Below are 139002 nucleotides of genomic sequence, written 5' to 3' on the forward strand. Positions count from 1 at the left end.
AACAAAAAAACCCAACATGGCCAAAGTTCATTGACCTTACATGACCTTTGACCTTGATCATGTGACCTGAAACTGGAACAGGATGTTCAGTGATACTTGATTACTCTTATGTACAAGTTTCATGAATCAGATCCATAAACTTTCAAAGTTATGATGGTAATTCAACAGATACACCCAATTCGGCTAAAGTTCATTGACCTTTGACCTTGGACATGTGACCTGAAACACGCACAGGATGTTCAGTGATACTTGGTTACTCTAATGTCCAAGTTTAACGAACTAGACCAATAAACTTTCAAAGTTATGATGGTAATTCAACAGATACCCCCGATTCGGCCAAAGTTCATTGACCCTAAATGACCTTTGACCTTAATCATGAGACCTGAAACTTGCACAAAATGTTCAGTGATGCTTGATTACTATTATGTCCAAGTTTCATGAATCAGATCCATAAACTTTCAAAGTTATGATGGGAATTCAACAGATATCCCCAATTCGGCCAAAGTTCATTGACCCTAAATGACCTTTGACCTTGATCATGTGACCTGAAACTTGCACAAAATCTTCAGTGATGCTTGATTACTATTATGTCCAAGTTTCATGAATCAGATCCATAAACTTTCAAAGTTATGATGGGAATTCAACAGATATCCCCAATTCGTCCAAAGTTCATTGACCCTAAATGACCTTTGACCTTGGTCATGTGACGTGAAACTCATGCAGGATGTTCATTGATACTTGATTAACCTTATGTCCAAGTTTCATGAACTAGGTCCATATACTTTCTAAGTTATGATGTCATTTCAAAAACTTAACCTCAGGTTAAGATTTGATGTTGACGCCGCCGCCGCCGCCGTCGCCGTCGGAAAAGCGGCGCCTATAGTCTCACTTTGCTTCGCAGGTGAGACAAAAACAATAGAAACTCTTTTTACACATGTAAATGTTTTTGCAGTTCTAGATTCTGGGGTGATATTATGGAACCATGTCATATATTTTGTAATTTCTCTCCCGAGATGTGACACTGCTATGATTGTCACAAATCAGTATTCTGAACATTGTCTTTTCTCTGTCATTTTCTCTCCATGTTCCTGCCCATTATAATAAAATAATCATTAGTTCCGAGTGGAAGCCCTTCTAACAGGAAGGCCCAATGGCACATACTGACACACTTAATTACAAAGAGAAACAGGGAGCTGTGAAGGATTTTTAGAAGAGAGATTTTTTTTAAAAAGGAAAACATTAAAAAAAAGAGGATTTAATATTTAGGGTCTAACTATTTGTACCATGAATAAACATTTTTGAAAATAGTCATGGATGATGAGTGGAACTAAAACAACAATCCAATCTAAATATTTAGTCTGCAGGTTATCGGGATATTATGGTACCAAACGAAATCACAAAATGAATGACTGCTAGAATGTGTCATAAATTTTGTCATATCTTTTGCTTGTATATTGGGATTATGCGCATTTATGAACTATGTAAAGAGAAGATACAAAATTCATGACAATTTTAATGACAAAAGTTATGATATCCACCAGAAAAGAGATTCTGTCATATCTCTGAGAAAAGACAATGTTTAGAATACCACCCCTAGCCTACAATGATGAACAATATAAATCTATTATATACACTATACATAGTTTCACATTATCGTTCTTGTCCCCATTGAAGGATATAAACTTGTGGTACAGGTGCAATTCATGCTGCAATAAATATCAAGTCCAGGTGAGCATTCCATGAAACAAACATTTCATACTTTTACTGAAATCCTTTCATCTGATTGGCTCAGAAAAAAATTGTCTGTGAAAATCACTGACTACTTGCTTTATGAAACACTTCCCAGTTCCCAATTTGCATCAAATGTCACACCTTGAATAGGAAGAGTGAAGCGAAGAACCAGGTATTAATTCCTCTGATCCCACCAGTTTAGGAGCATACAGGGGCATGTCATTATTTTAACAATAGTTCTTAACCTAGGGAATAGGAACAGCTTTATGCAATGACACCCCACTGCTGGTGTTCGCTGGACATTCTCATCTGTTGCCAGGTCTTTCGATGCGTCTTCAAGGCCATCTAGAAAGAAAAGAAGGAAATGACATATAGGAATAAAGCAAAGGTTCTATTAAAAACAAATTTACCAATTGGGGCATTCCTGTTTCTAAAGCGTACACTTTATCTTGTTAACATCTACAATTTATTATTTGTTGTCATCATGTAATACTTGATAGCAGAATATTATTATCATAGTTGATTTTTTTTAAATCAACCTGTGGTTCATTGTAGAAAGCAAAAAAAAAAGGAGAAGATGGAAAGAGATTGAAAAAAAATATTCTGCTTTCTTCCTTCAAGTTGAACATTCCTAAAACAGTGATGAAAAGTTATCATCAGCCTATTGAGATCTAGTTGAAACTGTAATAAAAATGTACCTTGACTAATCAGACTACACTCTATTTAAAGAAAAAAATGGCTAACATATCATACCGGTAAACATGTTTTGCAATAGGGTGCTGTTCAAAAAACAACAACTTGCATCAGGCAAATACATTTTCATTTACAGGGGCTACTTTTCACAATGTACTTCCTAGACCTGCAACATTGGAGAAGCTTTGACATTGTGGGGAATGGGGATTTTCCAGGATTTTTTTCTTATTTTCTAGAGCTCTTTGGAGCATTTGTGGGCGAAGTGCCCTGAGCCCACATGTAATTTCCCGATATGCATTATAGAACCCATGAGATGTCTGTTTATGTAACATGTATCATACAAAGTGGTGTGCACATTTACTGTGGCGCTGCCAGCATGAGTGTTCATAATCTCATGCAGAAAGTGATGGCTGATATGCAATTATTTTGATTGTTGGATAATAAAAAGTCACCAGAAAACATGATTGAGATATCCGACGATCTCTTTCTTTTTAAGATAACACTATTTCTTTTGTATTTTTCCAAGCAGTTTTATGCCAAATTATCCTGATACTGTCACTTTTGACTACTGGGACCGTTTAACAAAGAGGAAAATATATGGTTAACTTTGCCATTATTGTAACTACCATAATAACAGGGCTCAGCAGCCAATCACAATCAAGGCTACAATGGAGGTTACAACAATGGCAAAGTTACCATAGTTTTAAGTCTTTATGAAATGGATCCCTGGCAGATATGGCCGGCCAATAGGCCAATAAGTATTTTCCTTTCTTACTTCTGCAATTTCGACTTTCCTCTCCCAGCTCTTGACCGTCTTTTGAAGCTCATAGAGATCAGCTTTCTCCTGGACATACTCTACCACCTCAGGAACCTTGTAATCCTCAAGCTGATGTCGAAGCCTTCTGTTCAACTCTTCCGCTGAGGACCTCTCCTAGACACGTAAAGAGAACATTGATAAATATAATTAAAATGCCATCATTATACAGACAACTGCTCTTTGACTTTTGGAAATCAAATTGATGGGGGGGGGGGAGACAATAGTCAATCAACCATAGAAAATAGTGAAAATCAATGTGGAATGTAAAGATGAAAAGTGGAACGCCTCTGGCAGTCTTGCCTGCAGTACCTGATTCAATACAGCAGCTGTGCTGACTTTGAAAATGACTATAGAATAATCATTCACAAAAAAAAAAATTCATATAATGATTAAAATACTATGTTCATTGGCTGTAAACAACATTGAACCTTAATCGTGTGATCGAAGACTTGTCAAGACGACCAGTGACACTTGATTACCCTATGTCCATGAACTAGATTCATAAAGTTATGATGGGAATTCAACAAATATCCCCAACCCAGCCAAAGTTCATTGACCTTGGTCATGTGACCTGAAATTCAAGATAAGTTTTATGAACTAGATCCATATACTTTTCAAGTTATGACATTTCAAAAACTTCATATTCAGTTAAGATTTTGATATTGATTCCCCCAACATGGTCTAAGTTCATTGACCCTAAATGGCCTTTAACCTTGTTCATGTGATCTCAAACTCTGGCAGGAAGCTCAGTAATACTTGTTTCATGAACTAGTTATGACATTTCAAAAACTTAACCTTTACCTCACCTCCTCTACAGTTTCTGTTTCAGCATCAATTCGTGAAAGTAGTTCATTTCTGGATGCAATTTCATTTCCTAATCTGTCTGATTCCATCGTGAGGGTCTGAAGTTTTTTCTGCAGTGAGTGAATAGTAACAGAGAATGGTATACGAAAGAAAATCACATGAAGGATTTTTGAAAATAAAAAAGGAATGCAAATGTCAGGAAATGACCTGCATAACCCCCCCCCAACATGGGTTTGCAATAGTATTTATTACTAAAAAAATGACTCCATAAAACAATTTACATGTATCTTACATTATTTATTCCTCTGAAAGAATTCGCACTTTGCAGTATTTGTTTGTACCAAGACCCAACATACATTTTTAAAAATTCACCATTGTTTTCAAAGAAAAAAAAAGAAAGACTGTATATCTGCATTATTCATAAAATCTAATGAAGGAAAATATTAAGGGGGGGGGGGGGCCTTGGGGCAAATTCGTCCCCAAATGCCCCAAGACACCTGGAAATTAACACAGAGCTCCTTAAATTTACATGGAGTCCAATGTAGACTGTAACACAATGTAGAAAATTTTGGCTGGTGAGTTCAACATGTAGCTCCAGGGGAAGAAAAATCATTTCCCCCCCTGCCTCAATATAATAGATTAAATTACCCCTAAAACAAATTTTCCTTTTCAGATCATAATCTATAATAAAAGTAAATCAATGTATGGGAATCTCAGCTTGGAAAAAAAAAATAAAAGAGAAAACACAGTAAGTGAGCAAAACAAGAAGATTTCTGACCTTGTAGGAGTTGAGGACTTGCAATGTGTTTCCAGCCATGAGTTTGAGTCTAAGAAGATCTTGGTTTCTCTCATCGATCTTCTCCAGGTATTGACTGTTCTCAATCTTTAACTGCTGGAAGTCTACCTCATGAAGCACCTCTCCCATCTCTTCTTTCTACAGATGAAAGCAAATATGAAATCAAAATTTGTCTACAAAGACTGCTAAAGATAGGTACAAAATCGTTTTTATGGGCAATCAGTATTTAAAAATATTTTCAAACTTAAAAATGGCAAAAATGATCAATATTCACTGTCGTTATCAATTCTGTGGTCTTGATAATGTAAGCAAAAAGCAACAACTCTCTCTGGAGTCCTTATATATTAACCTAGATGGTTAAATCGATTTCTGGCTCTGGAAGCATTAATAAATTTGATATTTAGGTAACTACCATGTTTATGGTGCTTTGCAGCCATTAAAACTATGATAACAAACAAATAGACATATTTTTTTTTCTTTCAAATGATACACTGGAACATCATGGGCATGAACTGAAAAGGATAAAGAAGAAAGAAACAAATGACTACTGAACACATTATCACTGATGCTTACACAGCATACTAAATGATTCCTTGGATTATCATAGACATTTTTCTTACCTGCTTCAATTGGAGATGCAGTTTCTTCTTCTGGACTTTCAATGTGGAATTCTTTAGTCTTAGCTTTTCAATGAGAGCATCTCTAGACCGTTGCTTGTCCTCATAGTAGCGGATGACCTTCTCTGCAACGACTTTCTTGGTTCTGTCATTGACGGAGCCCTTCAAGATGTCACGCTCAAACTCATAGCGAGATTTCTTCAGCTCAGCGCACCTCGTATCTGCTTCCTCCATTACAGCCTGTAATACAACATGGTGGCATGCTTTTTGTAGAGTTATTTTGTGACAACATCAAATTAATTTTAAAAACCAATGACTAAACAAGGAACTGTTTCACAAAGATTTAAGTATGACATGCATGCAGGGGTCAGATAAAACAGATCGGGGACCACCCTATTATGTTGTCAATAATGATATAAAGCATTAAATACTATACGCATGTTAGCGAATCAACCCAAAAATTAAGCATAATACATACTGTAGGATCTACAAAGGAAATGATCAAAATATCAATTCTTGAAAAGGAGATAAATAATCATGATTTATTTTCAGTATAGGCCTACATAAATACAGCTAATTGAAATCATAAGACACTAGTGCTGTTGTCGGGAACAAAAATCCATGTCGACATGTCGCTTAAAAATTAATCCCGACATCGACAATGTCGACATGAAAAAGGGACCGTAATTTAGCCTAGGCTCCCTAACAAAAAAAATCATTCGATCGTGGAACATAACACTCTCAATCAAATGTATTCACCTTGACACGAGTGATATCCCCACACTAGATCTAGATCTATATAATACAGGCTCAGTTCGGGAAAACATATTTTCACTAAGCTAGAGTGAATTCACTTTCAAAATCACCGATTTAATCCACATCTTTTTCTGGAGAATCAAGTTTTGTACCACGATCCGGTCTCGAAAGCATTGCGCAATAACACTCGGAGCCAATTTGAGAATCACCAATTACAATAGTGATCATTGCGTATTATACGCTGGTACACATGTGCTGCAAACGCAAGCTCCTCAAATTGACAGTAAAAAATAATGAAAATCAACCGATAATTTCAGCATCACTGCCACGGCGATCCGTGCAACGATCTCCAAATGAAGGAAGGGAAGTTTTCTGTGACTTCGTGATTTGAAATAAGCGCTCAATTGCGGCGGTCACAACTTTGACAAAAAACGTTTATGTGAAAAGTAATGCATTGAGGAGCAACGTATTATCAAGCACGGTGAATAGCGATGGGTACATATGGATGGGTACGGTGAATGCTACTACGCTACGCTCGCTATACACTCGAGCGATCGTCGAGGGACAGCTCGATCGGGCAGGCCGGCCCCACTGCACTCAGGCACTGACGTATTTCTGCTGCCGCGCAGCTCGCAGGTATTTTTTCATTTAATGTGCCGCTTTATAGCTGAATAAACCTTTTAATCGCGCCACTTACTGTGGATAAAAGCTTCTAACTTTTCAGCTAAGCTTTATACTCGTGACTTTAGGCTAGACCCCTTTTTATTTTATGTTTGCATGTCGATGTGGGTGCGTGCATGTCGACATGTCGGAAACATTGAAAATCTTTCGTATGTCGACATCAATGTCGATATGAGGCCTATCGACAACAGCACTATATGACACAATGTACATAAATGTACAATAATTTTGTTTGTGTAACAATGGTATTTTGTACTCTTTGTCAAGTTAATTGAAAACTAATTCTTTAGGTTATCAAGTCTCAAAATATTTATTAAGGTGAGTAGATTACATTGTATGAAACATGACCTTACCTTGTAATTATCAAGAACCTTTTCTGACTCTTCTTTCAACTTCTCAATCTCCTCACGGAGTTCTTCAATTTCTCTCTGAGCTATATCACACTTCTGTTCGGAGGCAAGTTTAAGGTGTTTGTCTATGCCACTTCCCTTGGACTTGCTGCGCTTACGCATCACCCTTGTATCGTGTGTTGACTGACTTGGAGTAGGTGCCACAGTAGCCATGGCAGCCATGTTGGGCTCCACACGCTTGAGGTATTTATCAAACATCTCTGTTTCATTCTGCAATGCTTTGTTGCCAATCCTTCAAAACAGAATAGGAAAAAAATATTGAACATGAATCAAATTGAGACCAGTTTAAAATGAAAATATCCAAATATTTAACAAGAAATTCTACTTTACATGGTTGTGTTTTGTTTATTCAATATTCAAGGTTTTGTAATATGCTTAAGAATGAGATGGCCTTTTGTAAAGAAATTACCGTTTGTAAAAACAGGGTGAAAATGGTGGACTCTGTAATGGTGCTGGCCTGCACAGGAGCATGCACTGTGGCCGCCGCTAGTACTACTCTAGCAGGCTGCGAGCAGATTGAGAGAGGCCAATGTGTAAGAATAATTATCATTATTATACTAATTATTTATAATCACAACGAAATATTAAATTTTATTATTACTTTACAGAGCTACCAAGTCTCAAGCATTTTGGACTCTTGTTCATCCCCTAAAACCTCTGTCTCACGCAACTATCACAGCCTATCCCCATATACATTGTACACAATGTCTGTGATCTTACTCAGATTCACAGAAAATCTCACGCATAGCTGGTCTTTGAACTTGGCATCTCTGACTTTACTTTAAGTCCACGATGCTGTAGGCTTGAGTTGAGTGCCTGTTCATTGATCGTAGTATCTCCTCTGGTGGTAGTACAGTATCCATGCCATGGTATTAAAACAAAATATATAGATCTATACCGGTACTTAACACGAGAAAGGACTGTCAGAAGTGTGTACATGTAGGCCCTATGCTAGAAACCGTGGAAAAACATAGACAATACTGCCTACACTGGCTTATATAGAGCAAATCATAATTCCTTGACCAGTGCCTATCGAGACAAATTTTGAAGGAGTTGACTGAGTGAAGAGGCTGAAACAACACTGTCAGGAAGACTTTTCCACACATCTACAAGTTACTCCGTTGTTAGGCCCCTGACCTAGCCCACTCATTCAATGAACAAGGTTATATATAATATAACCTAGCCTAGCCCTACCAGTAGTCAGTACCGGTACTGAAAAAGGACTTTCTAATCAAGCCTAGAAAATTATTGTTTTGAAAAAAAAAAGGAAAGCAAATTAACAAGGCAACAAGAGTAAAACCTGACTAGTTTGCCTATTCAAAATAACGAGAAAACAAAAACATCTTGGCCTTGGACTGGACTGTAGTGTTGTCGAGCTAGCTGCAAGCTGCATGCAGCAGATCGAGCGGTACCGTCACCTCCTGTTCAGGCCCCCGGCCGCGGCCGGGCAAAGCCAATGTAACTTACTGGAGATCCTCAAGCAGTTGAGCCAGATCGTCGTCAGAAAGGTTGTATAAAGGATCATCTTGCTGATCTTGAGATGAGGTTGTCACACTTTCATTGTCTGCCATGATCTCTAATTCTAGTCAAAACACTATTAAACGTCAATTTAGGAGAATTTCGTTGATAACAAAGAAAATCAAAACGTTTGTTATCCGTAATATGAATTGGCCTGAAATATATACCGTATACAATTCGACTGGACGTGCGTGCACGAACCCCAATAGCGCGCGGATCTTACGGACCGTGTAATACACATGATATGTATGCATGACGTTCACGTACGCGCGCGTTGCTCCACAAACCGTACACGTTGCTATGATGAACGTATACCTTGGATACCAATCACAGAGGAAGAAAAAAATAAGTGTATATCAAATCCAACTCTGCACGATACCAAACATTGTAAGATAATAAAATCGTCAAATCCCAACCATTGTTAAAATAAGGATATATATTTTCTTAAATAATAGATTACGATACGACAGCAAAATGATTCTATCCACTAGTGTACCTACGGGGTGGGGGCAGGGGCTCAATTTTTTTTCTGCTGTGAAATGTCCTTTACATCCTGTTGAGGACCTTTTTTTTTGCTTGTCAATTTTTTTTCTGGCATGAAATCCTTTATTCGTGGTTGAAGACCTTTTTTTTTTGTCAATTTTTTTTGGCGGGCGATTTTCCCCCCCCCCTTGGAAAATCCTAGGTACGCTACTGATTCTATCCCAATAGGGCACTTTACATCACTCTTAGAAGTGGACTCATGATGTATTTTCTTTGATATTCCATAAAAGGTTATCGTTCCTAATATTTCCCAAAAAAGTGTAACAAAAATCTCATCAAAAGTAGATCAAATTTTCTTACAAAAATATTGCCCATTAATTGTAGATTGAACACCCCCCCCCAAAAAAAAAAAAAACAATGAAAGTAAAGGTAAAGCCGACGTCCGTGACAATTAAGATATCGGCGTTGTACATGTTTAAGGGTGCATTCAGGGAATACTTGTCAAGGGTACCATTTTGTTTCCAATGTTGAGGGTAGGGTTTCACAGTCAATACTTGTTACGGGGTGCTTTTTCAGAACATGGTAAATGCTTGTTTAGGGTGCTTTTCAAAACCCTATGGTCATGCATGGTATCCACTCGTCAATGGAAGTGGCCTTCTCCCTGTCTGTTGATCAGTCATCTAAAATTCAAGCTTAACCATTAGTACTTCCACTATCCCTGCATCTCCTTCAGACTTCTCGATCTGACCATGAACCAACTCCCGCCCTCTCTCCTCTCTGGACTTCTTCTCATTCTTACTCATGTTCATGAACTAATTCTTTGAAACACTCATACAAACTAATTCTTTGAAATACTCAAACTCACAAACTGATTCTTTGAAATGCTCACACACATAAGATAATTCTTTATAAAGGTCAAGTCCACTCCAGAAAAATGTTGATTTGAAAAAAAAAATCAAGAAAAATCAAACTAGCATAATGCTGAAAATTTCATCAAAATCGGACAATAAAATAAGAACGTTATTACATTTTAAAGTTTCCCTTAATTTTCACATAATGGTATATGCACAACTAAGTGACATGCAAAATGAGACAGTTGATCAGGTCCCTCACTCACTTTTTCTTGTATTTATTGTTTGAATTATACAATATTTAATTTTTACAGATTCAACAATAAGGACTAACTTGACTGAACCATATAGTATTAAAATAATGCTAATTCCAAATGTTCAGGGAGGAATTTCTTTGTTTCACTGGCAATTAGAATATTTTTTATATAATTGAATACAGAATGGTGAGTGGATGACATCATCAGTCTCCTCATTTGCATACCAACCAAAATGTGCATATAACTGTTTTGTGAAATTAAGCTAACATTTAAAATGTCATAACCTTATTTTACATCTGATTTTGATGACATTTTCAGTATTATGCTTGTTGAAATTTCCTCTTTTTATTCAATTTATATTTTTGTTGGGGTGGACTTGTCATTTAAAACATTAACTTTCTTTCAAAAAGGTGGTTCACAAACCTCGAGTCTCGCCTGATTTCACAATCAATAAAATATGCAATATGATCTCTTGACCCCTAGATGACCTTTTACCCCATCATCGTCAACAACACACATGTGGCATTACCCAAGGATCATTCACCCAAGCATGAACAAAATTGATGCAGAAATAAAGATATGAGAGCAAGTTGAACAAAAATTTAAACAAGTGGAATGCCTCTGGCCGTCTCACCTGCATCACGCGGTTCAATATAGCAGCAGTGCTGACTTTGAATACTACTCTAACTCGCACAAGATGTTCAGTGATACATGGTTACTCTTATGTCCACTTTTTATGAACTAGACCAATAAACTTACAGAGATATGATGGTTATTCAACAAAAAACCCCAACATGGCCAAAGTTCATTGACCTTACATGACCTTTGACCTTGGTCATGTGACCTGAAACGCGCACAGGATGTTTAGTGATACTTGATTACTCTAATGTCCAAGTTTAATGAACTAGACCAATAAACTTTCAAAGTTATGATGGTAATTCAACAGATACCCCCGATTCGGCCAAAGTTCATTGACCCTAAATGACCTTTGACCTTAATCATGAGACCTGAAACTTGCACAAAATTTTCAGTGATGCTTGATTACTATTATGTCCAAGTTTCATGAATCAGATCCATAAACTTTCAAAGTTATGATGGGAATTCAACAGATATCCCCAATTCGGCCAAAGTTCATTGACCCTAAATGACCTTTGACCTTGGTCATGTGACATGAAACTCTAATAGGATGTTCAGTAATACTTGATTAACCTTATGGCCAAGTTTCATGAACTAGGTCCATATACTTTCTAAGTTATGACATCATTTCAAAAACTTAACCTCAGGTTAAGATTTGATGTTGACGCCGCCGCCGCCGCCATCGGAAAAGCGGCGCCTATAGTCTCACTTTGCTTCGCAGGTGAGACAAAAAAGTATGGAAATGACCTCATCATTTTACGTTTTGACCCTTAAATGACATTGGACCTCATTATCCTCATTAGCACACATATGGTATTACCAAAGGTTTATTTGTACCAAGTATGATCATAATTGATGCAGAAATAATGAAATGGGAGCAAGTTGAACAAAAACTTGACATTTTGACCCCTAGATGACCTATGGCCCCATCATCTTCAACAACATACATGTGGTATTACCCTATGTTCATTTGTACCAAGCGTAAACAAAATTGATGCAGAAATAAAGAAATTGGAGCAATTTGAACAAAAATTGACCTTTTTGACCAAGATGACCTTTGACCCCATCATATTAAATAACAACCATGTGGCATAACCTACGGATCATATGTTCCAAGTATGAACATAATTGGTGAAGAAATAAAGATATGAGAGCAAATTTAACAAACATTTGTAAAAGACTGACAAACAGGAAAAGTGATCACTCGGTCTCTGCCGAACTTCATTCAGGCGGGACAAAAATATTGGTAACCCATGAACATACACCATTAAGAACAAAAGCATAAATACTTTGTAGTGTTGACAACAATAATTTTCAATATTTATTATTCATTATCATGTTTATGTACCATCAAATGAGTAGGGGAAAGAAAAGTAGGTATCTCAATCGACCCATGTGACACTTTACTTTGACACTCAGTGTTAACCATAAAAAATACTGAAATAAAATCACTTTCCTATGCACACCTCACAAACGGTGGACATTAATATATTTGGTGTTTTCAAAACTAACCAAATCACAAAAGAACATTACAGAGGAAACCATTTCCTCCAAATATTGAATGAAAAAAAATGTAATACATGTCAGGTTTACAAGAGTTCTACATGATGATTTGAAAAAAAGGGTTAAATTTACAAGTAATCAAAAGGTATTCACAGAAAATAAGGGAAGTCTATATTCCCCTGACAAGTTTTCTTACTGTAGCTATAAATTACATTTGCTGCATACTATAGCACTGGTAGTCTGCTGCCCTCGCTTGCTTTTAATTTGCCATTGGTAGCAATTTATAAAATGCATATACTACAGGATGCAGCATCACTAACAATTCAAACTAAAAGAAAGTCTCGCCCTACAAACAGTGCAGCACTCGTAATTTCCAATATCCATCTAAATTTCAATTTCACATCTCATGGGTATTATAAACAACCTAGGACTGGGGCAGACTGGGCCAACAATATAAATAAAATGACAGAAACTACCAAAAATTCACATCTTGCTTTGTGATTTTACTAGCAACAGTCAAGGTTTTTTAGTCTCGTTAGTGAAGGGGATAAAATAAAAAAAATTCTCTATGTATCATCTCCATCTCTGAACTATACGAGTATTTAATTTCTCTCACGTTAAATAAAAAGCAAAATTCTTCCCATTAAATGGGCACTGTCTTGAAATCCTGCATAAGAAAACATAGGGGACACACTGATAATCACAGTACTGTATCACAAATATAATTATAAAAAAAGGGATTCCAAAGTAATGGAAACTCATATTCAATTCCAGAGTACATTCCCCTTTTCTCATCTGGGTTAACTTCTATACAATGTGGTCCACTATTATGTAGCTAGGAAGAACACAATTTTGAATTTTCATTTTATTTTTCTAAGACAATTCTGAAGAGAAAATGATACATTCAAGCTACATTCATCATTTTTCAGAATCTGATTAAGCAGCTATACAATGTGGTCCATGTTTGTGTTACGAGGAAGAAAGGTGGATCTATCATTTCTTTGCATCTCAATATTTTACCATTCAAGCCAGAATATAATCAGTGAATACTGACAATATAAAAAAAAACAGAGGTAATAATTCAAGCTCACCATCTTATACAGAATTTCTTTAAAGAATTTCCCTTTATAAAAATCCTACAAGAATGCCACAATAGTAGACTATACAGTTGTGCTAGAAAGTTAGTAAACCCCAACATGAAATGCACTCCTTCATACCGAGTGTCGAATGTAGACAACAACACTACAATGTCTTGCGAGCTCAGAGAAACAAACTTTATTGAATGTAGTATTTTATCACCTGACTTCACAACTGAATAACTATAACATGGCAGAACTTGAACACTTTCAACTATGTTCATTTTCTTGTGAGGTTCACTAAGTTTTTAACATCACTGTTTAGTATCATGCAAAGCTTCCTCTAACGAAAGCATTGAGAAATAATCATCCTCCCACCCCATCAATCCGGAAATAAATAAGCAGGAATTATAACATTTTGCTACAGTGTGTAAAGTTATTTTGCACTCAAACTGATAACCTGTAATGCTTAATATATCCATCAATGCGGAAGGGAAGGTTTGTTATTTTTTTCTAAAGATTGTCATTTTTTAAAAGTGCTTTCAGTTCAGAGTATCAGGTTGCATTTTTTAAAGAAGTTTTTGGAGACAAGCAAATAATAAATATGACCCTCTCTCCACTGAAAAAAATGCAACATAAAACAAGGACTGCTAAAAAATAAGAAAAAAAAGATGAATGATGAATAGTAGATCACTCATAACATATCGCACCTAAGAGAGAACTCATTATCAAAAAGTTTCAAATCAAAGGCAGTTTTATAACCCATTCCTGTAGACTCATTCAAAGCTTCTTGAAATGCAAATGAGGAATTCTCAATGAAATGAACTGCACTGACAAAAATATCAACCTCACAAATGGCAGAATTTTATTGAGATCTCCTCTTTGAAATAGTCTGAAATGGTTTAGAGTTCAGCCCTCACAAAAGGTAAAATTTCTCTTTGAAATAGTTGTAGACATCTTTTAGAGTATATTAGAGAATACTGAAAATCTCAAACCAGAAGCTGACATGGTTGAAATTAAAGAAACAAAAAAGAAGAAGAAAAGTGGTACAAAATATACAATCTTAGAATTCTACAAAATTCAGTTCATCTGTACATGTCCCCCAAATGATGGTTTGATTCATAAATACATAGTATAATAAAAATCTCACAATGATACATATACCCGACTGGTTGCGTAACAAATGGAGACTTGTACTCCTTATGAGGAAGTATACACCACATTAAATCAAACCAAGTTCACTTTTTTTTGGGGGGGGGGGTTAACATAGCCTGAACTAAAATAACACGCAATGGTTCATGAAAACTCTCTTACATATCGCTTCATAGATTTGTACCCAATTGTAGCAAGGTTTCACAATTTTTAGCATTAACGATCTAAAAAATGTGATGGAATTCACTTCTTTAAATAAACTGTATTCATTCCAGTCACCATAGCAGCTTCTGTAACAATGAAGTTCTATAATGACCACCTATGTAGAACACTGTTACAAAATGAGTTTTCTTAGGGGCTATAATAAATTTTCAACAGGAGAAGATTAATATGTATAAAAATGCCACTGTAAAAGGCAGGAGTGTAGCTAAGTTTGTGAAAATAAGAGTTAAATAAAAATCAAGGGCTTCCTTCTTTGTCTAACAACAAACAATAGCCCTGGCCTTAAAAAAATAGGCCACTGTCAAGCTCTATGTCTTATTAAAACAAAATCTATGAATTGGGAATTACCATTTGCAGATTTTCCAAGATGAGCTTAATACATCTTTCACATGGAATGCCATCAATTTATAACACTTACATATATTTTCATCATTTCCCAATGGTAGATGACAGCATCTCTGTCAGGCAAAACATTGATTATCATTTTTGGGTGCTTCTTTTCACAACCTTTTTGTTCAAATCTGCAAAATTGGGGAAGCTTTAATGCTACAGTGAATGAGGGTTTTCCATGGGTTGAAATTGCCAATTGAAATTAGACAATGTGGGCATTAAAGTAAATGACAATTAGACCAAGAATGATGAAACCAAATGAGTTCAGCACATGAGGTATCAGGACTATTTGAAAAGAAGACAAACTACTTCAAGACCATATAAAATGGATATATCTGCTGTCATCCCCTTACATGAATCCCAACTTTTTTTTTTATTTGTCTGAGCAAATACCTATATCAACATCACTGTAATATCTACTGGTAGATTATAAAACATTCTTAGACTGATAATTTGAACAGTTACTGAACTTTCGCCAATTTGTTGCAGGTTTTTTTTAAACCATTGTAAGCTTGACATTCGGTACTCAATATTTGGTATGAAGTCAGTACCCACACTACATTCAGACATACAAACATACGAATGAGTCATCATATTAAAAAAAAACAGAACAGATTTCCATTTTCTGTATCTAGGAAATTCATGATAAAATACAACCCAAACTTTATATCATAACTTAAAACTTGCCTCAAAATTTTCATTAAAATCATACAACAAAGTTAAAGGCCTCACAGCCTGTCAGTGAAATAGTATAAAATCAGTCATGCCCACTTTAAATGCTACTATACAAGGCAATTACAGCTTGCCATGGGCATCATTGATTTCAAGAAAACTGCCACCAATCGACATCTTTTACATTGTTTTATCTCCTATCCTTTTCATTCTAAAATATAACTTGTTAATTTCTTACACACCATATACATTGAAAAAGGAAGGGACAAACTTGATTCCTATCTCGACACAGACTATTCACATTCAAAATCACCAAATCAATCGCTTGGATTTTGTAGTTGCGCTACAAGTGCATGTAACCCACTTGCTACTCTACTCTACTTTGAGAGAAAAATATTGGTAATGCCCTCTTGCTATAAACTTCAAGAGAAACAATGTAGAGAGCGCTGCCCTTGTCAATATTAGTTGTTCTCTTGTGTCAAAATCAGGAATCCCAGAATATAACCCAGGCCAGGCTGTTTGGCATGGCAGATCAAACAACTCTCAAAGACACAAAAAGTTAAATGCATTCTTCAAGGATTCTTGATCTAAATTTAAGTGTTTTCTTTGCAAAAGCAAGGAAGGATGTACAACGATGGAAACAATTGTGAAGTGGTGTAGCCAAAAGAATGGATCTTTCAAAATTTCAGCGTGGAACAAATGTTGGGAAGGGATCGTGATGGGAATGAAGGAGCTCATCTTCTAAACCATAATGCTGATCGTGCAACAGAGATACTAGGGTACGAGAACTATCCTTACATTTTCCCGTAGAAAAAATATCAATAACGGGAGCTGTCAAAATGAGCTCCAAAGCAAGACATAAGTATCAGTGTTGACCCACAACCTAGCACCATCTTGCCTCCTCCCCCTCCCTCCCTCTCTCTCTCCCCAACACCTTCTCCATGTTTTGGTTAAACCACTGTCCAGAGGATACTGATCTATGGTGCTACTGCTGCTGCTGGGCTGGGGTTGGGTATCGGTGAGACAGTCTGGGCTGTGGGTGTCGGAATCAAGGGGGCTCCAGGGATGGTGCCGGACGGCCGTGCTTTCGTGTCGATCGCTGTATGGGGGGGGGGTGGAAGAAGATGGGATAAGTTTATAGACACTTTAAAGAAAATAGAAAACATTGCAAATAATAATAAAGATTTTATACTCTAAATACTAGCAAATACTTTAATATTGAAACTGTAACATTTTGAACCTCCTTTTACCATGGTAGCATTAATGTCTTATATTGAAATTAAATTAGAAATATATATATATTTGCATCATGTAATAATTCATGATTGTTTATTCAGCAAACAGAGGTCCAATAAAGTATCAAGAGCATTCATTAATTTCCTCTCTTTGCAGACTCCCGATATGAAGTCTATACTTTGTGAATCCAGAAATTAAACAATACATACTTCACTCTTTCCAGAGTTCTCCATCATATAGAAGGTGGCTTTAAATTCGCAACCCAACTCCTGTGGTACAGTATTTTGCTATGTGACTTGCGTTACTCTCTTTACTCATGTTACATATTCAAACTCACTTTAGATTTTGTGAAGACGTAATTTTCGACAATAGCATACTGAATTCAGGTGTGCAAGAAAAAAATTGTAATGTGCAGGAATTTTCTTAACATACAGTTCGCTCAATTTTTTAGATGACATAGCACAACCAGCCAGTATGTGTCATAGATTTGAGAAAATGGTAAATTGTTTTTATTCACTTAGTTAACAAGCAGTAGGTCTACATCTCAACTTGTTTGGTCTACTATCAACTTCTTCTAATTGCTGTTTGGTCAGTACACTACACTTGGCCATATGCCCACTTTGTGTAATTCTCACAAAGTCTAATTCGATGGATTCTCAATATGGTGAGCCATATATCGGTTGCATCAACTTTTTCCCCATGACGCATTGCGGATTTTGGCCTGTCCGCTGCAACCAGTAGATGGGGTGCTCTATTGTTAATCCATCAAATTCCCAGTTCATCCACTATCCACTTCATTTAATTGAATATTTGTTAATTTTCATCATTCAAGAATCATGCAGAAAAATGGTTTCAGTCCAAGTGGATATTAGATGAAAAGGGAATAGCCACACATTTAGACCAAATGGTTAGGAGGCGAACTGGTAATAAACACAGTAGGATTAGACTATGTGTGAAGAGACCAATTGCAAAGTAGACGAAGCAGGGCTAGACCAATCAGTAAGTTATCAGTAAATTGACCCAGTACATTTGGGAGAAACAAGTGATGCAAAGCGGATCAAGAGCTTGCGCAAAGCAACACGTTTTGCAAAATAAAATGTGTCACAGAAGTTGCATCACAATTCTAAAGCATCCTAATCATCACTTGAATGAAGAAATTATTCAAGCAAGACTTAAACTCTGATAATTTTATATAAGCTTTAGAACATGGATAAGCGGGCAATGAAATGTGCATATCTAGCGAATTTAATTTCATGTTACAAGATAGAGGTGGCATTCAGTGTTATTTCTATTGCATTGAAATCATATACACTGTATTGCAAATACATGAATAAATAATGAATTTGAATAATAACCCATGCAAATATTAACAAATTCATGGGAATAATGCTTGTTAGTATTGGTGCAGAATATATGAAATTAACAAAATGTTAGTGCTGCTTTGAACTAATTAACAATATGATACCAAAGCCACGACTCATCTTTAGATGAATTTCAGTATTACAAACATGGAAGGGAGTGGAAATAACTACATTTTCTTGGTTAATCGGTTAGTTTTCCAGTACAAAATACCATGATGGTTTTCAACTCAGACAACAATTGCAGTAACAGAATTATTACATGACTTCTTCATATCTAGTACTAAAGTCTATAAAGATAATTAGTAAAATTTCAATGGAAAAGCTTGAATGCAATTTAACTTGTTAATATTAAAGGCTTAATACAACCAATGACAAATGAGAGAAACAAAAGTAATAAAATTGAAATACATGAACAAGTACTAAATGCTGATGTTCATTAAGAAATGCAAGAAACTGTTAATTTTTCAATTTTTACTTTATATATTCAATTATATTTAAGGGGGTCACAAATTATGTTTGAATTTGAAACACTACAGTATGGATTGGCACGGTCGGTAAAATAAAGTTTCTTTGGCCTTTTTGGAGTAAAGATATTTCTGGTGTAAAGATAATAAGCAGTGGTAAAAAAAAAGAGACAATATCTAGTTTGAAGATAATATGCGCAGTAAAATAAAATCAAAGGAAAGTGGTGATTACATGAACCTCATCAGCACTGACAAGATGTCATTCTCTGAAAGTTACTATAGCAACAGTCAGACACCACTAATTCTTAACCAACAAAAAACTAAGGATTTAACTGAAATTTTCAGAACTGACAATTTAGTCAGTGTTGAAAACTGTCACAAAACACCCGAGGTGGTCTAAACTTGTAATTAAAACAAAGAAAATATTTTGGAATGGTGAAATAAAAACATGTGGGGAAAATGGAGGATATAAAAGAGGGGAGGGGGTGGAGGGGAGAGGAATGAATGGGAATCTAGGCATGACTTTGTGTTTCAAAATGGACAAGTAATTCAAAGTTGGGCAAAACTTAAAAAGAGAGAAACATGATGATTGATGCTGCACAGATTTTGTTTTTCTTCTACTTGTACCAAAAGTGAAAAGAATGTGGAAATATGAAATGGCATAACAAATTAAATGTGATTAGTGTGAGTCGAGACAGAAAATGAGAAATCAATATCCAATGCTACAAAATTCCTGTTTTTTGACATTGGCTATATCTTGAACCCTTCGTATTCCTCCAATATGCAATACCTCTGCTTTTTTGTTTGCAATTATATATATTTGTTCTTATAAGTTACTTAAACACTGTCTAGCATTGGCTTTTTAAGAGATTTGACATCTGTAGAGCATACTAGCCATCAACAACAGTTATCCCATTAATCATCCAGCAGAGATTCATAAACAGAAGTTATTTAATTTTTATGGAAAATTTTCCTTTGTCTCGTGTAATAAAGTCCTTATCTCACTACCCGTGCTCTAAACCTTGGCCAAATCATGCAATGGAAAGTTTGAAATTTGAATTGTGGTACAATTTAATCAGCTGAGGACCAAATATGCAGCTTTATGAAAGGGATTTTCTAAAACTTTGCACTGTTAAAGTCTGGTGTCATCTGAAATATCAAGATGACTGACTTCCTAAGGACCCTCACTACACCTCTGCTTTGCTTGATTGGGGATACATCTATCTGCACCCTGACATGGTCTATGGTGTTAATTGGTGAGATTTGTTGATGCAATCATGCCCAGGCAAATTTTAGAATTATTGCTTAATTACTGGGTATAAGTTGGATGAATTGTACTGGCTCCCAAACATAAACAATAGGCTTTTATGGAATAAAGGCCTCTCCTTTACCTTTACGAGCAGATGCTGGAAGAGGGAGAATAAAAGTGGGAAATTGGGTGGTGGTTAAGAAATTACTACAGACATACAAACATACATACACACACACACACAAACGTATTGCCTGTCGAGGACCATTTCACACTTAGAAGCTGGAATCTTTCATAAAAGAACAAATAAAAACTTTCTTTCATTTATCAACGAAAACTTAATACCTTTTTTTTTAATTAAAAAAAGAGAGGATTTTCTGCCAGCTATATGTACAATCTACATTGGATGTTTTTTTCCCCATATAATATGCACCGTATTAAGCTACTATGTCAAAATCCATTGTATGTAACTGGAAAATGTGAACTTGGCATCCCAAATTGTGCAATTCCATAGACCTCAATTTTCTCTGGTATTTCTAAATGATCATGCATGATCCCAAACAGACAATACGAATAGTGCAAACTACATTATCTAAGGTGCTTGTCTCTACTGGAAGCATATAGAACCTCAAAGGATTCTTGAGGGGAACATCTATATATATATATATATAAAACATTCATACTATTAGCAGCCACATTACATGACTTGGATTACACTGCTTTGACATGCATATACCACACCGCTGATGCGGTTAAGTTTAGCCATGCTTGTAAATACACCACAAAGTACAGTAATTCTTTGAACTGTCAGAGACCTTGAGCCTATCATTCTTTCATTATTGGTAAACAAGACTTTTTTCCACTCTTTGAATTTTCAAAATTTCAAAATATTCTTATCCAATTTGATATTAGAAGGACAATCAAACTACAAAGAAATCTTGTACCTTATATTCCAACCTATTCTATATTCTATTCTAAAACTAATGAATCAATTGGTAATTATATAAGCCAACCTAGCATAATACCATATATAACTGTATAACAAGAACCCATCATATTGAAATAACTGGTATGGAATACAGAAGATATTAGAGGAAAATAATAAAACTGAATATTATTCAAAACAAACACCATCAGAAAAATCACCCTAAAAGCTGATGAGACTGCCATTACATTTCTAATCAAAGTGAATGTTACACTGCAAAATAATCAATACAATGGATTCAACAATTGACAATGTCCATATCAATGCACTGTAACCCTGTCTGGTCACAATCTTGTAGAATTTGAGACAAATTCATCATGTCAACTATGGAAAGCCAGTAGCAACACAATCAGTCATCTAAAAGCAGCATTTCATTGGTAGGCTGTTAAAATCTTGTATATCAACATTAAAAAAGAACATTTTACAATTATATGGCAATGGTGGCAACCACATATATTAAAGCAATCTAATTCATGCACAGAACACTGTAGAAGAAAATTGCCACTTATGTTTTTTCTGAGCTATCGTAAAATGTTCATATTTTAGAGATACAAGATTTTAACAGCCAAGCCACGATTGCTGTCCTTGAACTTAGTTGGTTGTTCTTCCAATACACTCTAGGTGAGCACTTACTGGAGGTCCCTTACATCAGATCTTGACAGATGCACACAGACAAACTTGTTCTCGCTGGCTTTCGATAGATAACACTGATTAAATCAAACTTTCTTTTTTAATGGGGCCAAGAATACTGCATCGCATCATACTAGTACATAGAGAAATTTTAATGAATAAAAAACAGATAGCGAAATTTCGATAAAAAGTTTTGAGAAGTTGGATATGCGCTAACTTTTGGCCCCAAATGTATAAAATCAATGCTTCACTTGGCAAAGAAATTTTGGCCAGTAATGTCCCACAAAGTTTGGTCTAGGATAGCCATTAGGGACACTGTCAATTGTGAACCCACTGTTATGTGTAAAAGCAACAGGAATCAGGAATTTGTCAAGTTATTTCAAGATTATGGGTTGCAATTTTCGACACAATCTCTGCCACTCTTCCCTATAATTCACCAAACCATTGTTAAGACTTACATGCGCTGCTTGAATTTGTGGCGCTAGTTGAGGTGTTGGGTTGCGTACTCATGACTGGTGGCATCGATCTGTTCTGTTCCTTCACAACTGGATCTAATGAGGGAGGGGGTAAGGAAGAGGATGTGGTTTCAGTTGAGGAAGAGGGGAATGACAATTTACAGATATGACATGTTGTTACAATATTGGAAGTGATAGAAAGGCTAGTTTGGAGATCAAATATAAAATAAATTACTCGTAAAGAGATTGAGGGAAAACACAAACACAGTGACAAAAATTAATATTCATCAACCAAACCACTAAAAATAGGTTACATAATGAAATTCTTTATGCTTTAAAAAATTTGCTTAAAGGAAACCAAAACCCAAGAAGAGAAGTAATCTTATTGGAAAGAGTAAAATGAGAGGAACAATTTAAAAAAAAGGTCATAAAAATCAGTTAAGAAATAAGCAAGTTATGGGAATTTGAAAACTCTTGTTTCAATGGGCATCGTCAAATTGGCAAACGTGCTTTAAAATGGCTGATTTTCCTCATTATCTTTCAAATTGCATCTTGCCTCCTTCTGAGCACAACATATGTCATGGGAAAATATAATCCACACCATATATGTCAAGGTCAGGAGGAGATAATGTGAAATATGTAAAATAAAGGAGAAAATCTGAAAATATGTGTACAAAACAAATGGAGAGTTGTCCACAAAATCAGCCATTTTGAAGCACGTTTGCCAATTTGAGGATCCACATAGTAAGTACAACAAGACTTTTTAATCGTCCATAACTTGCTTATTTCATAACCGATTTTGATGAAACTTTTTTAAATTGTTCCTCTCATTTTACTCTTTCCAATAAGATTGCTTCTCTTCTTGGGTTTTGGTTTCCTTTAATTGTGGAATGCAAATCAAACTTTCACACATTTGCTCCTCTGCTTTCTCTTTTTCTTTATAGAAACAACCTTTTGTTTGGGTTGGATTCCTGTTCAAATACCAATGCTATGCTCAAATGCAAAATCGTTATAAATACAAATGAAAATGTGAGAACATGATCCTTGTCCTTACAGAAGTAAGGGTGTTCCATGGCTTCCCTTGCAGTGTGTCTCTCCTGGTGATCATAACGTAATAGTTTATCCAGGAAATCAAGAGCCTCTGGACTGACTAGATGCTGGTTTTCACTGTGGACAAACCGTTCCCATCGTTTATGTGAATGCCTGTAGTTTGGGATGAAAGATAAAGGGGGTAATGTAAATAATTCCGTTGAGATAAAGGTGGATCTTATTAAAGCCTGCTTAACCCCCAAACCCAAAAGAAAATGGGGGAAGAAAATGTTATAGTAAAATACCTAATCAGAAACAAATTGAATTACGACAGTAAGTCAAATCTATCCCAGAGGGAGAGAAGGCAATCTACATGTAAATGGGCATCCCTAGCCATCTGATGATACACCTGAGACTATAATTTGTATTCCTTATGGTACAAAAGCCCTGAAACCAATTTATTTTATCCCTGCATACCTGTGGCAAGGTGTCGGGCAATATTTCAACTACAGAAACAAACCTGGTTACAACCCTACTTATCGTTGTGATCTTTACCTTCCTAAGATATCATTGAACCTCGGATCCAGTTCAATCTGATACTTGTCCAGGTACTCATAGAGCTCATCTGTGCCAAGGACTTTGGTAATCCTCACAAGTTGGTCGTAGTTGTCGTGGCCGTGGAAGAAAGGTTCCTTGCGGAATATCATACTCGCTAGCATACAGCCCAGACTCCACATGTCTAGTGAGTAGTCGTACAGCTGTGGATAAATAATACAGATTGAGACAATGGTTGTTGATAGTTTTCTTTACAATCAATGCCCTGAACACCAACATGTGAAAATAATATACTATTATTTGTGCAAGGTGGTCCATTTTGCCTTATTTTTGTATTATTTCCAGTTAGGCTAAACTCATTTGTCTAATATCTACATGACTTCATACGATTAGATTATTGTTCATGAACCAAATAGAAGACCAAGTGGAAATTAAGACCATCTGGGCATTAGACTGAATGAGGTGTAGACTAATTGGGGATAAACTATGTCTAGTGTAGACTGAACTGAAACTTGCCCAAACTGGTAGTAGACCAAATGGGTTAAGCCCACGTGGTATTAGATTATCAGACTATCTGAAAATTAGACCAACCAAAAAGTGAGAGTAAACCTTTTAGATTACCTGGTAGTCAACTAGGAGTTCTGGACCTTTGAAATATCTTGATGCTACTCTGACATTGTACTCTTGGCCAGGATGGTAGAACTCTGCTAAACCCCAGTCTATCAAACGTAGCTAAATGGACAGACAGAAAGGAATATACAAGAAATATGATTACATTCTCAACATTAAATGATTACTTCAAAAGTAAGAAGTGAGTTTCCAAGTATTAGTGACCATATCAAGAAGTTTTCCCACCTCTGTGTGTGTGTTTACTGTGTACCAAGTCAATTGGAAAGGAAAAGTGTCACCAGCACTAACAAAATAAACAGCAGTGAATGGACAGGTGAAATATTTCACAATAATGCAGAAATAGTCATATTTGGCTATGTACAACCCATCTGCTTCCTGGTCACTTGAAACAAGTAGAAACTGAATAATGCTTTGGGAAAAACATACATGTACAATCAATGTACTGTAATCTAGGCACAATCATAGAATGTATTATTACCTTCTCAATTATGTAAATTTATTCAAAATCTTTATTTCGGATACACTTGAAGGGAAAATTACGTTACAAAATGACAACCCTTCCCTTCAATGAAATCAATCATATTTAAGAAAAAAAACAAAAACAGATTCATTTAAAAAAGGGAAAAACAAATTTTAACTTGGTGTTGCTGGGGTCGACTTGTTCTTAAAAAGAAATTCCTAGAGATGATTCACATAGATTTAAGTATGTCTCAGAGTCGCATTTAAATGCAGACATGTACATGATATGCAATGCACAGTCTTATTGATCAATACGCAGTAGTGTGTGTCCTCTTGGCATGATCTGACCATTGCTGTCAATTCACCTTTCATAAAATAATCAAAACATATTTGTTCACATACCCAAAAGATGAATGGGGGAGTACATGCATGTGTACACATCTTGCAAACATACATGTATGCACATTTTATGACATGAATTAAGAAACAGCTTTAACAGAGTTGAAATTACCAAGAATGAATTGCAGCAACTTTTAAGACCGAAACGTACTTTCTGTACTCAAATATACTGTTCATATAGTTTTGAAATGCACCTACATACTAAAACTGTTAGTTAGCTGTCATTTAGAATGATGAAGTAGTTAATCATGATAGAGAAATCTACTTCTAACAAAAACATCTGTCAAAAGTGAGGCATTAATTTATATATATGAAAAAAAATATCCTGAGCTTAGTTTATAACTGAGTATGACAAATACAGTATTGATAGCAAGGTCAAATGAATAGTACTGATTTGTATGCTGGCTCTTCTCTATATTGGAATGTACACATGTAAAGGGAATCAAACATTTTCAAATTGGTATTGCATATGTGTTGGAATCACTGACCAGAATGGAAACTTGAGGAAACTGGTGACTTCACTTTAAAAATATATATAGAACTATAAAATGTTATAAAAATTTTACAAATGGGTCTACATGTAACACCATACACCCTTTTACACTAAAAAGCACAATCAAATGCAGAGTACACGAGCAAATGATTTCACTTTATTTTTCAAAACTGATTACACATGAAAAATCAGCTGGCATATCAATTTTGGTTAGGGGAGAAGGAAGGAACTGGCTGTTTTGAGTTGAGTAATAATAACACTGAATCTTTCTTGATAAATACTTTGTTTACAACTGTCTTCCGAATGTGTCCTTCTCCCTGCAAAAATTGCTTGAATTATCACATGGATAGTAACCTTTCAACAAAAAATGAAGTGAAGGTGAACAATAACTAGGTATTGAAGTGTGGATTCTAAGCACATGTTTACGTCAAGACAATCCCATTCCAGTCAACTCCAGCATCATTAAAACATAAGGTCAATGATGAGGACAGAGAGAAAGAAAGATGGTTGGGAGAATAGTCTGCAAGCTCAGACTCAAATTTGACACTTTAAACAATTATACTGTGTCTAGAGTGAACTACAAACTCTCCCTGAGGCAGCCACAGTACACACATGTAGTCTCACCACATGTACTTCAGACTCTGTATCATGCGATATGCAATTGCGAAAACCAAAGGTCTGTGCCTGTAGACTACTAGATGGAGGCAGTGGGATGGGAATCAGTTATAGAAGGCAGATAAGAAAAAAGAGAGGGAGAGAGAAGGGTGGAGGAGGGGGTAGGCAGCTACAATCTTTAGTGGTGGGAGGAACGGATAAAAAGAGAGTGATTGGCACAGATGCAATGCATAGAAGATAAGTGCATCATGACTGAAACACCATACTCAAAAATTTTATTCCAATATTAAAGTAGGGAATTGAACTTAAATCCAAATTAGAGTCCAAACTAGAGGCTCAAACACAATTCATCAATTTCAAATGGAAGAGAAAAAATGTGAATATATGTCAATGACAAAAGGTGAAAGAAAATGTAGGAGTATTGAACAGAAAGCTGAACAGTTTAACACCCTCATTGAACCCTTTATAACACCTAAATCATCATTTTAGAAAAGCCATAACACATAAATAATCATTCTAGAAAAAATTAAAGGGTGCTCCAGGCTGAAAATAACATCATTCGAACAGATGAAGAAAAATCAGACAACCAAAACACTGAAATCTTGATTAAAATTGGAAAAGGAATAAAAAATTTAAAAATATTTTTTTTTAAAGATTTGCATTATTCTGCTGAAAAAGTTCTAGGCATGTCTTCATGAATATTCAATGAGCAAACTGATGTCATGCCCCCATTTGTTCTTTTGTATTTCAATATATAGAATTAGGTTTATTCATATTTTTTCCTTCAAAAACCAAAAATTTGTAATAACAAGTGATCTATCGCATTACATATTTATTGCTGCAACTTACTTCATTACAACGGAGACAGATCATTCTCAAATGTATGAAAAAAGTGAAACAATTATGATTTCATTTTATAATAACATAAGGAAAAGGAATGTGGGGATGTGACATCATCAGCCCACTTAATGAATATTCATGACAACATGCATATAACTGTTTTGAGTGTTCCACAGAATATTGCTAAACTTTAAAATTTAATAACTTTGCTATTTTCTATCAGATTTTGATGAAATTTTCAGCATTTTGCTCTGTGAATTTTACTCTGTTCATTTAGATATAAATATTTTCAGCCCCGAGTACCCCTTTAAACATGTCTTCCACACTACTACTCACCCGTCTGTTTTCATGATCTATCATGACGTTGTGTGGTTTGACATCACGATGCATGATACCCATACTGTGACTGTAATCTAAAGCCTGTTAACATAAATTAAAAATCAGCTTTTAAAATCTGAAATTGCAAAAAAACATTAATCAATAGAATTTCCCTCCAAATTGCAATGCTCTTCAAATATGCAGACATAAGACATATCATTTTGCATTCTGCATAAAAGGGTTTTTCCCTGCAGGAGTTTGGTTCCAAAACGATAAACATCTACTCTCGATGAAAACCAATTTATAAATATCAGAGTATTATTCAGATACGTGTATTTGAACAAAAGATTTAACCTCAATCTTGAAAGCAACCATGAAAGATGCACTTTCTAATATTTTATATTGGTGTATTGGCTCAGTGGGTAGGGCGTCCGTCTCGGAACAAAAATGTCGGGAGTTTAAACCACGCCGCATCAGACCAAAGACATAAAATAATGTGAGATGCTGCTACCCTGTTTGGCGTTCAACATTTAAGGGATAGAGCCTCTTCGATCTGGCGCTGCACATTGGCCGCCGGGCTCATGATATATTGGGCAAAATGAATTTTCGGAATGTTTCTATTCTCAGATTTCTATTTCGAACAATAAATATGGAATTTTTATATTGCCTTTCCATAGACACCTTTCATACAATTTAAGTAACTTTGACAAAAACCAATGGTTTGGAAATATGAGCGAACCAATTGGCCCATGTTCTCAAGAGGTTTCATTTGTACCATGGTGAAAAAACCATAGACTATGCAGATTTCTTGTATTATCGCGTATCGATTATACACCCTTTGCCAAAAGCTTGCATTTGTAATTGGACTTTTCTCAAATAAGTGTGATTATGAACAAAAATCTGTATAGTCAATGGTTGTATACCATGGTACATTGAAACTGCTCTTGAGAATATGGCCCTATAAGTTTGGGGAACCATCCACTTAATTGTAGAACTGCCCAACAAGAGTGATATTTTAAAATCCTAATTGATCATAAAGCATAAAAACAGAATTTCTTACCTTAAGAAGTTCAAACAGGTAGTACCTGATTTCATAGTCTTTTAACGTTTGGTAAAGTTGCTGAATGGGTGAAACGGATGGAAAGAGAAAGAAGGGGGGGGGGGTTATTTCTTAATCTATAATCTACACTTAATCTACAGAAGTATTGCATATATGACAAATATTCAATTTACAGAATGTGCTCCAGAAAATTATTGATCCTACCTACAAGAAAAACCCTATTTCTAATCTCAAACTTGATCATCAAAAGCATGTCAGGAAATGAGATGTGCTACTACGAATTCCATTTAAATATTCATGTATACAGCCACGCTCGCCGATTGTATTAATTATCTGTGATGTCATAGACGGTAAAATGGGAGACCTGAAATATTTCACAGAGAAGGGGAAAAAAACATTCACATGTCATTCTAATTATAGTTCCATTGTTTTTACTGAGTTGCAAATGAGGGACCTAAATTTAGAAACTCCTGTCTGTGCAAGTGAGTTCATGGGCAAATAACATGAAAATGATCTTATCTTAATACAGTTCCATTCATTTCCGCTTGACAAAAATAAAAGGGAAAACAAAGTAAATGAAACTGTGTAGTAAAACACTACTTTTGATGGAGTCATTGTTGTATGAAGGGGAACCTGTCTTGTCAACCTAGAAATGGGCCTACAATGTATGTTTACACGTTATTATTTTTATTCGGTTGGTAGTTCCTCAAAAGGTATGTACCAAAAATCTCCTTAAAACATATGTACATGACTATATGTATATGATTTTTCATTCATTGCCTGTCAGTTTTAGAGTGCATAAACAAAGGTGTTCCATATACATGTATGCGCACTCACTAATCTAAAAAAAAATTGAGGCTTTTCCATAAAATGCCTGATGATCAACATATTAACCATTTTGACTTGATTTTCACCTGTCTCTGTACCAAGGTGAAGTTTGTGGTCTTTACTAGGCTTCTCTGATAACGATCTTACACATAGTGTATACGTGGGTAAAGAGCCCTACACTGACTTGCATGACCCTTTTTAATGCAATGAAATTCTTTATTAATATCAGTGTAATAAAATTTTTGTGCTCGTACATGTGCAATATAATCGCAAGTTTGTAATTGAATTTCCAAGATATGTTGCTGACTTGCCACTTCATCTTTGAAAATCAATACCAAGAATTGTACTTTATTATTATCTATAATTTCTTCTTTTAATGATACTATTTAATATTTGGTATACCTTTGTCTGCTGGAATGAAAATAATGTTAGATCATTAATTACTATCACAGGTAACTTTTTAACCAAAATTAGTTCGAAAATGGCTAAAAAATGGCTAAAACATGCAAATACATAGCGAGTATTAGTATGGGGATACTCTCATATGAAAGAACCAATGAGATTTCTGATTGTACTGATCTGTATGTGATCAGTGCCCATTCTATGAGTGTAGTTCCAGACAATATTATTTTACTAAAAAGTCACACTATAATGTAAGTGGAATGTCTAATGATGTCTCAAATTGACTTTCATGAATTTAGACAAAATGAAACCACTTTCAATTGGTTTTATGCCATTTCTCCTAATGCTACTGCTGCTCACCATCACTTTTAATACACTGGTTTTATCAACAGAAACATGAAAGTAGCTGATAAGATTTTTTTTTTAAAGGAAAATAACAGAAATTTCCTCAAGAGTTGTTCAGATATCCTTACCTTGAAATCTGTGTTGTTGACATACTCGAATATAAGAGCTGGGGTCCGGGACTGGGTGAATGAAAATAAGGGAAAAATAGAAATCTCAAGTTATATTTCTCCACAACATAGCTCAGCACAACCAAAACTAAATGTAATGCATAAGTACCAGACTATTATGTACCCCACTATTGACCAGGTTATGGCCTTAAGTGGGTTAATTTAAGGCCTGTTGTGAACCTTACATAAAAATATTGTCTAAAAAAAAATGGCCATGTCATCCTAATTTACAGCTGGTTTACTTTGGTTTTATTTTTGCAACTATATTGCTGCAGTTGAAAAAAAAAACTATAAAAAAATTTCCAACTGGAGTATTTCCAATCTATTGAATAGAACCTACTAATGTTGCTAGATCACAAACCCAAATCCTTCCAATCACCATAGTTCACAATTGTACAAGATTATTTTTTTTTATTACTATTTACAATGTGCATGCATGAATTTTCTCAAGAGTTACCTCTGGGAATTCCTTCTTACATGGAAGAAAACAAAAATTTACCACAGAGAGCAATAAACAGTGCTGTGAGCCGGGGGTGCGGGGGGGGGGGGGGGGGCTAATTAGTACAAAAATATATATGTGCCATGTTGAGACACCCATTTTCAGCCTAAATTTCTGTTCCAAATCATCACCAATTTAGAAAGCCATAGAAATTTCTATTTTTTCCCGTTCCAGAGACAAATTTATGATTTGTGGTTCCAGTGCACTACCATAGCCACTACCTTGTACGATATAATGATTTCCGGAGACCCCAATTTTCAATGTGGTCAGTTCCAGAGCATTGCATTTTTAGCGATCGTTTATCCACGAGCCGTTCCAGAGACCCTCATTTTAAGACCAAGATTTAGTTCCAGAGGCCTCTATTAAAGGGGAAGATCAACCTGACAAAAAGTTTATTGTAAAAATAGCAGAAAAAATAATAAAAAATATTGCCGAAGGTTTGAGAAAAATTCATCAAATAATTAAAAAGTTATTAGAATTTCAATTATTTGATTTGTGACGTCATATGCGAGCAGCATTCCTATACAGTCCGACCTCTCTTATCCGGACACGTTAGGACCAGCACACATCCGGATAAGGGATTTATCCGGATCTGGGAGACCCAATATTAAATACACGCAGCTGCGCTGCCGGCTGCCTCCCCAGGCCACCGGCGGTAGCTACACTGCACTGTTGTAGTGGGCGTACGGTAAAGACAATTCACTGCAGAGTCAGTGCAAATTATAGGCAGTGTTTTTTATTGAAATGAAATCGATCGATGGCCAAAACTCTTGGATAATTTACCTGCTAAAATGACTGAGGTATACATCGAGCATACTTCCAAAGAAAGTGAATGACTCGATGAAACCAAGTTTTAAAATTAGATCATCGCGGCGGGTATCGCAGCTTCGCAATGTCAGCCATTGTTCCACTGACTGTAGGCTCAAACATGATAGATGGCGCTGTCCATATTGAGGCCTAAAGTTAGCTAGCAAGACATGTGTTGTTTTTCCCGCGAAGCAAAAAGAGAAACGTGATGAAATGTTTGCGCTGCACCCTGATTTACTGGAAATTATCATTCCTAAAGATCTTTTGGTGATTTGGGTGAGATATTTTCATGAAAAATATGTTTGGTGTAGGGTGACTATGTTGGGAAATATATGTAATCAGAGTGGGTTTATGTATAGGATTGAGTTTAGATTGAAATCTCATTTCATCACGTACCTGTACTAGATTAAAAAAAAAAAATCTCGGCAAGTGTGCGTCCGGATAATAGAGAGATCCGGATAAGGGGAGGTTATAGTGTCGACCCGGATAAGAGAGGTCGGACTGTATAGCGAATGGTAAAAAATCAATGAAATGTCATTTTTTCAGAAAATTGAAAATGGTTTTCACTGTACCTTTTGTATATCAATAGACAAATCATTTCACACCCGATCATGAATAGAAAACAAAATTAAGTCATCAGGAACCATACAAAATATGAAATTCATGCATTTTACATTACATAACACATGGGGCAGCTGCTCGTTTATGACGTCACAAATCCAAAACTTTGAACTCTAATAACTTTATTACTCTTTAACAGATTTTCCTCAAACCTTCACCAATATTTTTTACAATTTTTTTTGCTATTTTTACAACAAAGTTTTCTTCAGGGTGAACTTCCCCTTTAACGACTTTGGTGTGGCACATAGGTATCATTTTAATATTCGAGTGCCCCCCCCCCTCCCTCGGCTGTGAGTTTAGAAAAGAATTAGCTTGAAGTTCAATCGCTGTGCATTTATTTCACTCCCTATTACACTGCTGTATCACGATTTCATATTGAGGGAATACTTATTGTCTGAGCTGACATGTATGGAATGTGAACGGTAGTACACTGTGTGGGGGTATGTGTGCAGGAATGGGAGAGACTACATGGTGCACTATTTATGCGTGACAGAGAGAGAAAGAGAGGGAGTGTTACAGTATGCTTGCCTTGGGTAGTGCATTCTGAATTATAAGATCCTCAGTAGTAGGTACACAATATCATGCCTATGATTGTACATGGGTTTTACTAACAAGATCTCAGCTTATTTTATTTTCAGTATTAACAAAATTGAATGAAGAACTACAGATTACTCTAATTTGTAATTTTTAAGTGTCTTTATTTTTCTGCTGAAAAGAATTAGGCTACAGTGCTACACAAGTCTGTTGTGCATGCACGTGTATTATTGTATGGGTTTTAATATCAAGATCTCAACTCCTGTACATTCTCTGCATTTCACTATGAAATTTTATTATGTGTATATTGCTCTATAAATCTGTCAAGCTTAGAAATCCTTCCTTTTGTTTTGCAAAGATTCATGTACATGTATACACATAAAAGTCTGTAAAGACTTGCAATTAATTATATGAACAAAGGTACCAAGCACATGGGATGGGAAATATATCTATCTTTTATCAAATGGGTTTATTATTGTGAACAATTATATTTTTTCTTAAAGTTTAGATATCATACATGCATAATTCATGCATTTTTTTCTTTTTGTTTGCAAACTATATTTATACAAAAAAAATCACTATGCTTTCTTCTTCTTTTATTTGAATTTCATTTTCATTTCTTTCTTTTTTTTTGTTGCATTGATTAAACATTGTGTACGATAATTCTTCACAGGAAATTGTTTCTATTAATCAAAGTTCAGGCGTCATTTCGGACATTGCAACTTGCCTTCAGGCATGTTACCTACAGAGTAACACAGCACTGGCAAAAACATAAGTGATCACATGACATAATACTTAAAGGGACATATCATAGCAGACAAAACTCACCACTGGATCTTTGACAATGGCTTGTAGTGCTATGATGTTAGGGCCTCCTCTTAGGTTTTCCAGGATCTTGATTTCTCTCTTAATTTTCTTCTTTTTTACAGGCTAAAAGATGAAGGGGTAAAAAAGAACAAAAATATTATTTAGCATTTGAGGAAAGGAGTGAAATAGTGTTGAAAACTTTCACTCTTGCACAAGGGAAATACAAGCATGACTGTGTGACAGACACTCAAGCTGATGCGACCTGAAAAGAAATTAGGGGTAAATAGTACCTCACAGGACAGGGGATAAAAAAACAACTCTATTCATCATTTGTTTCTTTTCACTGTGGAAAATACAATGTACTTGAGGTTTTACAAAGGCTATATCACTTTATGTAATGTATTATCAGATCTATATAAATACACCCAATGATGATCTATTAAATTTTGAGAGAGCAACGTCGATCCAATGGCATAACTTCAATTCAAATTTAAAGTAATTTGCATGCATCATAAATACCATATGCATGTCTCCAATGGTTACACAATTGCGCTAAGATAAATGTATTGAAATGAACAAATATAAATTTTCAACAACTGCAATTCCAAGTGCAGATCAGTACTGTCCCCCAAAGAAATCCAAATTCAGAGGGCTAATTATCGAATATTATATACAATATCTTAAAATTACTACTTTAACAGGGCTTCATTTTTGAGGAGCATGATCGTACATGCACTCCTACATGTACCGTACTCCTCAAGCCATAGTCAAGAGCACTGAAACCAGCGCTTCATGGTTTTTCTTTGCAACCAGCACAACTACAGAGCGTCGCTTTCTGACGTGTAACAGGAAATTGCAAGGGTGTTATTTCTCAAAACGCTGCGTGGCACCAGTTCTCACTGTAACTTCTATAAAGAAAAAGTTGTTGGCGCAGATCCTACAATTTTAATTGTGAAATTTGAATATTCAGCAAGGATTTTCGGTGAGTGTAGTGCCTGTGTATATGTGTTTGGTGTGTGTTGCGATGATGATTGACTTTGCTACACTGGCACAGATTATGAAATAAGTTGACATGTTGAATTACAGGTGCGTTACTTTAATGTTATGTTAGCTATGAAGCTGTATAATGCATAATATCAAATATTTTCAAAAAATCATTTTCAAGTAAGTTTTTATCAAATAAGAAATTGAATACTGAAAGTACCAATTCTGTTCAAATTTGATAAACTTCATCCTTCCTTAAGCAATTCAATTATTTGATGGACAATTGTAAATTAGAACTAAAACATCCAGGTCAATGCAGGAGACAAAACAAACAGATCTAAATGAACAATTAACAATAAATTCAAAAAATCATTTAACAATAAAGGAAAATGAATGAAGTGGTAAATAAACAATGTTGAAAATTGAATGAAGTGGTAAACAAGAAGGACAAACTGTGATGCAAAACCATGCGCTGAATCCTGCGAAAAAAGAATGGCTCTGGAAAAATAACAAGGCAAAAGCGATTTTGTGTCTTGCCGGTCGCCCACTTATGAAAATAACCAGAAATATTGTGATTTGCGAAGGCACGCAACAGAATTGTATCGAAACTTCATTGTGAAATGATTGGGATGGAATAACACTTGTCATAAGAGCCTTTCACATAAACTTTTAATGTTCACCCAAAATGACCTTACCATGTGACCTCTGTCTGCAACATAACATGCAAAATGGACTTACGGTTCCGGAGTTACATGTAGGTGCCATAAGAGTCTTGCATGTAAACTTTAACGTTGACCTGAAAATGACCTTTGACCTCACCATGTGACCTCCGACTGCAGCATAACATGCAGGTCCCCCAAGTCCATCTACCCTCCAAGTTTGGTTGGAAAGCGACTTACAGTTGTGGAGTTATGTGTCATTAGGTTTGTGACGGACGGACGACAGACGGACGACATTTGGATCCCTAAGTCTCGCCTTCACCTACGGTGGGCGAGACAAAAATGGCTCTGGTAAAATGAAAAATGGCTCTCACAAATTTTTCAAAATAGCTCTCTAGAAAAAAAACCCTGGAATTTCAACCCTGCTGTGCACTAACCTGGCAGCTTCACCGGCCGGAGCAGCAGCGCACACCAGCTTGTCGATCTATCTGGGGTCCTAAAGCTAGGACCCCAGATACGCACTTAACACACCAACGAAGACGCATTCAAAATGGGGAAAATACAAATGTAGAGGGTACAAATGAATGTGGGTCAAATGGTCTATCAGTAAATTCCTAGACTTGGGAGCATTTAAAGGACCTTGATGGATGCTTGTGATGAATGAAGACAAAACACTCAAATAAAAGAAATGCTAAGATAAAAACATTTTTTTGATTGTCATTTGTGGTCGTTTGTTTGTGTTTTGCATAAATAATGAATAGATACAGCATTTCATTACAATTTTATGGAAAAAAGATATTTTTAGCAATTGGCAATTTTTATTAAATTAAGCTCCTCAAAGAGCACAGGAGAATGCTAAAGCATCCTTTGCCCTAAGAAAAATTTGTAAAATTCGAAAATATATCTAAAAGTCATCTACTGAGGTCCTCATTCATGCATTGATTAGTTCACTTCTTGACAGTTGCAATAGCCTGCATATGGCGCTCGTGGGCCGCTGAGTTGTTATCACTCGGCAATAATTTCGGGGGCGACATTAAGATTTTATGTCGCCCCCGAAAGCAAGATTTTGGGTGATTTCATGGGTGACTTTAGGCATTTCCGGGGCAAATTCGCCTGCCGCCCCCGTGTAATTTTTTGCTGATATGAAAAAACAACTTATACATACATGTCCATGCTCCTCTGATCATAATACATGGCTCAAAAAATTAACATTATGAAGTCAGGTACAAATCTTTTTTTTTTACCTTTCTTCAAGTTTTAGTAAGTATGGCTGAGATAAAACTTTTCCTGATTCCTCAGATGAGTGATTGCTTTGTCACTGGACTTGGTCACCTTGAAAGCCCTTTTCAAATGAATGCAAGGCTGAAAATTATTTTCCTTGACTTACGGATCAGTTTCCATTCAATTCACCCATGGTATCTGCATCTTATCTTACAATTTAGTCAAGCTTGAATCAATACTATTACTAAAAAAAAAAGATTAAGCAGTAGGACTTTCATATCCTGGTAAATTTCGATAACGATATTCAATATTTTTTTCAATATCAGCACAAAGCTTAAATTAATCTAAGTCCATGCACTATGTAATAAGCCCCCAAACTGTCAAAAGAGCCTTTATATTCAAAAGAAAAATAAAAACCGAATGGTACATGTACTTTTGGTCTGCTATATTGTCTGAGATTGTGTTTTCTGACATCAGTTTTAATACCGGTTGGCATATTCACACAACATAGAAATTTAGCAGAAAAGTGAAATACCACAGTGTGAGTGCATATCCAAATAATGGCTCCATGACATTTGGGCAATTCCAAGCAAAAGTGGACATTTTCCAAATATATATATTGGCTCTATTTCAAATCTGGATCAAATATTTCTATCAAAACTCATATGAGATTTCATAAATACAAAAGGGGAACATAATTAGTCACAATTTTTTTTCTGACACATGTCCTTATAGGAGAATCCAAACCATACAAAAAATTCTATACATGGGACTACATATATTGTTTTACTTAATTTCAATTTAACAGAAAACTATTGCTTGTTTTGTAAAATTTTCTTTTGGATAATCTGAAGGTCATCATTTTACATCATATCAAGAGAAAATTTTAAAATATAAGTTCATTTTACCTTGCCTGTGTGTGAAATATTGCAGATGTCAATCCGTAACCGGGTATGGGTTTATGTTTTACGTTGTAATTAATGAAAAAATACACCATTTTTTTTAAAGTAATGCAGCATATTAAAGCTAGAACAACATAGAATCCAATCAATAACTCAACATTGTGATAGCCATTTAAAGTTCATAGAGTTTGAGCAATATGTTTTCTCCTCAAATTGGCATGTCCATTTTACGTCCCTCCGTAACCATGTTTATGAATATTCATTTCAGTGGATCAAAATAACAAATGTTATTTTGAAAAGTGGGTCTCAGCAACTACTGTCAGGTACCATTTCTTTGCAAATAACTATTCAAATATGGGTGATATCTTTGTTTGAATGCTAAAAACTTGTTTCTGAATGTCACTCCGTAACCGTGGAACTGCCCATTTGCTCTGGTGACAATTTGTTCCACTGTAAATTCCACAAATGTAATGACCAACTTCAACCCTACATTCACTATACCCTAAACCTACATGTAACCCTCAACCTACAATGTAACATAAAACCCTACTGCAACTCTAACCCTAAATCTTTAGATGAAATAAAGCCCAGAGCAATTGTCGCCAGAGTAAATGTTGTGCCGGCCAAATAACATTAACACAAAACTGAAATGGCAGAAAAGTGAAATACTACCTTTCTTAATTGTTGGTGTCACTGTTTGAAAAGTGTTTGCAGGCCTATCAATATGGCAGAATATCTTCAGGAAATTCAGATAGCTTTCTTACTGACTGTGCATTTTAGGCAAGATTTCGAATACCCCCAACCTTACTGGGACCTCTCATAGTAGTTGTACATGTATCTTTCCATTTCAATTGTATGTCTCTCTGAACCTGTGCTTTGTGTTTGTATGTGTAGGAAGAAGATCTACTTCAAAAACCTCTCAAATATGCCATCATACAGTAACTGTTACCCTCATATGTATACCCTGTCAGTACTAATGAGGTGAATGTACAAACATATATGTATGGAGATGAGATCTGCCTGTAATGCACATACATGTACGTACATGTAAGCTATTGTATTCATAAAGATATATCTTTAATCAGTAATAATGCTATAATTGTAAATACTGTGAACATGTGACACAAAAGTCAATGTTTAATCAACTTCATGTACATGCAACTTGCAAGTGCTTTTTTAAAGAAAAATATTAAACCATTGCATACTTCAAAAGGTCATCAGTCACTTGTGCTTTACGTGTCCCATGGCGTAGTGCCCAAACAAAATTAAAAGCTAGTTTAAATATTTAAAAATTATATCCATTTTTCTGTTTGCTTCACCAGAATATGGCATTCAGTCCCACAAACGGGCATATAGCGCAACATTAGATATTTCATCAAAATTTGATGGAGATAGAGATGATTAAGAGTGATAAGATATTTTAAAGGTTCACTTTAATAATAAAAAAATGCAAATCCTGGCAAGTATGCAAGTAAGGGGAATAATGATGTCACCCACTTACTATTTCTATTCTATTTTATTACCTATGTGTGTGTGGGAGGGGGACACTCATGTATGGTATAATGTGGTACAGGGACATGCTGTTTTTACACCAACTCCTTTTTCTAGACCTTGATTTCAGTACTCTAAATACTTACTTCTGCTCAGTCCTGCTCAAAATACCCCTCTTATGAAACATATCTGTTCGCATACATACCGGTACACACTGGGTCCTGAGCCAGTAATTCACACTATCTAGGTTACTTCCTAATTGGTGGCCCTAAATGTGCACCGAAAGCACCTTGCAATAGCAGGGCACTGGCCGTGGCATATACTGGTGATCCAATATAAAAGCGAGAGATGGACTGCAGTCAACTAAACGAAGAGGGCTCACTACACAAATAACGCATGCTCTATCGAGGTGCACAGCGCCTACACACATCGATATGCGTTTCCAGAGTCTTTTGCGCTGCCCGATAGATCCAAGTTTCCCCAATTTTACATCTTGTAATCAGTTCCTTGGACCCCCCATTATGTGGCTTCATGAGGCACACCCCCATCAAAATATAATGTACCACTGTCAAAATCTACTTTGAATGCAAGGGGGGGGGGGAATTTCCCCCTGAACATGTAGAATTACTATTGTTGCATCTTACATTTATTGTAATTCAATAAAGTGCTCTTATTTGAAATAAGTCTGTATTTCATTTCACACAAAAGAAATAGTTCAGAATTAATTCATTAATCATTATATCAGTTCAGAAACATTCCACAGAATTGGCAAAATTGAATAAACTGTCAGAGTAAAGTAAACTTTACTTTTATTATAAAAAAAAAGAAATTATCTTTACAAGATGAGCAATTGTAACTGAGCACACGTGTCACATTTGGTCTTCAATCTTTCTGGGTATGATTCTATGTGAATATGTAACCTATGCAAATAACATATCTCTCGTCCAAATTTACTATTCATTTTTAGATTTATCAATGTGAATGTCATGTCAGTTTCTTTCGGAAAGTAATTCATGTAGATCAAGATCAACTCACCTTCAAGATTTTGATCACACACTTTTCATTGCTGGTGATATTAACTGCCTCAAAGACCTCACTGTACTTCCCCCTTCCCAGCTTCCTGACGATCTGATAGTCATCCTGTTGCCTGCAACAACATTGGAAGAAAAAGAAAAGAACGGCCATTAAGGCGATGATGCAACCCTTGATTGCAGAGGACATGGTCCCTTCCACCCCCACAATGTGTACATGGAGAGGATAAATGACACTGCAACAGACAAGTCACAGAGAGCAGGAGTTGGCTCTCACGGACACAGACTGTTCACTCTTAATCGAATAGACATTCATACATGTATATCCAGTCTGGAGGCAGTACCGTATCTTGTTCTGTATGTGTTTTAATGACTGGTAGGGTGCCTGCATCTAGCATATCTGAGGAATCTGCATCACAGAGTGATGGGGGTCGACAGGGAGTATCATCAGATGGGGCCATGTTTTGCCTGGGCTTACATCTCTTGCTTAATTGATCATTGACCTCTGGTCCATCCAGAATGTTAACTGGGTATATGATACATACAAGCTTGTCCTGTGCGAAAACAAGGTTACAGTCTGAAGTTACCAGTGCTGGCAGAGTTTAATATCACTCACAAGATGGTCCCTGGAAGTGCAGCTTTCCTTTAACATGCCCGTTAAATCCAGTAAACTCTAAATATACACCATTCTCTAAATACATCAACACATGGATGACATGTGATGTGAGGGGAATGGTGGATAGTAGAAATAGGTAGAGAATAGTATGTAAAGTATATGATGTCACATAAATGAGTTGGCTACAATCTGACATTGCAAGGGGGAAAATAAATCCATCCATGTATTCTTTTTCTCTTGTAACATACATTTATTAAGGGGATATTGGTTCAGGTGACTGGATTGTACTAGGGTGGGTGGAACTAATCAGCATAGAAGACAATTCGTTGTGTCAGTGCACCACACTTCAGCGCACCTGGCCAGTGCAAAAAAGCCCTTAACTGCCCTTTATGTTCAGACACAACAAATTGAGGATGAGTTTTTCCTTTTTTATATCATAACAAGTGGAATGCCTCTGGCCGTCTCACCTGCATCACGCGGTTCAATATAGCAGCAGTGCTGACTTTGAATACTACTCTAACTCACACAAGATGTTCAGTGATACATGGTTACTCTTATGTCAACTTTTTATGAACGAGACCAATAAACTTACAGAGATATGATGGTTATTCAACAAAAAACCCCAACATAGCCAAAGTTCATTGACCTTACATGACCTTTGACCTTGATCATGTGACCTGAAACTCGCACAGGATGTTCAGTGATACTTGATTACTCTTATGTACAAGTTTCATGAATCAGATCCATAAATTTTCAAAGTTACGATGGTAATTCAACAGATACACCCAATTCGGCCAAAGTTCATTGACCTTTGACCTTGGTCATGTGACCTGAAATGCGTACAGGATGTTCAGTGATATTTGATTACTCATATGTCCAAGTTTAATGAACTAGACTAATAAACATTCAAAGTTATGATGGTAATTCAACAGATACCCCCGATTCGGCCAAAGTTCATTGACCCTAAATGACCTTTGACCTTAATCATGAGACCTGAAACTTGCACAAAATATTCAGTGATGCTTGATTACTATTATGTCCAAGTTTTATGAATCAGATCCATAAACTTTCAAAGTTATGATGGGAATTCAACAGATATCCCCAATTCGGCCAAAGTTCATTGACCCTAAATGACCTTTGACCTTGGTCATGTGACGTGAAACTCATGCAGGATGTTCAGTGATACTTGATTAACCTTATGTCCAAGTTTCATGAAATAGGTCTATATATTTTCTAAGTTATGATGACATTTCAAAAACTTAACCACAGGTTAAGATTTCGATGTTGATTCCTCCAACATGGTCTAAGTTCATTGACCCTAAATGACCTTTGACCTTGGTCATGTGACATGAAACTCTAATAGGATGTTCAGTAATACTTGATTAACCTTATGGCCAAGTTTCATGAACTAGGTCCATATACTTTCTAAGTTATGATGTCATTTCAAAAACTTAACCTCAGGTTAAGATTTGATGTTGACGCCGCCGCCGCCGTCGCCGCCGCCGCCGCCGCCGCCGTCGCCGCCGCCGTCGGAAAAGCGGCGCCTATAGTCTCACTTGCTTCGCAGGTGAGACAAAAATTGAATAGATGAGCACTTTTCTTGCATATTGTAAAGTTGCATCACCCCCCCCCAATTTTAGAATTCTAACTGAAATTTTAGATATCAATTACACTGTAGCCTATCTCTAAATTTGTTCAACTCACAATTTAAAAATCCCAGATTTTTTTTGTGGGGAGGGGGTGGAAGGTCAGGGATCCTTGAAGAAAGTGTTGTTTGATAGCAAAAAAAAACAACCAAAAAAAAAAAATCAAGCACTAATAAAAAAAGTGCTTTCAATTATCAATTGTTGAAAAACAAGTCATGCTTAATTGCATTTTTGTCTGTGAACAGGCCTCAGAAAAATCTTTAAATGGAATTCTCAATTCTTCAGTAAATACCTGCTAACCTTTGAAACCTGGGAAATTATGATTTTCATGTACATGTACTCAAACAGGGCTAAAATAAGCTCTCTAGATAATGTAGTCCTACTGTAGCCTACTCCACTTTCAGAAACTGATCGCATTGATCATGTACATTTGGAACACTTCTACTTCCAAGTAAACAACAAATGACACAGCCTGCTGCAAGTGAGGGGGTTTCCAAGAGACTAACCTCTTTCTTAAAGGTCGGGTAAACAAGGGGAAAGCTGACAGGTGAGATGAGCATATGCACTAAACATGAACTCAAAGAGTACCATTGATTTGACATCCCATGATATTGTGAAGTTGTGAAGGTATTTAAGGGAGACGCATCACAATTCACAAATCACCTCATCAAAAATTAAAATTATATAAAAAAAAATGAATTTTACACTGTACATTTACAGATTTTGGGGAGGTACATGTATGCACTGTGCTGATAGAATGAGACGGACCATTATGATCACCATACTGAAGTTTTTGGGTTTTTTTTTTGTGGGGGGGGGTACGGGGTAGTAGTCAAATATTTCATAGTCATGTATTTAAAGAGTGCAAAGTACATACGATTTGACTACAAATAAACATTGAAGGGGAAAAAAAATTGAAGAAAACATTCTTTAAAAATCATTGTTTTGAACAGGAAAAGAATTAGGGCACAAGTCTTATAGAAAAAGGTAAATATAATATTCTAAAAGAAAACAAATTGGCCTACATCATACGGCCTATATACAAACATGTACTGTAGATAGAATACAGAAAATCAACACATAAGGATTGATCTACAACCCCTTTTCATACAATAATTGGTCTGACATGTAGAACAAGATTGGAAACATACAAGAATTTAATGCCTACATGTACTGTACATCAGGCAAATAGGCCTTCATACATTATACTGACTACCGGTACATCAAATGCACAACAATGAATCTCATTGCCTTTAGTAGCTTCTACATGTATATGTAAGGTCTTTGCTTGGACTTTGGGTATGCTTTGACTCAGATAAGCCATATGATCTTTTAAGTCATCTACCCATGATTAATATTGAAGGCATGCACATAGCTGCGACAGTAAGTACGGCTGGTCGACGCTTGTTACAAATACAATGCTACAAATTAATACCACTGATACTTGCCTCAGTATCATTCATTAACTGAATAGTCAAAAGCACACCAACAGAAAGGATACAATCAATTGAACAATAAGTCTGACTGAGAGTCTTCAGCAAAACATGTACACTGAATGTAAATATGAGATACTTCTACATGTATTCAGGTTACAAAACAGGAGACAAAACATGTGTGAGACATACACACATATTTATGTACAAGTTTTCCTTTATGCATGTGAATTTTTTTAGTAAATATGGAAATATTTTAAACAATGACTGGCTGGACAGCAGATAATATTCAATTCACTGTGTGGTAAACACACAAATATCTGCAATCCATAAGGCATAATTTCACACAAATTCATTCATTCAAACATGCACATACATGTAGATGTTTAGAATACAATTGCTCAACTAGGAAACGAATTGTCAAAACAATTTTATCTGTGTCATCTCAACATTCTTTCTTGGATGGGGAATGCTGGTGGCCATAATCACAACACTGTATAAATAACAGTGCACAAATCTGTATGTTCATGTACATTACATGTACAATTGGCTGTAAAAAGTGTTGTTCTCACAGAAATCAAATTTGGTACCGGTGATAAATGTAGATGTAGTAACAGAGCATTGGTAAAGTACAATAATTGTTATTCAACATCTGTCAAATGGAGACAATCTGAAAGATCATAATAAACAATCTATTTTGAATAATAAATGTACATTTGATTTAATATATTTCCCATCCACGTAATTTTCTTTGACAAAAAAGTGTGACATGTAGGTCTACGTCTTACACGAAGCAGATTATCTTATTGTTTGTAACAATCATGGGATTTCAAAAGAGATATCTACAATTATTTTTGACTCTGAGTATCCGAATTTCATCATAACAAAAAATATAGGGGAAAAATAGGGCCTACATAAAATCCCTTGAAATTTTGTATGATGCAGTACAAAATAAAACTGACAATCTAAATATGAATTATGCTAATTGATATTCAAACAAATGATTTATTTGTTAAAGTGTGCAATGTATGCAATGTAGCAACATCACATTATACACATAATGAATCACCCCACTTTTATCAGATCAATACTAACTGCTTCGTAGTCAATCTATTCGTCTTTTTATCATCCTTTTATCACGGATGTGAATTTGAGAATGGTGTCATTCCTTGGCGACTACCAGACAAGTTTAGAGGCCGACAGGCCAGGTTTTTTTTAATTACACTGATAAGGGCACCTGGCATTCACCCAGCCAATAATTCTACATGTTCATGTATTGCAGTCTATCTATACCGTGCATCCAACAAAAAAGGAAATCCGTTAGAGATAGATTTCACAATTATTAATTATGTTTGTACCATAAATTTGATAAGAATGGAATCTCATCTTTAATTCGAGACAATTAGCAAATCGTTCATGCATGGCGGATTACAGACAATAAATATTAAGGCATATCAGAAACTATTTGTGTAAAAACTCACGTGTGAATCTGTATACACTCTCTTTTCAGGGATCTGCAGACCTTCATTTTTGAGGAGCGCGATCGCGCCGGCACTCCTACTGCGCTCCTAAAAAAATAAGGAGAGCAAAAAATAGCGCTCCTAAAAAAAAAAAATTCACATTTCACATCTTTAAATCGATGAAATGGCCATCTATTTTCCATAATTCCTTGAAATTATTTTGATTTAGTTGAAAACTATCAGAAAAATGAAGAATATTCATCTCTTTCCCCGACTCTGATTTGAATTTAAACTTGGTAAATATTGTAGTCCCATTTGTAGATTTTCATGGCAACACGATGTTAAGAAAAATCTACAATTTATCATGCATGTATTGAATTGATTTGAGCTCAAGGAGAGCGATTCTGAGGAGCTCAATTGAGCTCCTCAAAAAAATAAGGAGAGCAATTTATCGAGCTCCACAAAATTATAAACGTAAAGGACTGGATCAGTGAGAGAAACTTAAAGAATACAAAAGAAATCCTATTGAGCTAATCGCCAAATAAGCAGTCTTCTCACCACGAACCAATCTTGTTCAATTGTTCTGCCCAAACTGGTTTTGACATTAATATTTCAAACTTGTCTTGTTCAGTAATGCATGAAGTGTTTGTTTCATGTTAAGATATCAAAATTAAGTAGAATGATTGAATTGTATGATAATGTAATTGAAATACCGGGTATCACAAAACATTTGGATTTGAAGAAAAAAGACATGGGAATCCCGGTTTCCTTTTTCTGGGATGCACTTTTGTAGATCTATGTGTTCAGTGAAATTTGTATATTGTACAATTGTAAAGTTTGCATACAATTTTCTTATATAATTCTGAATCTAAATTGTTAGATTATGCATCTACAATGTATGATCAATTTAGAAGAAATCTAAATGTACATGTAGATAGAATACATATGTACATTAATTCTATTTTGTTTTGACCATATTTCATCTATAATAACTGCATGTATTTCTCCCGAAAGCCCCCTCCCCACCCCCCCCCATATCTTCAATTCGCTATTTTTTAGTCAGGTTTATTGACACTTCTCCCAAGTTTATTTTCCTCTCAAATGTGCTAATCACTGACTCATTATTCCAATCCATTTCAATATATCTTTTGAAAATGTTGAATAAGCCATTGCGATTGGCCAAATGGAACATGGCTTTAATCATACAGGCAATAGGCCCATTACCAGGGGCCATATGAATACATGTAGTTAATAGGAAAGATGCTCATTGCTCTGGCTATCCAAGGCATACAGGTAAAACAAAGTGTAGAAATTCAATTGTACTTAACACGTTACACAAAATTTTATTTTCATGATGGTATGGATAGTCCCAACTTAATTGCTGAAACTAGACAATCGCTCACCAATGCTTGCTTGGTATGCACGCAGTACATGTAGTGAAGATCTTTGATAGGAAGAATAAGATAGGGATCCCTGACTTTAATGTCGTAAGTTAGAGCAATTACGGGATCGGAGTTCGGTTCGGAAGTTTTGCTCCTAAAATCGGAATCGGTTCGGATATCGGATCGGAAGATATTCAAAAACAAAAAAATACATTAAAATCTGTATGTGGCCGGCGCGTGGACAAATGCGGCACGCTACACTGATGGCAGAATTTGTTTTGATCTCCGACAAAAACGGAGGAAGAAGATGATGAGTTGTTTTGATCTCCGACATAATCGGAGGAAGGAAAATAAGATGACGTTCCAGCGCGCGACACTACCGCCGATCAACGATAGGCCTCTTCTCTACAACATCGTGGTGATGTCGGAGGTAATCGTAAACTCTTAAAGGTCGCATGACCTCCCGAAAAAGACGCATTATTATCCAGAGTTGTTTACCATGATATTCACCTTCTCTACAACATCATAGTGATGGCGGAGGTAATCGTAATCTCATAAAGGTCGCAGGACCTCCCGAAAAAGACGCATTATTATCAAGAGTTGTTTACCGTGATATTCACCTTCTCTACAACATCGTAGTGATGGCGGAGGTAATCGTAAACTCTTAAAGGTCGCATGACCTCCCGAAAAAGACGCATTATTATCCAGAGTTGTTTACCATGATATTCACCTTCTCTACAACATATCACTTCGATGTTTTAGAGAAGGTGAATATCACGGTAAACAACTATTGATAATAATGCGTCTTTTTCGGGAGGTCATGCGACATTTTTGAGATTAGCTTACCTCCGCCATCACTACGATGTTGTAGAGAAGGTGAATATCATGGTAAACAACTCTGGATAATAATGCGTCTTTTCGGGAGTCATGCGACCTTTAAGAGATTACGATTACCTCCGCCATCACTACGATGTTGTAGAGAAGGTGAATATCATGGTAAACAACTCTGGATAATAATGCGTCTTTTTTGGGAGGTCATGCGACCTTTAAGAGTTTACGATTACCTCCACCATCACTACGATGTTGTAGAGAAGGTGAATATCATGGTAAACAATTTTGGATAATAATGCGTCTTTTTCGGGAGGTCATGCGACCTTTAAGAGTTTACGATTACCTCTGCCATCACTACGATGTTGTAGAGAAGGTGAATATCACGGTAAACAACTCTTGATAATAATGCGTCTTTTTCGGGAGGTCATGCGACCTTTATGAGATTACGATTACCTCCGCCATCACTACGATGTTGTAGAGAAGGTGAATATCATGGTAAACAACTCTAGATAATAATGCGTCTTTTTTGGGAGGTCATGCGACCTTTAAGAGTTTACGATTACCTCCGCCATCACTACGACGTTGTAGAGAAGGTGAATATCATGGTAAACAACTCTGGATAATAATGCGTCTTTTTTGGGAGGTCATGCGACCTTTAAGAGTTTACGATTACCTCCGCCATCACTACGACGTTGTAAAGAAGGTGAATATCATGGTAAACAACTCTTGATAATAATGCGTCTTTTTCGGGAGGTCATGCGACCCTTAAGAGTTTACGATTACCTCCGCCATCACTACGATGTTGTAGAGAAGGTGAATATCACGGTAAACGCATTATTATCAAGAGTTGTTTACCGTGATATTCACCTTCTCTACAACATCGTATTGATGGCGGAGGTAATCGTAAACTCTTAAAGGTCGCATGACCTCCCGAAAAAGACGCATTATTATCCAGATTGGTTAACCATGATATTTACCTTCTCTACAACATCGTAGTGATAGCGGAGGTAATCGTAAACTCTTAGAGGACGTATAGTCAGATAGTCGTAAATATTACCGCGCATGTCAGCGTGTTCAACTAAATCTTATTTGCCTCCGCTTAAGATCAAAACATGTCGTCTTTTCGTTGTTTTTCTTCCTCCATTTTTGTCGGAGATCAAAACAAATTATCACCAATTATCATCATTATCGTTTTGTTCTTCCCCGATTATGTCGGAGATCAAAACAAATCATAATCTTCTTCTCCACCTGCCTTTCCGCTAATATCGGAGATAAAAACAAATCATAATTTTCTTCCCCTTTATCTTCTTTTCCTTCCACCGCTTTTGTCTGAGATCTAAACAAATCACCAGCGCATTTTGACGGCAAACATGTCGCCACGTGTTTTTTTTGTCTTGTTATGTTTTGGTTTTTCCGATCCGATTTTTTCCCCACTGGTAAAAAATCGGAGTTCGGAAAAATGTAGAAAAAAGGGGAAAATCGGATCGGATCGGGAATTGGAATAAAAATCGGTTACAGCATTACCTGACTTTTACAGTATTTCTACTAGGTTTTGATTTTACTTAAAGTTTTGCAGAAAGCAGGTAAAGGGCAGTTTGTCCTGTTCTCTCTACATCTAGATCTACTGAAGATTTAAACATAATAACCAAAAGCAATGGACCTGGGGGTGTTTCATGAAAGTTGTCAGTGCTGAATAAATTGTCAAAGCTGACAATTTCAGTGAAATCCTTGGTTTTGATTGGCTGAGAGGTACTAACTTCTGTTACCATGGCAACTATCGGAGTAAGACAAGTTGTCAGTGCTCACTTCATGAAACGGTCCCCACAAGGACTCTGTACAACAAGAAAACTGATAGTAAAGCACAACTACATATACAATAATACAGTGAACCATTGTTCATTAGCATTTATTGAAGGCCTAACTATTAACTCTACATGTAGCTTTAATAGGCAATACCGGTAATTCATTCATCGAAGATCTACACTACAGGTACACAAAGGTGTAGCATTTGGCCAATTTTGCATTTTAAAACATGAACAGGTACTGCTTTAATATTAAAAAAAAACATTTGTGTGGAAACTTACATGTACATGTAGTTTACCATCAATCATTTGCTGGATTATTCAAAGAACCCTTTTTGTGTTACACAAATATGCATATCTTTGCTTGTACATCAATTATTTACTGGATTTGCTGGAAATGTTCAGTTCTATCAGCCCCCAGTCATACTGAATAACGACATGTAACTTGTAATATCATCATTTTGAACTATTTAGAACATTGCCACACTTTTTCTAAACTTGTACAACTTGTAATAAAATTCGATTTCGTCTTACTATGGTAAAATACAAACAATTGATTCTTCATGGTTCATGAAATACTTCAAAATATCAATGTAACAATGGTAAATGATGGATATATCCCAATGTCAGAGTACAGCCTTTTTAGAAGATAATTTTCATGCCCTTCTAAGCTGGCAAGACCACAGCATCTCATGAAGCATACAGCGGTTTTTTTACCAACAAATTTGCTCTCAGCAAATTAGATGCAAGGATCAGTAGCTTGTAATGCAGCAGTTGTCTACTTGCTTCATGAAATGCACCCTGGGACAAAGACATTGGCTGTTGCAGATGCAGAAATATTGTGCAGTTAAAATCAGATTGCTTTTAAAGATTTGAATTTTAGTATTAAGAAAATAAAAAATTGAATAACAGTTTACCTTCATTTTTTTTAAATTTACACTGAATTTGAAAAAAAATGTCATAAATAGAGGGGAACTTTGCCCCTTTGACATTATTTTCTTTTTAACATTTCATCTTCCATGACAGCTGACAAGCTAGATGTCCTGCTCCTGGCTACTTTTTAATCATCATGCTGCAGGACATGACAAGTGTACATGATGCATGCAATCACAAAACAGCAAGGATTCTTTCACTATAAAGCCCTGAACTTTGGGGCCAGGGGGCATGGCTATCTCCATGCAAAGTCAAGGTTTCCCCAACGCATAAAAATTTGCAAGTATTCATTATGGTAGAGTATGTACATGTAGGCCAAGTCCATTAATACAAATTCAGGGGGCCGTTTCATAAAGCTGTTTGTAAGTTAAGAGCGACTTTAAGAACGACTGGTGATCCTTTCTTACGCGCTAAACCATCGCCTATGAATATACCATTTACAACAAGACAGGATCACCAGTCGTTCTGAAAGTCACTCTTAACTTACGAATAGCTTAATGAAACACCCAACAGGTCTGTTTTTTTAACACTTCAAATGAAAAATGAACATACATGTAGACCTACATGTACACGTTTATGTAGCTGGAAATAGCGAATCCTTTCATGTCTTTGCTAATGCTATGTACGTAGAGGGCCCAACACTGAAATGCCCGTAACGCTGGCCTGCCTAATGCGTAACGTTGAGACACTGTCATGTCAACACTATCATGTTAAAAGATGATTAGGCCTAGACGTAGACCCCATTTCTGCTAACATGTCATCTCATTAGTTCTTATAAATTGAATTTGTAATGCACCACTGAAAGGCAATCACTGCAACCACCCTGCCTTTGGGGAATCTACATGTAGATCTATGCAGGATTGCAGTACATGTACACAACAAACATTTTAAAAATTCTTTGAAATATATCATTTTTGTAACCCAAAATACTTATTTCCATATAGTTGTGATTATTTTTCATTAGTACCTTGGGGATCATTTTTTTTTTATTATTCAAGAGAGCACTCAAACAAAACTCTAATTTTGAGCATTTTTGTGGAGGCTCTCTGTTGGTATTTGGTTGAAAGTAAAATTGCACGAAAACTGTCATTCAACAATAAAGTCTAACTTTATTCTATAACACATGATAAAGAGAATTAAATTTACTTCACATCCAAGTTATATGATGAATAGTAGTACTGGAAACTGACAGTGTAAAAAAAAAGCAAACATAAATTTGTCCCCAGGAACAAGAGAAAATAAGCCAAACATTGCCAACCTTATACATGTGAGTGGTCCAGACGATCGATTTTAATCAGCCGTTTGGAGAAGTTACATGTAACAAGCAAAGTTTTGATTTTTACTAGTACAAAATGTTAGGCAATATTATAGAGAACAAAAATGAAGAATAACAGATCATTAAAGTAATTAAAGATAAAATACTAAAATGCTTCAAAATTGACAAAAGACAAAGATGTGTCAGAAACGTTGACACCCCACCCACATCATTCATACTGTACATGCTAAGGGAAATAAAGTTTAAAATGAAAGTTTTCAATTCATTCAATAAGTTACGCATAAAAGTACCACTTTTACTAGTAGTACCGTTAGTTACTCATTAATATCAACCCCTTGCCTTGGTTGCCTATGCCTTGATTTAAATTAGCTTGAACTTTGTGAAAAGCATTTCTTACCCCCATTCAACAACATGTGATTCATAGTCCCAGTATTCTCTAGGTCTATGAGAGTTGACGTCAGCATAAACCCTCGCCCTGCTCATGCTGGCCATCTTGGAGTTCGGCTTGTTTTCTACAAAATTCGCCAGGCTGGAACATACAGCACTGTGCCCACACAAAGTTGGCACAAATGAAAATGGACTGAATGGGTGGTGACCTCCTCGGCCAGTAGGGCTTGGATTGACCCCAAGAAAATGTGAATAGCTTGAAACAGGTACAAATGTACTCCTTCTGAGAAGCCTCCAAGCTCCTCGAGAAGCACGAATTATCGGTTGACGCCAAATTTCGACCAAATTAAGGAAGAATATTCAGAAACACGCCCTTCTTTACTCCAGACTTTGTGCACAAAACTTGTCACTCATTACGGCCTCGTGCTGGAGCACTACACAGCCACATATCCATGCAATAGTCAATGGGCCTGGTGCGCTCTTTTGAGAACTGCAAATTTATTTCACACCCCGCCTTTCACTGCCTGATCATTTTACCACTTTTCGAGTCGAATACAATGATGTAACCCGTTGCTGTTCACGAGAAATACCTCAAAAATTAAGGGTTGATTTATCAATAAATATACACAAACTACTGTTCTTCAACTAAGTTTCACATCCAATATTGTCATAGAATTTCCCGGCTTCTCGCAAGATGGCGAAAGATGACCTCTCACAGCAGAACCACCATTATTTTATCAGCGCAGCGTGAATGCGCGCGTCGCGCCCGCCCGCCCGCCCGCGCGCGCCATGGCCATAGCTAGACGCACACACAGTACAGTACAATGCTGCAGAAAACATACACACGCACCGTTCAGGTTCCATCATAGAGATGTACATGTTCCATCATAGAGCTATAGCTCTATGGTTCCATCATAGAGATGTTCCATCCATATCGGATCGCCAGCTCCAGAGAATCATGAAACACCATTCTGAAATGTCTCCCTCTAGGCTCTACTCATGAAGGAAAACCAATTTTGCGGTCTTTTTTATTTTAAAAAGAATAATAATAATACATGTAAAAAAATATATATGTATACCTATACTGCAAAACTGCAGGCTCCATGGTGGAACATGTATCGTAAAACTTGCCGGGGGGAGGGGGGCGATGGCAATAGTCGCCGAATAGTCGCCCCCTAAAAAAGTCACTAAACTGGAAAAAAAAGGATGGGGAAAGGAAATGCGAAGTGTAAAAGGTAAGAAAGTTTTTTTGTGCAGGATATTTGGGGTATATTTTTCAGCTCAATAGAATATTTACAAACAAAAACGAAACACAACCTTTCTCTTTCTAAATTCATATACAAGTTATTTATTTCTGAGAAATTATTTCTCCTTTGTTTCTCTACCCCACTTTTTCCACCTCGGCTATAAGACTAGTGTATTTCTTGCCAGCAAGTTTAAAAAATATACAAAGATCTGACCCGAATGTAATTAGGCCCAGTGACAGGTCGATCTATGAATAGGCAATTATAAAGCGCCATCTATCTAGAAATATTCTATTCCGAGGCGCGTTGTGAGTTATTACCCCGGCTTTAGCTTGAGCTGCCTTTCAGCGCTCATGCATTCAAGGAATTAGTCATGTCGGGTAACCCATTCACCTCACTTGGATTGAGTGTAGCACAACGTGGATAAATTTCTTGCTGAAGGAAATTACGCCTGGGATTCGAATCTAGACCCTCTGTTTCAAAGTCAGAAAACGCGTCCGCTGGACCACAACGCTCCACGGATAATTATGATCAGTGGCGTACCGTGGGTCAGCACGGCATTGAGGGGGCACCAACAAAAATTTTGAGTCACCTAGTGAGCGCGCTAACCAGGTATACTGACCTAAGTAATAGTGACATTTCAAGGACAGTGCCATTAAACGGATATGTATCTCACTGAACATATAATGCGAGCGCGAAGCGCGAGCTGAATTTTTGTACAACCCCAAACAGGGACATTTTAAGGACTATATTGTAGGAATCCATTAAGAGTATACATAATCTCACCATAGTCATCTAATGCGAGTGACAAGTGCATTCTGATGTTAGAAAAAAATTACATCTAAACACATGAGTGCACTTTTTGTCGTCATTGTAATCATGATTATCATACGCATCTTACTAATCAAATATTGCGAGCGCGAAGCGCGAGCTGGAAATTTACTTAATTCAGAACTGAAGAGAGGAATTCTAAGGCTTGTTTGAAGGAATTTACGAAGACCATGCGTATTTCGCGAACCAAATGATGCGAGCGCGAAGCGCAAGCAGAAAATTTTTGATATTCAGATCAGAAAAAGTTACATTTTAAGAAATGATTTTAGGAATTCATGAAGAGCAGACATATATCAGCAATCCACTAATGCGAACGTAAGCACGGACGGGAAGTGTTTTATATTAATACTTTAAAATGGGGCGACCACTTTAAGTAGTCATGAAAAAGAAGAATATGTTACTACATAAAACAATTATAATTCGAAGTGCGAGGAAATATATTTGGTGTATTTCGACTTAAAAACGGGATGTTTTAGTACAGCGAGATTATATATCGCGTTAAACAGACAATGCGAGCGCCAAGAACAATGAAGACATGTGCCCTGAACAAAATTATGTTTCATAAAGTTGTGAATTTTTTTAAAAGTAATATAACCTAACATAATCATAATATAACATTTTAATGAACAATAATTTCTTCTTTCCCTTTCTCCCTCTTTTTCTCCTTTTCCTCATTTTTTTTGCCAGCCGATGGGGGGGGGGGCTTTGTATACGCGGTTATGTTCAAAAGGTAAATTGCCAATTCGTCTACTGCCATCCCGTCCACTCTAACCTTCATTTTGTCTAATGCCATTTCGTCTATCAACATTTCGTCTACCACCCATTTCGTCCAGTCACCAATTCGTCCAATAGCCATTTGGTCTAATCATCAGTTCGTCTATAACCATTTCGTCTACAACCATTATTTTCGTCTACCACCCATTTAGTATAATTCCATTTAGGCTAATGCCAACTCGTCCATTAATTAAGTTCGTCCAATGTTCATTTAGCCCAATAGCCATGTCGGCTAATATTAGTTGGCCCAATATCCAAATCGTTTACTTATAAACTCGTCCAATTTTCAGCTCGCGCTCGCACTGTTTTATTTTTTGAAGTACCTATATCCTCTTTATGCTTTCCATACTCTGTTCAGGCCGGACCTTAAACATTTTTTTTTATCTTGCGCTGCGCGCTTGCATTTTTGTCTCACCTGCATAGCAGAGTGAGACTATAGGCGCCGCTTTTCCGACGGCGGCGACGGCGGCGGCGGCGTCAACATCAAATCTTAACCTGAGGTTAAGTTTTTGAAATGACATCATAACTTAGAAAGTACATGGACCTAGTTCATGAAACTTGGCTATAAGGTTAATCAAGTATTACTGAACATCCTGCATGAGTTTCATGTCACATGACCAAGGTCAAAGGTCATTTAGGGTCAATGAACTTAGACCATGTTGGAGGAATCAACATCAAAATCTTAACCTGAGGTTAAGTTTTTGAAATGTCATCATAACTTAAAAAGTATATGGACCTAGTTCATGAAACTTGGACATAAGGTTAATCAAGTATCACTGAACATCCTGCATGAGTTTTATGTCACATGACCAAGGTCAAAGGTCATTTAGGGTCAATGAACTTTGGCCGAATTGGGGGTATCTGTTGAATTACCATCATAACTTTGAAAGTTTATTGGTCTAGTTCGTTAAACTTGGACATTAGAGTAATCAAGTATCACTGAACATCCTGTGCGCATTTCAGGTCACATGACCAAGGTCAAAGATCAATGAACTTTGGCCGAATTGGGTATATCTGTTGAATTACCATCATAACTTTGAAAGTTTATGGATCTGATTCATGAAACTTGGACATAAGAGTAATCAAGTATCACTGAACATCCTGTTCGAGTTTCAGGTCACATGATCAAGGTCAAAGGTCATGTAAGGTCAATGAACTTTGGCCATGTTGGGTTTTTTGTTGAATAATCATCATATCTCTGTAATTTTATTGGTCTAGTTCATAAAAAGTGGACAAGAGTAACCATGTATCATTGAAGATCTTGTGCGAGTTAGAGTAGTTTTCAAAGTCAGCACTGCTACTATATTGAACCGCGCGATGCAGGTGAGACGGCCAGAGGCATTCCACTTGTTATATAATTGACATATCATAAATAATTCGACTCGCGCTTCGTATCGATTGTTATAAATGATTTAACAATCATACATCATGTTTGTAATAACAAAAAGTTTCCTGAATATATATTATAGGCCTATTGATTAATGAATTACATAATGCCGCTCAAAGTTTTTTTTGTTCGTTTCTTGGAAGGGGAAGTCCTATTAACACGGTCACTTCTTAGCTTTATTTTTATAAATCAACCTAAATATGTAATAATCTCATAAGCCCTAATTAAATCGTGCGAGTGCGAAGCGCCAGCTTAAAATTTTGAATTTAATGTATTTTGTCCTGAAATATGAAGTTCTGATCAATGTTTGCGATCCTGTACAGGATGTGTATGTGACTAAAATAAAAACAAACAGGATTGTTTAATATAATGTCTGGTCTAATCGAAAAGGGACCTGTTATAAGGACTGACTGCAGTTACCCTTGAAGACGATACATATTTTATCAATCAAATAATGCGAGCACGATGTGCGAGCAGAATTTTTTTATATTCAGATATAAAAAAAAGATAATTTAAACTAAAGTCTTGAAAGTAGTAGACTATTAATGATTGTAGACAAAATGAATATTTGACGAAATGATGATCGGCGAGCAGAAATTTTTTGATATTCTGATCTGAAACGGGATAATGTAAGCTGTAGTCAGGATAGTAGTAGACGATTTATAATTGTAGACGAAATATATATTGGACGATTAATGATGATTGGCCGAGATGGTAATTGGACCTATATTGATAATAATACATAACATTTATAAGGCGCTTATATACGACTGGTGTTTCTAAGCGCACTGTGCTCTGTTTATGGTTTATACTTGACTTAAAAAACAAAAAAATAAAAAATAAAAGAGCATGGGAAAATGACATAGCTATATAATACAACTATACTAAAAATAAAAACTGGTGTGCACCTCCACTTGACCGACCCATAACTGAATTATTTACTAAACAGGTAGGTTTTGAGTACGGTTTTGAATTGATTCACATACTTTGCATTATGAATGTAAGATGGTAGCTCATTCCAAAGGGAAGGGGCAATCGAAGAAAAAGCGCGGTCACCATTTTTGTAGAGGTGTTGGTGATTAAACCAAATGGCAATTAGACCAAATGATTGTTAGACGAAATGGGTTTAGACTAAGTGACAGTGGACCAACAGCAGTTAGACCAAATGGAACTTAGACTAAATGAAAGTAGACTAAGCATTAGACCATTTGCCTTTCAGACCAGTTGGCTATTGTAAATGGCAATAGACGTAATGAAAATGGACAAGTGGCTATTGGACCAATTGGCCCCAAAATACAATCAGACCAAGTGATAATAGACGATAGCTGGCCTCTGCATTTAAATTTATTTGTTATTGTTTACATGAATGATGTGTATATCTACTTAACTACTATACAATTGTCACCTTTGTAACTTGATCATTATGTATGTTTGATTTTATATCATTGCTATAAATTTGTAATTTTGATTTATGAATGAATGCAGAAATACCTGCTTTAAAAAATGGACATAAGACGAAGTGGCTATTGGACAAAATGGTAGTTGGACGAAATGGCAATTGGACGATGTGGATAGTGGACCAACTGATAGTAGACGAAATGACACTAGACCATGTGGTGAGTGGACAAAATGGCAGTAGACGAAATGGCAATCTATCACTTTATCACTTTAATGGGTGATGACAGTTAAATGACTATCACGATTTTGTTTAATGATGACGGTTTTATGATGATTTTACTGAGGTAATATTAATATGCAGCGAGTGAAGCAAGCAAGCAAATTTTCAGTAATTTTAAGACAGCGTGGTGTAAAGAAACGTATTTCAGGTGGTGTGTAATCATCACCTCAAGGGCTATACGTACAAGGGTGTATTTATAATATTATGACCATAAAGCATTATATCTCTTTAAAATAATGTGCACATAATACAGAGGAAAATAAGGGTAACTTATCAGTAACAAAAGTTTCAGACGAAAAGGAACGAAATAAAAAGTTCACTGATTAGTGGACAGTGGTGAGAGGAGAAGGAGTTAATAAAGAATAAACGGGGTACCATAATAAGCCATCACAGGCCACAATAAAAAAAAGTCTAAAAAATAGCAAAATGATGCAAATTTGAAAAACATTGCAGATTTTTTTAATAATCTTTTAATTAGATTTATATCTAGAGATAATGCAACATTAAAAACTTTGAACGAAATTCATATTTGAAATGTCATTTAGATTTAAGTGTCCTGTAACAATATTATACCAATGAATAGTCAAGATAATATAATATTCATGTCCTCATATTGTTTCATTAACTGCATTAGTTAGGCCTTATGGGATACCTTTTCTTGTTTATGAAAATAAAGCTACAAGATGCAAAGGCGGATTCAGGGGGCAGGGCACCAAAATACAACCTTACATCCACGTAAGCTCCCGGAGGGAGTGGCCAAGGGGCGCCGAGCGCCCCGTGCAAAAAAGAAAAAGGGGAAAGAAAGAAAGGAAACATCATAGAACCATGTGTATAGCGTATTAGAGCCACGTGATAAAAGATAACGACAAAACACAAAATTTCTACTCAAAGGGGGGGGGGGGCTGAAACATTTATAGTCTATTAATAATGTTCGATCAAGTTTCTTCTAAAATTTGTGATAATATAGTTCGAGTGCGTTCAGTGTTTGATGGAGAATATACCATAGATTAGAAATAAAAGAAGATGAAACTCGTTATGGATTTTGGCAATTTATGAATAAAGAAATTCCCCCAAGTAATGATTTTATTTTGTGCATGTTTTTGCATTTTTGCATATAATAACTCCTGTTTCAGCTGGCATTGTGTTTGTTGTTTAAAGTAGGGAGCCTTTGCATAAATTCCAAAAGTTTCAATTTAGCTAATATGAAATCTCTGGCTCTGCTATGGACTAAGCCGTCTACGAGTGTAAAATAAGGTATCTGTATAGTGACATCACCAGATCCCGTATTTGTGTTTTTTTTAAGCTGGAAGGATATTACCCAGCGAAACACACAGAGTGCGGATACAGGGGGCATTATTTTTCCTCAGATGGAAACATCCATTTATGATGTCACAAGTTGTTTTATTGATAGGGAATTCAAAACTATAGCCATGGCCGGGGTGGAAAACGGGGTAGGGCCATAGGGTAGGGCCTATAAGGAATTGGGGAAACAACAGGAAAGCTGCGGGAATGGCAATATAAAATCAATTCTACCAAGCAGACCTCGGGAACCAGGAAAATATATGTATAAAGCGAAAATACGTCTTGTCTTTTTTTTTTATTCTTCTTTGGAGAAAAAAGAATGAAAAAAAAAACCCCAACTACCCCCTCTTCTCTTTTCTCTCCCTTCGGTCTCCCCCTCCCCTCCCCCTTCCCCCTTTTTTTTTCGTTTGGGGACGTTGTTGGGGCATCCCCTCCGGCTTCAACCCCCCCCCCCCCCATGCACACACGTACACACACAGGCGCCGCCCGTTTTGACGAGGCCGGGGATGGTGAGCAATGAATGAAAATTTTAATACCCCCGAAATAACCTCATCGATTGATGATGACGAGATTGCCGCTTGGCGTTGCCATTCACTACGTAACTAAGCGACCACGGGTCTATTGTGATAAGTCACTAGTGCGAAACACACGTGTGTGATGTGTGTATTCTCGCAAAACACAAAATAGTGCTGTCAGTTAGCAACAAGACGCCACGAAGCACGGTTACGTTAGATCGTTCTCTAAATTTTCAAACTCATTGATTACTTCAACTCGCCAAAATGTTCAAAAATACATTCCAGAGTGGATTTTTGTCCATATTATACAGCATAGGCAGTAAACCGTTGCAGATATGGGATAAAAAGGTGAGTTTGGATGTTCCAAATTAAAAATTGTAAGGTGTTTTTATTCAGCAGCAAATGATTTTGCAGACCATATTTTCTGTGCATAACAACGCCCGGGGTAGCGGGGTGGATTCTGTCAGAACCATGGTCTCTTCAGAAGCTTGCCAAAATGGGCAGACTCAAAAGATTTTAACTTTTAGAGATTAAGACATGCAGCTGATTTATCTTGTTACTGTTAGAAATAATCTACGGTACTGCTTTTCAGTGTGTCTGGACTAATGTGTGGATAGACTCTATTATTAATAACAAATTAGACAAGTACTAGTTAGTTAGTAGGCCTAAACTAAAGGTACATGCCTATCCTATGCAGATTTTTTTTTTTTTTAACAGGACTTGGTCTTGGTTCGTATTCTCTTGTTTTCCTTGAGTCGGAATCAGACCTTAAGTGGAGTAAGGAACAGGAAGATGAGAACCACATGAAAATAGAATTGAAGATAAGAAAGTTGAAATCAGAAAGTTAAACTTGTCTACTACCCAGCAGCTACTGTACGCTTCTCACAAATTTAGAGCAAATTTTTTTTTTTTGTGTGTGTGACTTTATTTTTATTTTATTCATTTTTTTAGGTGAGGAATGGCCATATCAAAAGAATCACAGACAATGACATCCAGTCACTTGTACTGGAAATTGTAGGAACAAATGTCAGGTAAGTTTTTTTTTTGTTCTATTTTCAATATTGAAATGTCAGGATTAATCTACTTTTATTTTCAATTTTGACTTGTAGGAATTGTTTCCAGTGTTATTTCTCTGTTTAGATCTAGACCCAATTCATAATCAACTTGCTTCACATGTTTCTAATCTATATTTTACAGTTCATTTTTATTTCTTTGTATCCTCTCTCTGCACATTATGACTTACAATCTGTCATTGTTATTATTATTATCATTATTATATATTATTATCATTATCATCATTGACATCATCATTATCCTTACAATCATTTATAAGACTTTGTTGTTGAAGATTCTGCCGTAGTTGCTATAATATTAAAGATGTTATCTTAATTTTTTTTTGTGACTATTATCAAGTGAGTGATTGTTATTGTCATTATTATCATCATCATTGTCATCTATGTTAAATCTACTGTTCTATCTTTCTAGTGGTTGATACAATTTTTTATGTTTTTGGTCTTCAGGAATTGGTAGTACAAATCATTATAAGAGAGATATTTAAAGCATTAAATGGAGACCCCTAGATGTTTTTGTGCAATTCTCTGTTGGTTGAAAATGCTTACCTGGTAACTCCATATTACAAAATCTCTCATTTGCCCACAGCACAACTTTGATTGAATGTCCATCTGATGCAAAAAAGACCCTTGGTATCAAGCTCCCATTTTTAGTCATGATCATCAAGAATCTCAAGAAGTACTTCACATTTGAGGTTCAGGTGCTAGACGATAAGAATGTCAGGAGACGTTTCAGGGCGAGCAACTACCAGAGTACGACACGTGTCAAGCCTTTCATCTGCACAATGCCCATGAGACTAGATGACGGCTGGAATCAAATTCAGGTAGTTATTTATCTCTCACTTTGTATTTCATGGAAGAACTTTGGTTTTAGAGGGGGTTGTTTTCTGAACAAGAGAGCCAGTGTTTGTCTTTTTTTTACACTGGTTTGGGCTTGGGGGATGCTATCCTCTAAAAATAATTGACAAATTTTAATTTTCTTTTTCAGTAAATTATTTTTCCAAAAGCTTAACTTTCATTGGAGTTTCTTTGATTTCTGGAATGAAATACATGTATGTGATTGGTACTTCTTGCTTAGGGGAATGGGTAGAGAAGCCTTAGGCTCATTCTACTAGTCATAACAAAGATGTATTAAAGTGGAACCTCCTTGTTATGAAGTGAATTATCCTCCCTTAGGGAGGCAGCGTAGCTCAGTCTGTAAGAGCGCATGTTTCGGATAAGATCGTAGATCTCAACGTGAGGGGTTCGAGTCCCGCTCATGCCGAAACGCGTCTAACAAAAAATCTGATGCTATAGCGTTGTGTGTTATCGTGCCTCACCACTGTATTCAGTGCAGGTGTGAATGCAGTTGGAAAACACTCCGTCCATCGGAAAGGACGCAAATGTTGGTCCCGTGTATAGGAGAGTCATAACCTATATGCACGTTAAAACCAATACACTATTCGTCAAAGAGTAGGGTGTTCACCCGGTGTATTGCACCTGCCGGTCCCGGTAAGTCAAGTCAATCTTGACGTTCATATGCCATAATAATCAATATAATGATTGTGGGCATTAACGGAAAGACAAGACAATGTTTTGACATTTCAATGACTGAATTTGATTGTGTTATGTACTTTCTTGGTGTGTTTTAATGTTTTTAGACTACTATTGTGCAGTATCTTTGAAATTGACAAATGATCAGAATTGTCTTTGATTACATATTCTTTGCTGAATTAGCTCTTTGGCTCTTTGTAGAATTCCTTCTGAAACCTGTACCTGTACTCCAATTCTTCTGTGGGGGGAGCTGGGGCAAAAGGGCCTTACACATTGAAGGCAACTTTGCTACTGTGGTAATTACATGGAAATCATGACTAGGTTGTCTTTTGATCATTATCATTTTTGTGGTGTAGTTGTTCACACTCTCACCTTGTAATCAGAGGGTCGTGTGTGTTTGAATCCCATCCAGCCTACATGTATTGCTCTTTGACAAGGCATCAATCCACATTTTGCCACTCTCCACCCAGTTGTTAAATGAGTTTTGGAACTCTTATTGGAATGCTCCCCAGGGAGTGGAGAAAGGCATGAATTGTGTGTATGCATGCCAATAAAGTAGTAAGCACTATAACATTTTATTATTATTTTTTATAACATTGATGGAGACATTGGTTGCAGATGTTTAACATAGTAAGATATTTTATTTCTGAACAACAGAGCATGTTGACATAGGGTGTACTTTCAAGCACTTTATAATCCATATTTTTCATTTTGTTTATATCAAACAGTTCAACTTGTCAGATTTCACAAGGAGAGCATATGGAACGAACTACATTGAGACCATTAGAGTAAATGTAAGTAATAGCCTTAACTGGATTATCATTCGTAATACGAAATAAACATAAGAATGAACTGTCACTTGACTTATAATTTAAAATCAACACCTTTGTTAAGTCACATCTTGTCATTTTGGACCAATTTAGGTGTACACAGAACTTTCCAATTTTCACCTTTTAGGATAGAAAACAATTGTTATTCTTTGAAATTATCATTATTTGAAGGAAAAATCCTGGATGTACCATTAGACTACAGAAATGATAATTAAAATTATTCAAACATTTTCAGTATGCCTACTAATTTGATATTTTTCATTATATTGCTGAATTAGATATCGTATTGATTAGCTTAACTTTAATGACTCTTATTCAGGATTGGAGGAATATTCATTTAAAAAATGTCTCTTAAAGAGGCATCTCTAATTATCATACTTATAGTTAATGTGTGCAGGCTATTTAAATGACTTTATTTTTTTCTTCAGTAAGATACCTAGTTAACTAATTGCCTGGTACATTTGTTGTCTCCCCAGATCCATGCCAACTGTCGTATCCGAAGAGTATACTTCTCTGATAGACTGTACTCAGAAGACGAATTGCCTGCTGAATTCAAACTCTATTTGCCTATTCAAAAGGGTATGGCAACCAAGAATTAGCGGAGAACCTTGAACATACAAAAGACTTGCAATACCAAATCAGATTTGTTTTGGACAATGTACAAGAACATTACAATGTCGCTGGAAGACATTTTGTGCTTCACGCAAACTCATGGTGCGCCTTCTCACTTTAGAGGAGAAACTTGTTTTATGAAATTATCTTCTTGATATTACAATGAATGGGAACTTTTGAAATGGGAAAATGTTTTTGTGCAATTTGACTCAGAAAGGCTTTAGATATCGGGGTCCTAGGCAAATAGCAAAAGAAGTAAATGAATTCAGTCAAGAATTTCTGATTTATAATTATGTGCCAAGGAGAATGTGCTTCAGCAAATAGATGTATGTCTTGGATTCATGTAATAACCAATGGAAACCTTATGACTGGTTTATAACTCAATTTGGAGAGAAAAAGTGTTCTAACATTTAATGTGAAAATTAAAACATGTTCTATACTACTTTTCGAATTTCTAAATATCATTAGGTAGAATCAGATTGTTAATCCTCATAAAATTAAAAGCAAATTCACTCTATAGTAGAATGACATCATAGCAATTGTACAATGGACTATGACTGAGGCCAATTTGGTGATTGCTCTGAACTTTTGATAACAAATCTGACATTTGTGTTCAAATAGTTATTCTGAACCTTAATTGAATAAAAAATCTATTTACATTAATACCAAATATGCAATACATGTTCTTCTATTATTGGGGCATGGACGAATTGTAAAGTGTGTAATGATCAAAAGTTAGTGGAACTGTTAATTGAACACATTTTACTTGTTCTGAAACCTTTTTAAAAAATCACGAAGGAAAGCAATATTGCACATGGCATTGGAATCAAGTTAACAGTATTTTACAGACTGAAGTATAAGATTTTGTTTTTGAAAATTTTTGTCGTAATTAAATTTTTGATTGACAAGGAAATGCGTTGACCTTATATTACCGTATGACTTGTATTTGCTTTGATACAGTTTTATGTTCAAGATGTTGAAAATGTTTGTGGTGTATTCATTTATGCTGCATTGCCAAATTGTGGGTTAGGCATTTATTCTTAGTAATGAACACTGATTCATATATAATTGTGTGTGAGACACAACTTGTATGTCAAATTTAATGGATTTAAGATTTTTTTTTCATTTTCAATTTTTTTTCTTTTATTTTAGTGGTTGTTTTAACTGAAATTTTCATGTTGAGGTAGATACCTCACTTGTATATAATATATTAATACAGTGTAAATATATCTTTCATTTAAATTTTAAGTATGGAATGGCATGTTATGAGTCCATGCTGATATTGACTTAAAGTTGCATGTTTCTCTTGTTATGCCTTGTTACAATTCATGTTCAAATATATTTATTTAAGATTCACTTAACACATGGTCTCCTTCTTCTTGTATTCCATTTATTACTGCCCGGGCAGCTGAACCTTGTATCTCAAAAAGCCATGGCCCTTATTCTGAAGTCCAGTTCAACTTAATGTGCCATGGTTTAGCTCTGTTATAAAATTATGGGAAACCAAAATGTCAAAATTTTTGTTAACATTTTATGTCTTCCTCTTGCTTTATTGGGGTTCAAAACTATTTAAGATATTGATCTCCAGACATTTATGAATAATTTGAGTATCATATTAGTTGACAAATTGAACCTGTACTTTGGGGATTGGCTTCACATAATGATACCACAACTTTAGACCAGATTTTAAATTGAACCCTTTGGAGTTTGGGACAGTGAGTAAACAAATCATGTATATACTATCTAATTGGAAAGTCCATCTTTAACATGGCGCTATACAGGAAATCATGAGATGTTGTCTTTTGTTGTCACAAAAAAGTGATAGCCCCCCCCCACAAAAAAGAGAGAGAGAGAGACGCAGGGCCTTGTCAATCCAGTGGCATCTGTTTAAAAAAATAGGCGTTGATTAAAAAGAGTGAATGATAAAGATTGGAAAATTAGGTAAACAAATAAGGAAAATAAAACTTGAAGGATTGGAAGGAAACGTGATTGATAGAGAAAGGGGATAAACAGTGGAATTGGAAATTAGGATTGAGAAAGAGAGAGTGAATGAAATTGATGTGAATGTGTGGAGGAATATATGTGGAATGTGAGAGTAATGAAAGTAAAAGTAAATGAAGTAAAGGAAATAAGAGAATTGAAATAAAAGATATGAGAACGGGAAGAACAAGGTATGAAACTTGATCTGGAATAAAGGAAAGAAGTGTTAAAAAGAGAGTGTGTGTGTGAAACAAACTAGTTAAAGATAAACTTAAAGATTTATGCTCGATAAAAAGGGAGACACATTAAATGAATTGATATGGATGACAGCAGTAAATCATGAATGAGTGTGGGGTAAGAAAAGTTGGTACATTTTGCCACTAATATTTTTACCCCCCCAAAAAAAGAAGAAGAAGAAAAAAAAACAATGTCTATGTTTTTTGCTCCAACCCCGCCCCCCCCCCCCCTCCCCTCCCTCCACTCAGAAGAAAAGGATGAAAAACATTTTTTTTTAATCCAAATAGTAAAATATTTAAAACGGTGTCATCCATACCACATGGTAAATAAACCAAGAGTAATTGGATCATTTGGTTATTTGAGGAAATTAGCTTAGAGAAAATGAAAAAAGACCAATTGCAGTTAGACCACTACAAGGACAAATTGATTGGTGGACCAAATGGTTACTGTGCAAAATGGTATCAGACCAAATTCATTTGTGAGTACTTGAGATTCTTGGTCATGACTGACATACAGATATACAGTGCGTATCAAAAAAAAAAACCGGGACAGATTTGAAAAAGTCTATAAAATTTGTATTTCAAATTATGATCTCTATATTTTGGTGTCAATAGATGCTCTTGGGTCTTATTCTTCAAATCTTATTTTTAAAAATAGTTCACGGAATGTTTTTGTCTGGGGTTAAAAAGGAGGTTTGCGCCAAAATGACATCAAATGATCCCGCAAATGATATATGGACTTCTTGCTAATTAGTAGACTTCCTCTTAACCTTGTCATTTACTTTGCCATGATTTTCGAATTATGCGGTCAAAATTCATTTCCAAATCTATTTATTTGCTTGAATATTTCTGTTGTTGTTCCTTTTTAATGTTATCTTTCAGGTTTGAATATTGCTTATTTAGGCAAGAACAATTTTATTTTTAAACCGAAGTATGGGAGAGCATGTTTTTTTATCAAATCCTTTCATTGTGTGCTACAAAGGTTATGGTGCCTTTGAACAGTGGCATACTGATGGCTGGGGACTCGATGTGCTCCCCCCCCCCCCAATAAAAAAAAAATCTTGACCAAGAAAAAAAAAGGTGGAAAGAAAAATAACAGAAAACATAGAAAGTGAAATGTAATACCATTTTCTAAATATTATGTCAAGATCACAAAATTTGACATTTTAATGAAATAGTGAAATTTTTTGCTTGTTCGCTTCACAACTTTTTAATACATTTTACCCGATCTGCCATATCTTGCTCCTTCAAATTTGACTTAATACACCATTGCCATTGAAAAACATGAATCCTTTCCTGTTTGTCCTGTCAAGCAGATAATTAAACTTGGTAAAAGGATTCAATAACTCCTTGAAAATAGGATTCAGGTCTTTTTATAGGTACCATAACATAATTTGTTTCACATAATAAAAGGATTTGAATAATTACTTCCAATTAATAATGCAAATCTTCCTACTTGGGTTGACAAAAAGTCTTCTTTTCTTACTTATGAAGGAAAATACAAAGGTAAAAGCTTGAATGAAAAACAAAAAAATTCAGGTAAATAAATGAATTTGTAAATGAAATTTGACAGCATTACTCGAAAATTATGGCAAAGATAAGGAAAAAGATTAATAGAAAGTCTGCTGATTAGCCAAAAGTCTAATCATCAAATTTCTCATTTCTGCCATTTTGGCACAAGCCTCTTTTTGAATTCCGATAAAAAACGTCCCGTGTTCGCTCAAGCATGAACAATTTTTTTAAATGGCATTTCAAAGGCAAGATCTCAGAGTAATATATAGATATAATATCTTGAAAGAAATTTATTTAGACTTTACAAAACTGTCTCGTTTTTTTTTTGATGTGCACTGTATATCGAATGATATGTATTTTTACCACAACCCCATAATCCCCATTCACAACCAGGAATAATCATTGTCATCATCACCATCATTTCATTAGCGCCATCACCACCACCACCACTACAATCATCATCATCACACCACCACTACCATCCATCATCACATCATCATTACCATCACCAATCTCATCACCACCATTACTACTACCATCATCACATCATAAACTTTATCACCACTACCATATTCATCAGCATCATTATCACCACGACTACCATCATCATTTTCATCAGCACCACCATCATCATCACACAACCACTACCATCCATCAGCATTACATCATCATAATCATTATCACTACCATCATGACTATCACCACCATCATCACCACTATCATCAACTTTATCACCACCATCATCACCACCATATTTCCTCAATCATTCTAATATTTATGGACCATCCACACAAAATATCGAAAATTCAAACAATTATCACCAAAGCACAAAGTAACTTCTATAACAGGCCAAGAACTTTCATGTTTATAAAGTGTATTTTGTCTTGAACTATATAAAAAAGACAAAGTAGAATCTGATTGTACACAGATTACATGAACATAATTGACAATTCTCATTGATTTCAAATAAGTTATCCTGCACTCCATAAGAGCAGAGCAATTACTTAAATAAAAGTAAGAGTACAGCATATATTATTATCTTATGCACAGTGCTTTTTGATGGCGCATTTTGAATACAAAATCTTCAAAACCTAAGGCAAATAAGGTTGATAAAACCAAATAATAGAATAAAGATATGAAATTTAAAAAGACATCACATGGCACCATCTCATTAAAAACACTGTTCATAATACAAAGTTAACATGTAAACATGATCTAACTTCTTTTACATTTAAATTCAGAAAATAACTATTTGGATTATTGGAATCAGCACAACATGTCAATACATGGTCTGATACGAGAAAGCCTGAAGAGAACATAAACATTTCTGAGTATTGTAACATGGTTACATGACATAATCTTTAGTTACATAACATATATATATTTACAGGCATATTAATGTCATTTTGAGATATTTATATACACAATAAGCTTACCCTAGATTATAGTACAAAAGTCAGATAACTTTTCTACAGTCTACTAGACTTGCATTGTCCTTCATTTGATATTTAGGCAAAGAGGGTATTATTGAAAGTAACAAATTAAATAGAATTACTTTTTATAATCAAATAAATTAATATATTACGCTAAATATATTACCTATTCAGGAAAAAAAGAGATGACTGATTCCCAGTTTCCCTCCCAACTACCAAAGATTTTCATACATCAAAATGAAGAAAAAAAGTAGAGCATTTGTAATGGACCATTTGAAACTTTGAATCATCAGTTAGCATAACCCTAGAGTTGTATTGAAAAACTAACTAATTTTCCAAAGATTATTGCAGAGCAATATAATCTTGTATCCAAGGGACAATTCCTTATCTTGATCGATTCATTTTGGAATTAAATTAGTCCTAACACAATCAGGATGTAACATAAAACTCCTGCAAACGTTAGGCAATGGGTTTGAGAATTCATGAAGACATGCTGCCCATTTTTAGTCAGTTTTGGTGACATTATTGACATACATATTAACACTCACTATACAATCTATGACCAAATTAGGATGTGATGTCTAATAGTGGCTATCTTTTTATTCAACTAAAAATGTAGCAACAATCGGCACAAACTGTGAAAACCTGTACTTAGCATGCAAAGGAGTGAATAGTAATTTAATGAACTTTGACCCAAGTGCCAGACCGCAGAGACAAACACAGACGAAGATACAATATACCATACAGTACTTTAAATTAAATGGTATAACAGCTACATAAACAATGACATAAAGAATAAGGTGACTTTCAATTAGGCATTTTGTATGTGACCAACATTCTTTGTTCATTTCTTGTAGAGAGCCTTTGAAAGAATTTCAAATAAGACGTCACTCAATCATGGTAGCCCTTTCTCTACAGCTTTCAATTCAAGTACCAATACATGCATATGAAGTCTTAAATGTATTACAAACTGGGGGTAAAAGCAGTCCTGAAATGGAGAGAAAGCTCAGTGTTACAATTGCTTTTCATTAAGATCATTTAGTATGAATCCAAGATCTAAATAAGGAACTATTTCCACATCTGTCCCCATAACATCTGAAGAAGGGAGAGCAATAGAAATAGCAAAGGCCTGCTTTGATTTCAACATAGTTTCTCGCGTTTCAGTCCATCAGCCTAGTTCCCAAACGTATTAGAGCACATTACAAAATCGCAAATCTTTTCAATTCCTTGGCAGTTATTTCCAAGGTAAGCTTACCTAATATCCTGACAAACTAGACAGGATTTCACAATCATAAATATCATTTTGAGTTAAGACTTGCCTCACTAACACATGTTAAAGAGAGATACACTTTATACTTTGTTACACCTCTCTTGGCGCCAGCTGAAGAAGGGATCTTTATCACGATACGCAGATCATGACAGTTGCCGTACCATTGACGTTCGACTTCTCTGCATGAGGGCTGAAAAGTTGAGTGAGGTTTTTGTCAACAATGTGGATCGGTTCTTCCCTATTGCTGACAATGAGTTCTAAAGTGTCTTTGCTTTCACTTTGAATGTCCATACCCATTCGGGGTTTAACTCCTTGGGTTGGCACCCTTCTGAACAGGCAAGTAAAGTTTGAATTCTGCAGGTAGTTCGTCTTCTGAATACAGTCTGTCGGAGAAGTATACTCGTCGGATTCGGCAGTTAGCATGGATCTGTACAAGGGTGAATAAAAAAAAAATGGAAATACAAAGTTGAAAACTAAAAAAACTCAATAACTTGTAAATGAAATATATTTTGAATGCCTATGGTACAGAATCCAATCAAATGACCACCCAGGTGTATGTGCCATAGGATCCTGTAAGAAATTTTGTAATTGCTGAGAAATACAAAAAAAAAAACAAGCATGAATTTCGAGCACAATGTTAGGTCTTTTTCCAAGCAATATGATACTCGGTTCCACAACATGTGCTTATCTGTGTTGGTGATATTCAGTGTGATTATTTTTCAGCTTAGATTTCCTGATTTCTTTAACATTCTTTAAAATCTTTTATTGATGGAGTGTTATTGCTCAGTAAATGTACCTGTACCAGATTTAGATCTGTGATAACACAGTGATAATTACCCTTGGTTTTACAGTCTTTCTTATGAAATTGGCACGTACTGCAAGTGCCTTCATTTATCTAGATTATAGTCTTAGTTAGCATGGCACTAGGTTGAAAGACATTGAAGCAACACTGCATTTGTTTTGATCCTCACAAGATGCTCATATCGACTATTAAGTAAATAAATAACACATCCATGGCCTTTAGATGTCATTCATGCTATATCATATCCCACTCCTGCCACCAAAAGTATGTTGCATGCCTGGATGTTATAAAACACAGCTTAAAAATGAATATCACTGGGCTTCACTGCTGGACGTTTTTTTTTGCACCTTTTCAAATTAAATCATGCTCAAGAATTCCCTTTAAGGCTCAGACTACAAGAAAGTCATCAACACAATAGATGGAAATATATATTTTAATGTTCATCATTCCATTATTGCTTTAATGATTTGATATCTAATTTCATTAAAATTTCTTGGTGTTTTGACTTAAATGTGGGAATAAGAAAACTAAATGAATCATATTTGGACATTGGAAAAAGAGATGAAACATACCTGAACTCGCAATGTCTCAATATAGTTTGTTCCATATGCTCTCCTTGTGAAATCTGATAGATTAAACTGTGTGTTAAAGGGAGAAAAAAAACAGGAAACGTTAATAGAAAATGGTAGTGAGATAAGATCTGAATCAGGGCCTGCGAGACCGGGGGGGGGGGGGGGCACTGGGTTGGTTTCAGCCACCACTTTTTTTTAATGTGTCCAAACAAGTAAAATTACCATCTGATTGTGATTGTTTGCATGGTCAGCCCCCCTTTCATATTTGTTCCACTGCCCCTATTGATAGAGCTCTCTAGCATTTATCATATTGTGTAGCATATCACTATTAAATAATTATCCATATAATTGAAAAAAAAATACTAAGTCTAATTTTGTACACAATCTCACATTCAACCCAATAAATGGGGCAAAAGTAATTATGACTAGTTGCCTAATAAATTTCAATACATGTACTGTCAATATAATTTCATACTTGGATATGTTTCTCAGAAATAAGTGATGTAAACTATCAATAATAATAATTTAAAATTATTTCAATAAACAAAATAACTACCTGAATTTGATTCCAGCCGTCATCTAGTCTCATGGGCATTGTGCAGATGAAAGGCTTGACACGCGTCGTACTCTGGTAGTTGCTCGCCCTGAAACGTCTCCTGACGTTCTTATCGTCTAGAACCTGGACCTCAAACGTGAAGTACTTCTTGAGATTCTTGATGATCATGACTAAAAATGGGAGCTTGATACCAAGGGTCTTCCTTGGTTCTGAAGGACATGTGATGAATGTGGTACTAACATTTGTGCCGACTATTTCAAGAACTAATGATTGGATGTCGTTATCAGTTATTCGTTTTATGTGCCCATTTCTGACCTGTTTAGGGGAAATAAAAAAAAAGAAAATTAATCAAAATCAGTAAACTGATATACATTGATATTTCTTATCTTTCATTAAAGTTTAAGTGGAATAAATAACAGAAACATACATTGTACAATTCTTGACTCTGGAATTTTGTATGTACCCTCACTAAAATTTAAAAAAAAATTTCAATGGTTAATATACTATCTATGTACTACTTTAACTTATCAATATTAAGGTATATTTATCATAAAAGCTGGTTGTCACAGTCAAAGGGGAAGAAGGAAGTAAACTATAGGCTATATCACAAGAAAGAAACCAAGAATTCTATCAAGCAAAACTTATAATAATAAAATCCCCAAATAACAAGTAATAATCAATCATAGCAACCAGAATTAAAAAAACATTCATGATTGACAAAATAACTTTGAATTTAGACTTTAGATTGATTTATCTGACAATGGAATAATAGTAAACTCATAGCTCATAACTTTGAATTTCCTTTCAGACTGAATCAGAGTTAAGTTAGAGTTCTGTAAATGACCTAAAGTATTTTCAGCAGATTTCTTATTTCTGCAATTTATTGGATTATCAAAAGTGAAGAGGTTTATATTGGTTTCACACATTCACATTTTTTCAAAATCACGATTCATAAAATTAAAAAACATGAAAAGGAAAATTGGATTCTGGCCTCTGAAGTTAAACATGTACATGTATGTTGTATTTGGATATATATACACATGAAAGAAATTGATTTCAATCAAATTAGGTTAAGAAACATATATATGATTCCTTTTTTAATCATATCAACAAAACAGTAAAAAGCACACCCATTCCGAAGAGGTACAACATAAATCAGAAGCACCGGGACCAGCGGGTTACTGTTTGGCACATGACCGCTCCTCCAGTGCTGCTGCTAAGCAACACCCCTCTCTCCGTGCATGCATACCACTACCACAACCAATGGAGGGGTGTACTCGTTGACAAGAAAGGCGCGCATGCCGGATTCCCCATCGTAATAAAATCGTCAAAAAATGCCCCAAAACTCACCTTCTTATCCCAGATCTGAAGGGGTTTGCTGCCGATGCTGTATAGAATCGACAGGAATCCACTTTGAAACGTATTTTTGAACATTTTCGGTTGATTTCTGAGTTCTTTGTCGCTGAGAAGAATTCCACACGTCAGGTCTCCGTGACCTCGTTGATTGCTAATGGCAAACTGGCGAAGCTTGTGTTGTCGTTACGGCGAGGGCGCTGCCCATAGTGCTATCTCCATGGATACTCGTTGCACCTGCTATGAATGGAGCTCGCCGCGCAAAGGTTTTCTTTGGTGTTCCACGTCGAGGCGGATGGATTAGGCGTACAAATCAGACCGTTAATTAGTGCATACTCTCAGTCCCTTTTTTCGAAAAAGTTTACGCATGCTGCCTGCTGCCCCCCAGCGAAAAATTTCGTCGTACGGCCATGAAAGAAACAATTGCAAGATGTTTTTCTGTTTTTTTTTCTTTCGGCACTTCCCATTCCTTTCCAATTTGTGTTATGACCAAAGTGGGTACTTGTCCAGGGCCCCTTACCCCTATCTGTGCCTATGCTTACATTGTGCAGGGAGTCAGCTTTAGGCTTAGTATTTGAATTTTGAAAAATTAATATAGGAAAATGAGTGTAGGCCCTATAGTGCAATTATAATTAAACAATATCTTATTCACTTTGAATTTAATTATTTAAGATAAAATATACCGTGAATTGTGTCATTTGACAAGAAATTGCTATTATATGCACTGAGTGTTAATTTATCCCTGACTGTAGGCCCATAGCTGCTCGAAGAGAGAGAGAAAATGAGCAAAAAAAAAACTCAAGACGAGCTTCGAAGACCAGTTTATCGATTGGGCAAATGGGTGATATGTAAACCATTTTTTTGTCAGAATCATGAAAGAAAATATACATGTAGGTAATGGGTATCATCCAGAAATCAAAAGGTTTGTAAATTAAGACTAACCTCGCACTGTGTTAGTGTTCGATACATTCGGTGTTTGCGCTCGTACCGCGAGACCAATCCTTCGGTGTAAAATCATTGGGTTGGAGAGTAGAAAGAGTCATCAGTCAATGGGAGAGCTGTTCAAAGCAATCTGATTGTGCGAACAATTGTTTGGATCAGCTTTAGCTCGGATTATATACGACGAGAAGGGATTGCACCCAATCAGTTTTTACACTCCATTCACGATTATAGGTGAAAATAGCAGTGGGGGAATAGGGAGGGGATGAATAGGGTCAAAGCCAAAGCCTAGAAACAGATGTGGGGGGGGGGGGGGTAGCTACAACAACGCCTATCTTCGATTTTGATATGGAGTATGATGGGAACATTTCATCTTCATTGTCCATAAGAGGAAATTAAGCGAAAATGAATACAAATATTTCGGACAGAAAAAAAGCAAATACATGTCCGGGGCAATTAAATGTGCCCATATCTATGGCCATCATAATCACAACACTTGGAAGCTCCTTGATTTTGCATAGCGTATACACTTTCCATGGGGATATAGTGTAGAAATCTGATTTTTATTATGTAATCCTCGAGAGATGAAATACAAAAATTCAAAACGAAAATGAGTATACCTAATTTGGAAAGAAAAGCAGCTTGCATTTGTCAGGGGCAAATTTGCGGTGCTGATCGAAATCTCTTTATCGACGATCTGCGATGATCCTACTCGCATCATTTTGATTTTATTTATTTCTTCTTTTTTTTTTTTGGGGGGGGGGGCATAACATGGATTTTCATTGTATACCCGATTAACCACTTAAACGGACATGATTATTACCCGGGGGCACGTTTCATAAAGAGTTAGATCTGCTGTAACTTTGCCATTATGGCAAGTTGGCAACTATACCATGGTGATTTTGATTGGCTGCTGAGGCCATCATGACAAATTTTTAACAGTTGTAACTCTTTATGCAACGTGGCCCCAGATCGGCGTACTGATTGGGAGCTCGGGGACCATGGGTTCCAAACTTTTCACAACAAAAGAGACTAATAAATGAAATAAGGAAGGATCGACAAATGGGTGAAATTTGATGTAATTTCCCTTACATTATGTTAAAATCTATCATAAAATTTGTCAAATATTCGTTCGCTTTGCTTAATTGAAACTTTTGAGAAATTTGGCGACATACACGATGTTTGGCCCTCAAACATTTCTGCTCATTACATCACTTATTTTCACATTTTTGTATGAAGTGGTTCAACAGAACTGTTCATGTTAATGATGATCGGTAAATAATTATGGAGGGGGGGGGGAAATAATCTCGAGCCACCATGAGCATTGGGGGGCAGGGGAGCAAAAAGAGCTGCAAATGTCTCACCCAGGCTCTGCACTACAGTATTTATCTATTTATTACTGACAATTCATTTAAACTTTTACAGATTATATTTTTAATTTTCTTTAGAGTTGTATTCTTCGACATATACATAAACAAAAGGGCCAAATATTTTTTTTTGTAATCCCCACTCATGTACTTAATAAGAATAAATTATTTAACACAATGTTTTGTATTACTTGCAAACTGATGAAGGTTTGAGGGCCATGACCCCCTCCCAAGTTCTACGACCAAGTTGGGGGGGGGGTAAAAAAAACGTATAGTAAGATAATGCCATTTTATGAAAATCTAGTAAACATCACAAAATTAGATTTCACTGTTTTAATTATGATCATCCCTGTGATTTTCAAGTAGTGAAAAAATATAGCCCCGTCCAATGTCATCAGGGTTGCATTTAAATTAATGAAAGGACTTTCAAATTCGAAATATTTTGTCAACCCTCTGCACACATGGTTCATTTTCATTTATTCATCATTTAATTCCGTTCTATATCATTCCTTTAAATTTGGTAGAAATTCAATTTAGGGAGAAATTCGTTCAAACTAATGGCCCAAAGTCGTCATTTAATTTCGCAACGACGAACTGATCGTTTAATTTCACCCAAAATACCATTTTCAATTTCATTAATCGGCACACATATTTGCACTTTAAACGTCCAAATTCAGATAACATGTTTCTGTGTTCATTTTTCTTCTATAACGTTATACAATTTTTTGTCTCCAAACTTTACCCTACTTTTTTTCTAATCTTTCAGTTAGAATAATTTTATTCCATTATGTTTGATAAAGACGTAATTCATGTAACACTTATAGGATATAGGATATGGTTGTGAACGGTTATTCTTTTAGTGATTAATGAGTGGGTGCAGGCAGGGTGACCAGATTTCACAAAATGAAATACGGGACAATCGACAAAAAAGATCAACAAAGAAGGCTACACAGTGATGTTAGACTTGTGAAAAAAATATAAGAATTGGAATGGAGGGTGAACGAAAGAATGAAGGAGAGAAAGAAAAAAACGAAAGAAAGGAGATGAATTGAGAAGAAAGAAAAAAATGAAGGGAAAAAAGAATAAAAGAACTGAAAGAGAATAAAAGAGAGAAAAAGGTCACCGTCATTCTTTGAATTCATGTAGAAAGAAAGGAAGGGAAGATGAATAAATGTGTAAATTCAAAGACAAAATAAAGAAGAAAAAACAGTAAGAAAAAAGGAAGAGGAAAGAAAAAATGAAGGAAAGTCATGTTTTCTTCATTCTTTGAAAGTAAGAAACAAAGAAAGAAGAAAAACAGGAAGGGAAGAAGGAAGGAAAAAGGGAATAAGGGAAAAGAATAAACGAAAAATAAACTAAAGAATGAAAGAAAGAAAGAAACAAAGAAAGAAAGAAAGAAAGGAGAAAAAAGAGGGAGGAAAGGATGAAGGGAGGAGAGAATGAAAAAAAAAGAAAATAATGGAAGGAGAGAACGAACGAAAAGAAAACGGAGAAGGGGAGAAGGAAGCAAAAAAAGTTTAAGGAAAAAAGAATGAAGGAAATAAAACTTTGAAAAAGAAGGGAGGTAAGAGAAATAAGGAAAGAAAGCAAAATGAACAGAGAGAGAAAGGATCATGAAAGAAAGATAGGAAATAAAGATAGATGGAACCAAAAAGGGCAAGCAGGAAGGAAGGATAGAAAAGAAAGAAAAGTTTAAACTTCAAGCAAACAAAAAAATCCAATCATCTAACAAAAATCATGATATTTGGTGCTTTTTAAATATATCTTTCAAATAAAAAATAAAATGTTTCAGAAATGAATACAATTTCAAAGTGAGACATTGTCAACTTAAAAATTAGATGAAACATCGCGGCATGATACACAACAAGACTCAAAACGAGAGCTGTAACAACTAGATCTAGTTATGAAAACTCATAAAACTTCTTTCTTCGATCACATCTCCAAATCAGTAACCTGAGAATCCATACTATAATACAATTTTCTGCCGATTTTGTGATTATTTTGGTGGAAAAACTGTTTATCATGTCATTGTTTGCACCATTGAGAATCTGCTCCGATCCTAATTCCCTAGCCAGTACCTGCCACACACAGGCGGGAGGCCAGTTTGCAATGTATTGGGTTAATTAGCAAGAAAATCACCGTAGAACTTGCAAAGGTTTTATTATCAATTTTATTGTTGCCTCTGCTTCGTTATCCGTTATCTGTTGGTTACTTGATGAAAATTCGTCACTTTTAAATGTATTAACTACATCATTTGTTCAATATTCTGAAATACGGGACAAATAGGCGTCCCGGGAAGGGTTTGTCGGGACGCCGGGACACAGGAGCAAAATACGGGACGATCCCGGGAAATACGGGACATCTGGTCACCCTGGGTGCAGGGGCGGATCAAGGATTTCCAAAAAAAGGGGCATTTTCCCTAGGAATTTGACGAGCAAAACCGAAGGTTTTTAACCAAAGAATAAGGGACGGTCCACGATTTTTTTTTAATTGTGGCTCTCAAAGGGGGGGGGGCACGGACACGAGCCGGGTGTGCCACCCCCCCCCTGGATCCGCCAGTGAGTGGGTGGATGACCTGTGTCAATGGTACACTGTTAAAAAACCCTGATTTTACAGAAAAAAGAAAGAAGATTTTGCATAAAGCAATAACAGAATCATTCTGTAAATTCATAAAACATGAATTATTCTGCAACTTAACAGAACAGTTCTGTTTAAAAAAAGGAAAAAGGGTGTTTTATTAAAGGAAATTTGTAAGGTTCCATACACCAAATACCAATTTCCTGTAAGATTACGCAATCTGGTAAGATTACAGGTGTTCTCGAGACTCTGCTGCAGGAACTTCTTTTATTTTAAGGATAAATTTTCTAACAGTGTAGGTATTTTTTCATCATCTTGTTCTTTTTTTATTTCACATAATTGTAAATTATATCGTTGTGGGGAAGGGATGGTATTGACCACGTTCTATAGTTGAGTGAAAGTGGAAAAACGGGTTGTTGTTCCGATGATGGTTTTTCAGATGGATGATACATTTCAGTATAATGGTAAACATCCATTTAAGAAGTAAAACCCATTTCCATAATCATTCAAATGAAGTAAAAAAATAAAATAAAAACGAAAAACACTGTCCATATCCTATAAGTGATCGCATATTAATGATTTTGAATTCCTAAACCTTCGCAAGGAGGGTACCGTTGCGAATTTGAAAACATCTCTTCGGCTATTTGAATTTGCTTGATCTTTATACTTGTTTAAATGAAATAACCATGAAATCGCGTGCCAATATGATTAAATCAAATAAAGTATTTGGGTATTTAAATGTTTATCTCATAGGTCATTCGAATTAGTTGCAAATTGAACTATTACATCATTAAATCGGTTGAAATTTTGACGAAATTGGACGGAAAACCTATAGTAAAAACTCTGAAGAAACAGGATGAAGAAGGGTGTAAAAAACAAGGCTATAACCCCCTATAATTTGAGAAACAAATACATGCCACATTTAAGTCATCTCCCTTCCCCCAGAAAAAAAAATATAATAAATAAATGAATAAATAAAAAAATCTTGGTCTATGTTTGAGTGACGACCGTTATTGTTTGTCCGAGCAAAGAAGCGGGAAAATGCTATTTGCTTATCCACTAGTCAGTCACTGGCCGTTGAGGACTCAACCTTAAAATGCTATGCTATAGGGACATTTACTGCAACAGAGGAGCTTACACCTTAGGCACCTATTCATATCTATGTTAAAGAGATACTCCGGGATGAAAATATTTATATCTTAATAAATAAAAGTAAAATTCACAGAGCAAAATGCTGAAAATTTCATCAAAATTGGAAAACAAATATCAGAGTTATTGAATTTCAATTTTCAAAATTTGCATTATTCTCGTGTAACAGTTCTAAGCATGTCTTCATGAGTATTCATTAGGTGGACTGATGATGTCATATCCCCCACTAGTTCTCTTGTATATGAAATTAGGTTTATTCAAAATTTTCCAACCAAGAACTATTAACAATTGAATTGCTTATTAATTGAAATGATTGAATTGCTTATTACTTATTAAGTTCAGTAGTTATTTCTTGCTGCAACTTATTTCATGATAATGGAGACACATCATTTACACTTTTATGAAAAAAAGGAAACAATTATGATTTCATGTAATAACATAAGAAAAGTGGGGATGTGACATCATCATCCCATGTAATGAATATTCATAAAGACTTGCCTAGCCCTAGAACTGTTTCACCAAAATAATGCAAATCTTTAAGATTCAATAACTTTCAAATTTGTTATCAAATTTTGATGAAATTTTCAGCATTATACTTCGTGAATTTTACTTTATTTATCTAGCTATATTTTCAGCTCAGAGCATCCCTTTATAGGTTAGTAACGGTGATTATGTGACAAGACTATATAAACCAATCACACATGTTATGCAAAGCGATCGGAACGATTCATACTCCAGAAACTTCACATGAAATAAATGCCTTATTGCCAATACTGTAGATTTCTGACCAACAGTATCATTTCTAACAATTGTTTTTATTCGGCCTACAGATGAGATTTTTTATTTCAAGGCTTTTGTGTCCGAACAAGCTAAAATTAAAACTACACAAATAAATATTTGAAGTAGAATGTGTTTATCTTATAAAATGTCAGAATCTCATCACATTCATTATTTCTGCCCAACTTTGGGAAAAGGAACAAGTGACACATCAGTCAAATTTGAGTTATTGTTGTTTCTGTAACACCCTTTGTATGTTTCACGTCCTTGCAAAATTTTGGGAAGTTAGATTGCATTTACGCTATGTAAATGACGATCACGCATTGCTCATTTACAACAAATGATACTTTTGTAACTTGCTTCCTTTTGCCAAAGTAGGGCATCATTGTCCTACCATGATGGCATAAAATCAATGATATAGTTGAAATCCTCCATACATCTCAAAATTAATTGCTTCTGTCTGCTGAAATCCTCTTGAGACGGTTTGTGAAACCGATGACGAATTGATACAGGCATGTTTATCATCCACTTAAGTTTCCACTTTCAACAAACTCTTTAGAATCAATGATTACAAAAAAAACATACCAAGCATAAATCAAGAGAGATACTGGGTAAATGCACTTTAATCTTTAAAGATATTTACACAAATAATAACCTTACACTGGAGCGGACCAACTTTCAAGAAGCTATATTATCAATAATACCTACATACAATTAGCACATTATTGGCAAAGACTATCTTTTTACATTTTCATTTGTACAAATAATAACACTCATTCTTTGCATTGATTGTTTTAATAAATGATCTCTGTATGCATGTATCAAAGTAAATAAGTAAACACAAAGAACAGTCAAACCTGTCTTAGCAGCCACACTTTCTAAAGTGAAATTTGGTGTTTAGTGACCAGTGGCCACCAAAATTGTCTCCAATTTGAAAGGAATATGTTGTAGAGCCTGTCCATAAAGGCCAACTGTCAGTAGTGGCCATTTTTTTATTCCTTTGATCAGTTGGGTGGTCTTAGACAGGTTTGATGGTAGTTGGAGAAGTTTGTGTTACAATATCCATCAGAAATTAGTACACCCCCTTCCGTCCAAAAGAAACAAACTTTTCTGTGCAGCACTTCACCAAAAGATTAGTTTGATTTCTGTCTATAAGCCATGACAAGACATCATCATTTAGTATGACAATGTTGCATTTAAATTCTGAAAGAAGCTGCAGAAAAAGTTATGCCAGGGTAATAATATCCAAAGTCCTTTGGAAGCACATAGAAATGCTAGATGATATTGGTAATGTAATATGCACTATTATTAATCAACATATCCATAGGGAGTGCACTCACTTATGATGAAATTGGTACAAATACAGTTATAGATACAATGCAAAACTTGAATAACTGGGCAAATGTGATATTGATAAACATTATTATATTACCAAGTTTCAGATTGGAGCTAGGTGTTCAAACAAAGCATACATTATGACCAGACCATCACATCATCTTCTATTATACAGATATGTAAATATCCTTATGGGAGGGCTGGGGGTTAATCCATATCATTCGACAAGAGTGCATTCATCTAGATATTAAGCTATCAAATTGCATATGTAAATTAATCAAAATGAAATAAAAGTGACAGGAAATACTGTAGAAACAACAGACATGAATCTTGTGGGAATTGCTTGAACTTAAAGCATGGTTTATAAACTGTTATTATACAAAATCATTGGAAAATTGCAAGATACCTTCCAAATTCAACACGATGCAGCATTAAGTGTTGGAATCTGAAAACCTTTTCAATAATAAACCTTATCATCTAACTTTAAGACAGTGTCACAAACTGCCATTTTACAATTATGTGTCTCAGACACTGAATATTGACCAGCACATTATATGCTGACACTAACATAAAACAAAAAATTCAAATTTGAACACGTTGAAAGCTAGAGCAATCTGTCAAGTACTTCTGTATCCCAGCAGAAGAAATTAGAAAGTCCAATATAGTTAAACAGCAGAGTGTGACAGGGTCTTTCTTTCTATATACATAAACATGAACAAGATGATGGCGGACAGACAGGTGTGCAAGCAAAAAAATGAAGATTATTCTAATTTTTATTGTCCAAATATTAATTATAACCATCACTTCCAATAGCATCAGCTCAATTTCCTAAATTACTGAAATACATATGTAGTCAATTGTTGATAACCTAGAATGCAATATGATGTAGTCTTGTAAACTATGTTGTAGAGAGAAAAAAAATGTTGACTTACCATACTCTGAAAACTAATATTTCCAAAATCTTTCAAAAAATTCTCTTATGAAAAAAATTAAGGGAATTGCAAATTTTACAAAAATTAACGATTTTGTTAAATATCACAAGTAGACAGTATGACTAAAACCCAAGGGCCTATATCAGAACACCTGATACATGGCTGACACCTCCAGTAGGAGAGCTTGCCTGTAATACAGATTTTCAAGCCCCCCCCCCCCCAAACTGCAGGGGCCACAAGGCATTTTTTTGTAAACAAAATATCATGGCTTAAACTTAGGTAGCCAAATTACCAGAAAATAATGCCAGTTTTGCAGAAAAAAGGTGTGCCAGATCAGACAATATGCCAATTACAGATCATGGTAATTGAACAAAAGAAAGCTCTCTTGAATTATGAACTTCTCCTATTTAAGGACTATCAGCATGATTGGTTTGGCGTTAAACCCCAAAGGAGTTGACTTCTATCGATCATGTGGATGATACTTTAAATTAAATAACAGTACATGAATTGAGCTACTAAACAAGATCCATGCTTCCTGACTTAACACAACTTTATATAAAATTGGTTATTATTGAGTTGATAGGGTCCTCAGAATACTTTTCCTTTTACCATTCTGTCTTTCATTAGCTTCCACCGACATCATATTTACCAATAAACAACAAGTTCTCCTTAACAACAAACTGAAAACAAATACATGTACATGTAGATAAAATCAGACAAGCATAGAACTGAAGATATCATAATGAAAGGATGCAACATCACAAAACTATGACCTTTTTTTATACTGCTTATTTTCATGGAACAATTATGTACATGTACATATATATTCCAGTCATTATGCAAAAAAAGGGAACGATGTCAAAGTGATGTCATCCCATTTACATAAAAAATATCAAATCTTATAGATTTGATAGCTAAATACCTCCACCACATCACAATAAATTAAGATAATGATGATTATACGAGTGACCAAACCAGATTTTACGATAGGAAAAAGTGAAATATCTAAAATATTTTTTTTTCTTATTCTAGAAAAAGTGAACGTGTGATGCCATCGCTTTATTTTCATATGAAAGTTGATGTACACATCACTGTTTTGTACAAATTTAGCAAAATTGAAAAATTTCACCCATCTCAAGCTCTTTAATATTTGCAATTTCTAACAATATTCAGCAACAATGTAAATCACAGTGAAGTGATTTGACTTCCCAAAAGCAAATACGACATAATACATGCAATGTTAATCTATTAAAAGTGCTTAGCACTACAAGCCTTTCTTAAAAATGGATCCAATGGATAAATGTAACCACTATTATTTACACAAATTTTACTACCTTGTTGGCAAAAGGTCAAATGTAGGTCATGTTGTGGTAGTGATGCTCTCTGGGACATTCTTACAGGACAAGGACACAGTCACAGTATCAGTTTTAAGGACAACACGAGAGAGGGCTGGGTTAGGAGAACTGGACCCCAGGTTTGGGTTAGCACTGAAGAGCCCAAAGGTGGTACTAGGATCTGGGAGCTCATTAGCATGAGTCAGGAACAGGTCCTTCAGTAGCTCCAGCTCCTTGTGGAGCAAGGTGACCCTCTGCTCCAGGTCTGCATTCTCCTTCTTCAGCTCCGTCACCGCATCTCCGTCTCGCTGGCCTTTTGCCGGCTCTTCAGCCGACTTTTCCTCACTGCCTCATTGTTGCGCTCCCTGCGGCGCTTGTACTCCTCGCTGTCTTCTCGCACATCTTCTTCTTGGAACCGCTTCCTACCTTCCCGCCGCCAGCCTTGCGATCATCTTTGACCGAGTCGATGCCCGTAGAGTCAGGACACATGTTTTTTGATTGGCCAGTCTCCTGTCCTGATGGTGAGTTGCTCGTCGATGGCATGTCTTCAGTGACGATAACTACCTCTTTGCCTGCTACAGGTGGTACAAATGAGGAGTCGCTTCTTGCTGACAATTCTCTGGGTGGAGACTTGCAGATCACATGTACAACAGCCTCTTGCTGATGTTGCGTCCAAGCAACGGAGAGGACTTAACTGATGATGCCATATCTTAGGGTCTACAAAGCTGACTGTGATGCAGATAGCTATTCACTGTGGCTGATCTGTATTCCGCACGGGATGGTAGGAAGCTAATTTACCACACCGCTTTACAGGGAGGCCATGGTGATGGCTGTGATGCTACCAGAAACCGAAAAAACCTGAAAATGATCAATGAAAAAAACAAATGAATATAAGTATTCAAACAATAAAAGAAAGTCCTTGGAAAATTGAACAGGAATGAAAGTCTTAACTTAACAACTTCAATGCCTTTATGGAATCTGTCTCCCTTTGGGTTTCAGCGGATGAACTGAAGTGAGGAATTAAAAACATTGGATCAACATCAACAACTTTAATGTAAGATAATCAATGCAGAAACTTTATTTTGTAACAAGGAAAATGGAGATCACACTCACAGACCATGAAAGTATGAAATAACTTTAAGATTTCCTATAACATAAGACAAGGAAAGTCAGGACATGATATCATCAGCCCACCGATTGAATATTCACAATGGCATGCAATATAACTGATATTTACAAAATATTGCTACATTTGAAAATTCAATTATTTTTTTTTATTTGTTATTAGATTTTGATGGAATTTTCCACATTCTGTTTCTTGTTTTTACTTCATTTATTTAGGTTAGATAAAATTAATTTCAGCCCAAAGTACCCATTTAAGGTGTAAAATAATTAATGGCATGTTCAGTTTCACTGATGTCCACATAACAGTGTTGCACATAAATCCTGGTCTGGAGTCATGTACATGTATGCAAATGAGAAAGTTTGTTATGACACAAATTCACTACTTCTATGGTATTTCAATTATTATAGCATTGGTGAAAAAACAAACTCCTCACTGATTGTCTAATTCACAATAATCTGAATGATGAATCTTTTAAATTACATAACATTACAATAATATATGAAGTTATATAAATTAATGTTCAAGATACATTCTGACATTATTGGTACGCATAGGGCTGCGGGGAAGATTGCCCAGATTATGGGTGCAAAATTTGGGTGCAAGAGCACTGCCTCCATGATCTAGCTGTGCATGCAAATGGCTATGTTGCAAAGGGGAGGGGGGTCTTTAGAGCTGGGCTGAGCCTGAGTACCTTCTGGGGAGCGTTTCATCAACATTTTCGTCTGACAAGTTGTCAGATCTGACAACTTCCTTTGATTATGATTGGCTGAGAGGCACTATTACCATAGCAACTATTGGATAAAAATGACTGACAAGTCCTTTCATGAAATGCTCCCTGAGCAGCATTTGAGCTAGCCTTTATACAAGGCCTGTGTCTCTTTTATGATGTTTATCAAATGCCAAAAAAACAGAATGAAGACTCAATCACACATTAAACCTGGTTTCTCTATACATGTAAACTTGGTTGGTGTTTATTTTAACGGCATTTGCGTTCTAAAAGAATATTTACTCCCATCACGAACTGCTAGTCTCATCTCAGCCACTACTTGACGAGTAAATAGCCAAGTCACAAGGCATTGTCAAAAGGCTATATTTCAGTGGCAATTTGTAAATAAAGAACTAAAATCAGGGTCTGAAAAAGAGAGTAATCTAAGCATCACATGACCATACCAAATTCTTTATGAATGAAGGACTAATTCTAATGTTTTGAGACTGCAGAAATCTGCATGGCTTGAGAGAAATTGAGGTACATAATACATATTGCATAATAATACATATTGCATAATAATACATATTGCATAATCTGGTATAAAACTTGCTTGAAACAAGGGCCAATATAAATGTTACAGAAGGTTGTCTACCAGACAGGAGTCAATAATTGACCTGCTGAGCTGAACATTCTTGAGAATGTGAATCTTATTCCAATTTTTTTCTGATCACAAGAAATTGAAACAAGATGACCTGTCAGTCTGTCACAGGTCAATCAAACAAAATCTGACACTTTCTACAACAGTAATATCCACCTCTTGGGAAACTGACTGGGGCTTACATTATTACAGTTTCTTGAAAGTCAATTTACATTGTGGATGGGTGAAATGTTCTCTTTTATGGGTCAAACAAAGTCTATAATCAAGGGCAGGGGCTTCAATTTGGCCCTCTATATGTTGGTGCCTTTTTTTTTCTTTCCTGTGCCATGATTTAGATAGTCCCATAAAAAAGATGCACTGCATTTCCCTAAAGTATTGATTTCACACTAAAGCCTGTAGACAAAATTTCTATGAATTTATCAGATTCAATGAAATTTTCAACATTTTCCGTATTTCGAGTGACAAACACAGATTTACATTTAAGCTAATGGCTGCAGAACCAGGGGGAGGCTGTTATACAAAAAGAAAGTGAAAATGACAATTAGATTATTTCTTAATCAAGTTTTATGCATGTTCATCCCCCTGAATTCTAAACCCGTTTTGTGGCCTGTAAGCTTCCACCATAAATACACTAACATAGATCTACAAAAAATCAATGTTTTATTCACAATGAGCTATTATGACCATATTCTGTTATTTTGAGAAAAAAGATTTTGAAAGTGTGTATTTAACATCATAATTTTTCAATTCAAATTCCCTCTTGAACTCAGTTGAAGTACACGCAGGCCTAGGCTATGTTGCAAAGATTTTTAGAGTATTGAAATTATTTTCTGATGCGTAAATACGTGCATTCTGTAATACAATCACTCACTATACACTATGTACGCTGCGTTTTGGCTTCATCAGTGCTGGCCCGCACATCTGCTGACGTCAATTCACAAAGCAGAAGGTGGCGCCATCCTGCCGGGATCTTCCCAAACTGTCCAAAGCAGCCGAAAGCATGCGCGAACTGAGAATCTTCAGAGTTCAGATAAACAGAACATGGCATCTGCAAAAAGCATTGGATACATGTAACTATGGTGTTCAAGGGCAGCTGACACCATCTGCAGCATATAAAATGTCCAACAATGCCCTCTTGAGTTCCAAGAGAAATTACAGTGTACCTTATAACGTACCAAGGCAAGGCAGTGTGTGATCATGATACGGATCATACATTGATGATTGAATCTGCTTTATTTGCAAGAATGGCTAATGAAGTTGTGGTGATCACATTGCGCAATCATCATCATCAGTTGTGGTGATCACATTGCGCAATCATCATGTCCAACAGAAAAGACAAGGTCTTGATCAAACTTAAAGTAGGGTTTTCCCCAAAAAATCCTTTCCATAATTTTCATCACATAACATACAAAATAGAGCTTTCTCTTAACTTAAATTATTACAGGCGCGAAAAAACTGACTAGATCTAACAGAAACAGTAAGACCTAGTATCTAGTCTAATATTAATCTAGTCTGCACTGATACTACTTACTAGTTAGCGAGTAGGCCTAGTGTAGACGTGTAGATGCATTGCAGTGGCTTAGCCTTATTAGCACTGCACCGACACAATTCAATCAATTGCTTACAAAGTTGGGAGTGGTTGATGTCATATTTCTCGTACTTAAAATCATTAAATCACATCAAATTTGTACAGGATGATAAAGAATATCTTAAATTGCATATAAGTTGAAAACTGCAATTATATTTGATCTTACCTCACTATATAAAGAGTGTTTTATCACCGTTTCCCTTCGCCGCAAGCCAGCGGTACGTGTCAGTTCTGCATCGTCTATGCAAATCTGTACACATCGCCCCGATCCAATTCAAAACAACACACGCTCGTTTTTCCAGGGGTATTGTGCAATCAACGGAGCTAGCTGATTGTGTGTGTAGTACCACTGTACGGTACATGAATACAGCGCTGAATGTAACGTACTTGTGAGTGGGACACACAATCTGATACACACCCACCACACGCAAACGGGAATGCCGCGAAAAAAGGGTGTTACGCAATGTTTACGAGCGTTGACAGACAGACGAGACAAGGCAGAAAAAAGGGATAACGAGACCGGGGGCGGGGACGAGAAGAATAGAAGAGGTGAAAGAAATAAAAAGAAGGAAGAACAATCAGGAGGAGAAAATTGAAAAATAGAGAAAGAAGAATAGAAGAGGGCAAAGAAGAGAAACAGAAGAAAAAGATGGGAAAAATTAAAAAATGACAGGAATATTGAGACGGAAACGACAAAAACTTTACAAGAAAAATATGAACAAGGGGATGGGCCAAATGTGGAAGAAGAAATAAACCAAAAAACTAGGTAAGGTCGCGGGGCAAAAGGATACCACATCCAACTTCACAGTCAAAATGTTTTTCCCAAACAATCAAAACATGATTCCATTCCACCCTCTTCCATTTTTTTAAACAATTTGGATTTCTCTTTCACTTCTCTCTTTCCCGGTCTCTTTCAACCCATTCCTTCATCTCCCGGGTTCATCTTTAGATTCACCAATGTTATCTTCACCATCCAGGGATGGGGCGAGCACCTACCCCCACAATTCAAGTAGTAAAGTCGAAAGATAGTGTGGGAAAAGAAATGTCTCTAAACCATTACCCATCATTACTAAGTTGTGAAAATGTCACATTTCATTTAATTGGCATGAGGACCACCCACTCCCCCATATTCACAGCCCACATCACAATTCCGGATCAAAATACCCTGGCACCATAATCATCATCATCATCTCTGTCACCATAGTCGCCACAATCATTCTCATTATCATTACCATCTTCATCACCATCATCATCATCACTATAATCACCATCACCATTATCATCATCAGCATCAAATTCATTATAATCTTCATCATCACAATCATAATTATCATCATCAACATCATTATCACAAGTACCACTATCATCTACATTTCAAGAATGGATGGTAATGCAAATTAATATAGTATTGGGGACCCCCAAATTTGTCAAAATTCAAATAAAAGTCAACAATCATTTTACTGTATGTCCATCCATACATGAAAATTTGCTCAAAATACAAATAAGAAAAAGAAAGCTAGCAGTCACCTTTAATTTTGTTTTCATACCTACTTTCCTTGTTCACTGTGTAATATTTCAGGTTTGAATCTTTACTGGTGTGGTGTAAAACCATCAAAACTGTATATCATGAAACAACTGATAGCTTTACCATAAACTGTATGGAGATAGAATAAACTGAATATGAAATCAAATTATTCTTATAAAATTTTGTTTATGATCTACTCAATATGTACATTAGGAATAGCGCATACATTCGTAATTCCAAAACTTGGTTTTTCCGAAGGGTCGTTAGTCCCAAAAACAAAGTGAGGTTCGTAATTCCGAAGGTTCGTTAGTCCGGAAACGAAGTGAGGTTCGTAATTCAGAAGGTTTGTTAATCCGAAAACGAAATGAGGTTTGTAATTCTGAAGGTTCGTTAGTCCGAAAACGAAAAGTTTTAATGAACCTTATTTCGCTTTCGGACTAACGAACCTTTGGAACGAGCCTTATTTCGTTTTCAGATTAACGAACCTTCGGAACAACAAACCTTATTTCGTTTTCGGATTAACGAACCTTCGGAACATCGAACCTTATTTCGTTTTTGGATTATCAAACCTTCGGAATAACACCACAAATGTTCGGACTAATGAACCCTTTGACCTTTTCGGATTAAAGAACATCGAGGTATAGGCAATTTATTTGGCGGACAGAGGCATAAAAATGTGCAAATCACGCACAATTTGGATCAATCAAGCATACACTAATTCAATAAAAAATGATTACAATTAAAATAACTGCAAGAAATAGTATTGGGTCATTTAATCAAAAATACATTGTAATGACACCCATTTTCATCACAAGATATCCTTGCAATATAGCTTTTTAAATGAAACAATATTCAGTGCCTGCTCTAAAGAGCAAATTGAGGAACACATCAAAAAGGCAAAACTTGGAATGATCATGGAAAGCTTTGTACAATTTTTTAATTACAGCAAACTACTCAAGTCAATGTCATAGTTTGACACAATTTACAATAATTCTACATCTGAATGGATGTCTGACCCAAACAAGGCTCTTTTTTAAATGTCTCCTCTTTTAACAGTGCAGGCCATGTAGAACAATGATTGGTATTCCTTGAAGTTAAAATCTAAATGAACACTTCATAATTTTATTGCTATTAGGAACATCAGATGAAAGTACAGTTTAAATCCCAAATTATTAACCCTAAGTTTTGAATATGGAAAACTATAACATAATCTTTCAAAATGAAAATAAAGAGAATCATCATTATTTTTTAACATTTGGAAAATTAACATCTTTCCTCTGAATACTTTCAAGACTGATTGTACTCTTTGCATGGTGTGAAGCAGAAAACATGTGTTGGGGGGGGGGGGGAGGGTGTGATTAATAACTGTGCTACCCTGCCCCAATCTACCAGAATAGCATGAAGTCACATATCAACAACCAAAAATTGTACCAACCCAACATATTGCAAAATTAAATGTTCTAAAGTGAACTTCTGATTCAATACTGAAAAAAATTGAAACATACATGGATCCTGTAAAATGACTGAATATAAACTTAACAAAATTGTAAACATATCTATAGAGTCATAACCATCAAGTGGGGGCAGATTGATAAAATCATCAAAGATGCACTATTTGAAATTGAATGTAGATAAATATTTGTTTATAGAATTGTCTCAACAAGCAAGCTAGAAACAAGGGGGTTAAACATTGATCTTATTTCAAAAGGGAATTCCCATATAAGTAAATTGTGATGTTGTTACTGTATTTTCATCAACGAAGAAGGTAGGGATGTATTTGCTGGAAATGCTCCATTGTAAACCCACCATTTCCAGTAAATTGTCCTACTGTATAGGGGAGTAAGCCTCATAGCTTCACACATACTCAGGAAAAAAACATTCATTGAGTTACACTTTGGGAATATTTGTAAAATCATTTACAATAAATAAGCAATTTTATCAGAAAATGAACAAACTAGGTAATCTCTAACTGAAAACAAAGAACACAGACTAATGATAATCAATTGAAAAACAGTTCATTACTGTGTCCTATTTATACAAAAAATATTTACATGAGCATACAAATATAGATATTGATATATATAGCATTTCTCATCAAATTTATGCACAAATTCACTATAATCCACCATCAACCCATTGTTTTTATCATATGTGTAAGACTTGAATAGGTTCCACCAATTCACCTACTTGAAAGAATTTGTCTTATGCAATGGTTGAATAATTCCTTGATATGGCATTGTACACCTGGGGCCCGTAACACAAAGCTTAGCGATGAATAGCAAATATGAAAGAACACTTCTGATTGGTTCCTGGTCAGTATTTTGAAATAAATGCGCATGTAACATTGTTATTGAGCAGTAAGTCCATTTAGCGATTGATCGCTGATCTTTGTGTTTCAGGGCCCAGTACTGTATTTGTGGTTGATATAAGTTAAAACGGCATTGTCACATTTCTCCTGATACTGGAGCAGCTTTCTCATAATGCAGTAACATCAGAAAAACCAACTTCAATTTCTTCAAACATACAAAAGCTTTTGCATTAATAATAACGCTGTTCGTGTACAGAGCAAATCACATTATCAGAAAACACCCCTATGCACTCGCAAAGGACTTAGATATCATTACCCTGCCTTTAGCCCCGCAGCCCTTTACAGTGTGGAGGTATTTCAAGGAGTTAATTCCTGCCAGGTACACATTCACCTCACCAGGGTTGAGTGCAGCACAATGTGGATGACTTTCTTGCCAAAGGAAATTACGCCATGGCTGGAATTGGAACCCAAGACCATCTGTTTCAAAGCCAGGAGACTAATCCTCTGGACCACAATGCTCCACATTATTGCCAATGACATATCATTAAAATGTGACTAAAATTTGCATTATTAGAAATCCAAACAGCGTGACCAAGTGATATAAAACATATTAACACACTGGTCAGAATACGTTCAAAAGTACAAACAATACTTATGATCTTCTTGATGAATAAAAAGTAAGAATGGTTAAATAAGTTCCATTAACATAACAAAACCATCATCTTTTTGAGGTGCAATGATAATATAGGTTTATACTTGATAAAGGAGTAACAATGGAGAATTGGCACAGCTTAAAACACACAAGTCCCAAACAGCAACAACTATCTGGCATGTTCAGGGTTAATTAAAAAAAAAAGTAAACTGCAAGTATAGAACAAGCTTCTCCTGTTCAACTCTCATTAACAAAAAGCAAAATGTTGTGCATGGCTAGATTCTGACTCTCATCTGTAGGGTTGGATTCTTCCGGACTCTGTAACATAAAGCTCAGTGATTGATTGTAGTGCCGATTTCCACAATCAATTGCATTGACTATTGTGTATGATCAATCATAAAATTTCAGCCCACAATCAATCATTGAGCTTTGTGTTACAGGGTTCTTGAGTCAGGATATCTCTGTTTCCAAATAACCCGACCCTTCTGCATCAAAAACCTAGTCACACCAAACAAACTGAAACTTTTACCGCATTTCATTTGACTCATTTCAGCTCAATCAATGCAGCATGGACAGGCACCATTTGTGTATTCCAAGGTTAATAACAACAAAATAATAAAAAGCATTCTCTTTCTTCACCTCTTACATCATATTCAGTAAATTTCTAACAGCAACTGAAAGTAACAGCATTTCTGTGTCAGTTTTTTCTTTGTATATCATTTCATACTCTGATCAATACTGCATAGAGGTTATTTTTAATTAATAACAACCTCGGCTTTTTAAGAAGGTTCTCAATTATTTATCTGTGTCTTGTGTATAATTTTTATGGGTTTTCAAAATCAAGATTGTCTTAGATTTTCACTAAATTGACATTCAATGAAGAATGTTTCCTGCATATTTCTAATTATCCAACAATCTATTAACAATCTATTGCATTGCTTATCAATATTCTTCTACTACACCAGTCTTTCTACAATCTTTAAGAAGGTTTCACCTTCATGTCTTTGACATAGCTGATTATGTTTGATCATTTGCAATATTTGTAATATTTAGTGAGGACTTAACTTGAAGGATGCAAAGAGTCATATCATTTTAGTGTGGTGACTAGTGTCATAATTGACTCACATTGCCAAACCAACAGCACTTTGATGAACACGCACATAATTTTTTTTCTTCAATTTGTCATTGTTTAGTTTAGAATAGATTTTGTTGGATTGACTGTGTAGCATTATAAATTTGATGTTTTATTGTTAATCAGTCTTTGTTGAGTTTAGAATTTTTTGGAATTGACTTGGGTATTACTGAGTGATGATTTCAGAATCTTGAAGTGAAGCTAAAGCATTGATAACATCTGGAAGAGAAGAATTGATATCAATCAGCTGGCCTTGATCCTCCGGGAGAATTACCTCAACTGTCATGTCTTGAGGAATTTCTTGATGTTGTTCTGTCTGTACTTCAACTATGGCAGGATCCATTTCATGAGATTGGTTCACTTGCTCATGGTCCATCTCTTGAGTTGACTCGGGCGGCATCGGTGTGTCATGATTGACAGCGGGTGTTTCATTCAGAGAAGGTACAGATGGTACCACCTGGATAACCTGGTGTTTGTCTTTCTTCATAGTGGATGGGTTGAATGCATCAGGTGGACAGCACTTGGAGAGGTTCATCTTCTGACTGGGATGCTTCTTCTGGTAGTGTCGTTTCACAACCTGCAGATCAGTTGCCCTGTAGTCGGGACAGATGGCGCATCGGAATCGACGGCGCTCTCCAGTGTTGTGGTGGAGGACAACATGCCGACGTAAATGGACTGGCTGGGCAGCAGCATAATCACAGAGGTCACATTTGTGCGGCTTCAACTTCAGGTGGGCAGTTTGGACATGGAGCTTCAGGCTCTGCATTGTCTTGTACATCTTCCCACAGACATGGCAGGCTGCTTGCTTCTCAGTGGAGTGTTTCCTCATGTGGCTTATGATGTTTCCACGCTTGTCAGAGCCATAGTCACAAAGATCACAGGTAAATCGCTTCACAGAAGAATGTTTCCACATGTGACGGCGAAGATCACAAATACGGCGGAAGGTTTCATTACACACCTCACACACTAAGAAAGGGGCTCCCTTCTCTCTGTGGATGACAACCCCTTGTCCCATTATCTTAGTACTCTCAGCCAATGGCATCATAGGGTGCGTGTTCATGATATGGTTCTTCATATCCTCCCTTTTCTCTTCAACTGTGTTGCACCAAGTGCACGTGTAAGGTCCAGAGTCTTCTTTAGCATGTCTCCTCATATGATGCTTGTAAAGATCAGCACCTATTATGTTGGTATCACATTTAGGACAATGGAACGATTCACCTTCATTGTGGACCCTGGCCAAATGACTTTCAAGAGCTTTCTTATTTTTACCTTGAAAATCACAATGGGGGCATTTGCAGTCCTTTACCTTTGTATGCTTCTTAGTATGATCCTTACATAGTCCAACCTTTGGGAAGAGTTTCCCACAAACTCCACATTCAACATTCCCAAAGCGTAAATGTATATATCGTAATATGGAAGGAGTCAGTTTTTTGTAATTCAGATTGACAAAGTCTTCCCCAACTTCCTCTAGTTCTTCTTTGCTTACAATTTCAGTAGGAATACTGATCTTTGACATTAAATCATCAAAGATGGAGCCTGTCATCGCACTCTTAGGTGCTTCTGCTCCAGTTCTGCGCTGCGCCCATTGCACCTTGTCTGCTTCCAGTGCTTTATCCATCTGCCCAGCCAAGTAGATACTCCTTCGTAGACTCTCATTGATTTTGTCTTGAGGGTTGAACTCTCCTTCCTGATCAGCCCTGTGGAACCCAACATGCTCATTAAGTGCGCCATATGTCAAGAATTTCTCTTCACACATAGAGCAACGGTAGATAAAAGGATGCGTGTTCAAGTGACGTGTCAATTTTACTTCACCTTCAAATGCCATTCCACACATAGGACAGTTGCGGGAAGATGAGCGCTTCTTCATCCTCTTCCTCTTCTTTTTTTCTCCATTTTTATTCTTTCGTCCTTTAGCTTTCTTTGAGCCAGATTGCTGGGCATGATTCGTTCTTATATGAGTGTAGTAGCTTTTCTTTGTCTTGCACTTCTGTCCACAAATATCACACTCAAATAGAACAATCTGACTCTTTGCTCGCCCAGCTGTGGCCATTAATGTGTAGAATTCTTTCCCTTTTCCTTCCCTGATTTCCTCCCGATGGCTGATGTACAGATGACCAAGCATGGTGCTTTGACCTTTGAACTTAACATCGCAAAGAATGCAACGTAAGGATGGAGCGTGGGTCTTCCTATGCTCATCCAGATCCTCTGCATCCTTCCCAACATAAACACATTGGCCATGCCAGCATTTGAGTTCATGATCATTATGTTTCTGTATGTGAGTTGTCCAGCCACGTTTGTGAGTAGAACTGTATCCGCACTGCACACACATGTAAGGACGATATCCGATGTGAGAAAATATATGAGGAGTCATAACATTCTTAGTCTTGAACACCTTGCGACATATAAGACACATGAAAAAATCAAGAGCTTCCCCATTAGGACTCTGTAGTCCACCGTGTACTTTTTTGATATATTTGTTTAACTCATCAACTGTAGGAGGATCCTTGTTAGCCCACTGTTTCATCATATCATCGTCTAGTATATCGGATAGTGCTTTGTACTTGCAAATTAATGAATCAGGGTCAATTTTCTTTCCCACTTCTGGGTTGTGTATAAATGGAACAGGTTCATCATCATCGTTATCCTCTACATAATCATCTTCACAAAATTCATAATCATCATCTTCTCCCAATACTGTAGAAGGAATATTTACCTGACTGCCTATCTTATCTATCTGATTGTGGGTCTCTTCAACTTCACTATTCTCCTCTATGCTCTTATCCTCTTTGCTCTCCTCCTTTCCACTCTCCTTTTCATCCTCCTCTTTCTTGCTCTCCTCTTTTTCACCTTCTACCTTTTCACTGTCCTCCTTTCCACTCCTCCTTATTTCTCTCCATTTCGCTCTTCTCCTTTTCATTCTTCTCCTCAATCATGTCCATTTCCCTTTTCTCATTTTCCTGTTCAGCTATCTGCTTCATCTCTTCATCAGTCACTTTCTGTGCTTCCCACTTCCACCCTGTCACATGTTTTCTTTTGCAGAGTTTCCATGTGCCAGGTCTGTCCTCTGGTGGTATGTCTTTACTTAGATGGACACCTAGAGTAGGTGGTATACCATCATCATCATCATCATCAATGCCATTATCCATGGGATCCTCTTCAAAGCTCCTTACTTTGGTAGGGCTGTCTCCAAACTGCTGTGGAGATTCAAAGTCAACAAGATCAGTAGCCGTCTTGGGAGGTATGGGGGAATTTTCTTCCCATCTTCCACTCCACTTTCTTTAATTTTATCAGAGTTTGTCGCTTCATTCTCAACAATGACAAGGTGAGATGTGACTGTTTCTGATTCTGACTCTTTCTTGTTCTCTTTGGGAGTCATTAGCGTTAACATTTCTTCTGCTCTACTAGGAGATTTTGATAATGTACTTTCCTCTCCCCTGCGGGGCGATGACTTCCTCTTGCTCATCTGGAGGCATCTGTGCATATTCATCTGTCTAGCACGATCAAACTGTCTATCACACTTGTCGCAGCCATACATTGTCTTGTTTCCCTCTGCAGTCGGGCTTACAACCCTGGTCGGCGGAGGTGATGCTAATACTTGCTGTTTTTGTGGGGATGCAAGCTTGGGTAACTTGACGTCTGGAAGCGGCAACATAAGCATAACACCAACTTTACCCTCATGCATTGTCCTTGCATGATTGGTCATCTGCTGAGGATCAAAGGAATATTTCTTGCATACAGGGCAGGCATAAATCAGCAGGTTCAATTTCATCAGTTCATCTGAAAAGAAAAAAGAGATATAAAAATATATAATGGTTTGATAAGAGTACAGTAGAACTTGCACAATGTTTCTAGTTTTGTTCAGACATTTGTTTCATAAAAATAAGGCAACTTTGCTGGGGCCTGTTGCAGAAATAGTTGTGTTACAAAACAAGTGGAATGCCTCTGGCAGTCTCGCCTGAATCATCTCCAAATTTCAAGAACTAAATTCATAAACAAAGTTATGATGGCAATTAAAAAATTACCCCCAACATGACCAAAGTTCGTTGACCCTGAATGACCTTTGACCTTGGTCATGTGACCCAAAACTAAGGCAGAATATTAAAATATTAAGTGATACACCATCATCCTTATGTCCAAGTTTTATGAACTAGGTCCATATACTTTCAACGTTATTATTACTTGTGATGACATTTCAAAATCTTAACCTTGGCTAAGATTTCAATGTTAACGAAGCCGCTGCCATCAGAAAAGCGTCGCCTATAGTCTCGCTCTGCTTTGCAGAAAAAAGATAATTCCACATGTTCATGGAGAAATAACACATGACAATGAGGAGAAACTGGAAACATTCCATACTTCATATAATGAAAAACAAAAGAAATAATGAGTGATGTCATCACTCACCTCATTTGCATATGAAACAGGATTGTGTAACTGTCTTGTGAAATTAAGCAAAACTTAGAAATTTTATAACCTTTCTTATTCTAAATCCGATTTTGATGAAAATTTTAGTTGTTATTGTTGTTACGATTTTTCTCTTTTTATTAAATACACAACTTTTTGTTGGGGTGGACTTGTCCTTTAAACGTTCATTTCACAAAGAGCAAGATCTCTGAAAGACCACTGTAAGACCATTGCTTGATCTTTCAGAGGAAAAACGTCCCTAAAAAGAAAAAAAAAGTGAAAAAAGAGAGGAGAAAAGGAAAAGCGAAGGGAGGAAGGGAAGAAAGGTAGCTTTGTGGGTTTTTCTTATCTTTTTTTCATTCTTTATTTTTTCAAAAAAGAGAAACTCCTTCACTCTTGCTCTAAATTAAAATATATGAATTATGCTTCCGCGCTGCACGCGGTTAAATGACAATATTGCAGTTCTCCTCTGTATCCCCTCACCTTTTCTCTAACCCTGTTTTTCCACCTCAGCTATATATTGTTTCTTGCCAGTTAAAGCTCAAATATATACATTCAGACATTAGGGCATGGAATTAGCCCGGGGGGCCACTTACATTGAAGAGTGGATACCATGCGCGACCAAAAAAACATGTAAAAAGGATGGCTTTTTCACGATATGGCACGTTACATACGTAACGTGATAAGGGTGTCAAAAACACAAAAATAATGAAAAAAGGGTATCTATTTCCCTAGGAAAATTACGTGTTTAGGGTCGAATTTGCGGGGATGAAAAAACAAAATTAAAATGTTTTATAAAGGATGTCCTTTTTGCCCCAACACTTCGTGTTCAGAGTCCGATTCGCATGAGATGTAGAAGCTGGGGTCGTACTAAACCAAATAAGGTAAAGCCGGCGACTGAAGGACCCGTAACAATAAAACATTCCTGTACTTGTTTAGGGGTTCATTTCAGGGAATATTTGCCAAGAGTATCGTTTTGTTTCCAATACTTGTTAAGGGGTTCATTTTCAGACTGGAAATTACGTGTTTAGGGTGCTTTTCGAGACCCCATGGTCGTGCACTTGTGAATGGAAGTGCCCCCCCGGGGAATTAGACATGTTTTATAGCTCCATGGAATTAGAGTAAGGTTAGTCCAAAGTATATGAAGTTATCTTTTTTTTTCAAATTGATCGTGCAACTTCTGGTCGGGTCGACTCCGGGTGGGTAAAATCTTTATTTCAATTTCTGCCGTCACCTCAATATAGGCAACTTCTCCCACTTTTCAGCTCATTACTAAACAACCATAATTTGGGGGCAAACAGGTACCTAATTTAAAAAGAGGAAGGTATACAATTCGTGTCGTATTGAAAATTTTTTTTTTATCAAATTCTATTAAACTTCATTTTGATCCCTGCACATTCCTTTCCTGTCCTGTTTTGCGCCCTCAGTTTGAAAAATGAAGCGCTTCAAGATAATAGTCAAAGAAATCATCCTTTTTTATATAATTTGGATAAATCACAGAAGTTTCAACTTTTTGCGCACTTTTTTCCTTGTAATGAAGTTCAATAATCTTAGAAATCAATAGAATTAAAGCCGATGGGGTGTAAGAGATATGTATTTGAAGAAACGTCCGCCCTTTGAAATTTCAGAGTTTCATTGCTCAGGGCGGGAAGGAATATCTTCATCCCAGCATATAACCTTTTTCTCCTCTGTTTTGCGAATTAAAGATTGTTTGTAATAAAATCTTTCCAAGGGAAGCATTCCTTTAAATCAGAGGACCCTTATCTTTGGAAAAAAACTTGATATATCTTTTTAGCTCTCCATGTAATTATTATTTTAATTTTCTCCATTTTATCCCCTTTTTGTGCGTTCACAATCACTTTTGAAAACAAGGTTCAAAATCACACTATAGTCAACTAAATTGGAGGTGATATAGGTACTACAGACAAGAGAGACGGCTCCTTTTCATTTTAATTTATGAAACACCGAAAGCTTTGCGCGGGAGGGGGAAACTCCCCCTCCCTTTGTGTGCATTACTGCCCCTCCAAAATGAAATCCTGGCTACGCGGTCGCTTGTTGCATAAAAGATCTCTGAAAGACCATTGAAAAATATCTATATCTCTATAGGACTAGTCTAAGCCCAGTATTAAAAGAAGTATCAAACACTTTTTCTGAGTTATTTGAGGAGTCTTTTGGAGCCATTCCACAGAAAATGACAAATTTCATTTATCTTGGAGACTGCTGTAAAACCTTTCCAAATTTTGGTCTTTCAAAGGTCTCCCTTCTGTGTTCTAATATACATGCACATGCTTCAATTTTATGCTTATGTGATTGAAACACAAATACTTGGCTTTGTCATATCCTAGTTAAAGATCTACAGGCATGTGAATAACTTTGTGAAACCGCTCTTTTCATCAACAGGAATCAATTTACATTCTCAATCAATTGCCAAATACATGAGACATTTCGATGAAAACATTTGTCCATTGTTATTAAATACATAGTCAAATGTACGACAGTACAAACCTCTAGGATCTTTGCTGTAATTGTGTTCATCTTCCATTTCAATTGATGGCTCAGATAATAATTCAGTAGTTGCTTCATCCTGCTTTGTTTGGTCTCTTCTCTCAGCAGATTCTGCACTCGAGGACTTCCCCGTGGCTCCACTGAACTTGATTGGAAGAGTTTTCTTTTTATTTGGAGCATGTTTCTTCTGGTTTACCCGGCTGGACTCCGTCTGTTTAGATTTCTTGCTCCTCGCGGGAGCCGAAACTTTCTTGATTACCACTGTCTTCTTTACCGTAGGCTTCTGCACTGTTTTGGAAGTGGCTCTGGTCTTTCCTTGAGTGGGGGAATTGATTGCAGCCTTTTTAGCTGCAGGCTTGTCAGAAGAGTCTGCAGGAGGTCGTCCTCTCTTTCTGCTCTTCATCTTGGTTGCTTGGGATTTCTTTTGTGATGTTTACCAAAATCTGTCAAAGTGCCTGATCATCAATGGACTCTGGAAAATCTATGAAAGAATGAAATAAGGGTATTGAGTAACTCTGTCTCTAATAGGAGTAACATATTGAATTATAGTTTCATTGAACAATCAACATAAAAAAAAGTATGTTTTTGTATGGATATTTTTAAAATTACAACCATTCTCTTAATGAAGCATGCTATTTATTAGACCAAGAGCTTCGGTCACTGTTATTTCGGTTGTTCAGCTGAACTCCGTTGGCTTCACTCACCAAATACAAAGACCGAAGTTCTAGCGCGATCTGTACAGGGGACTCAATGGCCATATGTTTATGTACTTAAGATCGGATAAAACGGGGAAGTGAATATGCGCGACAGCCGAGGTAAGTCACTGTTTTTGTTCCTTTTAATTTGAATTTTCTGTTTTTTTGCAATTAATGCCAAGAGGGAATATTAATTTGCATTTAGGTCGCAATAATTTTCACAATTTTTATTCATTAAAGACAAAAATTGAAGAGCCCCGATGGGGGGATTTTGCATTGCAAGTCCTCTAATGGTGGCTGCACGATAGCGAGCCGTCTGTGTACGAGAATTTTTTTTTTTAAATGTTAAAAAAATCCTCGAAACAGACAGCTGTCTAGCTATTTATTAGATTTGGCTGATGTAATTGTAAAACAAATGGGGCAAGTTCAAAACACAATTTCAAAACATCGCATGCGATAGGTCGCAGGTCAAACAGCATAAATTGACCTGCAACCTATCGCATGCGATGTTTTGAAATCGGCAGTGAATAATACATGTGAGGAAATAGATACTGACCCAAAATCACCAATTTTGAGGATACAGGAGGATGGACATGGAGTGAAATATGGGTGAAGAGTAAGAAATTAGCTATTTTTCTTTCTCATATTTTTTTATAAATTTTACTTTTAAACTTTTTTTGATACCATCTTTGTCACTCAGAATATCCGATCGAGTTAACCGTCCCAAAGTGGGGTAGATCTAGGGGGTGTAACCCAGGGAGCGCCCAGGAGCTTACCGTGTATTTACCCATACTCTTGGGACAAGGGTAGATTATGGTCAAAACATCTAGCAAGATAAATTGTGAAAACAGAAATTATGCACTAACACCGATCTTATGGATGAAGGTCTAACGAGTGGTAGAATCCTGACGTCGAGGCACAGACTGAAACCTCAAAAAACTGAAAAGTTCTCTCCTCCCCAGTCTCGATTGGCCGTTTTTGTTGTGAATCATAACAAAATGGCCGACCGAGACTGGGGTTATCTTACTCGATATTTTGACCATAATCTACCCTTGTCCCGTGAGTATGGGTAAATACACTGTAAGCTCCTGGGCTGGGCGCCGGACCACTACGCGTTCCGGCGCTCCCTGGGCCTGGGTTAGGTGGGGTGTAGACCAAAAGCTTCAGTCATTGTCGGTACTCTGTTATGTTGGTTGTTCAGCTGAACTCCGTTGGCTTCACTCACCAAATACAGAGACCCACTTGTTCACTGCTACCATCTGGCCTGTGGAGAATCTACAGGTAGGACTATGGTATGCCAATGCTGTATTGAGCACACACTTTAAAAAATCATTAAAATATTACTTTTGTGACCAAAATTACTAATTTCCATACAGTTTTAATTTATTTCATTAGTAATGTGGAAATAATTTTTGTATTCACCAGAGCGCTCAAAAACTTGAATTTTGGGCATATTTTTGTGTACGCCCTCTATTGGTGAAAGTAATATGGCAAGAAAATTTTCATTTTTTGATCTCTATTTTAATTAAGAAAAAAATGATATAAAGAATCAAATTTAAAGAGCCAAGTTGTATGAATAACAGGTCTAATGGAAACTGTCAGTGTAAAAAAATAAAGCATTTGCCCCAAAGAAAAAGAGAAATAAGCCAAACATTGCCACCCTTATTTTGCCACACATAGAGATATAACTGAGAACAAGTTCATTGAATGAGTGCAGAGACCGAAGTTCTAGCGCAATCTGTACAGGGGACTCAATGGCCATATGTTTATGTACTTAAGATCGGACAAAACGGGGAAGTGAATTTGCGTGACAGTCGAGGTAAGTCACTGTTTTTGTTCCTTTTAACTTGATTTTTCACCCTTTTTTGGCAATTAATGCCAAGAGGTCCGGGAATATTAATTTGCATTTTGGTCGCAATAATTGTCAATTTTTTTATTCATTAAAGACAGAAATTGAAGAGCCCCAACGGGGGGATTTTGCATTGCAAGTCCCCTAATGATCATGATGGTGGCTGCACGATAGCGAGCCGTCTGTGCACGAGGAGAAATTTTTAAAAATGTTTAAAAAACTCCTCGAAACAGACGGCTGCCAGCTGTCTAGCTAGTGTACTAGCATGAAGTGGAGTGGAGCCTGCACAAACTTTGCTGGAGGTATTACTCTCCATGCATGAGCTCCAGGAGTCCAGGCTAAGCGCGCCCCCGACCCTAAGTATGGCCGCCCGCGCCTGGCCACCATGCCTGGCCTGGCCGGCGGTAGTGCAGCTGAGGTAGACTGAATTCTGGACAGAGTCGGAGAATGCAAATGCCAATCTAGTAACAACGTTAAACAACAGCAAATCAAATATATCCATCCACATACAAATTATTACATATTCAAAATCTTACAGAGAAAAAAAATAAATGTCGGGTAACAAATGTTTACCTAACGTGGAACCTGTTGGTTTTGGAGCTTTCTCAGATAATTCTTTTGATTTCTGATCCTTGCGAAGGAATGACAGCGCTGATACCGCCATATTCCAATTTGTGCAGCTAAATTCACATCGTAGAGGGCACTAGCCTAATTTTGTTTCGCCATCGTGCAAAAATTTTTGCCAAATAAAAATATTTTCAGACCTAATTTTTAGTGTGATCGGGGCTGTGATATGATTGAATCATCAAAATTAAATGTTGTCTTTGGATATACAATTCTTAGTTTTTCATTTGTTTTGGGACGAATGAATGCCTTGCCATGGTTGCCTCATCTTCATACAGGGATTGCAATTAAATTTCAGATGACGTCAAATGTTGATTGCTCACGTAATTAACCCTCATGGAGCGCTTTTACCCATTTTTGTATAAGATGATGTCATTTTTATTCATCATTCGTAGTAGAGACTAGACTCTTTTCTTCTTTATTTCCACCTCCCCCTCCCCCTCTCTATATCTCTGACATTTTTCCTTCCTGTTGGCACAACTTAAAGGACAAGTCCATCCCAACAAAAACTTGATTTGAATAAAAAGAGAAAAATTCAACAAGCATAACACTGAAAATTTCATCAAAATCGGATGTAAAATAAGAAAGTTATGGCATTTTAAAGTTTCGCTTATTTTCAACAAAATAGTTATATGAACGAGCCAGTTACATACAAATGAGAGAGTTGTTGACATCACTCACTCACTATTTTTTTGAAAATTTTTATTAGGCCTATATGAAATATGAAATATTTTTATTTTCTCGTCATTGTCATGTGAAATGAAGTTTCATTCCTCCCTGAACACGTGGAATTCCATTATCATAACATTTTGTGCTTCAGGCAAGGAGGTCCTGATCGCACGGTCAAATTCGTAAAAAATGAAATATTGTATAATTCAAACAATAAAAAAACAAAAGAAATAGTGAGTGAGTGAGTCCTCGATACTCTCATTTGGATGTAACTGGCTCGTTCATATAACTATTTTGTTGAAAATAAGTAAAACTTTGAAATGTCATAATTTTCTTATTTTACATCTGATTTTGGTGAAATTTTCAGCATGCCTGTTGGATTTTTCTATATTGATTCAAATCAACCTTTTTCTGAGATGGACTTGACCTTTAAAACTATAGGGGTGCATGTTCACACCTGTAACTGCCCCTTTATTCGTTGAGTTCTTTACTCTTGTAATTAAAGGTCAAGTCCACCCCAGAAAAATGTTGATTTGAATCAATATAGAAAAATCCAACAGGCATAATGTTTAAAATTTCATCAAAATCAGAATCAAAATGAAAAAGTTATATGTCATTTCAAAGTTTCCCTTATTTTTCAAAGAAGAGTGAATTCAGTGACAGAAAGTCGATGATGTCCCTCACTCGCTATTTCTTTGTTTTTTTTTATTGTTTGAATTATACAATATTTCAGTTTGTACATATTTAACAATAAGGATGCAACTTTCAGACTGAACCATACAATGTTAAAACAAAACCACATGTTTAGGAGGAATGAAACTTTGTTTCACATGACAATAAGGAGAAAAATTAGAATATTTCGTAATAAAATATAAAAGAAGTAGTGCGAGGGCGACGTCATCAGTCCCTTATTTGCGACCAGGAAAACTGTTTTGTGAAATTATGTGAAAAACAAGGGTAATGTTAGATTGTAACAACTTTTTTTATTTCACATCCGATTTTGATGAAATTTTCAGTGTTATGCTTGTTTGATTTTTCTCATTTTATTTGTTTTTGTTGGGGTGGACTTATCCTTTAATAAATGTCCTAAAGGGATGCTCCGGGCCGAAAATATCTGTGTATACATAAATATCATAGTAAAATTTACAGAGCAAAATGCTGACAAAAATATCATAAATACAACAAATAGCGAAGTTATTGAATTCTAAAATTTACCAATATAATTGTTTATATGCACGTCAACATAAATATTCATTAGATAGGCTGATGATGTCACATCCCCAATTTCCTTGTTCTTATTTTATTACTTGAAATCATAATTGTTTCATTTTTTAATACAATTATGTCTCCCATAATGAAATAAGTTGAATGCATTTAATCAAATATCTTTGGTTCTTGAAGGAAAAATAATTGAATAAACCTAAGTTTAATAACTTTACAAAAAGTTAAGTGGAAATATGACATCATCAGTTTGCTCATTGAATAATCATAAAGATATGCCTAAAAATGTTTCATTGGAATAATGCAAATTATTAAAATGCCATAACTTTGTTATTCCTTGTCCGATTTCGATCAAATTTTCAGTGTTTTGTTTGTGTATTTTTTCTTAATCTGTCCAAATAATATCATTTTCATCCTGGAGTACTCCTTTAACTAACCCTTCGTATAATAGGCCAGTGTTCATGCTGCATGGTTTTCTCGTGAGAAGGGAATTAATTAGTTTTGATTCAAATTTCATTCGATCAACCAACCATTGACCATCGGAAGATAAAATCCTATTTCTCGAAAATGGACTAAAATAAGTGTATATTGAATTGAATGAATGATGATGAACCAATGTGACCAATAATCAATAACTCGACTAATCAATCACTCGACAAATCAATCAATCAATTAATCATCAACCAATGATCAACCAATGATCAACCAATGATCAATCAGTCAATCAATCAATCAACCAATCAATCAATCAATCAATCAATCAATCGACCATCTTTCAATTTAAAAACAATTCAAATTCTTCTTTTTATTAACGAAACACCGACTTTTGCACTTCAGTTTGTGACTGCACCATTGTGCGAAGTCGTTACATTATAATGTTTTCAACAACAGATGGCGCTAGACCACTTTGTACAGCGTACTCCTCTGAATTTATAAACTAAGGAGTAAGGGCATCGTGATCCAAGGCACATTCCGACACGACACGGCACTCGTTTAAGTTTTAGCAAAAGCGGTGGGGACGGTTTCTACAAGAAAGAAAATCTATTGAAAATGCCCGTTAAATCGCAATGAGCAGCTGAGAGTTCTTTGTCGAAAATTTTTGAAACGGCACAGCTGATCGTCGTAAGACTCTGAACTTACAAAAAAAGAGAAAATAAGCTGTTTGTCCTGAGTCCACGACGAAACTGCTGCTTTGCTCCACCGATTTTCGACAAAGACTGCTTTGTCATGAAGGGCTATTGACAATAGATTTACTATGTTGTAGAATCCGTCCCCGTAGAGATTGCGTAATCCCCCCCCCCTCCTCCTCCTTTTTTTTACCTGAGACTCTCAGAGCATTGTTATCTTTCTATATTGCCTTGCCCCACTCGGTCTACTGCATTTTCTCTCTCTTGTATTGTGATTTGACTGGGTCGATCCAATCCATAGAAATATATATACTTCATTTCACTTCGTTCATTTCCATTTAGTTTGTTTTGTACATTTTGACATATAATTAACAAAACATATTTTAAGTATCCCTATTATATTCAAGATTATAACATATCAGGTTGAAAATGTTGGAAATATATACTAGTATATATCTCATAGAGATATATATACTAATATAATCTCTATAAACCAATCGTATCTCTGAATGGTTAGTATATTATGTGCACGTGTTGTATAATATTTGATTTGATTTATTATTGTTTTCTTCTGCATTCACAATAGTTACTGTTTTTGGCATGAATCATAGAGAAAATATATGCTAAACAAATATGATCTACTACCAAATAATTCTAACATAAAACATTTGCAGGAGTGTTGTCATCACAAGCAGACTGTTTGCAAAAATGATAACCCCGCATGAAAACTCATTGAATTAAATTATTTTATACGTTTATAAAGCAGGATGATAATATTAAATACATTGTTCGTCACCTTTATGATGAAAATATATACATGTAGTTTTTAAACAAGAACACACCTAGTTATCAATAATGCATATAGTATTTCCATTTACTTGAAAGCAGGATAAAAGAGAATTGTGCATCAAACCCGGACTTTCTATGTATAGCCACTGAGCCAGGCTCCTTAGACCACTCGGCACGGCACCTCCCTCTGTCCTCTATCCTCAAGCTCATGCCGCCCCTAGAGCCCCCCCCCTCTCTCTCTCTCTCTCTGTGTGATTATCTGTTTTGAAAATATTATATTCCTAAGGTATACACTTAAGGTATTTTATCAGAATAGACATGTTAACCTATTCATTAACTAAGTTACTATCAATATAATGTGTCTTTCTTTCAGGAAGTTATCCGTAAATTTGCTATGTATAAGATACATGATTTATATTTCACTTAGAAATAGAATGTTATTTTCCATGTTGTTTTTCCTTTCGCTTCTCCCACCCCCCCCCCCCCTCTAATTTATGTAAACCCACATCTGCACTGTGTGTACCACAGCTGATTCAACGAGTCTGCATAGCAGACTCGCTTCGCTCGCCATTTCAGGCTGGTTCGCAAACCAGCATCAGCGCGCACAGAGATCCCACCATGAGCCATTCAGAGTCTGCAGAGCAGACTACTCCAGTGGCGTAGCTCGAATTTTTTCCTGGGGGGCACTGGGGGGTTCTTGCTTTTTCAGGGGGGGGGGGCACCGTTTTTGTCCGGTGTATGTATGTATGTGTCACATGGGCGGATCCGACTTTCGCCAATAGGGGATGGGGCCTGAAATTATCTTTACCTTTATTTTCCCCGATCAGTCACTTCTTAGTTTTATTCTTATAAAACAACATAAACATAAATTAATCTCATAAAAACTGCGAGCGCGAAGCGCGAGCGATTTTTGTTGTTGTTTATTTTCATGTATTTTGTTCTGGAAATCTAATATTCGAACAAGATTCGTATGTAACTAGATTACTGCGAACGTCTAGCGAGCAGAAATTTCTAGCATATCGAAAAGAGACATGTTAAGGACTGCTTACAGTTAACGGCGAAGACGGTTTATATTACAATAATGCGAGCGCGAAGCGCGAGCAATTGTTTTTTGACATTCTGTCCTAAAAAATGGTTATTCTAAGCACTTTTTGTATTGATAAATGGGATAGGTATGTAACAAACAATTGATTTGAGCGCGAAGCGCGAGAGGAAGAAAATTGGGATTTTAGACCGAAAAGCGGGACACTCTCAACATCATTAATAATACGATCGTGAAGCTTGAGCAGATAATTATTGATATTCTGATGTGAAACTGGATAATTTAAGTACATTTTAAATAAACAACATGCAGGCTATCGCGCATAATTAAGATTTAGACCAAGAATATGGGCATTCTACAGTTGTTTAATAGAACATTATGGAATACACGTAGACAATAGGAACTTGGCAAATCAAACGTACAATGTGACAAGGCAGCGTGAGCTTAAAAATGCTGATATGTAGACCATAGAACGGACATTTTACAGAGCACTTAAAATTGTAAATAACAAAATAATAATGAAAGCTCGATGTCCGAGCTAAAATATGTTTATATTGACTTCAAAACTTCCTCCATATCAGCCTATTGAGCAAGATGTGAATCTCATCGAACAGGTAATTTTGGCGCGAAGCGCAAGCAACAATTTTATATAGTAACATGAAAGATTTGGGTTTTTTCAAGTCTTCCCCTCACATTTTTTCATTCACTCGTCTTCCTCCTCTTATTTTCCTTTCTTTCTTCTTCTTTATTCCCTTTTTCGTTTCTTCTTAATTCTCCCTTTTTTTGCTCTGCCATTTTTTTTTTCTTGGGGGGCACCTGGGGGGCACACCAAATCTCAGGGGGGACGTGCCCCCTAGGCCCCTGCCCCCCGTAGCTACGCCACTGGACTACTCCCCCTCCTTTCTCGCTCTCCTCCCCCACACCACTCTCTCTCCCTATCCCTCTCTGTCCCTCATTGCCTCTATATCTAGCCTCCACTCCATCAGTTTGTTCCTGTCATTCCTAATTTTCTACCATCAGGATTTTCTTATTATTTTTTATATAATTTTCACTCTTCATTTTTTTTGTACTTTTAAAAGAAAATAGTTGTAGGCACCTCATTTAAGGTATTGTATAAAACTTTATCATTTAATGAGGAAAGCCGATGACGTCACATATTCATCATATATTTTAATATCAACGATTTCCCCTTGGAACATGGTAAATCATCATTCAATTGCGAACAGTGAAAATACTCTGCACAAGCAAGGCTCCAGGATTCTTGGTGAACGCTACCGAATTAAAAAAACGAAATAAAATATTTGATAGTACAGGACATTCACATCATTATAGAAAAAAAGTGATATCGTGCGATCATCATTATTGTTTGAAGTCGATGAAATCATGGAAAAAACAAAATGTTTGTATTTCAGATACAATCATATTGTAAAAAACATTGTAAAAGATGACGGGCCAGAATATTGGAATAGGCCGATCATAAATTATTAAAATGGACCGGGAATGTTGAAATAAACGAAGAATATTTAACGATATAGACTGGGTCGGAATGATGATTTAGGCCAGTTCGATATGGTCATGGTGTTGTCACATTATGAGTCCATTAATTAGACGTTGTTAATTAGTATACTTCGAAAGTGTTCAAAGAAAGCTTCTTTTTGCACTACATAATGTGCATTATTGATATAATGATTAAACTATAAAATAATGACATATTTATTATACACTTGAAAAACATGATGCGACAGTCTCTTCTTCTATACTGATCGATGATTTCATTTGAATAAATCACGAAAAACGAGATGTCGTGTAAGGACACTCCAATGTGACCTGCTCTAGGTGATATCTTTCTATGTGACTATTTACTAATCTTAAGATGGTGTGCTTCCTTGTTAATGACCCGTATTCGGAAGTCCAGTTAGACTTATCCGCCATGGTCTAACTCTATGCTAAAATTATGGGAAGCAAACAAATTTCAAAATTGCATTTATGTTTCCTATCTTTATTTGACTACTGACATAAGTTTCATTGATGAATAGAACTATTTCAATAATCATTCCAAGTCATTTATGAATAATTTGAGTGTCAAATGAGCTGACAAATTTAAATTATATTTTTAATTGGCATATCCGTAGTTAAACTACAACTTTAAACCAGAGTTTAGTTAAACCCAATTCAGAATATGGGCCATTGGCGCGTGTTTTTTTTTCGGCCGTAGCTGTTACGAATGAGCTAACCCAGCCCACTGGCCCCAAACCATTCCAAGCTGCTTCACAGTGAGGTCATGTATGACGTAAGAGGATCTTAAACGATTTAGTGAGGTATGATCCGTCTTCAGGATGCCTCCCTTGGCATCATCGAAGAACCCTCCTCCCATGAAACCTTTGATCATGGTCGGGATCACTCCAATCCGTCGAAGACAAAGCCCAAAGAAGACGTCCTCCCAGGGGAAGAGTGGTGTCTGAAGTGCGGCAATATAGGCTTTGTGAACCACGTCCATTGATATTACATACCCTATCCCGATACAATATGGTGGATACTTATCATCCTTCGTTACAGAATATGGCACGTAGAATTTATTATACACGTCTCGTATGATATCAAAGTTGAAGGCGGCCTTGCCGGCCACAAAGTTCCGTGAGGGCGCTGTTCGCAGGTAAATTAGCATCTTGATCGTGTTGACTGCCATGTCATCGTCGGTCTTCATCACGAACTTGGCATTCTGGCAGTACCTGCTGGCCCACTTAAGACCCATCACGGTCTTGATAGTCAGGTTTAGGTAGGAATCAACGAAGTCCTCCTGCACGATGTCGCCGTAGTTGACGAGTTCGCGACTGAGGTCATCAGTGACCTCCCTACTAGACACAGCACCTACAAGGAATACGGTTTCAAGATGCATGTCGGTGCTCCGTCCTGCCATCCCCCAACTTCGTCTTATTGCGTCACGACGTTCGAAATTCTTCGGCGCTGATGCAACAATCATTAGCAAGGATACACGCTTGAATGTCCCTTCGTCTGTGAGGCATTTTTGCTTCGGGTTTAAGATGTACCTGTACTCATGCAAGTCTATATACGATTTCCAAATAGTTGAATTTAAAATGCCAGGAGTCTTTATGTCTTCGACCTTCTTTAACCTTTCTCTATGGTGTCCTTTTGGATGAACCATCCGTTTATATCCAGGGACCAGTTCTCCGGAGTCATCAGTTTCTTCAAAGTCCACACCGAAATCCAACATCGGTCCCAGATATGTTGCATTGGTAGGTGAGGGATGAGGGCGCGTCACCAAGACCTTGGTTTCTCCTCGCTTATTTTTGGCAACCACCGTGCCCTTCTTAGACGAGATATTGTATTTCTTGTAGGCTTCTGCATAGGTGTTGATTCGTTGAACCTTCGACATTGTCGGCGAAACTGCAAGGATCTTTTGCTTGGTCTCCAGCTCCTGGGCAAACCTGGCATAGAACTTTCTCCCGATCTCATCTCTATCTCCTGGCAGGATTATTGAGTTGTTTTTCAATATCTTCCTGGATGCGTCAGTAGTGTTGTCATTCCTACCGGTGTTGTGTAATCTCTGGACAACAGGCTCGACATAGCCATATTTCCGGTCATCGGAGGATTCATCTTGCTGCTGCAATCGATGCGAAAGAAGCTCAGATATGTCTCCTTCCTTCAGTTGGTACACCTGCTTGAGGAACGCCCTCTCAAGGACCTTTCCATTCTGCTCCACACCTTTGAGTTGCCTGCTTCCGAAGGTGATGTCCTGGTAGTTCTTCTGGTAGAGAAGGTAGAACTGACAGAGAACCGTCATGCTCATGGAGGAGATGACGAGGACGAAGAAGAATCGGACGATCTCCGTCATACGCATGGTCGTCACCCTGGCCGAAATCTTCAACCATTCATCAGGATTTCACTTCTCCCTCTAGTGATGCCATCTTGAATAAGATCATCGTGTATCTTGTTTGTCCTATCAGTGATCCTACAGTAGATATAGGAGACCCTGTATAGCAAATGGAGAGAGAACAGTTATTAAAAAATTGCATTATTATACCGATACACTTATGATGATTAGTTAGTTTGTTGGTTTCCTACAATTTCTTAGTCATGCTTTTGCAGTAGTCAGATATGAAAACATACCAATGATAAGGGGGAATGTACCACACTGATCAGCATTATAAACCTTTTTTATTGGTGGATTATCTTGTTGCACCATTTTAAAGTGATTTGCTGTTAAGATTTTTCACATGATATATTTAGAGTTGTGTGGAACATGAGTTTTATGTGCATAATTTTGCTAATGTTGTTGTTTATCACCCATCTCTTGCCCCCCAAACAGAGGCCACAGAACAAATTTGTGAATGGAAGGGCTTCCAAGACAAGTTAAAGCAATCCCGGTTGCCAGCTGATAAAAAACGCAAGTTTCAATTACTGCGAGGGAGCATGGCCACCAATAAGCAGAGGCAGGGTATATGGGTTAGGTGTATCTGTTATTCAACCCCCCCCAAAAAAAAAAATGCTTCTCTCATAAGCGACATAGTATGTCATATTTCAAGCTCGAAACTTCGCAGTTGATGTAATATTTATTTACTTAATTATTTATTTTTCCCTCTTTCTTCTTTTTCTTCTATTACTACTACTACTATACTACTACTACTACTACTACTACTTCTTCTTCTTATTATTATTTTTCTTCTTCTTCTTCTTTTTCTTCGTCCCATGATGGATTTCTTAATTCTAATAATATATTTAATTAATTCAATTCAATTAAGTTCACTTCAGTTTAAGTATGCTGGACTCCAAAATAAACCCTTTTGAATTCCATGAAATCATTCAAACATGTCAAATTCGATTCAGGATCCTCTACGGTCATTTAGCATTCTCTAAAGATCTGCTAACCGTAAAAAAAGTAAACACGGTCATATCGACCAATGGCTGTACACAATGTAATTTCTTGTATATTATTCATCTTTTTGTAGAGGAATTTGTGACGTAAATCATTTTAAAAGTCACAAAGAATGATGTTTATTCTGTATTTGTGACCATGAATGCGAAATTTGTCAACTAATTGTTATATCATTTTCTGTGCATGCACGACCAACTGGTAAATCCTTTTCTTTTTATTGTGGCTTCGTTACTACTCTGCACGCGAAATGGTATAGACATCATGATATTGTTCAGTTTGAGTTTGTTTCGTATGTAGTCCTGAAAGAAATTTTCAATTTTTAATGATTTCGCTAAACAGTGACCCAATGTAAAAGGAATTAATTAGTTTTTAAGTGGCGGCGTTTAACTGGAAATCTATTTCAAAAGGGCCCTTAATGGTAGGCCTTCAAATAAAACGAACCAAAACCCCCAAATTAAAAGTCTTATTGTTTGAAGGAGATTTGACAATGAGGGCGTTAACTAAAAAAATGCACACATAAGCGCCGGCATGCCCGAGGGACAGGACATTGTCTCCCTAGAATATAGATGACGAAATAAAGCCCAGAGTAATTGTCGCCGGAGCAAATGTCGTGTCATCGTTCTCCAAAGTATTTAATTACACTTCGGATAAGATGTCAAACGGTAGGTCCTTTCTTTACGAACAAGAATCTTTTCTTGACATCGCAATTGGATAAAGTCTTAGTGCACATTTTTTTTCTTGAAAAGCCTCTCGATCAAAATGTAACTGAATACTAATGCCTATGAAAAAACGTAACCATCCTTCAACCAACTTGCCCATGACTTTTTGACCTAGATGACATGAACCATTGGTTATTCATATAATGAATTATCCGTAACTAATAGAACAAAATAAATGCAGATACCAATGACCTTGAAATATTCTAACTTTAGTTTCCACTTTACATAAGAATTGAGTCTCTGAGAAAATAAAACGCAGTGGAATCCTTTTTCAACTGAGTCTGACGATATTCTTATATCTATTGATATTTATATGATTGTCAGAGTGCATCGTTGCGAATCTATATACCTTGGGGTCAATGCAACTTACGTCAATAACAAAACAAATATCTCTTGATACAATTTATATGAAATAAAAGTCAGACGTCGTGGGAAAAGTAATAATTTGAAAGTGCGTTTATTGCCGGATATATTGGCAAAGTTTGATTCAGTACGCTCATTCAATCGATTTAAGATTACGACTTATGTCGAGATAGTGACATTCATTGCCGTGATCGTCATCTCTTTCGTGATCCTATACAATTCGTCGGGATTGAGATTTCCACACTTAAAAGTAAGTGAATTTGATGAGTAGGCCTTTTTGTCACTTGTTTTATTCTAGTGGTAATGGAATGGGGACGGTGTGGGTGCTGAAACCCCCCTTTTAAATATTAAACAAGTGAAAAATGAAATAGCAACGACCATCTCTGATTGTGATTTCGTCTGCTCCCCATTCAAAATTGTTCGGCGGCTCCTGTTATTCTGTTATTTTGTTCAGGCTCATGTTAAAGTACCCCTGTCCCGAGCAGAATTCGGAAGGCCTGTCCAGTAAGGGTTACTCCGGAACCGAATCAGCTGCGAATATATCCAAAGGCTCGAATTTGGATGGTTTCGGGAGTATTCTGTTCTCCCTCCTCGAATGCAAAAAAAAAAAAAATCGGGAGGGATTCGGACACCACATTCGCTGAGGAATTCGGCTCGTCTTGAAATCCCGAATGTGACCACAACAAATATCATTCGGGCCACATTTGAGATAATAATTATATTCGGATGACATTCGGCTCGTTTTGAAATCCCGAATGTGACCACAACAAATTTCATTTGGGCCACATTTGAGATATATTCGGATGACATTTGGCTTGATTGGGGGGGGGGGGGGCATGTGGAGTAATCGGGGCATATTCGGACCTATTCGTATCATTAGGGGCGTAATGATCCAATCTCGGCGCATTTGGCCGTATTTGTTCCGATTAGCAATGCCGATTCGGCATGTTCGGGTGAACATTCGGGTCATCATTCGACCGTAATCGGACCAATCGGGTCATATTCGGCTCGATTCTGGGCACCTATGGCCTCGATCCTTGCCACTATTCTGGTGGCATACGGCTTTATTCGGAATGGACAAAATTGCTTCAAGTCAATTATTCTTTGAGATTCTGCGCTAAATCGAGATTTGTTCCAGAACAATATTCGGGAGAACTCGGTTTTGGCGTAGCAATAGGTGTATATTATATAGGCACCTGGAACAAATATTCGTGCTTGCCTCACCTACTGGTCACCCTCAGAAGTATATAAGAATTATTTTAAATTAATGGATTATAACAAATTTTATGAGCTGCAAACTCTGGATCCTGACTGTATGCCTTCAATATAGGTGGTTACAAAATTTTCATATAGCGTGAAATGATACATTTACTTAGATCAATCATGCGAGTAATAAAAACGACAGACCTAATTAAAAAAAAACTGCCATTAAAAGTATCTATAGTTTTGGTGCATTCACCTTCTTTTTTGGAGGGGGCTGGGGTATCAAGGGCGCAAACTTACGATAACTTACATGTCCAATTCATGATGACACAAAAAGGCGATATGACAGGTTACTCCTTCAAACGACAGAATAAACACTTTTTTTAATGAATAAACCGTAAGTGATCAAATCTATATTGAATTAAAAATTTATTTTATTAGGTTTATTATAGCGTATATCGGATGTAACTTCTGAAGATTTCCATGGCAAAGAAGAATAGCGTATATACACCATGACGTTTCGACAAGACGTGTGTTCACTCTCTTTTTTTAAAGTGAATTGAATACCCGGAGTATTAAAACGTTACGTTACGTTTATTATTAATCCGAAATCTAGACAACAGTATGATACTGTTTGTGGAAAACCACAAGGGTCGCCACTTGGCCACCCATCTATTCATTTCATGTATCAATTACATAATCGTTCGCCCAGCGTGTTTCCTATATTCTGTATGAAGATGATACAAATATTTCATATTCTAACAAAATGTCGTATGAAACAACTCATATTTTAGAATTTATGTTTAATAATTAGATTATTTACAGAGTTGACAGAAACTTAACATGGATGCTCTATTTTAACGAAATTAAGAAATAAGTCGCAAAAATTGGTATTATAATTATATCGCATAAGTGTTTTCTTTTTATCTTTCCCTTGAGTGCATATACCCCCTCCATTTTATAATTATTTTATTTTTAAAACATATTCTTAGAAGGAAAATGTCAACGTGAACCAACTTTGGACAAAGTAAACACTCTCCCTAAAACACAATACACACGCTTGTATATATAACGATGTGATATGGTGTGAACATATTTTGTATATTGATGATTTATTAATAAAAAACACAAAAACATGTTTATATTCATATATGTTTACATGCACAGAGTCAGTTTGAACACAAACATATTAATATCAAATGCTTGGAATATATACAATGCCCTCTATCATGTCTATCAAGTAATAGTCTATTTCGAGGCGCACTATAGGACATATTACACCAACTTTCGCTCGAGCTGCCGTCTCCAGCACTCAGTACATTCAAGGACTTAATCCTGCCCTGAACTCATTCACCTTACCTGGGTTAAGTGAAGCACAATGTGAGAAAATTTCCTGCTCAAGGAAACCACAGCACGCCATATTTATGTAAACCTACTTTAAAGTACATCAAATAGTTTCGAACCTATGACCCCCTCATCAAAAGTAGAAACTTACAGATAATGGTTGACTGATCCATTGTATAAAGTAACCGTGAGAAAAAAAACGATATTTCGATTGGAAGTTGAAAATCATGAAACAATATTGCGAAACAATCCAGCTTTTGTATCAACTCAACCAGCAGATTTTTTTATTCACTTAATTATTTTGTTTAATTTGATAACATCGCGAAAAAAGAGGAAGAATTAAAGAGATAGAAGAAGAAGAAGACAAAAGGAGGAGGATGAGAAGCAGAAGAAAGGGCATCAAACTCATAACAAATCTAATTTCCATATATGCAATCTAATACTATTAAAGGTCAAGTCCACCCCATCATTTAAAAATCAATGTTATGCTTGTTGATTTGCTGTTTTTTGTTTGGGTGGACTTGTCCAAAGAAAAGCCGCAACATTATTTACAACTCACATAATAGCAGCGAAATATAATTTTCATTTCAGAAATACTAGAATATTCTTTCTTTTATGAATGTAGGGTATGGGATAATGTCATGAAAATAAGGAAAGAGGATGGAAGGGATGTAGTCAAGGCCGGCCTCGTGTCCACATCATACCGGCCTTGCCCTCGGCCCAAGTTACGTGCAAAATATCTATTGTTTCTCAATCGGCCTCCTGACTACTGAGGAAGTACCGGCCGAGACTACTTCCCTTGAAAATGAATATTATAGTGATTTAGCAACATAATGTGTCTTTGCCCTATAGTGTCTATAGACATGTAAGGACGTGTTAATGATTTTTTTTTTTTACGGATTAAATGACTCTCTAAATGTTGTTGTTAATCATCCTCAAAGTCATCATCCTCATCAACATCATCCTCAAAGTCATCACCCCCATCATTATAATTCAAATGTTATAATTCCGGCAAAGGGTGAAAAAGCACGAACACAACAGATATATTTATTCAAGAAAGGAACGACTTTTTAAAGTTGTTATTGGTAAAGAAAGTTGATATAAAACGCCATACGTACCCTGTCATACAAAACTTTTGTTGATCATCCAAAATGCAAATGAAGTTAGTTGAATTAAAAATGAATTTTATTAACACTAGTTGTCTGACAATGAGCATGAATGCCTATATTATGCGACCTATAGGCCTAGACCTACACTATATACAGAATATAATTGCGGAAAAACGAGAGGGGTAAAAAAATCGATATAATTCTTTCGGATGCTTCCTTTGTTCGTACGGACAGGGGCGGTCGATAGTACATTTAGTCTGACTTTCCCGTTTGAGAAAATGTAAGGGGTCAGGCCAGTCACTGTGTCTCATAAAGTTTTTCTGTAATAGCAACAAATGACTTAACGCACAGCGAAACTTCTTTGGTGATAAAATAGATTCTCAGTCTTTTTTTAATGTCACCATGCAGTTAAAGTTGAATAATATCATTATGTATCAAGTTTCTTTGTTACTAACAAACATCTGAATGAAAGGTGTATCATTTTGTCAAAATCTGATTAGGAAATAGGAAATTAATTCATTTTCACTATGTTAAAACCGTGAATAAGCAAGAGTATACTTCTGTTCGAATCTGTCGTATGTATAACAGCTTGAGATCAGCTCTGAGACACACTGTGATTGTAAATATATGAACATTGCTATTTTTTAGATTATGGTAACGACTTGACTGCTGATGATCCATGTTGATGGCAAGTGGCACAGGCTTTTGCAATTATATGTCCTTTGTCGATCATGTTTGACATACAGGTTTTTGATGGGGGCAAAATTAAAACGAAATACAATCAAAATGAGCAATCAAATCAATTGAGCGCGGAGCGCGCAGACAAATCGACAATTTTGTAGTATTTTATGCTAAGTTTAAGTTCCAATGTTTTTTAAACACACACACATATATTTATATATATATATATATATATATATATATATATATATATATATATATATATATGCATATTATGAATTTTCAAGTTGTCCTTTTTTTTTGGAGAGGTGGACAAATTAATTCCCCCTCAATTCTTTCATTGCCCCCCCCCCCATGATCGACACCTGTGTTTGTCGATAATTCTTAATTTCGTATACTATACTATTTTCGTATACTGTATTGAAGTGATGGAATCGATGTTTAATTCATTTTTATTTTCTTAAACAAAATCAAATATAATGTTGGTACCAATACTTCATGTTCATCGGTGATGTAGAGATGGGGGGGCTCTTGCCCCTCCCCATAAAACTTCACGACCAAGAAAAAAAAAGAAATGGAAAGAGAGAAGGGTGTAATATGAAACCATTTCATGAATATTGTGTCAAATTCTATCACAAAAATTGATTTTTGTAATAAAAATGACGACATTTTTGCTCTCTCGCTTCACTCGTTCTCACATTTTTATTCCACGCGTCACACTATATCTATCCTCAGTCCTAAAAATATTGTTTGGCTCTTTACACACTGATGTTCATTAACTTTGCTTATTAGTGTCAAATATTGACTTCATCGTGATATGCAATGAATAATTATATTTTAATTAAAATGTTGGTTGAAAAGGGCTAAATAAGAAAAGCAGAGTGACCAAATTCAAAAGAATTAAAGATTTTACAACTTTTAGATATTGTTAACTTTTTTTGTTTGTCCCGAAATATTGTTCAAACTTTCAATAAGTACTTGTCTGATTTTTCTTCTTTCTCTAAAAAACAACTTTTTAGTTGAGTTTGATTCCCCTTTAAGGAGTCGAGTCAGTATCCCATCGCAGGTCGGTTATTCCACGGTTATTCAGTCATTACAGGGTAATCTATAATAGGCCTATGAATATTTTAATGATTTCAAAAGATTCAGGTTGGTAAAAAAATGATCACAGATTTAATCTGAATTAGTGTAATGTAATGTAATTCAGAACTTGATATGTAAATGTGTTTATTTAAGATGTCTGTATACAGTGTATACTGGATCATTTATTATTATTATCATTTATTTACTCTTCATTTTGTTTATTTTTTTATTTTATCTTATCTTTAATTCATAAAATGTATTTATGAAAGGGGGACCTTCACCCTACAAGCTCTGCTTTTTAGTTGGTATCCTTCTCTTTCGATTTCATAGTATTATTGTATTATAGAAATGATTTAAATGTAATATTTTGTAAATATATGTTTATTGAATTATCATTGTAACTGTAAAAAGATTGAAAGAGAAAATAAATGGAATTGAATTGAATTAACCATTTGTGTCTATAACACCATGATAACGTGTTAATGCATGCGTAAACCGATGGTTTGCGCATGGTGCATTTTGTACAGTCTGAAGGAGAAGACTATACGAAGTCCAATTAGGGTTCGGAGTCTAGTCGCTACCCTAGACACGGTATACGCTCCCAGACTTTGATCCCGCGCACGCGGACGACGATGATCACACGTGGGTGTCCACACGTAGCAAACATGAATGGGTTGAAGGGCCTACGCACATATGGTCATCAGGGTTTCAGGATAAGAAGTCATTCGTGATCGAACTGGACCACCTATATCGACCCCATCTCTTGAATCCTGGAAAGTTGTCCTGTGCAAGCTCTCAACAGCTAAACACTACGTACATGCGGCAAGAGAGATCAAGGAGATATCACCCCCGGGATATCACCTCTCTTTGGACAGAAAGAGGTTAGTGCTATGTGTACCCCCGCATGTACCAGGGAATTATTGAGAAAATTTCACAATATTATATATAAATTGCCCGATTTCTCAACGTCATTAAGCATGTTATACGCTTGCATGCACGCAACGCAACGACGTCCCCTTGTATTTATATAATGCTGTCATTTAGCCGGGCATTTAGCTGATAATTAATCATGAAACAATCCAGGTGTTTCTAGTAGTAGCCCGTACCGTACTTAAAGTTAAACCAGTGGCCTTTGCAACCTTCCAAAAACCAATGAAACGCTTCGCAGAAATCATCTCCATAACCCTGTTTGCATCAACAGGCATACATGCATGATTATGAACCCATTAGCCCGGGGGGGGGGCACTCGACCAAAAAAGTGGTGGGGGGTGTGCCGCGGGCGAGACAAAAAACGGGGGCCTTGGAGCGGGCTTATTGCAAAAAGGAGGGTCCTCGGAACGGGCATCGGAACGACAAATGTTTGTGAAAACGGGGGTCCTTGGAACGGATCGCCAGCGTGTGAGCGCGTATGCATCCCTACGAAACGGTCATGCGTGCATGATGCAGCTAGCGCGGCCTCCGCGGGGAGCGCGTTTCCGTTTTACACCCTTGCGAAGGCATTTTCCGGAAAAGTAGCCAAAAAGCGACTAGTGAAGAGTCTACGTCTACGTTTGTTTACATTATCAGCTGGGGCGCGCGATCCAAAGTCCGCACCGAACAGAACATACCGTACTTGCAAATGCAACTGAGCTTATACCAGGTTCAATACGAATGTCTGCCTTGATCATTTGTCTTGCGATTTGCTGATGTCCGTCTTTCTCTCTATCTGTCTATAATCTATCTCTCAAATTTTATCTCTATCTATCTATGTAACTGCAGTATCTATCTATCTAATAATCTTCTCTGTCTCTCTCATTCTTTATCTAACATCTATCTATCTCAAATTCTCTATCTCTCTCTATCTATCCATCCATCTGTCTGTCTTTCTCTATTTCTCTCTATCTATTTATCTATTTTTTAACTAGAGTATCTATCGATCTATCTGTTAATTTGTTAATAATCTTCTCTGTCTCTCTCATTCTTTAATTATAAAATATCTCTCTCTCTCTCTATCTATCTATCTATCCATCTGTCTGTCTTTCTCTTATTCTCTCTATTTATCTATTTTTTTAACTTATCTATCTGTTAATTTGTTAATATTCTTTGTCTCTTTCCTCTTATCTATCTATCTATCTCTCATCTATCTATCCATCTGTCTGTCTTTCTCTATTTCTCTCTCTCTATCTATCTATCTATATATGTTAATTTGTCTACCTCTCTGTCTCTCTCATTCTTTATCTTTCTATCTATCTAACATCTATCTATCTGTCTCTCAAATTCTCTCTCTCTCCGGCTTCTCTAGCATCATTCTGTCTGTCTTTTTTCTCGCTTTCTCTTTGTTCGTCCTATTTCTATCTACAACATCTTTCTCTCTCTCTCTATCTATCGATCTATCTATCTATCTATCCTTCTCTCTCTCTCCCTCTCTCTCTCCCACTCTCCTCTATATATCGACCTCTCTGTCTCTCTCTCTCTCTCTATTTATCTTTCTATCCATCCATCTCTCCCTCTTTCTTTCTATCTATCTATCCACCTCTCTCTCTCTCTCTCTCTCTATTTCTTTCTATCTACCTATATATCTATCTATATATCTGTCTATCTTGTCTCTGTCTATTATCAGTCTTCTATATCTATCTTTTGGCAGCTTCTAAGTGTATCAATCCATCAAACTTCAATTTGTCTTTCCATTATAAGTATCTGTTTATTTTGATTTTGTCTGTTCATTCTATTCATTTAGTTAATAATTTATTTAAAAAAAAAAAAACTATCATAAACAACGCGACTGCAAAAGCATGTTCGGATTTCACTCTGACTGCCGCTCTCTCTGTAAAAGTGCCGAGGAACTCTGTGCTCTGATCAGTAACTGCAAATTGCATGCGGTGGTGGACTCGCCTGTGTCACACGCTGCATGCAACCAGCGACGTGTGTAGACTCTTCACTAGTCGCTTTTTGGCTACTTTTCCGGGAAATGCCTTCGCCAGGGTGTAAAACGGAAACGCGCCGCCGGGGAGCTCTGCGGCCGCTTTTCACCAAAATTGCAGCTCATTCAATGCGATCGGAGCGGCGTAACGAAAAGTATGCGCTGCTCTGGAGCGGATTTCTCTCTTCTCTTTTCTCGATAGAAGAAAATGCTATGCCTTGGAGCGGCTTCTTTGTTCTTGTTCTCAACAAGGCAAAAATGCTATGCCTTGGAACGGAAATTTGAGTGTGTGAAAATGGGGGTCCCCTCCGCGGCACATACCCACTCCGGGCCCATTAGCCGGCCAGCTGACCATTAGGCCATGGACCGTTATACATGTTATACAGGTTGTGCGAGCTAGGGTCTAGTGTGGTACGTACTACTAGGGTCTGTCTGGGTAAATGGAAAAAAAACCAGTAGGACCTACATCTAAGTATATGTATATATATCCTTGTATGTTTCGTGTCAATTGTAATATATTGTATTGTACACAAGCCGGTACACAATTAGCAGTTTTCGGCTGAGTGAACGTGGACAGTGGAAGCTTTTGACCTCAGAGCCCCGGGTTCAGAGCACTATGGGACTGTACGATCTGACCAGGGCCCTGGGAACAATTTCTTTTATTATTATTAATAGTTGTTGTGCTGATGTAAATTTGTGAAAGAAAACGAAAAAAGGAAGGTTTCACTAAAAACTTAAGGTGATTGGATTTTGCTTACATTTTTCAATTTTTAGACATGATCCTTCCATACACGCAGCACCCCCGCCGAGCTCGAGGCCGAGGAAAATTTGGGGGTGCCCCAGCAGACCAGTGCCCATAAGGGGAAGGGCTTCCAACAACAACCGTTCAACAAAATGAAACATTTTCAATTATTGCTTCGATTTGAGATTTATGGGGGGGGGGGGGGGGTAGGCCTACTCTGATCATGCATAAAACCACTCACTCATACCATGTCTACAAAAAAAATGAATACGGGGGGGGGGGCAGTATCGTGGCCCCCAAATCAGCCAAAATTATGTTCAGTAATTTCAGTTGAATATGAATAATGTGTCTGATGCCCAAGACTAAGGCTTGACCTTGTGACCTTGATTGTGACTGCCCATCAGGCTCGTGTGCATTGACGGCGGTTGTAGGTCACGGGAGTGTTCCACCGTTTGCCTAACATATCGTATAGTGTAATATTGTGAACATGCTAGCCTAACAATAAAGATGGTAGGTTTCTGAATAGAAACATACTGTACTCCATTCAGTTCTCAATCTCATTTCATTTTCTCACAGGAATTAGGGACAACATAATATAACTCTGTGATTATGAGTAAAACAAAGTAATGAAAAAAAATCAGGAATTTTTGCGGTTACATTAAACCAACGCAAAGATTGTTTGAAATATTTTAGATTAGAAATACATTAGATTAGCAGACAGGTAGGTAACTGACCATTTCCTTCCTTCCTTGGACTCAAACAATGACCACTATCTCCCTAACTCTCTTTTGCACTGATGCATGTTGCTGATCGAACAATACTGATATGATCCGTATTTATGACCTCAGTCACCCATGACCCAGAAGTGACTGGATGCGTTTATTTTTCCTCTAGTGCAACTATACATGGAACTCGAATGGAACTAGATTATTATTTTTTTTTGAATATGAAATTTACCACATTTTGAAGTTAGCTTAATTTCATTTCATTGTGAGCATTTCCTGGTTTATCAAATGAGGAGATCGATGACACCACACACTCAATATTTCTTTGGTATTTTGTAATATGATATTTTTACTTTCTCATCATGTGAAACAATGTTTCATTCTCTCTGTACATGAAATACCACTTGTATAGTTTGCAATTTGACCAGGTGGGTGTTTGTTTCATAAAGCTGTTCGCAAGTTAAGAGCGACTTTAAGAACGACTGGTGGCACTTTCTTCGAGCAAACCCTCGCAATGAAGTTTTTGTGTATATCACTTATTACCCAAGAAAGGATCACCAGTCGTTCTTAAAGTCGCTCTTAACTTACGAACTGCTTTATGAAACGGCCCCGGCCTAATATGCTTCATTCTCAGACTATTTCCATATGCTCCTCCCTCCATCCGCCCTCCACTGTGGCGGGGCGGATGGATGGGAGCTCCACTCCTCGATCGCCTCACAGTCAGAGACGCAGTCACACTTGCTCCGAAAAGACACGAAAACCTCGACAAGGTCACAAACAGCTTAATTGCAGTTTTACTTAAAACTTTAATGACGTAATTCCCTTGAAGACCGTAGAGACGAAATAAGAGGCAGATATTAGAAGTGACCAGAACTCATTTGATAACAAAGTTGACAAACTATGCTAATTATCGGAAAACTTTTGCCTGACCAAATCTGAACAAGTGGTGGTGTTATTGTAATACTAATAGATTGAGCATTAAAGGGGAAGTTCAACCTAAAGAAAAGTTTGTTGTACAAATAGCAGAAGAAATTGGTGAAGGTTTGAGGAAAATCCGTTGAAGATTAAGAAAGTTATTAGAATTTTAAGTTTTGGATTTGTGACGTCATAAACGAGCAGCTGCCCATTATGTTATGTAATATAAAATGCATGAATTTTATTTTGATAATGGTTCCTGGTGACTTATTTTTGTTTTCTTTTTATGATCGGGCGTGAAATGATTTACTAAAGGTATACTGTAAAACCATTTTATGTAAACCTTTGGCAATATTTATTATTATTTTTCTGTTATTTTTATTATAAGATTTTTATCAGGGTGAACTTACCCTTCAACACCATTGTATGTTAAACATTTTGTGGTTCAATCAAGATAATTGTCAAATCTGTGAAAATTGAAATATTCTTTAATTAAAATAACCCCCAAAATAGTGAGTCATTATCACTGACTTTTGCATATAACCTTTTTTAAAAGATCATCAAAACTTTTAAATGTCATAACTTTGTTACTTTACTTTCGATTTTGACAATTTTCAACATGGTGCTTTGTTGATTTTCTGTATTGATTCCAATCATTTTTTTTTCTGGGGTGTACTTGAACTTTAATTTTGAAATTATGTCCACACAACAACTAGAGGTCAGTGGTCACAACATCGCGCGTGTTTTTGCACCCACGTGCACATCAACTTGCAAATTTCTGCACAAAGATTGTAACCAAGGGCTTGGAACTGGGGCCATGTGGCACACCATTTACGGCGTGCTGGCCTCGTTTTCTTAAATGATTTTGCCTTTTAGGAGAGCTCTCTGTTATTTTATTAAACTGCACAAAATGTAACTTTCCCTTGAAATAGGATCAATAACTTTTTAATCAGGTGTAGTTAAGGAATCGTCTTTCATAATTATGCATTCATATTATATAACAGTTAACTTTGTATTGTTGACATTCACCATTTCACCTGCAAAGCAGCTTTTCCGACCACGGCGGCGGCGTCAACACTAAATCCTTACCTTAGGCTAAGTTTTTTTAATAACAGCATAACTTAGAAAGTATATGGACCTAGTTCACGAAACTTGGACATAAGGTTAATAAAGTTTACTGAACATTCTGCCTGAGTTTCAGGTTACATGACCGAGGTCAAAGGTTATTTACTTAGGGTCAATGAACTTGGACCATGTTGGGGAATCAACATCAAAATCTTAACCTAAGGTTAAGTTTTTGACATTTCGTCATAATTTCGAAAGTATATGGACCTAGTTCAATAAACTTGGTCATAAAGGTAATCAAATATTACTGAACATCCTGTCTGAGTTTCAAGTCACATGACGAAGGTCAAAGGTCATTAAAGGTCAATGAACTTTTACCATGCTGGGGGGCATATGTTGAATTACCATCATAGCTCCCCAAGTGTATTGTTCTAGTTCATAAAACGTGGACACAAAAGTAATCAATTATCACTGAACAACCTGTGAGAGTTTTAGTCCACATGACTAAGGTCAAGGTAATTTAAGGTCAATGAAATTTGTCCTTGTGGGGGTATTTGTTAAAAAAAATCGTAACTCTGAAAGTGTATGTATCTAGTTCATAAAAGTTAGACGTAAGATTAATTAAGTATCACTGAACATCTCGTGCGAGTTTCAGGTCGCATGACCAAAGTCAAATGTCATTTAAGGTCAATGCACTTTGGCCATGTTTATGGATATAGTTTATGACATGTGGACATAGGGGTAATCAAGTCTTTGGTCACATGATCAAGGTCAATTGCTATTTAGGGTCAATGAACGTAGTATTGTATTATTATATGAATAATGTTTTTTGTGAAAAATTATCTTAGTTTTTAAAGTGCAGCACTGTTGCTATAATATGTAATGCAGGTGAGACTGCCAGAGGTGCTCCACTTGTTTAAAGTTAAGTGAGCATAGAAATAAGCAAAATAAGCAGGTAACAATATAGAGTTAATGTAGTTATTTCAATCCTCACTTGCAAGGACGAATTCTTGGTAGGCCTATTCATGATTAGAACAGAGCTATACAATATATATGAATAACTTTATTGTCACTTCCAAAGAAATAGGTCTACTATAGCTCGAATAATTACACTGTTCATTTATTTTGCAATGCCTTTCAAGTTTCAGGTTTCGATGAGATTAATTCGAGAAACATGTTTTAACGGATGACAACAAACTATCAAAAATTATATTAGGCCTATACGTGGACTCGTTGACGGGGCACACGATAAAGGCGAAAAATGAGAAGTCGGAAATTTAGCCGCAATCTTTACAAACACTCAAACAGAATATGTAGTAAGCATTGAAGGGAATTGCAAAATCATATTTCAAAGTATTTACATAACATTGTCTGTGAAGACTGAATCACAAGGGATAGATGTCATTGGTTATCATCCATCATTTACCATGTTTACTGTTGAAAAGATGGGAAAGACATGGTACAGATAAGGCACGTGTAAACAGGTATATAGTCTATTTAACTTTGATAGTCCAAATCCACATTATTGGCTTAGGTGGGAGATTAGATAAACTAACGTCATGGATGAAGGAGAAGAGGGAGAGAGCGTATGGCAAGCTGTTTTAATATTTAATTCTGATAGGATTCAGTTCTTGATATCAATAAATTGTTTTGTCAAGTTAAGCAATGGTAAGTGTTGATATCAAGAAATCGAATTCTTGATATCAAGAAATGGTTTTGTGTAGTCAAGCAATGATAATTCTTGATATCAAGAAATGGTTTGTGTAGTCAAACAATGTTGATTCTTGATATCAAGAAATGGTTTGTGTAGTTAAGCAATGGTAATTTTTGATATTTAGAAATGGTTTTGTATAGTTGAGCAATGTTAATTCTTGATATCAAGAATAGGATTTAATGTTAAAACGGCTCGCCATAAGAGCGAGTCACATATGTGTGTATTCGTATCTGTGAGCAAGGATCTTTTGAGATCTTTGAAGGTCTCAATTTTGTTTTAGTCACGGAGTAGGATAGGAGTATTCACAATACAAGAATGAAGAAAACTGAGTCCATCCACGCATCTTCGCAAAGTCGTAATAAAGACCCACCGCGGATGACTCCATGTTTGAGGACGGTACGTAAGTGCTCTGGAAGAGTAAGGACATTGTCAATACAAGCTCTAAGAAGTATCAGGTAACAGGGGTAATCATGTTCAAGTTTTTTCCATGTATGATTTAATTTTTTTTTTAGATTCCATTTACCTTAATTTGAGTTTAGCATTAATATTGTTGATAAGTTCTTCCAATTTTATATATATTCTGCCCGTCATCTCAACTTGAGAAACGCAAAGATCGCAGGTATCATCATCTCTGTGAATGTCTCTCTAATCATGATACGCGCGTTCATGCTTGACAAAGTAATTTGTAAATTGCCATTTTGTAGTATTTAAATAATTTTGTTGTAAAAAGAAATTACGGATATCTCATCTCGATTCTCGCGTAGGCTTTTTTTGTGTTCGCCATCTGTTGATGAAATGAAATTCTATATGTCACAAACTTCTTTGAATATCTCCTACGTTTAACAACCAGACATAAATTATCTCGTGATATATAAATATAGCTGCTATCAAAACTCTTATCTAGCGTGTGTGGGTTCGTGTGTTTTGGGGTAGGTGGGAGAGTGCGCGCGTGTGTTTACGTTGGGGCTTGTGTGCATGGGTGCAGGGGAGGATATAGGTGAAGCTACTGTTAGTAGCTCAATGGATGGAGAGGGATCGTAGTCTGCAGGCACAGACCCTCATTGGAAATTCGTTCAACAAGTGTGCCTCCACGCAAAGACTAGCACATACAAAACTTGAGCGAGAAAGCCTTCAGTACACAAGGCATGAGTATAGGCTGCACATTCAGACCCTTATTTCGAGTGAAGGGTTTGCCCAGCAGACTAGAGGGATCGTGAGCGGAAGGAGAAGAGATTAGAAAAAAGTCGGGAGGTAAAAAGAGGTGAAGTGGGAGAGAGAACAAGAGATAGTAGACATAGCGGAAGAGATATCAACACATTCAGAAAGTAGTCTGCAAGCACACTCATATTTGACACTTTAACCATTATCTAACCTCTTGTCGAGGCCCTGGCGGTTGCTTCCCGAGCAAAGCGAGGGATACCCTAATTCGCTTTGCGGATCGCTTCGCTCTGGAAGCACTCCGCTAGGGCCTCGACAAGAGGCTAACCATTATCAGGTCTGAAGTGAAGTATAGACTCCAAAGACTGTTTTGTCAGCCGTGGTACATAGTGAATCTATTAATATCTATAGCCCCCTTGCTTCAGACTCTGTATTATATATGTGAACAACAAGGGTCTGTGCCTGGAGACTATTCAGAAAGGAAGCCTATGAGGAGGAGGTGGGGGAGGCGGGGAAGGGTATCGAAAGCCCCCGGCGAAAGCCAAGGGGATCGAGTAACGTAAGAAGAGTAGAAGACTGCACGTCTCCATACGGAGTTATCGATATGGGGCCATGTTCACAAGAGTACTCAAAATGTATATTCAGGGTTTTTTTAATTATGGAGGATATAGGCTAACGAATCGTGATGTATTTTATAGCCTACCAGTAGGTACCATTTCTGTGGGGCACATCAAAGGATAGCCAAATCGAGGAACAGCCTAGTACAGGTTTTATATTTCGAGGCCAGTTTGTTTCATGGGGACTTTGGGCGTTCAAGAATAATAGAATAGTAAATAATAAATCAGTTAAAGAAAACAAATCAATATATTTTGAGACATACTCTTTAAAGGATAATAATATGAAAAATAAGGCACACACGCATAAAACAAGCTTAAAATGATCATCATGTCGCGTGGAATAGGGCCTAATTGTTGCGTAACGATGGGAGGAATGCATCGGTAGCCAGGAGGAGGGCATCCCACCCCTTTGACCTCTTCTCGGTGCCGCCAGTACATAACAAGGAGGAGTGATATTACCCCCATCATCTATCTTCCACAGCGCCTAAGGTCACTTTGTAACGAACAGCATGCAATCCCGTCGCATGGTTCCCATTCCATGTTGGCATCGGCCAGGCATTCGTGTACCCAGCAGCCAGACCAAGGCGAGGGGGCAGCGCTGATGACATCCGGGAAGAAGCTAGGTCGTGTGTTTGTGGGTGTGTGTGTGTTATAGATTAGTCTTATTGATCTGGAGACAGCATGGTCTCGAGAGGATAAGACCGTAAACATCTTGGAGATCTGAAATCGAGAACCTCTCATTTTTAAAGGCTATTTTATACTTACGTTGTGATATCAATTTCAGGTAAGCTGATTGCCATCATTATTTATTCATTCATTCATTCATTCATTCATTGTTTTGTTTGTTGTAAATCCCCTTTTCTTCTAAAGCATGAACAGACAGAACATCTGTATATGCCTCCTCGAGGTTTGTTGATCACAAAAGGCGTACATATTTAGTCCCGTCACAGGACAGGCGCGTAACGTGTGTTACGCGAAAAATAGTTGAGAACAAGGGCTATCATAATTATTATTCAGGCGAAGATGCATATGCTGTTTTTTGTGAATATTTGGTTGAAAGGTTTCACTTAATTTCCATTGGGCTGATACTAATTTATTTGACTTTATAGCGTAATAGTATAGAGGCTGTTAATCTCGACATAAGTACACACTATTATTCTATTTTTATATCGTCCGAAAGGGGCGATTTCCCCCTGATAGTCAGGATGATTTGCCTTGACAAGTGAAATTAAGTCAGAACAAGGGAGAATATGGGCCTAAGAATCCATTCAAAGCCTGGTTGGCGCCACAGAACGATCCATGTCATGTGATGTGTATGCTATCCGACCTTGCTCGGATATCAGATCCTGATGTGAACATTGTGAGCCGATTGACCTCTTGGCCTTTGAGATGCAGTACAAGCACATGGGATGGATATGGAAATGATTCAGCGGGGTTACGGGAGAAGCGGTGGGCTGGACGAGGGAGGTGATAAGTCAGCATGACTGAGCGCAGAGTATCTCTGCCAGAGTTTCCGAGTGAATCAAAATGGGCCTAATTACTCTCTTGGGGCGGACCGCGAATAATTAAAATAGGAGACCGGATGACCTTCGCAACACAAAGCATAGCAATGATTGTAGAACATTTTAACGATTGATTGCATTGACTACAATGTACAATCAATTATTGTGTTGCTGGACCCTGGTATGGAAATTATATTATATGGCCCATCTCTACAAACAGAGATACAAAACCTATTCATTTACAACACTGATCTATTTTTGTGTTGTGGAGCTTGTTAAATACTGATGATATTCGGATGATATCTAGGCTATGTCCACTTTCATTTCTTATTGGCCCCCGGCGTCGTATTACGTCAGCCGTGTGAACACGGCTGTGCTGCGACGCCTAATAAGACGGTACATTCAGGGAGTATATTATAGACCCAACTCCCTGGTACATTGTATGTAATTACGATAACTTACACACGAGACGGTACTGTTCTTACCAGCTGTGTGAAAACATCCACAGAGATGCTGAAGAAGAATGGTCACACGATGACGCATAACTAAGATGCCATCACTATCGGGGACTCCCACATGGAGAATGATTTACGTGTACGAGCAATGGAAATAGGTATATAGGCTGCCAAGATGACATTAAGGGCGGGAGGGGGGGGGTGCAATAATCAGAAGAGGGCACCCCTATCGATTTTTCTCAAACCGCAGATATTGCAAAGTGTTTGAAAAATAGGAAAACTGACATTGTCATTAATGACAATAGTATTCAGATATTTAAAAACATGCTACAAACCCACAAAACAGATAAACTTGCAAAGAATAGTAATGTGAGTCACTTAAGAAAGTACAAAGCAATCATAATATTGGCTCTGAATGGAGTGATCCATCCGTATCTCTTTTTTAATGAGGAAGGGGGCAGAAGAAGAGAAGGAAATAAAACAAACAAAAAGAAGAAGAACAACAACAACAAAATGGGAGTTTTCGCCTTTACTACGGTGAAACTCTCTACAACACATCGATTCCTTTGAAAATGCAATTAAACTCAATATGGAGAGCAGAGAGGCTTTTCTCGAAAGTTTGTGGACTGGGACAGCATTATCCGCTGAGGAACAATTGTAATTATAATGTTGTCCAGAGTCAAGAGCTACCGACGCTGTCCCGGTCCACCAACTATCGACAAAACTATCCTCTGAAAGGAATTGGTGTGTAGTAGAGGGTCTCCTCCTAATGCGGAAAGTCCAGATTAAAAGTCTTTACGGTGTTTTGGGTGGCGCCCAGACCTGGGTCCAGCCTGCATGGAACCTTGACTTGGTTCCACTCTCGTGAAATCAATACAAGTGATTCAAGTAACCTTTCATCACGGTGTTGAATGTTATTTGTGTGCATTCACGTGTCGTCTCGCTTCTCGAGTATGGTATCTTCTTCTCGGCATATTAATTCAAACGCAGGCTATTTACCATCTCACTCCCCTTCCAATATCCAATCGTATTATTTAACTCTTCTAGGAGTCTTTGGCAAGTGGAGTAGATATCAACAAGAATGGTGGAGCTACACCCTGCGGTTGAGCTACCGCTCTCGACGGATGAACTGGAAGAGTTAGCGGAGGACATGAAGGATCGGGCATATGCGATGGGGGTACTAATCCGCCCCTCCAAACACCGGACGATACATGGACCCATTACGCTGCTCCCATCCACCTTCCCGAGACTTCTCTACAATAAGGCAATGCAACTACAGACTGATATTAATCTCCTTATGCTGGGGATCAGCAAAGACGATGAATTCCTATATGCAGCACTTAAAAGGTAGGACTACATTCTAAAATGAATGCGTAAAATAATAATCATGAACTATCAAGTGCAAATGTATTGAAAAGCCCATGGACCTATCCACGGAGGATTATCTATTGTTACTGGGGGTGCTGTGATAATGCTCAGCACCTCTATTAACATAAGAAATGAATCACATTAATTTAAACAATGGTCTGATTATACAGTGATACAGTGAGAGATGTGATGTCAGGCCTGCCTTTTAGGCCTATATATTTTTCTTTTCAGGTTTGAACCATGTATACTTGTAGAACATCTTAATTTGATTTTAACGGTGAGTCGATCTCGCATTTTATCATGATTGTTCATCAGCTTCTAAAGCTGCGATATCACAGTGCCACGATGAGCAAATATCATGTTTTACATTCTTTGAACAGAAAATATTCGTGGTAATAGAATACATATATACAGGATTGCCCTTTTTACGTCATTTCACTCATTAAAGTCCTTTTCAATCTGTTAGGAATCCATGGTAACTTCAAATGCTTATCCCATTTGGAGTCATTGTTTTGAGGAAATATACTGACAGGTGTTCTACACTACTGGAAATCTCAGCTGCTCCTAGCATCTGATTGGCTTGGAACTAATTAGTGAAAATTCGCTGAATGAAACTCTTCATGAAAACCTCCCTAAAGCTATGAATATTTAGTTTAAAAAATCATGTTCCAATCAGAATAATAGTAATAATAACGATGATATACAGAATGAGTCAGATTTTTTTACACGAAACAAATCACAAATTTCAAGGGGTAAACACATGTCCAGACCACAAATATCTCGTGTCCTGAAAGAGTGTTTCCCCAAAATAATTTGATATATTTAAAAAAATCTGGTATGTGGAATACACTTGGATCATTAGGAGACATTGTTGTGATGTAAAAATTTGATTTGCGCTACATGCGTGAGTGCAAATATAATCCTGTATACGAGTTGCCTTGAACCTTGAAGAAGTACTCTCCCAAAAAGCGTACACGCTGTCCTGGAGAGGGTGCAGTAATTGCAGTAATTAATAGCAAAATATTTTTTCTTTTATGATAGTTCTTTGATTCATTTAATTCAAAAGGAATTTTGCAATGGCATTTACTACAGCTCCCTATATTTTGCTGCAAACTATTTCGTTAAAGTGTGAAGCCATTTTGATTATTATACTTTTTTGTGATGCTCAGATATATCTATGCAGTATGTAGTCAAATGCACGATTTGACTTCAACCATTCCTCATTAATTGGGCATTTTATTTAAATTACAACAGTAAGTGTATATTATCATTATTATTATAATTATCATTGTTTTTATTATTATTTATAGTTGATATCAAATCGTTTCTTGCATATAGAGTGGCTACATTGCACATGATTTAAAATCCTTCCATAAAAAAAAACTTTATCAAGTCTACTATGACATTGTTGATTGTTAATCATTCTTTGGCGGCCAGTCTTCCATTCCAAATACCTTGAACGCATGACTCGGGTCAAGACCGACACCAAGGTCGGCAAATTTTGTCCATGAGGCCGGTTTCGACCACATCCCTGTCACGCTGTATATTAAAAATATACGCCTTTATTTCATATATCTCTTTATAGGCAGTGAATGGATAACGAAAGCTATTAAAATATGTTTGTGTAATTGGCAGTGTTGTTCCTGTTGACGAGTTCACAAGACGGCTTTATGAGATGCATTTACAAGTTAAAAAGGAAGGCTGCTTCAAGGCATGTATTTCTCATGAACTTCCTTTTATTTTTACATTGAAGTATCCTACTCGTGGACATATCTATTTTCTTTTAATTCCTTTTGTGTATCTTTTGCTTTCTTCATAATTATGTGTCACTCAAGTATCTTTCCTTATATTTTTCCTTCGGGAACTTTGGTTAAAGATTCTTTATTTCATTTATTAATTGCAATGAAGGTAAGGCAGTGCTTGCAAGATACTAACGACATAGATCAGAGTAAAATAGCATAAATGAAGAGAATCACAGGAATGGAATAGAACCAAAGGTAATCGATGGACGCTGAAACTCTTCCCCCATGATTCTATTATATTGTTGTGTTGTTCTGTTCTTTAATGCGATATTAATATAATACTGAGATTAATCACACTTTTTAGCCGTTGATAAAATCTACAAGAATATTAATCTCCAAGTTTGTTGCCAAATGCAAGCTTTAATTGAAGTGTCTTTGAGTCCCGAAGATGTCCAAACTCATATTTCTTGAGCAAAGTCATGATGGTGCGGCCCATTTAGCACGCGCGGGGAATCAACTGTGCCTTTAAAAACAGTCAATGACGGTTAGCAATAGGTTGCAAAATGTTCATAGGTAATTGACAGACCATCCATGTCTGTAATGTGAAATTGTCAGTTTGTTTTTGGCCTCCGCCCCTTGTTGACTTGCCAAGCTAATTCTCCATGACAGATCCGACTCGGACCATTGGACATATCGGTTTATTCTGGACAGATAGTTCAGAACGTTTGCTGACAGCGTGAAACTCTGGTTATGAGTGGGTTGAAATTTGTGTTGATGAGGGAGATTAGAGTTATGCTATATTGTCCAACTATGGCAGTTTTTTTGTAGCGACGAAACGGGGACAAAAATTGATTCATGTACGTAAAATATGCATCTCCATGGTTACTTCATGACCTGTTTCCCACACCCATTTATCAAAATATTAATTCCATATTTATAAAGATTTCAAACACTAGGTGCTCAATGAAAATGATCTTCAAAAACTCTTATCTGACGAGGAATGATGATACATGTTTAGGAGGGGGGGGGGGTGGGTATATATTTAATGGTTTTATATGGTTCAAAATTTATTTAAATCTACATTAATTGCATTAGTTTTATTGTTCGAGTTTTTTCAAATTGTTGTCAAAATTATTTGGGGAAGGGGAAATAGACGTTTGCACCCTGATATTATCGTTGGGGCAATTGCACAATGAGCCAAAAATTTTGAGGATGCGAGCGAAGCGACCGAGAAAAAATGTGAACATTTTTATTACAAAAATCCAATTTCGTAATGAATTTAGACATTTTTGGGCAAGCGCCCCAAGCCCCCCCCCATCTGTACGCCACTTGTTGGGGGGGGGGGTCATTCGTCTCCTGCCTCAGATCGGTGCCTCAGCCCCAATCATAACCCAAACCGTTATCGATTTCCATTATATTCCCATGAATAAGGTCCTCGACACTAACGGTAATAATGAAGATAAAGATAATAATGTAAAAGTAATCCTACATAGATACAAATTACAATAATCCTAAAACACGATAATAACAGTCATAATGATTGGTAAAATTTCCTCTTGATATTTTTTTTTCATGACAGCCAGTAACTTTATGCATCAACCGGACCGATTATATGCTAGACTGTTGTAAGGAGGACGATGAAGAGTCTTTCCTGGACCTATCCATGGTTGAGATTAACACTATAGCAGCAGGGTGTCCAGCTCTTAGTACAAGATTAGTAGATGTACATAGGTAAATATGGATATTGAATAGAATTGAATGGAATGAAATGGGATGAAATGAAATAAGTTGAAATGAAATGAGATGACATGAAATGGAATGAAATAAAATGTAATGGAATGGAATAGAATGAAATGAATGGAATGGAATGGAATGGAAAGAAATAAAAGGAAGTGAAAGGAACTGAATTGAATTGAACTGAAATGAATGTAAGTAATGTAATGAAATGGAGTCACGTGGAATGTCATGGAGAGAAATGAAGTGAAACGACATGAAAGGAAATAGAACTTAATGAAATGACATGGAATGGATTAGAATGAAATGGAATGAAATGAAATGGAATTAAATTTCAGGGAATGACATTTTAAGTAAGTGAGTGAAATGAAATGAAGTGAAATGGCATGGATTGAAAAGAAATGAAATGGAAGCCCAAAAGGCCATCGTCATTTCCGGGAGCACGTTCCGTTAAAAAAAATATAAGCAAAAACAGTTAAGTGTTCATCCCCTCTCGAGAAGCACATCCCGTAAAAATACCCAAATTCTGGCAACAACAAAGGAAAAAAAGTATGTCAGCACGGGGTGCTCAGCCCCACCCCACTCCTTCGCTGGTGACTACAAAGAATTTCTGCTACCGCTAATACTGCAGAGATGTGTGATAAATGTTGTCATATCTCAACATGGTACCTTTAAAGTCCGCTCCTGCTGCCTTGTCGGGACATGAGGATGAACGCACGAAGATGCCAAGCATATTTCCCAATTTTCTATAGAATGCCTCAATATCTCTTACTACACACCACTGGGGGTATTTATGGCGTCCACCCACCTCCTGCCCCGTGTTGGAATGTCCAAATCGACCTTTACTTTTCGTATATATCAAAGATGATGGGCTATATACTTATTCTTATTATTTGATACTTTCTATTACAACTATATGAATATGTAAGTTTTCTTTGTGTTTTTCCCCTATGCTGAATTTTCTATATTTATTGACAAGTCAACAACAACAGTAAAAAAAATGTTCTACATGATCCAGTTATTATCATTTGTGACGATTGGAGGAGAAAGACGTTGATAACTGAATAAAGCATAATGAGGACATGTATAAACCCATTAATGTTTAAAAAATGAAGGGGCCAGCTATTACAAACAAAATATTTGATTGAACGGTAGCTAATGATATAAATGATATATGAGTTATATGTTATCGAATAGTCTTTAAAACTTTACGGGTTTTATTTCTACAGGAATTTGATCAGATCTGGATTGCGACACTCTGTTTTTTTTGTTTTTTTTATAACTTTTTTCTTCCCTTTTCTTTTTGAATTGATCACGTAAGGCTATTTCATTATAATAATAATAATAATAATTGTAAATTTATATTGCGCAATTTCTGTTTGGATATTCTCACCTGCGCATTACAATACATAACAGATAAGCAGAAAACCAATTATTAACAGGATACGCAAAAATTTTAAAAGTAAAGTTAAGTTCGCTAAATTAATCGAAGAAAAATAAGTAAAGATTAATTATTTCTACAAAATACATAACCAAAAACATGAAAAAGTGACTTCTTTATGAAAAAAACTCTTGAAAGAGGTAGGATTTCAGTTTGATTTTTAATAAGTTGACAGAGGATGCATTTCTTATTGAGGAAGGGAGACTATTCCAGAGTTTGGGTGCAGCACTGATAAAGGCACGGTCACCTAGTGTGATCTTTGTTTTACATGGTGGGAGACTGAGGAGCATTGTGTCATTATCACCATAATCGATTCCATATGAATTTATGTAAATGTATGCATTGGAAAGATATGGGTCCTAAGACTGAAGGGGGAGGAGGTTATTGTAAAAATGACAAACAAAGGTAGCATCGTGGTGTTTAGCATTGAAATTGAGGCACCAAGCAAAACAACATCCCTGCTGCAGACATTACGAAATGTAGCCATCTGTTGAAATCTATCATCTTTTATGGGTCACCATGTCTCAACGCGACAGATGATATGAGTATAATCAAATCATGAATGAACTAACTGCCCCAGTGGGAGAACTAGGATTCTTTTGTAAGCAGAGGATAGGAGTCGATGTTGGCACCAAATGTAGAAGAGAGATAACCACATTCCGCCTCTATTTGCCCCCAATAAATAATATATCTATATCAAAAATAAATGAATAGATAAATAAATTACTTGGATTCGAAATGACTATATTTTTTAACCTAAACCGCCGAGGGGGGGGGAATGGTTGTTGAATCAACCCCCTTCGAGATTTTCCGCAACCAATCCGCTGCGCGAAATTTTTCGACTGTGTCACTCGCTGACTTTTTACTTTGAAGTGTTGCTCATCTTTTGGGACCAAATTTATGATGCCCGTGTATATGGTTGCAAAATTACGCACCGTTATGTGCACGTCAGACCAAAATGGCTCCAAAACGTGATTTTGTGAACAAAGTAAATGTAAATTGATTTTCTCATGTTGTTCATAAAGATATGATTATTCATACTTTCATTAGCTGAAATGAATTGATTTTTGCTCTATATGCTTCAAAAAGGTTGTGCTATAAA

At 36.4% G+C, this 139002-nt stretch overlaps 9 protein-coding genes across 10 annotated transcripts in view; 2 read left to right on the forward strand and 7 right to left on the reverse strand.

Annotated features, from left to right (window-relative positions):
• Positions 1-1482: 1482 nt before the first annotated feature.
• LOC121407325 (coiled-coil domain-containing protein 113-like) lies at positions 1483-9004 on the reverse strand. The gene is made up of 7 exons (XM_041598362.1): positions 8773-9004; positions 7249-7537; positions 5462-5698; positions 4824-4979; positions 4048-4155; positions 3200-3355; positions 1483-2076 (listed from the first exon to the last, which is right to left on the reverse strand). Exons 1-7 carry the CDS (start codon positions 8874-8876, stop codon positions 1996-1998), a joined length of 1131 nt encoding a protein of 376 aa, XP_041454296.1. The 5' UTR covers positions 8877-9004; the 3' UTR covers positions 1483-1995.
• Positions 9005-14473: 5469 nt separating this feature from the next.
• LOC121407326 (casein kinase II subunit alpha-like) lies at positions 14474-52655 on the reverse strand. The gene is made up of 12 exons (XM_041598363.1): positions 51918-52655; positions 40146-40257; positions 33875-33976; positions 30547-30597; positions 28844-28903; positions 27802-27885; positions 24651-24761; positions 24030-24232; positions 23500-23648; positions 22449-22541; positions 20518-20532; positions 14474-17164 (listed from the first exon to the last, which is right to left on the reverse strand). The coding sequence occupies exons 1-12, from the start codon at positions 52010-52012 to the stop codon at positions 17043-17045; spliced, it is 1197 nt and encodes a 398-aa protein (XP_041454297.1). The 5' UTR covers positions 52013-52655; the 3' UTR covers positions 14474-17042.
• Positions 52656-59802: 7147 nt separating this feature from the next.
• LOC121407327 (cilia- and flagella-associated protein 20-like) lies at positions 59803-64173 on the forward strand. Its single transcript, XM_041598364.1, has 5 exons — positions 59803-59986; positions 60590-60669; positions 61298-61532; positions 62970-63035; positions 63548-64173. Exons 1-5 carry the CDS (start codon positions 59903-59905, stop codon positions 63668-63670), a joined length of 588 nt encoding a protein of 195 aa, XP_041454298.1. The 5' UTR covers positions 59803-59902; the 3' UTR covers positions 63671-64173.
• A 4095-nt stretch (positions 64174-68268) lies between these two features.
• LOC121407328 (cilia- and flagella-associated protein 20) lies at positions 68269-73557 on the reverse strand. Its single transcript, XM_041598365.1, has 4 exons — positions 73395-73557; positions 72045-72359; positions 71489-71554; positions 68269-70541 (listed from the first exon to the last, which is right to left on the reverse strand). The coding sequence occupies exons 1-4, from the start codon at positions 73476-73478 to the stop codon at positions 70419-70421; spliced, it is 588 nt and encodes a 195-aa protein (XP_041454299.1). The 5' UTR covers positions 73479-73557; the 3' UTR covers positions 68269-70418.
• An 8454-nt stretch (positions 73558-82011) lies between these two features.
• Positions 82012-85948, reverse strand: LOC121409506 (CCAAT/enhancer-binding protein beta-like). Its single transcript, XM_041601425.1, is given in 4 exon segments — positions 82012-84099; positions 84102-84200; positions 84203-84467; positions 85943-85948. Coding segments are annotated over 4 exon segments (636 nt in total). The 3' UTR covers positions 82012-83833.
• A 7629-nt stretch (positions 85949-93577) lies between these two features.
• On the reverse strand, positions 93578-96432 carry LOC121407330 (zinc finger protein 90-like). Its single transcript, XM_041598366.1, has one exon. It carries the CDS (start codon positions 96420-96422, stop codon positions 93672-93674), a length of 2751 nt encoding a protein of 916 aa, XP_041454300.1. The 5' UTR covers positions 96423-96432; the 3' UTR covers positions 93578-93671.
• Positions 96433-96470: 38 nt separating this feature from the next.
• On the reverse strand, positions 96471-103631 carry LOC121407331. The gene is made up of 3 exons (XM_041598367.1): positions 103529-103631; positions 100412-100892; positions 96471-97282 (listed from the first exon to the last, which is right to left on the reverse strand). The coding sequence occupies exons 2-3, from the start codon at positions 100812-100814 to the stop codon at positions 96672-96674; spliced, it is 1014 nt and encodes a 337-aa protein (XP_041454301.1). The 5' UTR covers positions 100815-100892; positions 103529-103631; the 3' UTR covers positions 96471-96671.
• Positions 103632-110593: 6962 nt separating this feature from the next.
• On the reverse strand, positions 110594-118205 carry LOC121407332. The gene is made up of 2 exons (XM_041598368.1): positions 118069-118205; positions 110594-112418 (listed from the first exon to the last, which is right to left on the reverse strand). The coding sequence occupies exon 2, from the start codon at positions 112284-112286 to the stop codon at positions 110646-110648; it is 1641 nt and encodes a 546-aa protein (XP_041454302.1). The 5' UTR covers positions 112287-112418; positions 118069-118205; the 3' UTR covers positions 110594-110645.
• A 2416-nt stretch (positions 118206-120621) lies between these two features.
• The window catches only part of LOC121407333 (glutathione synthetase-like), a 27296-nt gene continuing 8915 nt past the window's right edge, over positions 120622-139002 (forward strand). The window contains exons 1-4 of one of the 2 annotated variants that reach the window (XM_041598370.1): positions 120622-120704; positions 132663-132962; positions 134619-134694; positions 136305-136456. In XM_041598370.1, the coding sequence (XP_041454304.1) occupies positions 132697-132962; positions 134619-134694; positions 136305-136456 (494 nt within the window). In that variant the 5' untranslated portion in view covers positions 120622-120704; positions 132663-132696. Of the gene's footprint in view, positions 120705-130299; positions 130443-132662; positions 132963-134618; positions 134695-136304; positions 136457-139002 lie in introns of those variants that run through there. The other variant, XM_041598371.1, reaches the window with a different exon arrangement.

The sequence above is a fragment of the Lytechinus variegatus genome, chromosome 2, assembly GCF_018143015.1.
Source record: "Lytechinus variegatus isolate NC3 chromosome 2, Lvar_3.0, whole genome shotgun sequence".
Taxonomy (NCBI): Eukaryota; Metazoa; Echinodermata; class Echinoidea; order Temnopleuroida; family Toxopneustidae; genus Lytechinus; species Lytechinus variegatus.

Bases quoted from the DNA above. Each gene is read 5' to 3' on its own strand.
- LOC121407325 (XM_041598362.1), bottom strand. From the start codon at position 8,876: ATGGCAGACAATGAAAGTGTGACAACCTCATCTCAAGATCAGCAAGAT. The intron at 4,980-5,461 runs GTAAGAAAAATG...TTTCATCTGTAG, and splicing joins TGCATCTCCAATTGAAGCAG to AAAGAAGAGATGGGAGAGGT. The intron at 2,077-3,199 runs GTAAGAAAGGAA...TTTTCTTTCTAG, and splicing joins GGAAAGTCGAAATTGCAGAA to ATGGCCTTGAAGACGCATCG.
- LOC121407326 (XM_041598363.1), bottom strand. From the start codon at position 52,012: ATGGCCAGCATGAGCAGGGCGAGGGTTTATGCTGACGTCAACTCTCAT. The intron at 40,258-51,917 runs GTAAGAAATGCT...ATGTTGTTGCAG, and splicing joins TCACATGTTGTTGAATGGGG to GCAACAGGATGACTATCAGA. The intron at 24,233-24,650 runs GTAATCTAAAAG...ATTTATCCACAG, and splicing joins AACTCCTAGTTGACTACCAG to CTGTACGACTACTCACTAGA.
- LOC121407327 (XM_041598364.1), top strand. From the start codon at position 59,903: ATGTTCAAAAATACATTCCAGAGTGGATTTTTGTCCATATTATACAGC. The intron at 60,670-61,297 runs GTAAGTTTTTTT...ATTTGCCCACAG, and splicing joins ATTGTAGGAACAAATGTCAG to CACAACTTTGATTGAATGTC. The intron at 61,533-62,969 runs GTAGTTATTTAT...TATATCAAACAG, and splicing joins ACGGCTGGAATCAAATTCAG to TTCAACTTGTCAGATTTCAC.
- LOC121407328 (XM_041598365.1), bottom strand. From the start codon at position 73,478: ATGTTCAAAAATACGTTTCAAAGTGGATTCCTGTCGATTCTATACAGC. The intron at 72,360-73,394 runs GTGAGTTTTGGG...TCCCCTAAACAG, and splicing joins TTCAGATCTGGGATAAGAAG to GTCAGAAATGGGCACATAAA. The intron at 70,542-71,488 runs GTATGTTTCATC...ACCCTTGTACAG, and splicing joins TTGAGACATTGCGAGTTCAG to ATCCATGCTAACTGCCGAAT.
- LOC121407330 (XM_041598366.1), bottom strand. From the start codon at position 96,422: ATGAAAAGGAGAAGAGCGAAATGGAGAGAAATAAGGAGGAGTGGAAAG.
- LOC121407331 (XM_041598367.1), bottom strand. From the start codon at position 100,814: ATGAAGAGCAGAAAGAGAGGACGACCTCCTGCAGACTCTTCTGACAAG. The intron at 97,283-100,411 runs GTTTGTACTGTC...TTTTCTTTTCAG, and splicing joins TTACAGCAAAGATCCTAGAG to ATGAACTGATGAAATTGAAC.
- LOC121407332 (XM_041598368.1), bottom strand. From the start codon at position 112,286: ATGCGTATGACGGAGATCGTCCGATTCTTCTTCGTCCTCGTCATCTCC.